A 144179-nucleotide genomic window follows, 5' to 3' on the forward strand; every position below is an offset into this window, starting at 1 on the left:
ACCCGGGCCTTTGGCAAGAAAAACTGATGCTCCTCTGGGATTGTTTTCCTTGCCTTTGTTGCCATGCTCCATCTGATTAAATATTTTAAAAAATATTTTAATTGACAGACTTTAAATGAGATGGAAGTACGCCTGCAAAGCAAAGTGGCACTCTTTGATAAGTTTCCAACAGTGCCACCCATTCCACTTAGACCCAAAAAGCAAGCGTGCTTAGAAAATAAAAGTAGAAGTTAGCAGCCTCCAAGTATTTGGTTGGGAAATCAGCCCAAATACCACATAAAAAGCCAGGGGATTAAAAATGTGAGGGGGGGGGCAGGAAGGAGGAGTTATCTCTTCCCTGTATCTTCTGGTGTGTAATTGTCAACTGACCATTTTGTGAGCATGTCCACAACCTGTTTTCAAAATTTCAAATCTGCTGGCTCAAAAATGAGGGAACTGCAAAGGAATCTCCTTAACTGTTTGTTAAAAGCCACAGGGTTGTAGAAGATATTCAAGAGAGGGACTTAAAGGTTAGTTTGGGGTTGATAAAGCCTACCAAAATGACATATGCTTAGAACAGGGGTCTCCAACCTTGACAACTTTAAGACTTGTGGACTTCAACTCCCAGAATTCTGGGAATTCTGGGAGTTGAAATCTACAAGTCTTAAAAGTTGCCAAGGTTGGAGACCCCTGGCTTAGAAAGTTTCCCCAGGTAGTTTGGGCACTTCAAAGAGGATTGCATACGAAGCACAATTATTGTAGCAGAGAACAAGCTGTCAAGAGGGACCGATGGAATGCTCATTGATTAATATGGCAGCATGAGAACCAGTGGAATCCAATTATGTCAGGGGTTTTGCTTCTACTTATGGAGTATCTTCCTGGGGGGAAAAACATCTTGTTTGATACAATTTTTTTCCCCACTGACCATCAGAGATCTTACATGAATATTTGGCTAATGTACTTGAGACACTGACTAGCCCAAAGGCAGGATTATAATGTACTGGGAAATCTCTTCACTGTATATTTGTAGTGGTTGCTTTTCACAACCACCTGGTGGTGGGGTGGGAGCAGACCATCAGCCAATTATGGTAAGTACTATACATAAAGAATGGTGTTTTTCATCCTTGGCAACTTTTAAGATGCATGGACTTCCAATTCCCAGAACTTCAATTCAAGCTGGCTGGGGAATTCTGGGACTAGAAGTCCACGCATTTTTAAAGCTGCCAAGGTTGCGAATCACGGATATACTTTAATCGTTTCATAGTTCCCATCACCAATCTCTTTCCACTTATGACTGTATGACTATAACTTGTTGCTGGCAATCCTTATGATTTATATTGATATATTGACCATCAATTGTGTTGTAAATGTTGTACCTTGATGAACGTATCTTTTCTTTTATGTACACTGAGAGCATATACACCAAGACAAATTCCTTGTATGTCCAATCACATTTGGCCAATAAAAAATTCTATTCTATTCTATTCTATTCTATTCTATTCTATTCTATTCTATTCTATTCTATTCTATTCTATTCTATTCTAGAAGAGTGAGAGCAGTTTTGCCTTAATGGAGTGACCAGTAGGGGAACGTTAGCTGACACACCTAAAAAGGATTATACTTGCATTTGCTAACCACTATCCCCCCCCACACACACACCCCTTGCCACCCAGTCTAAAGCCTCTAAGTTTACCGGTGTCGTTCCCACCTTTGCATTTGAGGCAAAAAAAAAAAAAAGCAACGGAAACTGGTAAGCGACTGGTACAGGCAAGATAGGATCAAAGCCAAGGAGACTTTTCACCCCTTTGCTCTCCATGCTGCAGTGATGAGGGAGAGAGAAAGGAGAAGTGGGAAATCCCTCTAGCCCAGGGGTCTCCAACCTTGGCAAGTTTAAGACTTGTGGACTTCAACTCCCAGAATTCTGGGAGTTGAAGTCCACAAGTCTTAAAGTTGCCAAGGTTGGAGACCCCTTCTCTAGCCGAGCAAGGAACGGCCCGCGCCTGATGCCGGAGGAGCGCCGACGGCGGGGCTCAACAACCCGCGGGAATTAATTCTATGCCGCCGTGAAAAGAATTCCAACCATGCAAAATAAACGAGCCGCCTTTATTGTCTCCCAACCCTTTCAGAACTCTTTGCCCGGCTGAGGCTTAACGTCAGGTCTCTTCGGCTTCGTCTGCATCGTCCGGGGCCTCCCCGTCGTAGCTTTCGAGGTGCTGAAACGAGTAGTAGATGCCCCCGCGGCTGGTGGGAGGCGGGCGTAAGATCAGGGCTGAGAAGCGGTCGCCAGGAAGCGGCGCGGAGCCGGCGCTGCCTTCGTGCAGGATCCAGACGAAAGAGTAGAGCGCCAGCGCCACCAGGATGAAAGAGGTCACAAAGCCGCCCACGACGCCCGTCGCCAGAGGCGTGGCCCATTCGAAGAGGCTCCGGTTGTAAGGCGGCAACGCTTTCCGCTCCACGATCAGCTCCAGCCCGTCCCATTCCCCTTGCTCGGGCGGCGTCTGCGTCTGCGTCTGCGCGGAGCCCCGACCGTGGCGCCGCTGCCGGCCTTGCGCGCTCCTTTCCGGCCCCTCGTCCAGGAGCAGCGAGGAGGTCAGGTGCTTGACCGTCTCGTGATATTCCTCCACGTTCTTCTTGATCTCCAGGTTCTTGTCCTGGTTGAGGTTCTTGCCCAGCTCTAGGGAGACGTCGGCCCGGCCGATGAGCTGGAGAGCCCGGGACAAGCGATCCCAGTACATGGTGTCGCCCTCCGTCTCCAGCCACTGCTGCAGGCTCTCTTCGCACTGAGCGGAGGTGGTGATGATGATGTTGTCCCGCCGCCTTCGCTTTCGCCTTCGCCTCCCACCGCCGATGAGGTTGTTCTTCTCGGAGAGGCGCTCCAGCTCGTCTTTCACGTTCTCCTCGGGGCCCAGGAGTTTGAGGTGGAAGGCCTGGCATTCCTCCGGGGACAGGAGCTCCGAGATGCGAGCCATCATGTGGGTCCCGATGTCGTCGGCCACCGTGTCATCGCCGAAGGCGCAGGGCAGGGCGAGCAAGGAAAGAGCTAGACCGAGCAAAGGACACATTCAGGAGACTCTGAAAAAGGGGAAGGTTGAAAATCGGTGGGGCGGGGAAAAAAAAAAAGCCTTCAATTTTGCCTGCAGGGACTGCTGCCGGATCTTTCTCCCTGTGGAATAGAAATATTATTATTTTTTAAAAGTAGACAGAGAGGCCTTGGCCTGACACTCCAGCCGTAACTCTCAAAGCACGCAGAGGCTTAACCAGTGGTGGGATTCAGCCAGTTCGCACCACTTCGGGAGAACCGGTTGTTAACTTTCTGAGCAGTTTGGCAAACTGGTTGTTGGAAGAAATCATTAGGGCAGAGAACCGGTTGTTAAATTACTTGAATCCCACCTCTGGGCTTAACATATTTAAAGCAAGGGAGAAGGGTGCCTCTGAGTCCACACAGACTGCCAATTCTAGCTTGCATGTTAAAAGGTGGCTTGAGTTGATATTTGACAGACACCCAGCTACCTATCATATAATGCAATACTGTACACATCATGCAGAATGAGGAGAGCATTTATGAAGTTCTCTCACATGTGTAGCCATTTATCTGACTTTTCTTTTTCAGTGACGGAAATTATTCTTTACTGGCTACCTGTGTATTTAATATGACGAGGAGGGGGTAGCACATTCATTTGCTTTTCTCTTTCAGAAATCCAGTTATGTTTAATGTTTTAATTTCTCCAGCATATTTACATAGGCACACAGGTTACTGGCGGGTGGCGGCATCTAGCTGATCTTTGTTAAACTTGTTGGGAAGTTGCACCTATATTATCTGTGCTTATTAAAGCCAGATTGAATATGTTGGCTCAAGGAAGAGATGTAAAACACCTACTTCCTATCCTTGCTAGTTCCAAGTTAACACAAGGTGGAAAAAATACAAATATACCTAAACCTATCTGGAAACTGCACACTATCCAGTGTTGTCATACAGTAAGTGTGGAATAACTTAGGGTAGCTTGGTGACAAAAGAATGGCACTCTGTTCATGGCCAGAGGAAAGAAGTATACTAAATTGAGGAAGCACAGGACTAAACAGAAACCTTTGTTTGTTTGTTTGTTTGTTTATTTGTTTATTTATTTATTTATAATTTAATTTCTATACCAACCTTCTCCCGAAGGACTCAGGGCAGTTTGGTCTGTAATATCCTCCTTTGCTTGGAAATCTCAGATTCCCTGGCTGTATTCTCACCCACCAGTAGGCTATAATGTGCTGGGCCTAATTTGAGAGTCCTTGTGTCATACAAACTTAGTCTGAAGTTGATGGTTTGATGTATTGTGGTAACCCAGATACAGGTAGTCCTCGAGTTATAACCACAATTGAGCCCAAAATTTATGTCGCTAAGTGAAACATGAGGGACACGGCTCAGTGGCTAAGACACTGAGCTTGTCAATCGAAAGGTCGGCAGTTCAGCAGTTTGAATCCCTAGTGCCGTGTAATGGGGTGAGCTCCCGTTACTTGTCCCAGCTTCTGCCAACCTAGCAGTTCGAAAGCAGGTAAAAAATGCAAATAGAAAAATAAGGACCACCTTTGGTGGGAAGGTAACAGCGTTCCATGTGCCTTTGACGTTTAGTCATGCCGACCACATGACCATGGAGACATCCTTGGACAGCGCTGGCTCTTTGGCTTTGAAACGGAGATGAGCACTGCCCCCTAGAGTCAGGAATGACTAGCACATATGTGTGCGGGGAAACTTTACCTTTACCTAAGTGAAACATCTGTTAAGTGACCTTTCTTGCCATAGTTGTTAAGGGAATCATTGCACTTGTTAAGTTAGTAACACCATTGTTAAGTGAATCTGGATTCCCCATTGACTTTGTTAGGAGGTCGCAAAAGCAGATCACATGACCCCAGGACACTACAACTGTCATAAATAGGAACCAGTTGCCAAGCATCTGAATTTTGATCATGTGACCATAGGGATGCTGCAATGGTCATAAGCATGGAAAAAGATCCCAAGTCACTTTTTTCGGTGCCATTGTAACTTTGAACGGACACTAGATGAACTGTTGTAAATCGAGGACTATCTGTAATAGATTTAATTGAAGAAATCATAGTACAGGTAACTATAGAACTACACGGGGTGTGAACTACAACTACTGGGTCTCCCTAATTTTCTAGAATTGCCTATAATAACTGCCTGAGATATCCACCAATTTAATAATGTACAGATTTTACAATCTGTTTAGATCAGGGGAAATGTTCAAGTTGAAGCTTCAAAGCAACCAAAATACAAGAAACTAAAATAATAATCTAACCCAATCTGCATGATTTGAAGGCTGAAAATGATGGGAGTTCATTTCCAAAACATTTAGAAGGCTTCAGCTTGGGAAAAGCTGCCCTAAAAGTAGGAACAAATATTGCCAGTTACCTGAAGTGACTTCCAGAACAAGAGGCATTTCTTGAAATAGAGCTTTTTTTTCTGTGGAATCTTAAAACCTCCTTGAGCGTATGATGTCATAGAAAGAGCTAGCAAAAGGTTCTACTTCCATTCCCCTTCTCTGGAGAAGGTCTGGTTCATGGGATCCTGTAACGTATACGAAGCAGCTCTCCAGATTCACTGATCAGCTTTCCTCCAACACAGGATCCATGAGGTGGCAGGGGCCACTGGGTCAACAACAAGAGGGTCTCTGCTCCATTGAGCTATTTTTATTGCCCCCCTTTTCCTACCCACTTTGGTGTGTGTGTGTGACAGGAAAAAGGGGAACGTTCCAGTACCAGTATTGAGTACAGGGAGGAATTGCGTGTTAAAGAGAATTTTACACACCCATCAATAGCTGTTTTTCCAGGATATTAAATACTTATTTTACTTGCACAAGCCTGGAAAATGTCCACTATACCAACAGACGGTGCAATAATCCGGAAAATTTTCGAATGTGCAGAAATGGACAAACCTAACGTTAGAATTAAATAATAAGGAAGACTCAGATTACTATTTAACTTGGGAAAATTAGTATCAATGGATAGAAATTAAAAATAAGGAATGTATAGAATAAAATAAGATACAAAATATGTTTAAATATGTTTGATTAAGTAGGAATATTTGGGAATAGATGTACAAAGTTAAGAATTATGTACTGTCAGAATGACGTTGAATTGTATAATTATCATGGATGTATTTTTGTTATAGATGTATTTTAACCTGTATTTTAGGATTTCAAATGTTAATAAAGGTTTTTTAAATTTAAAAAAAAACTTATTTTAAAAAGGCTAAAAGAATATTAAGCAGCTCAGGTAGCTGCTGAGATCATTGGAACCAGGTTGACTAACCGTTGGGGTTGCTCATTCACCCACTCACCCACCCCCAGCCCTTTCCATTTTATTTTTATTTTTTATTTTTATTTATTTATTTTATTTGTCACAACATTATATATAAGCATAAGCATGAAATAACTATACGATATATAAGCATATATATAACCATAAGTATGTAATAACTATATGAAATTGGATACAATCAAAGGGTACATTAGGACAGAAACGGTAGGCACGTTGGTGCTCTTATGCACGCCCCTTACAGACCTCTTAGGAATGGAGTGAGATCAATTCTCTGCAACAACCATCCCTCCTTCCCTGTTGGCCATTGCTTCAGGCTGTGAACTCTCCCAAAGGATTCAGCAATAGCAAACAGATGCCACAAATGGAGGCTTGTTCCAGAAACAGCCACAAGAGGTCTCTCACACACACACTTTACCAATTAATATCCCCACCACAACTGCCCTTGTTCAGAAGTGTGGTAGGCACAGAAAGAACTGAGTTTGAAAGAACACCATTTTTCCAGGGCCCAAAGCAGAATGGCCCTGCAAAAGAAGGTGGAGTCCAAATTAGCCAATAGGTTCCAGGTTGCCGCCTAAATTTGCCAATAGGGTGCCATCCTCTGGATCACCTGACTGTGATACCAACTGCAGGGACGGTCAAGTGTTTTGGGTTATACCCACAGTCCTGGCTTCTCCGCTTAAAGGAAAAATCATGACCTCCAGACCTAAATGGCTAAGATGCCTCAGGGATGGGTTGGGGACAAGTGGAAGGCAGTCTCATGAGGACATGACAGGAACAAAAGAGGTTGCTAAGGCTTGTTTGTGATGTGGCTAAGTGAAGAAACTCTGCTTTTTTCCCCCGCATCTTGTAGCTCTGGATCAGCAGATGGCAGCATAACCCCAAGAATTAAAACTAGAAAGTGATTGATCATTTTCACTGGGGACATCCAAAAACTTTGCTTCTGGCCCTGAATTAGTGCTCTTTTCTAACCCTTTTAATACAGAACTGGAACATGATGGTCTTCAGAGCAAGCCTTAATAGCTGACAAGTGGCAATTCTGTGCTTTCAGTATACTAGCTCAAAAGGTTAAAATTACAAGCTCCCTGCTTTTAAAATTAGCGTTGTTCAACCAGACTGTTGAAATGCAGAAACAAATGCAGAAAAATTATTTAGTTAACAGTTTATGAACTTCTGTATGGCAAGTTGTTATGAAAGGCACAGAAATGGGATTGTTTTAAAGTAAAATGTGAAGTGTTGAGTATCCCATAAGACCTTTTTATTATGTGTTTTATTTTTGACAGTCATCTGGGCTAAATTATGGACTTGCTGTTTGTAAGGATGCATTGATCTTTCCAATAAAACTATAGCTGATTTGGTCCGATTGTTGCTTGCCTTTTGGCAAGCAGCTAGGATTTCCTCTGGACATTTTTAAGTGCTATTTTTATGCAACAGATCTATTTATTAAATTAGAAATCCATCAATTGCCTATTACTGTTTTTAAACAGGATTTAAAGGTTGGCTAAAAGCCACTGCTTTTTTCTGCTGCCTAATAAAAGAGTAGGTAATAGGAGAAACTGTCACAACCCATTTTTTTTTTTCAGCAAAGAGATTTGTGCTGGCAACACAAGTCCAGTTCAGTGCTTTTAACAATAATGTCAATGTTTAAAACAACTTTCACTAATGTAATGGCATCCAGATGTGTTCCATGGTATGTATGCTGGGAGATATATCACCTGATAGTATTAGATGACAAGGGCCTGTTTAGAGTAAGGGATTTATGACTCTGAAATAAATAAATAATCATGCGAGATAAGATGAAAAGGAATTCTTCCTGTTTCTATCCACCCCACTGGTCTTCTTTGCTTCTGTGTATGATCGGGTCCCCTTTAATGTATCGGAGCACAGTCACCTTCTTCAAAATGGAGCCTTCCAGATAGGTTGGACTACAGTTCCCCTCATCAATCAGGCAACATGGATTTGGTCTCTGGGAGAATTACCATTCTCAAGGTAAACTGCTCCAAACTCGACTGCAGAAAATACGACTTCAGCAGCAGAGTGGTCAACGCCTGGAATGCTCTACCCGACTCTATTGTTACATCCTCAAACCCCCACAGCTTCAACCTTAAACTGTCTACCGTGGACCTCACCCCACTCGTAAGAGGTCCGTAAAGGGGGCATGCATAAGTACACCAGCGTGCCTACCATCCCTGTATAACTGTCCCCATTTATTTGTACTCATTCCTGTGTAAATGTCCCTGTTTATACTTATACCTGTTATCTTGTACATGTTTGACAAACTAAATAAATAAAATAAATAAAAATGATGGGCATTATAGTCACTGGAGTGCTGCAGGTTTGGAAAGGCCAGCGTCTAAGAGGCTAGCCTTCTTTATGTGCTTGCTACAGATTGGAAAAAGAGGAGACTTCCTGTTCCTGCATCTTTACATAAACACACAGCCTGCTCCTAAAATACTTGAATTTTCATCTTTGTCCTGCAGTTTTTGAAAATTCAGATTTGCCTCCTTTCCCTAATTGTGCCTTGGGACAACTGCTGCTGGAAAAGTCTGGCGAATAGCTAACTAGAAAGAAACACCTTCTCCCCTAAAACCTCCCACAGGCCCATTAGAAATGCACAGTGGTTTCATTGTTCCCTGTTAGGAATACCCCTAACCCACCGCCCTTCCCCAACTCCCCTTAAAAAAGAAAAAAAAGAAAGAAGCTACGGCCTAGCTGTGGAATGAAAACAAATCATCCACAGTTGGTGACTGAGCAGGAGGCCCACAAAGGGCGTTCCTCATCCTTACATTCATTGATTCCAAAGGGCGAAAAGACCATTTCCGAAGCTGCTTTTCTGACTTTCTGGACCAAGAAAGCATGTTTTGTCCTCAACTACAGTTAAGGAAGGAGATCCTTCTTCTTGGCTCACCCACCTTTGGAAATGGCTATAGCAAACTCTCTATATAGAGTTCCACCCCCACCCCACCCCGTGTTATTCTGCAAGTAGTGTGGATAATTTTCAGAGGGCTAATTGGGTAGAGCATCTTGAAGGCAAATGCATGTATTAAGACGGTAGGCTTTTGTGAATTGTAGTTTGCTTGTCAGATGCACTGGAATACACACGCACACCTCAGAGCTGGGACAGACGATGGCAAATACTGCAGGGTGTAGAAAAGAATGAAAAACTGAAGATGTGCAAGAAGTACATACTGGTAATTGTTGGCTGTTGATAGAGGCCATTAAAACAGTTCTTGGAGGCAAAACAGATGTATGTGTTGGAAAACTGAATAACCTGGTAGTGAGAACAGAAATCTTAGGAAACTGCAAATCTTCATTCCAACCCAGTTCTTTCACAGTGAGCCGGTCTTTGCTCAAGGATGGTTAAATAGTGGGGCAAATTGACAACAGGTCTTGTCATTCGTGGTTGGATCCAGATTTTGCAGCTCTCCCCAAGGTGGCAAATAGTTTTTAACTGTCAAAAGCTCTCAAGGGATCCATCTTTTGAATTCTCTTAATTCCCAAGAGAATGTGGCCCAAGAGAATGTATTCCTGCAGGATCAGATATCTGGATGGCATAGAGATGCATGCCATGGGAAGAAAGCAGAAACAGCTATTCATTAGGTCCAAGGCAGCAGCCAAATAGAGGCTACATTGCTTCAGATTGCAGATTTGTTTATTTATTTATTTTTGTCATATAGTATATATAAGCATAAGCATGTAATAACTATATAATATATAAGCATATATATGAGTATGAGTATGTAATAACTATATTAATTGGATATAACAAAAGGAAACAATAGGACAGGAATGGTAGGCATGCTTGTGCTCTTATGCATGCCCCTTACAGACCTCTTAGAAATGGGGTGAGGTCAATAGTAGACAGTTTTTGGTTGAAGCTTTGGGGATTTTGGGAAGAGACCACAGAGTCAGGTAGTGTATTCCAAGTATTAACAACTCTGTTGCTGAAGTCATATTTTCTGCAATCAAGATTGGAGTGGTTAACATTAAGCTTAAATCTATTGTGTGCTTGTGTGTTGTTGCAATTGAAGCTGAAGTAGTCTTTGACAGGAAGGACATTGTAATAGATGATTCTATGAGTTAAACTCAGGTCATGTTGAAGATGGCGTAGTTCTAAATTTTCTAAGCCCAGGATTTTAAGTCTGGCGGCATAAGGTATTTTGTTGTATTCAGAGGAGTAGAGAACGCTTCTTGTAAAATATTTCTGGACACGTTCAATTGTATTGATGTCTGAAATGTGGTATGTGTTCCAGACAGTCGAGCTGTATTCAAGAATTGGTCTAGCAAATGTTTTATATGCTCTGGTTAGTAGTGTAGTGTTTTTGGAGAAGAAGCTACGCAAGATTAGGTTTACAACTCTTAGAGCCTTTTTTTGCGATGTAGTTGCAGTGGGCTTTGGCACTTAGATCATTGGATATGAAAACTCCAAGGTCTTTAATGATGTGGCTTTAAGCACTCCACATAAAATGTAGCCTGCCTGCCAGAGACTCAGAAATGCTATTCTATTCTCCCTGCTGCTGTAATTGTGTTGGGTTCAGAATTTCATCATCTTATTCTGTGTAATCAAGACAACTTTTAGTATCTGGCTAAACTGAGGCTTGCTATACCACAGCGCAAAGAGTAGGTTGGCTGTTCATGGTTTATAAAGTATAGCAGCTGGGTTCAAACAATCTTAAAACAAAAATCAAGGGAATTGTACTTTCAAGGATCAGCCGAGAAAGCAGTATGTACTATTGTAAGGAAATCCATGGCTGCTGCTGTCAAAGAGCAAAGTCTTTCCCATAGCACCTAATTATATGACATTTTCTTGCCCTCATGCCAATCCACTATTGTCAAGGGACCAGGAGAAATGAAGCACTCACAGCAGAGGCTCACTCGGAAGAAGCACTGGAAGACAAGTGGGGCGAAAAACCTCAGGATCCCAGTGCTCGGAATTACAAATTCCCTTGTTCAAAAGCTACTTTTTCATTGTGAGGTTATGATCAGGACCCACTACACAAGTAGTGTTCAAGTAGTTTTCAAGGAATAGTAGTGTTATAATAATATAACATTATTATGATAATATAATAATAATAATAATAATATAATAATAATAATAATAATAATAATAATAATAATAATAATAATAATAATAATAATAATAATAATAATAATATTAATATTAATAGTAGTAGAACACTACACAAGTAGTGTTCAAGTAGTTTTCAAGGAATGCTTGCTCTCACTGACCAGCTCTTGAATTCAGAAAGGTTTGTTAAAATCACCATGAGAGTAAATGCCATCAGGGGGCAGCATTAGCAGCATTATCCCTCTCATTCTCTGACTATTCACAGTCAGCAGGCCTTGTTTACCTCATCAGGTCAGAATACATCTGAAGAGGCTATAAAAAAGAAGAGAATAACAGAACAGAATAACAGAGCTGGAAGGGACCTTAGAGGTCTAGTCCAACTCCCTGCACAAGCAGGAAACTCTATACCATTCCAAATGGCTGTCCAACCTCTTCTTAAAAACCTCCAGTGTTGGAGCACCCACAGCTTCTGAAAACAAACCATTAATGGTTCTGTTGGGAAATGTCTCCTTAGTTCTAGGTTGGATCTCTCTTTGAGATGTTTCCATCGGTTACTTCTTGTCCTGCTTTCAAGTGCTTTGGAGAATAAGTTGCCCCTCTCTTCTTTATGACAGCCTCTCAAATATTGGAAGACTGCTATTATGTCACCCCTAGGCTTTGTCTTCAAGACATATCCACTTCCTGCAACTATTCATCATAAGTTTTAGCCTTGAGACCCCTGAACATCTTTGCTGCTCTTTTCTGCACTCTTTCTTAGGAGTCTCAACATTTTTGTATTGTGGTGACCAGAATTGGATGCAATATTCCCAAGTGTTATCTTACCAAAGCAGTATATAGCAGTACTAATAATTCATATGATCTTGATATTATTCTTCTGTCGATAAAATTGAAGACTGCATTGGCTTTTTTGGCAGCTGCAACACACTGCTAACTCGTACTTAAGCGGTTGTCCACTAGGACTCTACTAGATCCCTTTCACAGTTACTGCTGTTGAACTAAGTACCACTTATTCTATAACTGTGCATTTAGTTTTTCTTGCCGAAATGTAAAATCTTACTTTTCTCACCACTGAATTGCATTGTGTTGGATAGGATCCAGTGTTCAAGTCTATTAAGATCCTTCTTGATCTTAGGCCTATGTTCTTAAAGTGTTGGCTATTCCCCATAGCTTGGTGCCGTCTGCAAATTTGATGAGTTCCTCATCTATCCCCTCATAAACCTTTTAAAAAGATGTTGAGTACTGCACCTTAGAACCTTGGGATACCCCATTGCATACTTTTCTCCAAATAGATGCAGTTCCATTGAGGACATGTTGAGTATGGTTTGTCAGCCAGTTACAAATCAATCTGATGGTGATGCTGTCTAGCCCACATTTTTCTATTTTACTAAGAAATATGTTGTGTCTACTTTGTCAAATGCCTTACTGAAGTCCAAGTATACTATTTCCACAGCATTTTGCTGGTCCACTCATTTAGTAACTTTGTCAAAGAATACAATAAGTTTTGTGTGGCATGATCTGTTTGTGGCAAACCCATTTTTACCTCTAGTAATAGCTTTGTTTACTTCTAGGTTTTTCTCAGATCTGTTGCTTATCTTTTCCAGGATTTTCCCAGATATTGATGTCAGGCTAATTGGTTTGTAGATTGCTGGACCAATTTCTTCTCCTTTTTTGAGGATGGGAACCACATGAGCTGTTTTCTGATGGCAAAATCTCCTATTATCATTCTCAGTTCTATTATTGAGAAGATAATGGCTCCCAGAATGATTTTCATTAAAACAAAAATAATCAACGCCTTTTCATTCCTTGTAATCTCTTTAATACTGTGAAATATTTTTCTTTTTAAAATAACAGTATTTTCTGAGGTAGACCATTACAGTTCAAACGCATTTCTTTTCAGACATTAATAAGACATGAATTAAATACTTTCATGTACAATATGTTGCAAAATGAGGTAGAAATGGTTACAGAGGATGTACAAAGTCAAAGACGATTTAGAAAAAACAAAAACCTCTTCAAAATTCCAGTACCACTTTTTGGAGGAAACATAAAAAGGACAAAACAAGCAATCTTCCTGAGGTATACTGCATTGCTATCTAGGAGATAAGTTTGCAGGGAAGGCACTAAAATGATATGAAGAGACTGTGCCTGCTGCTTATGACCAATTCCTGTTATAAAAACTGAACAATCTTTTACCAACGCCGTAGAACTTTGTATATCCAGCGCCATTAGAAATTGCAGTCTGATGACATTGATGATGGCTGTCTGGACACTTATCCTGATTTACCAACTATCAACTTCCCTTATCTCCTACAATGGCTTTTATAGGTTATCGCCACCAGATTCTGTTTCTAGTGATGCATTTAATGGGAGACGCTTCTGGATCGGAAGAATCCAAGTTCTAAAACCACATTTCATTCACACAGAATTCTGCCCAATCCTGTTGGGCTTTCTTACTCTCCTTGCATGAATGAGGGAGGGAAAAATTAATCTAAGGATACAGCTCAAGTTTCTCCATAGCTGGGTTTTGCCAAGGAACATGGAAAGTTTTGGACAAGCTTATCTTTTACATTACAGGTGGTCCTCGACTTATGATCACAATTGACCCCAGGATTTATGTTGTTAAGTGAGACATTTGTTAAGTGAGTTTTGCCCCATTTTATGACTTTTCTTGCCACAGCTGTTAAACGAATCGCTGCAATGGATCAGTTAGTAAACTGGTTGTTAAGTGAATCTGGCTTCCCCATTGACTTTGCTGGTCAGAGGGTCGCAAAAGGGGATCAACATGACCCCAGGAAGCTGCAACTGTCGTAAATATGAACCAGCTGCCAAGCATCTGAATTTTGGTCATCTGTCCACAGCAATCCAGCAAAGGTTGTAAGTATGAAAAACGGTCATAAGTCACATTTTTCAGTGCCGTTGTAACTTTGAATATTCACTAAACAAACTGTTGTAAGTCAAGGACTACCTGTACAGCAAAGCCTGAGCTTTGATTTTAAGAGAACATCGGTTAAGTTTTATAGGATTGGTTAAGCATTTCCAAATGCTTCCCAAGCATTTGGAAAGCCGGTGGTCTATTGAAAGAAAAAAAGCAGGTTATATAACCTAATAGCAGAATTAACTAATAGAGTCTTCATGCCTGAAGCTAATATGCTGAATTGAATCTTCCAAGCAGAATTTCATTCAAAAGCTAGAGGGGAAAAAAGGGGCTTTCCCACCCCAGATCCCATTGCCACCATCTCTTGCAGAAGGTGATTCTCCAGAAAACAACGGAAAAGGATGAAACACTTACAAATCTTCAATTTGCTAAGGGAATGTTTTGTGAGATCACAAACCCTCATCTAACAGTGGACAGGGGTTAGGGTTAGATTGTGCCTTTTTGATGTTTTGTGCTCTCTACCAGATATACAAAAGTATACGTTTGAAGGGGCATCTTTTGATAGCAGGGTTACAATTCATAACCGAACCACAGTTTGTGAACTGATTCCCAAATGCATGCTGCTTATAAAGAGGTGGTTTGATAAACCTGATAAAATATTATCTGGGGGGGTGGAGGAAAGGAAAGGGATGAAAATGAGAAAAAAAACACTGATTCAAAAGATTGAAAGTAGTGTTCTTAGAGGCTAAGATTTACTGATTAACAAGCATGAATTACTTTCACTGGGTCCCCGATACGATACATTCCATATCTGTCTAAAGCTAGGGGAGCTGTTATGTTTACAATGTGTGGTAAATTGCAGCCGCATATATGCATGCATGTACATTGTAGATATGTGTGTGCAAACACACACATTGTAGGATCATTGAAAGTATTTAGCTGCAATGAACAAAGAACTGTTGCGTCTAGAGCCTGCATAAACACCTTCCAGCTTTCAATAATTCCATCTAGCTAGATCAGAAGCTTATATAAATAGAATTGATGTTATTAATGGTAACTGAAGCAAAAGGGAAACAAATATCACTGAACACATGAGATGGGGGGAAAAATGGAAGCAGCATAATATTTTTCATCTTCCTCATAAGCACATGCAAAATTACATAGCAAATGCTTCTCCCCCTTCTCCCCAAATGGAAGAATCACTGCTACCCCTACACTTTATCTCAATTTCACTGGTTCTGATTTTCAATTGGCGCATGAAAGCCTCCTGTATCAATGGGAGCAGCTAAATGAAGACTAAACTTCAGAGGCAGCATATCTCCGTATGCTGGTGTGCTGATGAGAAACAACTAGGAAAGGATGATGTATGTATACAGTTCCTGAAGATGTATAGCTGGATATTGTCACTGATTGAGGAAACATATAGATGAATAATTGGACTAGAACTAGAACTTGTGTATAAACTCAAATCTGGGATCTGAATTCCAAACTTGTCGTCTGATTTATTTCTACATTTGAAACCCGGTGCTTACTTTCTTAGAAGGCAAACTAGTGTGATTAATAGAAAAGTAACATATCCAAGATCCAAAGATCCAAAGCTAGACACCCATCAAAGTGAGTCCTGAACTTCAAATACCAGCCACTCCGAATACTTGGGTTAATTCCTACAAATTAATTTCCTAATCTCAGAATCTCAAAGGTTGTCCTTCCAAAAAACCTCTACCATTAAGAGTTTCCTGCTTCACCTCAGAAATGGCAAAAAATAAACATGATTTTTTTCCTCGCTCATGCTAATGAAGCAGACTAGATCAGCTTTGCTTCTCAGGTAATCTAATTTCATACTTTGCCTGCTTCCCCAAGCTTCTTAAAGAAAGCCAAAGAAAATTTGCTTTGCTTCAAAGGAAAATAATCTGGAAAGCTAGCTAATACTTGCCAATTATAAGCCAGCCTCCTTCCATCTTCCTTGATCCATGCCCACAAAGTATACCCATTCACACATCACCCCAGCCCAATAGCTAGGACCAGACTAGATGCAGATCCTACAAGCCTCATCTTATATGATTCTCACCTTAGAGTTAATTTATTGGCAAAAAGAATAATACAACATTCTTATGAGGCTACAATGTACAATGCACCAGGTGAAAAGTCTCTCCATTGCATCTTATCGTAATACTGTATAATCTACCACCACAAAACCTTTTCAAGAGGAAGAGGCCTGTGAATGACTCTCCTCACACTGGACAGTCAAAGGTCAAGGGGTTATTAAATCTTTGGTGCCTAAGTAGTCCTTGAGCCTGAACAGAATCACTGTCACACATTATATTTCTAGCAGAAATTCCATTGAATGTCTAATAGAGAACATTCTCTAGTGGAGCCAAACACTATTTACACAATCTGTATTCCATGCAAAGAAATCTGAATTCAGTGTTCAAATGTATAGTTGCCTGGCTTCCTAAATGCATTTGCCACAATTTATCTTGAAACGGATTTATCTAGCGTGAAGAGAGAAAAAGAAAAGGGAGCGAACCCACTATGCATCCGCAAAATAAAAGCAGGCTAATTCTACTTTATTGATGAGATCAGGAAAGATATTTCCTGTTTCATCTCCAAACACACAAGCTTGAAGAGTTAAGAATTTTCTTTTATCACAAAATGCTATCATTTTCAGAAAAATGTACCGCACTATGTACTATATTTGGTGTTGTAGAAGAGAAAAGATACACTGCAGCAAACTTTAGCTACGTGAAAAAACTTGCTGAATTTTTAAATATAGAATGCATTGGCAATTGGTCATTATATAACTGAAACAAAAAATTGTATTGTGCCATCACACCATTCCGTGATAACACTGCAAGTCTTGGAAAGTGTTATATTGGGAGGACCTTCATCTCCAAACAAGCTCTGATCTTGAATGTTTATTTATGTCTTGGGGGATACAAGTATGAGATGCATATGAGATGAATATTGCTTTGTTGGAAGCTTCATTCAAGCCTTAAGAAAGTGCTAGTTTAATTTCTGATCTCAGAAGATACTTTTTATTGTTGTTTGTTCCCACACTAGCCAAAAGATAGGAAAGTTCATCATCAGGCAAATGAAATGGGGGGGGGGGGGTAGGGGAATCAACCTGTGCTTTCCACTGCTGAGATCTTGACTAGACTCTAGAAAGAGTGCAGAGAAGAGCAGCAAAGATGATTAGGGGACTGGCCAAAACATATGAAGAACAGCTGCAGGAATTGGATATGTATAGTCTAGTGAAAAGAAGGACTAGGGGAGACATGATAGCAGTGTTCCAATATCTCAGGGGTTGCCACAAAGAAGAGGGAGTCAAGCTATTCTCCAAAGTAACCTAATCAAGGAGAGAAGCAACTTAGAAGTAAGGAGAAATTTCCTGACAGTTAGAACAATCAATAAGTGGGACAACTTGCTTCCAGAAATTGTGAATGCTCCAACACTATATGTTTTTAAGATGTTGGATAACCGTTTGTCTGAAATGGTGTAGGGTTTCCTGCCTAAGCAGGGGGTTGGGCTAGAAGATCTCCAAGATCCCTTCCAACTCTGTTATTCTAAAGAATCTATTTTTCCCCTTACCCTTCAGCTCCTATTAAACTTTTTAAAAAATAGCTGACCTCACACCTACAAATGATCATCCCAGACAGGGGAAGCAAAGATGACCAGGAACAGAGAAAAGCCACAATCTTGCATAACGAGGGCTAAAGGTGGACAGAAAAAACAGCCAGAGAAGAATGGAGAAATTGAGATGTTCCACATGGGGAGGAGATCATTTGACCATGATCAACCTGGAGTGGTCTAGGATGAAATCTCTCCCTATTCCTCTGAAGGAGGAAAAAGAGGGGTCTGTATATATATATATATATATATGCAGCAATATACAATCTTACGGAAAGCAGATAATAAAAACAACTCTTCGACCAAAACATGACAATGTCCTTCATAGTCCTTTATAAGTCAGTGATCTTTCAATAGAATAAAAAACAAGGAGGCAAATTCCTATTCTCCGGGGGATGTTCAGGTAGTCCTCAACTTATGACCAGAATCTGGGACCAGAATTTCCATGGCTAAGCAAGGCAGTTAAGTGAGTTGCGCCGGATTTTATTAGCTTTTTTTAACCATGTCGTTAAGCAAATTGCTGCAGTTGTTAAGTGAGTCATGCAGTCATGCAGCAAACCAGGCAACCTGCATTGATTTGCTTATTGGAAGCTGGGTAGGAAGGTCGCAAATGGCGATCACATGGCCCTAGGATGCTGCAACCATTGTAAACCATGCCGGCTGCCAAGTGCCCAAATTTTGATCACATGACCTTGCAATGGTTATAAGTGCGACTGTAATTTCAAATACTTGCTAATGAATGATTGTAAGTTGAGGACTACTTGTAGCAGAAAACTACAGAACAGAAGTACTTCACCCTTCTTCCAGTTTGTTATTCCCTAGAAACTTTCCATTCCAGCTATTTCCTTTAGTTTCCTGGCAGTTCCCCACCCCCACCCCCACCACTCCAGTTATATGATTCAGTTTGTGGAAGTGGTTCAGGGTCTAGCTGGGGCAGACAGGAGGAAGAATAGCTTCTTAGTTCTTCCCATCCTTCATTTAAAAAATGTTCAGGAAAAATGACTGCCAAGTGAATGGGCAGCTGACCTCTGATTTTGGGAAATACAACATTTCAGGTTGCTTCCTCAGTTAGAGAAAGAATCAGAAAATTCCCTACAAATGTTTATCAATCGCTAGGCTCACAACGGCTTATAAATTGCTAGGTGGTTTTGAGAGAATACAATAAAAAATAGGAGCATGTGAATCAGGAAGGGAAAATTAACAGACTTTATAATGAATAAAAAAAGAGACAAGAGTATGCAAAAGAAAGGTAGGTTTTCACAAAGAAATAATAATGGCAGGAAAATATAAATATACGAAAAAAATTAACAATAATGTTCCATTAATTCCAAAATAAAGTGCTAACTGATCAAATGGAATTTTCCTACTGAGAAAATCAACCATCGCCCATTACTATTTAACCTATAGCAGGTTTTAGCATTGATGGCAATTGATTTCTTTCATTTATTATTAGGCGTTAAAAGAAGATAGGGCAAAAGATGGCTATGAATCAACAAGACCCATCGCTGCACCAGAATGTGTACCATGGGCTTGATTGTCCTAAATTTATCATACAAGCTCTTTTTGTGGGTTTTACAGCTTCGCATGCTAAGTAACTGTACGAAAGACTATTAATACACATAGACTAATGAAAGATCTTCACCTGATAAAATGATCAAGGATCACTTTTGTGATCCTCTTTCTTCTCCACATTTTTGGTTTTCATAGAAAGGACCCAAGACGCTAAAAATCGGAAAGAAAAAAAAATGAATGGGAAGACTAGAAGTTTAACCTTTACTTTTCTGTTATGCAAATTCTTCCAGATGCAATATTTTCCAAGCAGATGATTACACTGTCCAGTTATATAGCATCAAGGACTGACCTAGATGGAAGGGCGAGCATCAGCTCTTAAATCAACATTTAGAGAGGACTTTTATTGAATGGTTCCATTCAGTGATCAATGGATGAAGAGGTATTTAGGTTGGTCTTTTTTTAAAATATAGTACTTATTGTATGCAAAGTGCCTAATGAAATCCTCTTTAAGTCTGTGAGAGACAGATCTCCATTACTAAATGGAAAAAATAATGCTAGGAGATTGTGACTTATCCAAAGGCACCCATTAAATTCACACCTGAATTGGGAGTCTTCTGGATCAGCTCTGTTTTTCTGATATTAAGTGCTTTGGTTTAGCAGAAACGTAAATGGCAATTGACTGCTTGCGCCACAACTAAGTAGGGTTTACACCTTTCAGCCAGCTTTTTAATTCAGCAATGCTTGTTTTCATTTCAAAATGTACAGAGGAAAAAAAACCCTAAATGGAATCATGTAGTTAATCTTTGCTTTGGTTTGGTCTCTGCATCCTCTCACCTGCGATCCTTAAGCAGCTAATAAAATCCAGATCCCGTATATAATTTAAGGTCCTAATCTGATGACTAAACTTGCAAAGGAGTCCATCTCTTGATTAAAGAATAGATGGTCTTTAGACACATTAAGCGGAAATTCTGGCTTCTTTTAAATTAAAGGGGTGGGGGAATTATGGCCCTTTTATGACCTGTGGACTTCAACTCCTAGAATTCCTGAGCAGCATGGCTGGCTTAGGAATTCTGGAAGTTGAAGGCCACAAGTCATAAAGAGGCCATAGTTCGCCATCTCTGTTCTAAACCATATGGGATTATTATTTACTTTGGCTAATTAATTTGCAGTAATAATGAAGAGGTGTGAAGTCACCAATATGATATTGCAAAGGGGCCGTCACTGACTGCTAAATGCACATATGAGTGCTTGTTCTGTCTCCTATTTTATTGCTATGTTTTTCATGCAAATTACATTGACCTTCTTATTGAGATATTCTTGTAACTGTAGAATATGGAAGTATCTCAAAAGTACCTATTTAAAGATCTCACCCATCTCCCTAACGTTTCTTATCCAAATACATTTCTCTGGTTCTGTCCAACATGGATTTGGGTTGGAACTAGGTTTAGCTATATTTGAAATAGAGTAGATATTGATGTATCCCAAAGAAGAAACCTGCTGGTACCAGAATTTGCATTAAGTCATAGTGTTTGGTACTGCTCTAAAGCATTGTGGTTTATAAACCAGTACTTTGGCAAAAGAAGTATATCTCACATGAGAGTGAAGCTTCCTCCTTTTGGAGAACTTCAGTCCTGGTTAAACAGGTGTGATATCTCTGGAATTTAACAACTTAACTGTATTTTTATTCTCTATTTGTTGGAAAGGAAAATAAATTACTGGTTTGCCATCACATTTTGGCAAATTTGGAGATTTACCTTTGATCAATTTCTGTCTATTTTCCAAGAAGTGTTTTTGTAAACCTTTACCAAATGGGAATATTTAGACGCAAGAATTGTGAGTTTCTTCTCCAAAATTAACTTCGGAGTTTGAAGGATTTTGAGGGGAGATGGGAAACAAAAGATGACTTAACTCTGCATGTGTATAGATTGAGGCCTCATATTATGCTCAGTCTGGATGCTTACATTCAACTAGCAAATTCTATCTCAGTGTTTCTCAACCTCTGCACCTTTAGTTGCATGCCTGTTGGGGGAATTCTGGGAGTTGAAGTCTACACATCTTAAAGCTGCTGAAGTTGAGAAACACACCACTCTATTAGAATTGTTCAGAATGGCAGCATACTGCAACAACAAAAAGACAATGCAAAGTAGGCACATGAGAGTTTATCTCCTGCCATGTATCTCCTGCTTGAGAGGGTGCAAGACTCTCCTAAGTGCACATGACTCCATTTTCAACCGTATTTTTTTAAAATGCAGGATTTCTTCTATGCTTACACAGAGGGAAACATCATTCACTTACACAAACATTTATAACACATGCCCTCCCTTTACCTACACACGCCCCTATTAATGGAACAGTACAGAGTACAAACCTAGATAGATTTACCTCTTGAATTGTGAGGCAAAAATGTAAGAGGCAGAAAAAAACACAAATTGTGCAGGGATCGTTGGAAATAAATGTTCCAGCTCCATGGCTGATGTACCTCTCCCCTGCTCTGGGCTGCACCAGAGGACTAGATTTAGTAGAGGCTTCTCAACCTTGAATGAAAAGCCTAAAAGGGCACCATTTATTCATCTACTAACTTCCTTCTCTGCATGCAGACACTCATTGAGTCCTACAGGCCAGGTTTCCCCCAGTCTGGTTCCTAGAATGCTCAGAAGTGGCCATGTTGGCTGGAGAATTCTGGAAGGTTCAACCAGGAATTTGAGGGCAACCAAGTTGGGGAAGATGCCATGGCCCTTGGGATACCTTGACAGGGACCACAGGTCCATGTTTTGTTTTGTTTTGCCTCAAAATACTTTGGGAAGCTCAAATGGACATTTTCTTTGATTACAGAAGCCTTACTATCGGAGGTCCTTTAAAAAGCATAGGGAAAAGGAAACACGACTTGGCCATTTGGAATTTGGAAATGTAATAGAAAGATTCCTTTAAAAAGTGGTACTAGCCATGGCTTTGAAACTTCAATACTAATACTTCTTATTCTTTGAAGACACATTACTTCACCTAAATGCTATGGCAAAAATGCTTTCTTTAAACAAAAAGAAGAAAGTTATGGCATTATATATTGTGAAACGCCCCTGAAATACATTCAACTTTCATCTTTGTAACAACTTCAAGTTTATTCTTGCTTTTTTTCCCCTCCTGTGCACCTTATAAAGCACATTTATAATCCCTCCAAATCATTTTTATTTTCCTTGAGTTAAAAAAAATGCAAACATTCTTTATTTTTTGAGGTAAATTATTTTTCCTGAGTAGTTAAAAAAAAGGGAAAAAACCACTACTACATACATTAGAAAAATAAAAAAGAGCCTAGCTTATTCAACAATCTACATTTTAAAAAATCCCAACCCCCTTCTCTCAAAATGTACTGATGCCATCTGCTTTATGGTAAGATCTGCCTCTGAAAATGAGTCTGATGAGAAATATTAAGTGAATGATCCATAGGTTGTTACCTATAGGACAGCCTTCCCTAATCAGAGTTTGACAGAACCATGGGATTCTGCCAGACATCATTCCAAAAAATAAAAAAAAATCAAATATTGTTTTTTGGGAACTTTGAGCCTGGCAATGTCAGCACTGACAGTGGTGGGAATTTTTATACACCACAATGTAGCTGCCAGCCTGCCATTTTGCTGTTGTTGTAAATATTGTAAAATGAGTATGGTGTAGGTTAGAAGTGAATTGAACTGTGAGGTATTTGTATTTGTATTTTGTATTTTTTGCTATTTTTATGCAGGGCTTCCCTGAGACCTGAACATTATTTCAAGGGTTTCTCCAGGGTAAAAAGATGGAGAGAGGCTGCAATAGAAATGTGAGGAGTCAGACAGAAATTTTTGAGGTGTGCAGCATTAAAAAAGAGCTGGGAAAGGGGTAATACCTGGCAGAATATTTTACAATGCTGGCTGGAAAGGGCTGATTAGAAAAACAGATTAATAATAAATAGGTTATCCTGAGTTCATTGAGCAACTACTTTTCATTAACATAGAGACCTGACAACCACCACACAAACTTTCAGACATTTTCATTTAAAAAAAAACAAAAACAGAAGCTGCATGTCAGTCAGTCTAGGGAGGACTTGCATCCAATTGGTGTGGCTTTTTTTTTTAAAGAGATGAAAACTACGTCCCACCTTTTCCCCCATTTTCATACGGAAGGAGGTATGAGACTCTCAGAAACTGGAACCCGCAGCGCCCCAAAACCTTAAAAGAGCAAACTGAGAATTCAATGCTTCCAGTGGCTTCCTCTCAAACAGATCAAAGATTATTTGGAAAGAGGAACAGGAGCTTCCCCGCTAATTTTGAGATCCATACATTTTATCCCATTCCACATACAGGTCCAGCTCCTTCTGAGAGACAGCAGGGTGGATCTTGCAGAAAACACTTTCAAAATCCTTGTAGGAGGTGGGTTGAAGTTGGCCTGGTAGGCTATGCAGTTTGTTGGTCCCTGCCTGCTGACAGAGCTGGAAGAGCTCACTGCCCGAGTAGCTTTCAGTAAGTTGGACAATGGAGGCCATCTCCCTCTCGCTGAGACAGTAGTTTTGCTGAGCTAAAGCGTGGTGCAGAATCTGCCGTCTCGCAATGCTGTCTGGAGGGGAGATGTAAAAACGTTTGGCAAACCTTCTTTGGGTGGCTTCATCCAGATTACCAGGCCTGGTGGTGGTTGCTATGACAACCACATTCTGCTCAGCGGAGGTAGCAAGCTTGTCCAGGTAGGTGAGCAACTGGGACTTCAAGATGGCAGCGTCTTCTAAGACAGATTCCACATCGGTGAGGAGAATGACAGCAGGCTGGCGACAGTTGGATATGAAGAAAGTGGTCTGTAGGATTTTCTCAGCCTCAGCTTTCCACTTGGAGACCAAGGCTGTCCCACTGAGCTTTAACAAGGTAGATCCCAGCTGGGTAGAAATGCACCTGCTCAGCAGGGTCTTCCCTACACCACGAGGCCCAAAGAGGAGGATGGTTCTGGGTGGTTGGTTTGCACCAGTATATGCACCAGGCCTCAGGATGGGCCACACAAGCTCTTCTTCAATGGCAGCTTTGACAGAGACTTGTCCTGCAATGTCCGTCCACTGGACCGGAGGGCCACAGTCAATTACTTTGTTATTCACCAATTCCAGAATGAAAGGGTCCATGGTTTTCAGCTGTTCTTCTACTGGCTGGTTGCTGTTGTCACCACTGAATGCCGTTGTTTTGGGCTGCATCCTTAGAGCAAAGGAGTCTCCCTCATGCTCCCCATTGGCAGCCGGAGGAGTGAATTTCTCAAAGCTCTCACTAGCCCTCAGTGGGGCTTCACTAACACTGTAAGCTGGAGAGACCAATCCTTTCATAGCCTGGTTGTTGAACTTCCCAATGGGCTCCTCAGAAGCCACTGTTGTTGCCACCACTCCTGCTCCACTTGGCCTTTTCCCACCTTTGAAAGGCACCTCTGAGCTCCGGCTGAATCCATTCCCTCTACATTCACCATTGTCGGACATCTGATATGGGGACTTTGGTTGCTCATAGCTGTATTTGCGATACCTGCCTTCGGCATCATCTTCCCCGCCAGCGATATCAAAGGCCTTTCTTTTCAAAGAGCTCCCTGATTCACCACTCAAGGGTGTTACAGAGAGAGGACTCTGATAGCTGTAACCAGGGACCACAGGAGGGCGAGAGGAAGGGGGAATGGGTGTGGGGGCAGCAATGCCTGAAGGTAAATATGAAGCTGAAGGATGGGGAGGGTGGATGGCACCATAACTGGGCTGGGCTGGGTAGCTCCCTGAAGTGTAATTGTACATGGATCCTGAAGAAGTATATCCAGGGACAAGGGTGGTGGAAGGATGGCTGGGCTGCAAGAGGCCAGAGCTGTGCAGGTGGGTAGATGGGTGTGGAGGGGGAAGTGCCGAAGTGGGCTGGCTACAATAGCCTGAGGGCAGGTAGGCGCCACTGTAGCCCGATGGATACTCCTGAGATGCCCCGAGGCTGCCAGATGTGCTGGGTCCCCCACAAGTGTTACTGGGATAAATGGAGTCAGACAGGTTAGTGGAAACCACGGGGGAGGTACCAAGACCGTTACCCGGTGTGACAGGAGGAGGAACAATCCCCTTGGAGCTGGACAGTCCATCATGCATTGGGGTCAGAGGGTAAACTCCTTCAGCGCTGTGGACCATTGACCAAGGCTCCACTTCCCCCTTCTGTCCATTGAGGGGTCCAAAGGCACCATCCCCATAGGTGTTGAGTGCTGATGGCCGGTCATAAGGGGAGTCGAGGACTCCTGAGTACTTCTCCGCATACCTCTTCAACAGGTTGGAAGCAGTCAGAGCCGAGATGTCATCATTGGCAGCCGGAGGAGTGAATTTCTCAAAGCTCTCACTAGCCCTCAGTGGGGCTTCACTAACACTGTAAGCTGGAGAGACCAATCCTTTCATAGCCTGGTTGTTGAACTTCCCAATGGGCTCCTCAGAAGCCACTGTTGTTGCCACCACTCCTGCTCCACTTGGCCTTTTCCCACCTTTGAAAGGCACCTCTGAGCTCCGGCTGAATCCATTCCCTCTACATTCACCATTGTCGGACATCTGATATGGGGACTTTGGTTGCTCATAGCTGTATTTGCGATACCTGCCTTCGGCATCATCTTCCCCGCCAGCGATATCAAAGGCCTTTCTTTTCAAAGAGCTCCCTGATTCACCACTCAAGGGTGTTACAGAGAGAGGACTCTGATAGCTGTAACCAGGGACCACAGGAGGGCGAGAGGAAGGGGGAATGGGTGTGGGGGCAGCAATGCCTGAAGGTAAATATGAAGCTGAAGGATGGGGAGGGTGGATGGCACCATAACTGGGCTGGGCTGGGTAGCTCCCTGAAGTGTAATTGTACATGGATCCTGAAGAAGTATATCCAGGGACAAGGGTGGTGGAAGGATGGCTGGGCTGCAAGAGGCCAGAGCTGTGCAGGTGGGTAGATGGGTGTGGAGGGGGAAGTGCCGAAGTGGGCTGGCTACAATAGCCTGAGGGCAGGTAGGCGCCACTGTAGCCCGATGGATACTCCTGAGATGCCCCGAGGCTGCCAGATGTGCTGGGTCCCCCACAAGTGTTACTGGGATAAATGGAGTCAGACAGGTTAGTGGAAACCACGGGGGAGGTACCAAGACCGTTACCCGGTGTGACAGGAGGAGGAACAATCCCCTTGGAGCTGGACAGTCCATCATGCATTGGGGTCAGAGGGTAAACTCCTTCAGCGCTGTGGACCATTGACCAAGGCTCCACTTCCCCCTTCTGTCCATTGAGGGGTCCAAAGGCACCATCCCCATAGGTGTTGAGTGCTGATGGCCGGTCATAAGGGGAGTCGAGGACTCCTGAGTACTTCTCCGCATACCTCTTCAACAGGTTGGAAGCAGTCAGAGCCGAGATGTCATCATTGGCCCAGGCATAGTTGAAACGCTGCCGACTGCTATGGTAGAGATCAGATTTGTGGGCAGGTGAGGAAGTGGTAGAGGAGACATCGAGGTGCTGCTCTGGCCACTGATTCAGGGGCTGAGCATGCTCTGGTGTCCAGTGCATCTTTGACAGAGCTAGAAGGAAAGAACAAAGGGACACAGAATTAGCTTTAGATTTAGAAGGAAATGTACCCTAAAACAAACCCAGTGGCTCATTGGGGAATTACCTACTACTATTACTGCACAAAATACAGAGACATTTATATATATTTTCAGAACAACCAGGAGAAGTAGAATAAGCTGCAAAAATAAAATTGGGGGGAAAAAATGAAAAAGGTGGGAGTGTCTAAACCAAGAATGCACTCTGAGCGTGTTATGTGAAGGCCTGGATCAGCCTTACAGTGTGTCAACAGCCAGTCAACCTTGGCTATTCTTAGACAACAAAACATAACTAAACATAGGATGTATGGATAAGCGACTACTACTGCAATTTTACTCTTATTTCACAGAATCTTACTTGCTCTTCCTCCCATGAAAGATTCAGAGGTTTTGTCTTCCAAGCTTTCAGAGCCCATCTTCAGATAACTTCTCACTGCTAGAGAAGCTTCCTAAAGATGAGCTCCAGCATGAGTCCGAAAGCTCAGAACACAAAACCTCTGATCCCATTGACCAGCCCAGATTGTATTCTGCAACCTGATGCTTCCTTTGGGAATGTCATCGAATTGTTCAGATAGTGTAGTTTTAACCTGATGGCAAAGAGCTTCAAAAAGAATTTTTCATGGGATGAAGAACAAGTAAGATTCTGTGAAATAAGAGTAAAATTGCAGTAGTAGTCGCTTATCCATACGTCCTATGTTTAGTTATGTTTTGTTGTCTGAGAGTAGCCAAGGTTGACCGTCTGTTGTAAGGCTGATCCAGGCCTTCACATACCAAGCTCAGAGTACATTCTTGGTTTAGACACTCCCAGCTTTTTCATATTTTTTTTCCAATTTTATTTTGAAAATTTATTTTGAAAATCTCTGACCAGCCTAGATTGGATCCTGCAACATTATCCTGGGACACATATATTCATCTTCATTCATAATACATCAGGTATTTGAACTCCAGATCCTATATAAATATTAACCAATATTTGTTGCAATAGTGCTTCATTTGGATCCACCTTGCTTATTTTTATACGTTGTCAAAAATAACCATGCATTCACTGTATTTCCTAAATTTTAGATAGTTATCCAAACCAGGAAAGGAGTTTTCTTTCCTTTGGTAATGAATCGATCAATACCTTTTTCATGTACTTAATGTAATGTACATCCTGAATATAGTATATTTATATTTATAGTATATATATTTATATATATATATTTAATAGTATATTTATTCATGTTCCTAAATAATTCTAGGCACTCTGGCCATAAAACCAACAACTCGATGTACATAATTGAGGTGATTCTGCATAATTCAGACTCTTCACCTGTCTAAGCAATTTTTATTTCATATGTGGTTGAACAAATCGATAGATTAATAGAGAAATATACATTTATCATGGAACTCTGAAAACTAAATCAGACACCCCATGTGACAATAGGAGGAAAAGCCACAACATATAGTACCTGAACCTTCATTCAGTTGAAGTGGGCTCAAAATTAGACTGCAATAACAAAGAATAAGCCCTATCCTTCAAGCCCAACGAAAAGAAGATATCTGAAAAGAATGCATGAGTTCTAGAAAGAACATCAAGAATCTGAAATAACAGAATAGAGGCTACATCCATTCATCGCCAAACAGTTACAACAAGAAGGTTAACATCTGGCAAAACCTACCTGATAAAGAAAGATCCAACAAAAAAGGCAGCATCTGGCAACTACAGGCCAATTACCTGCTTACCAACAACTTTCAAATTGCTAACTGATGTGGTAGATGACGCAGTCCAATAGCATCTAGTTGAAAACAAGCTCTTTCCACCTGAGCAGAAACCGGCGAAACAGCAGAGGAACAAAAACAAAATCCCCAATTGACAAAATGATTTTAGAAAAACTGCAAGTGAAGGAAGACCAATTTGAATGTAGCATGGATTGTCTACAAAAAGGCATTCGACTCTCTGCCACATGATTGGATAATCACATGCCTAGAAATAACAGAAGTCAGAAGTTTTGTGGCCATGATTAATGACACTATGAAGAGACAATTGTCGGCCAATGGTGTTAGACTAGGAGAAGTTAATATCATGACAGGAATCTATGTTCTATCTTTCAAGGAAACGCACTATCACCACTACCGTTTGTTGTTGCACTGATTCCTCCATCAACAATGCTGAATAATTCAGGCCACGGCTATCAAACAGCAAAAATATCTACCAGACTATCCCACCTCCTTTATGTGGATGATCTGAAGTTGTATGGAAAAACACCATTTCAAATAAAATCATTGGCCAACACTTTCCTTATATACAGCCAAGATACTTTTATGGAGTTTGCACTGGACAGGAGGGAAAACAGGAGGGAAATGGTGAAAACTGAAGCAATCAAGATGCTCAATGGAAATAACAACATCTGACCTTGGTAAACCAACATTTTCCTTGGTTAACAAAGTCTGTCAACATTGGTATGTGGATGAAGGGCATGATATATCCCTGCCAATTTTCCTGGCTTCCTAGCCATGGCTTTGAGTCCTGCTTGAGTGCAGTCCACTATTGCAGCTATGTGTCTAATGACTGGAATTGCCCAAGTTTTAATTGCCTTGATGGTACTTCCTCCACTGAGTTTGAATTTTAAGATCTTCATTCCTATGATATATTCACTTCTAATCTTCTTCTTGATTTTAGTGCACTTGATGTTGTCAGTTTGAACAATGCCCATATATATGTAGTGATCATCTTCATCCAAATTCTTGGTGTTATTTTTATAGGGCATCTTGATTACAGGATCAGGTGATGGCACCTGGTACCTAAAGATGTTTCCAATCCCTATGAGTTTGCAACCCAGGATTCTTGCTTTAAAGATTTATACATAGACAGAATGATCTAAATATATATGAGATGTTTTCTTTTGCAAGGATTTGTCATTAATTCAGAGCATTCATATTCATAAAGCTGTAGCTTATAAATCATGATTTACAATAATTAATATGAAGGCAGTATTTTCTAATTTATAAATGCTCAACAAAAGTATTCATTTCAGTTTAAAACTTTATGTATCCCTTTCCATCATATCAAGATCCAGGGACTGTATTACCTTAGGTATCTGGAGAGCAATTCACAGCACTTTGGATTTTGCTAACTTTCAACTTCCAATGTTTTTGAAAATGCTGGCCAGGGTCATGACAGTGAGAATTCAAGAACATCTGTTTGAGGGTGCAGTACAAGGCTAGCAAAGGCCATCAAAATGATAAAACCCCAGCAGCAACTACCATTTGTCTATTAAAATTACAGCAACTACTAAGTGTTTGAGTAAATTAAAATGCTGTAAATTAGAGTAACATTAGCCCCTATGCAAAATGTTATGGGAAAGGCATTTGTAACTAAATTCCCACTGTTAAAAAACCTTCTTGCTAAACAACTGTTGTCTGTCTGATAGAAAATATATATGCGTGAAAACTGGCTTTGGAAGGGTCATTTAAAGCAGGGGTCCCCAACCCCTAGGCCGTGGCCCATTACTGGCCATTGAGCCTTTCAGAACTAGGCCATGGAAGTGGTGGGTGAGCATGTGTATTCCCACTTGTGTGAGCAGAAAATAAGCTGCATGCACACGCTTGCCCGCTACACACGGAACCATCCCCTTTCCGTCCCTCTCTTGGTCCTCAAAGCTGAAAATATTAGGGAACTCTGATTTAAAGAAGGGGGGGGTTGATATGGAAGCTGGAGTCATTTGGAAGGTCAAATTATTGTATGTTTTTAATGTAAAATCCAGCCGCTTGAACTAATTCAGACACATGATAAAAGAGGCCAAGTTGTTTCAAAATTAGCTTGAGGCAGCAGTAAGTACTCAGGGCAGTTCCTGAACTGATTCCCAGGAGAGCCCCTGGCACGATTTCCATCCAGAAGTGATTCAGATATCTGTCAAGGTACATCAAGCAGGGAAGGAGCACCATTCTTATTATCATTCTTTACTCTCTTTTCTCCTTTATAGATAGAGATGGTATATGAATGTTAGAGGGACACGGTGGCTCAGTGGCTAAGAGGCTGAGCGTCTCGATCTAAACGTCAGCAGTTCAGTGGTTTGAATCCCTAGTGCTGCGTAACGGGGTGAGCTCCTGTTACTTGTCCCAGCTTCTGCCAACCTAGCAGATCAAAAGCATGTAAAAAATGCAAGTAGAAAAATAGGGACCACCTTTGGTGGGAAAGTAACAGTGTTCCATGTGCCCTTGGCGTTTAGTCATGCCGGCCACATGATCACGGAGACATCTTCAGACAGTGCTGGCTCTTTGGTTTTGAAACGGAGATGAGCACCGCCCCCTAGAGTCAGGAACGACTAGCACATATGTGCAAGGGCAACCTTTACCTTTATGAATGTAGATAGCAATAGCAATATCACTTAGACTTATATATCGTTTCAGAGTGCTTTAGAAGCCCTCTCTAAGCGGTTTTACAGAGTCAGAATAAGTATATCTAGGTAGTCCCTGATTTCTGACTATTTATTTAACAATCGAAGTCTGAAGATACAATGGAAAATAACTGACTCACAAGTGGTCCTTACACTTACAACATTCCCACAGTCACACGATCAAAATCCAAATTCTTGGCAACCTAGCATATATTTACAATGGTTGCAACATCCCAGGGTCATGTGATCACCTTTTATGACCTTCCCAGGGAGCTTCTGACAAGCAAGGTCAATAGGAGAAGCCAAATTTGGTTAACGACCATGCAAAAAAGGTAATAAAATTGGGACTTATTTAATGACCACATCTCTTAACCATGGAAATCCAGGTCTCAACTGTGGTTGTAAGCTGATGATTGGCTTAAGGACATACTGATAAGTATGTCCTGAAGCCTACCTTAAATTATGAGAAAACTAGAGGTATAGCCTGGCCCATTAAACAGTATTGTCCCTGCCTAAAAGAGCTGCTTTTTATATCCCCCTCCCCCACTGGGCAGCCTTTTCTTAAATTAGTGACTACTAATTGGGTGTGATTCCTATTTCATCATCATTTGGGGATAATGGGAGATAGAGTCCGACCCATCTGGAAGCTTCCCGGTTGAGGAAGTCTGCAGGCAAGCCAGCCAGAGCTCTTTTAACCTGGCAGAGCGACGCCAAGAAGCCCACCCCGGCCCTTCCCTCCTCCTCTGGGGCTCAGCTGCTCCATCACAACTCGGCAGAGGAATGCACACAATGAAGCAATCAAGCGCCAAGCTGGAGGAATGCTAGCAGCACATCATTCGTCCTGACTTAAGTAACTTTAATTGCTCTGGGCTGATTTTGCCGTTCTTTTCTCCCTAGCTGCCCCCCCCGCCCCAAACTCGCCCGTTTTTTTGTTGTTGTGGTTTTTTTTTTACTCCGGGCCTGTGGATTTCTCATCCTCCTAGCCTAATGAGCAAAGACATTTCAGAAGCCTTGCTGAGAGTCTAAGCAAATTCCAAAAACCTTCCAGGCTCCAGAAGGTGGAAAAAAATGGAGTGCTGGAATGAGAGGCTGAGACCCCCAACATTTTCCACAGTACCTAGGCAAATACCTCCTTTCCTGCCACGCTCTCTTTACTGATGTATTTTGTAATATTTATAACCTATTCCAACCCTCTGGGGTGGCTTTGTGGTTGCAAACCTAGCTTTCCAGCGCTGGGTCTTTCATTTCTATTGTTGGTCAGAGAGTGTGTGTGTGTGTGTGTGTTCTTGCTCCCCCTTCCCTGGGCAGGGTCTCTTCATTTGCAAGGGCCTCAGGGGAAGGCTGAGGTGGGGAGGGGGTGGCGGGGGAGCGCAGCCTCCATTCAGCCTTTAAGCCACTTGGTGACCACGGCACAATTAGATTACCTAATGCTTTAATTGACTTATATGGCATTTGTCCTTCCACTTTGGATATCAAACTTACACAAGAGGATTTAAATGGCAGGTTTAACCGGGCTTTCTTCAGCATCCTGCCTGCATTTGCTCACTATTATATTAAAAGGCACAAGGAGGCAAAGTCTACGGAGGGGTATTCTTGCCACAAATATCTCTGTCGCCGAGTCCCATCCATAACCCCCAGCCAAATAAATAAATAAATGAATGAATGAATGAATGAATGAATGATAGAGAATTAAAAGAAGGCACTCCGCAGGGCGAGCTTTGGAAAGAGGAAGACAAAAGAAGAAAAACCTCCCAGGAAACACTCCCTTTAAACACTTGGTTCCAAGCTATATGTGGGGTGGGATATTTTTGGGGACGGGGAGAGAATGATGTCACTTGCTGAAATAGCAGCAGAGACTTCTGCCCCTGCATTAACAGTAGCGGTAAATTATTAAAGGAAAGGGCATCTCAGGAGTATCAGGAAAAATGTGGTTGTTGTTTTAAATCAGTAAAGGAAACCCGGATAACATGGTGGCTATGGCCCAAGTATTAATGAGTTCCCTCTGGGACTGGAAAATTCAAATAATTAAAATTTACTGGGCACAACTTGGCAAGAAGGTCTCCATGTAAACTGGATAAAGATTACAAGAAAAAATAAGCTTCAGAGTGATAAAATTATTAACATTTGGCTTTTTAATGACTGAAAATGTGTCTTTCAGGAATCAAGTCTCCCTTCCTCCCTCCCTCCCTTCCTTGTCCTGGTACAGTTATTTGGCAGAAGGAAAGCATCAAATGGCTTTCTTTTTCCAAATTCAAAGAATGAGATGAGGTAATTGGCCTTAAAAAGGAGAAACTGCTCCGTTTTCTGACTTTTCCTCAAAAAATGTGCTAAAGCTAGGAAGGAAGGAAGGAAGGAAGGAAGGAAGATCTGAAGCTTATTTTTTCTTATAATCTTTATTCAGTTTATATGGGCACCCACTTGCCAAGTTGTGCTCAATAAATTTTAATCATTTGAATTTTTCAGTCCCAGAGTGAACTCATTAATACTTGGAGCTTAGTCATAGCATCTTATTGAAATCATCATGCTTTTTCAGAGGAGCAGAAACTTTCAGCTTTGGGATATATTTTGTGTGTGCATAAACTAAAGACACATTTTTTAAAAACCCAATACCACTTACAGTGAATAAATTTTAAAATCGGGAATATTTTCTGTGTTGCCAAACTGAATTATGCTCCCAGAGTGACATAGGCAAAATTCCTTTTCTGACTGTCCTTCACATTTCAGTATTCTTCACTTTGTTTGTTTAGCTGGGGAGCTATTTTGCTTTTTCTGTTAAACAATTGCAATGTATTTCACCTAGAGATCTATTTAGAGATTGCAATCTCCTTCTATCCACCTCTGCATCTAGCTAAATTTTACCCTAAAGCTCTGAGGCCACAGAGCACACAAACATAAATTATGCAGATGATATTTTTCCTATACCTATTAGGCTGTCAAACAACTGATGATTCTTAGAGTGATTACCTCAGCACTTTACCAAATGATGTGGGGAGGAGGGGAGATCATGGAGAAAACATGAGAGACACCAAAGGAAAATAAATACATATGAAAGAGACAGTTGGGTAAGGAAAAAACAGATCTTTTGTGTTTTGTGCTGCCACTGTCCAAATATTGCCTGAACAATTTGTTAACAAGCTACAGCTATTTTCTTTTTATAAGACATTATGAAGAAAAGCACAAAATAAACCATTCTTAAATGGTGAAATGGAATAAAGAGTCTCTAGACTAACCGAGAGATACCTGGTATTTATGTCCATCGAAATGTTCTGAAAACATCACATAGGTATCTTTCCCACCATAAATGTCTAAGCTAATTTTTAACAATTACACTCTACCACTTTCATTCATTCATTCGTTCATTCATTCATTCATTTATTTTTAAAAGCTTTTGTGGCTTTGATTTTAGTTTGTTGGAAATTCAATGCGTGAAATTTCTTGACAGCTCACAGAATTAAATGAAAGGCAGAATGTGAATCAAATAAATATATCCTAACTTCAGCAAGAGCAATTATTATAATATAATTTAAGTAAGTCCCCAAAGCATTATTTTTGTTGTATTATTTTTAAATTTTAAGATTTCAAGAGATAGCAGTACCTAAAAGAATTATTTTTAAAAGTCAGCTAGGAACATAGTCTCCAGTGGAAGGATGTGGCATAAGTATTTTGGAAAATTATAATTGACTTTGGTTTTTATTATTTATCTTGGTATATTGCCAATAATTAATACCTTGTGGGTTTAACAAAATGTAGCTCAGTTGCACTCTCAGCTGCCAAAGATTCATAGAAAAATTCTAATTCCCAAAACAGAGGCCTTAAACCAAGAAAAAGTTAATAGTTGTCAATTACATTGAAAGTACAGCAAAATTTATATTTAACTTTTTGATAGCTTTAGTAAGGACCAACCATGAGAATTTCATTTAAATGGATTAAGGCCTGACTATCCAGTTTTTCTAAATAAATGCTAAAGTGTCAGATCTTGAAAAATAGAATTACAAAACTAAAAATATTAAGGAAGAAAGAAATTACAACATCTAAGAAACTGAATCCTGCTTGTGCACATTCCACCCAGTTAAAATCCTAAATTCCAAAACCCCTGAGCAGTTTTGTTGGGATGAAGAATGTCAGTGAGGTCAATACAAAAATGGATTTCAATTAAATACAATGCTTAGTGAATCAAATTATTTCGCAACGTATTTCACAATTTTCTCCTTTCGCTTCAATTTCATGAGAGTTTTGGAAAAGCTCTGCAGCCAAGCTGTCTGAGATGAGGTTCAAAATGCTCGAAGCGGACATTGTGAGGAAAAGATTGAAACCACACCCCCTTTTACATCCATCATAAGATGCACATGAAAGGGGCAGGGCTTCAGTTGCACAATCTTGATTTCTTTTATTCTCTTTTGCTGCAAATGCCCCTTCTCCAGAGGCTATGGCTAAGGCTTTGGGGACTGCCTATTGTACCTCAGAGCTTAAGTTATTTTAAATGGAGAAATTACTTGAGAACCCAGTGTTTCTCAACCTTGGCAACTTTAAGATATATGGACTTCAACTCCTAGAATTCCCCAGCCAGCAATGAATATTAAAGCAGAATTCAATCTTATGCATTCTCTGACACTGTCAGAGACACATATCCACACGCACAGAACTGAGCGGGACTTTTGAAAAAAATCTCCCCCAAAAAACAAATTTAGGTCAAGCACTTAAGTAATGAAGAGAATAATCAAAGCAGGAACTCAAATATCAATATTTAACAGTGGGAGTTATTAATCAAGGTCCATGCAGGGTAAATTCTGAATCATCTGCACTGTTCCAAATACAGCATGGCTTATTGCTTTGCTTTTAGATTAAACACAAATCTTTGGAGCTGATTTTTGATTTACCCCTAGGATCTTTGCTAGATAGTCAGGCTATAAATGGTATCTGTCTCTCCATTAAATCAAATTTATGGGAAGGGAGCCCTATCTCAAAGTAAAGAAAAACTACCTAGCCACATTTATGGTGGATAAATGCTAGGGACAAAAGGCAACATATCTAAACCGATCTCTTACCTTTCGTTTTAAAAAAGGAAAAGAAGAAAAGAAATTGGGAGGTGGGGGGAGGAAGAGAGAGAGAAGTTGTCAGGCATTTGAAATGGAACCTGAATGAGCATTCCCAAAGAAGGCAGATGTTTCAATGTGCTCCCTTGGCAGTGTGAGAAAATTACTGTCCAGTGACCAAATAGCCTGTCAGTTTCCCACCCTCTCAGCTAGCCCATTATCTAAAGCCCAAGACAAAAGGAAGGAGGGGGGGCTGCTGGGGAGAGAATCCCATTGTCCCCTTGCACTCTAATTATGGAAATCTGGTTAATCTATTCAGGAGCAACTATGGACTGGACTGGGTTTGCTGCCGGGGAGTGGTGATGGTGGTGGAAACTCTTTTGGCCAAAGCTTGCAGAAAAGGTTTCCAACTATTCAGAGTTTTAAGCAGATGCCCTCTCCCCCAGCCCATACCCCTGCTGTTCCCCAGATCCTGGCTGTCTCTTCTTCCACAATAAAAACAAAAAACCAACCTTTTCTCTTATTCCCTCTGCCACCTTTTTAAAAACCAGACCTGGTCATCAATTCCAAACCGAGTCATCAGCTGCCTTTAACATCCTCTGATGTCAACAGCCAACCATTATATATATATACACACACACACACACACACACACACACACAGGGCCGTTGCATTCTGCAGGCAACCCACATTCTGCAGTTCACAGGCACCACACAGGCATATGTGCCCATTGTCCCCCTTAAATCTGCATGCACAAATGTTATAAGATGCTCATGCAACGTGCTCTGGAGGAACAGATACACAGGACGATCAGCATGTGCACGTACAATAAGACACACTCATGGAATGAGGAAGGCACCCCAGAAAGTCAGATGTGCCTAGCAGTGGGGGTGGGGGTACAAAATGTTGCTGCCTATCGCCTCTTTTGCTGCTTGGCTACTGAACAATAGGGACATCTCGCTTACAGTTAGGAGACTAGCTTATCTTCCTAAAAACATTCTGGGCTAAGGCTGCCCCAGAACTACCATTGACAAGGAAAAAGGGAAAGCTGTACAAATGCATGAAATCCCTAGCTGGTTTATCTGACATCCCATGTTCAGTATAAAGCATGTGCTTTAATTTATTGCTGTTAATGGGCTAAAAATGCTCCTCATAGCCTTAAAGTTATCTCCCACTCCCATACTTATTTTTTTTTAAAAAGGAATAAATACTTTTTTCTCGTTAAGTGATATCTGCTTCTTTGTACATATTGTACAACATATATGTGTTATTGTTTAATTTGGGGTCACCTGAAGACCCCTAAACTGCTTCATTTATGTCCCAATGTGAAACCCCTCCAGCTATCGACTTTAAAACTCTGAGATTGGAAGTGGACAATAGCTTTATTTATTTCTCAGGTTGGATTACCATTTAATCTGTTAGCAGATTAACCTCACATAATATAGAAAAGAAAACACTAATATGTACAGTAGTTAAAGTAGAGATTTCTTTAATCCAAGAAAATCTATTCCATGATAAACTGTAACCTAAAGTGGCATAATAAACTCAGCTATATGCCATATTCTGTAATGACTGGTGCCCTTTTTTTCCTTTTTGGGCATGTTTCTTTTTGGTCATAATTGCTCCTTTGTCTAGTGCTGTTTTTCTGGTGTTATTTTTCTATTGTTCTTTGTCTTTAAATGTTTTAACAATTGTAAGCTGTGCAGAGTCACTGGGAGCCGGGTGGCACATATATGTTGTACCTTGATGAACGTATCTTTTCTTTTATGTACACTGAGAGCATATGCACCAAGACAAATTCCTTGTGTGTCCAATCACACTTGGCCAATAAAATTCTATTCTATTCTATTCTATTCTATTTATTAATACATTATTATAGTTGGTCATACAGTCAGCCAGATATTTAAATTACATTTGGCATTTTTATCTGCCTATTGCATCCTTTCCAAGGACCCAGAATAAGCAGATGTTGCTGTTTGATGGTGTTAAAAGATATAGATGCAGGATGTAAGCTGTTCCAAGTAAACCTGCCTTTTGCAATTGACCAATGGCGACTTTCTCAATGCCAATGGTGTTCAAGTGATGCTTCAGATGTTGCAAGCCTGTTGGTATGGAGTATCCAGAATACCAAGATAGATAGGTGATAGATAGATAGATAGATAGATAGATAGATAGATAGATAGATAGATAGATAGATAGATAGATAGATAGATTATCTATTAGGTTTGTTTGCCACCCATTTCACAAGATAAGGAGTCTTAAATTCTAAACAGCATTAGCTCATCAGTTCTTTTATCCAACTGTCCAATAAGAGGCAACATAAAAAGCAGTCAATGAAAGCCCTTCCCCCAACTCTCCAAAAGTGAGTGGTTGCTAGAGGGGGAGATGAAAAACAGCCAAGGTACTTTCACTCTCTTGTGTTTGTTAAACAGCTGTCAGGAAGTGGAGAAGCTGGCCTGAGCCCAGGAGCTGGGAGGATACCCTAGAAATCCCGCAGAGCTGCAGAGCTCTGTTGCAATTCCAGAAAGATCACAGCTGAGCTGGAAAAAAGTGACAATGTTTCCAAACACAGACCATAGCAGGAGATCATGTAAAAATTAAGCTGAATCCAGACCTCAGCTACAAATGCCCAGTCTGTAAAGTTTTATCTATTATTGCCTGCTGTACCAAAAGGCACCAAATGGGAGCAAAACACAGAGTCTATCTAGTAGATCTCTGCATGATCAGCAGTGGAAGAGCAAAACTTTGACAATAGCAGTAATAAGATTTTCTTGTCTATCATTGCATCACCCAAATTAATGAATGTTATATGAATAATATTTTCAGGAAAATCTGAAGTGGACTTCAGTCTGAGTTCAGGGGACCCTGTTCCTTGATTTGAGGGGTATGCCAGTCTCACCAAAATATTGTTTTTCAAAACTGAATGTCCCCTTTTAAAAACAAAACACAGGAGCAGAAACGAAGCAATAGAAGCAACTAATGTATATTGTTTGTATGAATAACTTAAGGTGGTGAACACATACAATATGACTTCCTCCCCTTATTTTCCCACAACAACAACTGTGTGAGGTGAGCTGGGCTGAGAGGAAATAACTAGCCCAAAGCCACCCAGTTGGTTTTCCTGGCTAAAGCTGGACTAGAACTCAGAGTCTCCTGCCTTAACCACTAGACCCAGCTATGATAATATAAAATTTCAGCTTACCTTGTAAGTTTACCATTCAAGGCTTTTGTAACTACATGAAATGATTGGATCTATTTACTAGTTCTTATAGACAATTCAGCGTTTGAAAACTTAGTATGAAAAGTTGGGGTTCTACAAAGTTTACTATATTCTAATCACAATTATTCTCATAACACCTTTGTCACAGATAAGCAGACTGACATACTGTCACAATTTATTTTGTTTCTTATATTTCCCCTAAAGCTTCTGTGAGAAGGCATGGGATATCATGTCAATTTTCATCCAGTTTAACAATTCATAGATTGCTATCAATAAATGATACGTATTCTTGTATATACTTTTCAGATCATATAGAGGAAAGGCAATCAGGTAATGAAGAGAAACATTTCAACAAGCTCATCAGACTTTTTTTTGATCGCTTGTCTGGACATTAATTCTGAATCAGCAGCAGAAAACATCTGCCTGTATTTGAAATAAATAGCCAACTTCGCAATACTCCTGTTTTAAGCACCGAGTGAGTCACAATTTTTCAGTTCTAGGTAAAAATATCCCACAATACCAATCTTCTATCTCCATGTTATCTATATCTGGATAAAAATCATCAGTGTCATTTTAGGAATGTGAGAGTTCATTTTTGGATATGCCCTATGAAATACCAACAGGATTGGGGCTATTTGGATCTGAGGGGAAACTTCATTCCAGAGGGCAGGTGTTGCTACCGAAAAGGTGCATTTCTGGGCATTATTTAACCAAAGAAACCCAGAGCAGGCCAATTCTGCCAGATTGAATCAGCCAGGCAGACAGTCCCCCAAGAAGCGAGGCATTAATCTAGGCCCTGTCTAGGCCGTGTAGAATAGAATAGAATAGAATAGAATAGAATTTATTGGCCAAGTGTGATTGGACACACAAGGAATTTGTCTTGGTGCATATGCTCTCAGTGTACATAAAAGAAAAGATACGTTCATCAAGGTACAACATTTACAACACAATTGATGATCAATATATCAATATAAATCATAAGGATTGCCAGCAACAAGTTATAGTCATACAGTCATAAGTGGAAAGTGTTAAGTTTGGGTATTGACGAGGCAGGAGACCAGGTTAGTGACAACAGCTCTTTAATATAGTGTGACCCAGCAAAACTCTGGAGAAAAACCTCTCCTTATATACACTTCAGCCAGAGGCTGCATCCAATCAGAAGCGAGATACTTCCCGCCTAAAACTCCCGCCAAAACTTACAGTAATACATTACACTCCTTCCCTCCCAGAAGGCACTTTGCCAATATTTACATATTACTTCTCTACGTAGTCCCGCAGGTACGTGGGGCGTCTCCTGACTCTCCCGGACCTGCGCACTTCACTTTCTGGAGTTGAGTCGAGCTTGCCGGAGGGGTTCTTCGTACCTCTGAGCTCCTCCTCCCGCCATCCGGCCCTGGATTATTCGCCGGCTCGGACCTGCTGTCCTCTAGAGGGACCGGAGGGTGTCGCTGGACCTCGCCTGACTCAGATAAGTCTCTGTTTGGTTCTACGCTTTCTGTTTGTTCTCGGCTCCAGTCAGCTGTGGGGTTAATTAAATCATAGTCAGGGCTGGTCTCGCCTAATTCTGCCTTATCGCTCAATCTGTTTCTTAATTGATCTATGTGGCGCCCAAACTCTGCCATCGTCTATTTCCACTAGATAAGATTTGGGGCCCGTTTGTCTATGACTATCCCCTCTTCCAGCTTGGGCCGTCGCTGTAATTATGTGCCCACACTGAGTCTCCTATGTTTAATTCCCGGATTCTATCTGGTTTTGTTTTGAACCCGTCCTGCACGTAGTTCGGTGTAGCCGGTCTAGCGGGCACCGTAGCTTCCGCCCATTAATAGCTCGGCTGGGCTGCGGCCGGTGGCCACACAGGGGGTCCTGTGTTGGACGGTTAGGAATGCGTCGATCTGTGCCTGCCAATCGCCGGGGCCGCTTCGTGATAGCGCTTCTTTCGCACTCCGAACAAAACGTTCAGCAAGGCCGTTCGACGCAGGGTGGAACGGCGCTGGGGGGGCATGTCGGGTGCCCTCTTCAGCCAGGTACCCTTCAAATAATGCTGCGGTGGACTGGGGGGCGTTATCGGACACGAGGGTGTCCGCAGTCTGCGTGGCGAAAAGGTGTTTTAGTGCTGCAATGACAGCTCCCGCGGTTGTGGATTTCATTAAGATGATCTCCAGCCATTTGGAGAATGCATCCACCACAATTAGAAATGTTTGGCCGTGGAAGGGGCCGGCAAAATCAATGTGTATGCGGGACCAAGGGCCTTGGGGTTTCTCCCACTCCAACACTGGGGCCGTAGGTGGTAGTGGTCTGGATTCCTGACATACCTGGCATCGCCAACCCTGTCACTGATTTCCTGTCCATTAGGGGCCACCAGACATAGCTCCTGGCTAGCCCTTCATCCTCACAATTCCTGGGTGACCCTCATGCAGTAGTTCCAGGACTTTTTTTCTCAGCTTCTCTGGAACTACCACCCTATCCCCCCAGAGCAGGCACCCCCCTTGCACAGACAATTCCCCTCTTTTCTTTACAAACTCTCTACAACGTCGCCCGCAGCGGCCATCCCCTTTGAACCCAACCGATTACAGTTCTTAAAACAATGTCCCGGTAGGAGGCCCGAGCCACTTCCTGCGATGTGACTGGGCCAGAGTCCCAAGAGTCAATTAGTAGAACGGGGGTGCCCGGAGTAGGGTCCTCGATTTCCCCGGGCAATGGGCATCTGCTCAATGCGTCCGCATGCCCCAGCCCTTTCCAGGTCGATGCTGCAGTTTGTAAGAGTAGGCGGCCAGAAAAATAGTCCATCTGGTCAGCCGGGGTGATAGTGCCACTGGCGTTGGGCGGTCGCCAGCCAGTAATCCCAATAGCGGTCTGTGGTCAGTGATAATTTCAAAGTCTCTCCCAAAACGATTCGTGAAATTTTTCACCCTGACACTATTGCGAGAGCCTCCCTATCTAGCTGGCTGTAATTCCTCTCAGCCGGGACATCGCTCGTGAATAGAACGCTATAGGGCTTCAGTGCCGTTTGGGAGTCTGTGGCTAAGTACAGCTCCTACTCCATAGGGGACGATCACAAACCAATACTAACGGCAGTCTGTTGTTGTATTGTATTAACAGGCTATCGCTTGATAGCAAACTTTTTACTGCCTCAAATGCCCTATTCTCTGACTTCCCCCACGACCAAGCAGTGTTTTTTCCAAGCAACTTATGCAGCGGTTCAGCAACGGTTGCCTTGTCTTTTAAAAACACGGCGTAAAAGTTTACCAGACCCAGGAAAGCCTGGAGTTCTGTCTTGTTTTTGGGTGCTGGGGCTCTCTTTATCGCCTTGACTTTGCTCTCAGTGGGGTGAATCCCTTTTTTGTCTATTCTATAGCCCAAAAATTCAACAGATTCGACCCCTATCTGACACTTGCTTGCTTTGACTTTTAATCCTGCCGCCCTAAAAATTGCCAAAACTTTCCTTAACCGCTTCCCCAGTTCTCTTAAATCTTCCCCTGATACCAACACATCATCGAAATAGGGTACGACTCCCGGTAACCCTTGTAGGAGCCGCTCCATCAAATTTTGGAATAGCCCCGGGGCCACACTCACCCCGAACTGTAACCGGGTGCACTTAAAGGCACCCCGGTGCGTTACAATGGTCTGGGCTTCAGCTGTGCTAGCATCTACGGGTAGCTGTTGGTACGCTTGTGCCAAGTCTAATTTGGCGAAAACTTGTCCGTGCCCTAGTGAGTGCAATAAGTGTTGCACTACTGGAACTGGGTAGGCGCTTTTGCAATGCTTTGTTCAAGGTAGCCTTGTAATCAGCGCAAATTCTTATGGACCCGTCTGGTTTTATAGGGTGACGATTGGCGTCTCCCATTTGGCATGGTCAACTGGCACTAGTATCCCTGGCTGACTAATTTATCTAACTCTTTGTCGATTTTAGGTTTGAGTGCAAAGGAACCCTCCTTGCCTTTAACCTAATGGGAGCTATTTGGGGTCTAAATTGAAGGAGATAGGGGTCCCTTGTACTTGCCTAAACGGTCCTCGAATCGTCTGCGAATTCCTCCATTAGGGCGTTTTGCAGGTTGCATCCGCTCCGGTGGACGCCAGTCACCCCATTCCCAACGCCTGAACCAGTCTAGCCCCAGCAAGCTTGGCAAGGTTCCCTCGACTAACGTGATGGGCAGGGTCTTTTCGTATGTCCCAGACTTGACCTCGACGGTCGTTGTCCCTCGAACAGGGATGCGGTTGCCCTGGTAATCCTGCACCGAGCCGTTGTTTCTGTAGCTTGCGCTTTGCGATGTGCGGCAAGGCTTTCACAAAAGTGTCCCAGGACATGATTGTAATAGCTGATCCTGTGTCTACTTCCAGTCGGCACGGTACGCCTTCAATTGTCGGGTTTGTGAAGATCTTTTCTTCGATGCGGGTAGCTGCGTGGTCTATGGTAACAGTCATTCGGTTTGACTTCGCTCTTTCTTTCCTGGCCAATCGCTGGTCGCCTCGCCGATCTCGCGCTCTGATTGGCTGGTTTGAAATTTCGGCGGGAATGTGGGGTTTGCATCTCTGACTCAGAGCCGCTCTGATTGGCCGATTTGAATTTTCGGTGGGAAGGTTGGGGTGCTCGGCAGACTTGAGCCAGGTGCCCTTCCTTTCACACCGCCGCAAATGGCGCCCTGAACTTACATCTTTGGCGCTGATGTCGCCCGCAACTTCCGCATTCCTCCGGGTCTTCCTTGTCGATTTTCCGTGTAGTGGACTTCTTCCTCCTCTTCGCTGGTTGACTCACGATAGGTTTCTTCGTGGTGGACTGTGCTCGGCTTTGCGCCCGCCATCGGCGTGAGTCGCTTTTGTAAGGTGTCTGCTGCATGGTTGGACATCTCATGGGCTCTGGCTTCGTCCGGAGCGTTTGCCAATGTCAGGTTGCTCTTGGCTAGCACCCGCCTCCTCAAACGGATGTCTCTGACCCCCCGTATAAGTTGTTCCAGCAGCTCTTCGTCCAGATCGCGGTACTCGCAATGCTTGGAGGCTTGTCTCAGGGCTGCCATGTAGTCGCTGATAGACTCGCCTTCTTGTTGCCTGCGCCCCAAACTCGCACTGCCGAACGATTTGGACGGGCTGGTGCGTAGTGATTCTTCAGGAGGGTCTGAAGGGTCTGCCACGACACGGAGTGTAGCGGTGTTGGCTCCGCTAGGGCTTCTGACGGCGATGACTGCGGACCCACAGTGGCTTATGAAGTAAGCCCGTTTGCGGTTGTTGGAGACTCCCTGTAGCTCGTTTGCCTCCAGGAAACTTTCGAAACGGGTCATATATATTCCCCATGTCTCCTGGGCAGGGTCAAACGGAGTGGGTGGCGTGTAGCCGGTCATCGCTGCATTCGCTATCACCTTGCTGGGTTTGATTCTCGTAGTGAGTTCAGCTCTGTTCTGGTGCTCTGCCTCAAGATCCCACCTTCGTCGCCAATGTTAAGTTTGGGTATTGACGAGGCAGGAGACCAGGTTAGTGACAACAGCTCTTTAATATAGTGTGACCCAGCAAAACTCTGGAGAAAAACCTCTCCTTATATACACTTCAGCCAGAGGCTGCATCCAATCAGAAGCGAGATACTTCCCGCCTAAAACTCCCGCCAAAACTTACAGTAATACATTACAGAAAGAGATTGGTGATGGGAACTATGAAACGATTAATAGTAGTGCAGATTCAGTAAATAGTCTGACAGTGTTGAGGGAATTATTTGTTTAGCAGAGTGATGGCCTTCGGGAAAAAACTGTTCTTGTGTCTAGTTGTTCTGGTGTGCAGTGCTCTATAGCGTCGTTTTGAGGGTAGGAGTTGAAACAGTTTATGTCCAGGATGCGAGGGATCTGCAAATATTTTCACGGCCCTCTTCTTGATTCGTGCAGTATACAGGTCCTCAATGGAAGGCAAGTTGGTAGCAATTATTTTTTCTGCAGTTCTAATTATCCTCTGAAGTCTGTGTTTTTCTTGTTGGGTTGCAGAACCGAACCAGACAGTTATAGAGGTGCAAATGACAGACTCAATAATTCCTCTGTAGAATTGGATCAGCAGCTCCTTGGGCAGTTTGAGCTTACTGAGTTGGCGCAGAAAGAACATTCTTTGTTGTCCTTTTTAATGATGTTTTGATGTTAGCTGTCCATTTGAGATCTTGCGATATGATAGAACCCAGAAATTTGAAGGTTTCTACTGTTGATACTGTGTTGTCAAGTATTGTGAGAGGTGGAAGTATGGAAGGGTTTTTCCTAAAGTCTACCACCATTTCTACGGTTTTGAGTGTGTTCAGTTCCAGATTGTTTTGGTTGCACCACAAGGCTAGTCGTTCGACCTCTCGTCTATATGCGGATTCGCCATTGTCTCGAATGAGACCAATCACTGTTGTGTCATCTGCGAACTTCAGTAGCTTAACAAATGGATCATTGGAGATGCAGTCATTGGTATACAGAGAGAAGAGAAGTGGGGAGAGCACACAGCCTTGGGGCCCCTGTGCTAATTGTACAGGTATTTGATGTGATCTTGCTTAGCTTCACCTGCTGCTTCCTGTTTGTTAGGAAGCTTGTGATCCACTTACAAGTCTGTTCCGGTACCTGTAGCTGGTTTAGCTTAGTTAGAAGAATGTCTGGAATGATGGTATTGAATGCTGAACTAAAGTCTACAAAAGGACCCTTGCATAGGTCTTTGGAGACTCAAGATGTTGTAGGATGTAGTGCAGAGCCATATTAACAGCATCATCTGTTGATCTATTTGCTCGGTATGCAAATTGCAAGGGGTCTAAGAGCGGATTCGTGATGGTTTTCAGGTAGGAAAGCACTAGCCTTTCAAAGGTTTTCATGACTACAGATGTTAGAGCAACTGGTCTGTAGTCATTCAGTTCCTTGATGGTGGGCTTCTTCGGCACTGGGATGATGGTAGAGCGTTTGAAGCAAGAAGGAACATAGCACATCTCTAGTGATTTATTGAAAATATGGGTGAAGATGGGGCCAATTGGTCAGCACAGACTTTTAAGCAAGAAGGAGTTATCTTGTCTGGGCCTGGAGCTTTTCCTGGCTTTTGTCTGTGAAATAGGTCCTGCACTTCCTTTTCTGTGATCACTAGGGTTGTGAACCCAATGAAATGGGGTCAGTTGTAGGAGGCTTGGCTGTTGTTGGTGTGTCTGAGATGGGGTTGTGGAGATAGGTGGCTGTAGTTTCCTTTCAAACCTGCAGTAAAACTCATTCAGGTCATCTGCCAGTTGTTGATTACCTTCAGCCTGGGAAGGAGGTTTGCCATAGCGGTGATATTTTTAAGAGTTTTCCACATGTTTGCTGGTTCATTTGCTGAAAATTGATTCTTTAGCTTTTCAGAGTAGCTTCTTTTGCTGCTCTTATCTCCTTGTTAGTGCATTTCTGGCCTGATTGTACAGCATTTTATCACCTTTTCTGTAGGCTTCCTCTTGGAATGTCGTAGCTGCTTAAGTTTAGGTGTAAACCAAGGTTTGTTATTACTGTGTATTCGCAAGTTCCTTGTAGGTACACATAGGTCTTCACAGAAGCTGACATATGATGTTACAGTATCTGTGAGTTCATCCAGGTCTGCAGAGGTATCTTTAAAAATATTCCAATCAGTGCAGTCAAAACATGCCTGTAGCTTTAATTCTGATTCCTCCGTCCAGGTTTTCACTGATTTAATTATTGGTTTTATGGCTTTAAGTCTTTGCCTGTAAGCAGGTACAAGGTGAATCATGCAATGATCAGAGTGTCCTACAGCTGCACGTGGTAAAGACCGATAGGCATTTTTTAGTGTTGTGTAGCAGTGGTCTAGAGTATTCTTGCCTCTGGTGGGACAATTGACATGCTGAAAGTATTTTGGTAGTTCTTTCCTTAAGTTTGCCTTGTTTAGATCTCCCAAAACAATGGCCAGTGAATCAGGGTGTTTGGCTTCAGCCTCCATAATTTGGTCAGCTAGAGTTCGTAATGCCTTGTTTACACAGGCTTGTGGTGGGACATAAACCTGTGTATGCTATCTAACGATCTTTCCATGTTTAAAAGGGGTCTCCCTTCTTCTGTAGCAAATAGGGATATTAGAAATTCTATCCAATATATAATAATAATAATAATAATAATAATAATAATAATAATAATAATAATAATAATAATAATAATAATAATAATAATATCAGAGTTGGAAGGGACCTTGGAGGTCTTCTAGTCCAACCCCCTGCCCAGGCAGGAAACTCTACACCATTTCAGACAAATGGCTATCCAACATTTTCTTAAAAATTTCCAGTGTTGGAGCATTTACAACTTCTGCAGGCAAGTTGTTCCACTGATTAATTGTTCTAACTGTCAGGAAATTCCTCCTTAGTTCTAGGTTGCTTCTCTCCTTGATTAGTTTCCACCCATTGCTTCTTGTTCTACCCTCAGGTGCTTTGGAGAATACTTTGTGGCAACCCCTGAGATATTGGAACACTGCTATCATGTCTCCCCTAGTCCTTCTTTTTATTAAAACTAGGCATACCGAGTTCCTGCAACTGTTCTTCATGTTTTAGCCTCCAGTCCCCTAATCATCTTCGTTGCTCTTCTCTGCACTCTTCTCTGCACTCTTTCTAGAGTCTCAACTTCCTTTTTACATCGTGGCGACCAAAACTGAATGCAATATTCCAAGTGTGGCCTTACGAAAGCATTATAAAGTGGTATTAACACTTCACATGATCTTGATTCTATCCCTCTGTTTATGCAGCCCAGAATTGTGTTGGCTTTTTTGGCAGCTGCTGCACACTGCTGGCTCATATCTAAATGGTTGTCCACTAGGACTCCAAGATCCCTCTCACAGTTACTACTATTGAGCAAGGTACCACATATCCGGTACCTGTGCATTTTGTTTTTTTGGCCTATATATTCGATGTCAAGGTTGTCTACGTGACATTTTAAAGGGGTGTGTGTTCATTTTTAATTTTAAAAAAACCCAGTTCAAATGTAAACCTTAGCCTCATATTTTAAGTCAGATTTCAAGAATTATATGGGTTTAAAACTATGAATCTTCAGAAAGTCCACTGAGATAGTATTATAACTGGAAAAGAGATGTCAAGTAGCATGTTGGAATTTAACAATGAACCTTGCTCGGTTTCAGCAATAACTTTTCCATCAAGTAAATTGCATCTTTCATGTGCAAGCCTGCTTCCTTTATTTGTATTTGTCTTCATAAAAGCACGCCTTGTCATGGGTTTCATGCCTTTGCCCTAACTCATCCCTGGAGCAAGGCTTATTGAGTTTCAATACCAGTGACTTGCTTGGTGAGAAACTGGCAAGTCAAGACACTGTGTATGTATGACGTGTCTAGCAACCCTCTTACAGCTGCAATGACTTTGCTCCTTTTATATGCCATTCCAGTCAGCTGGCATCAAAGTTATGCCTTTCAGGAGGAAGGTTTGGTTCTTCTGTCCTGGAAATGCTTTCAGAGATCTATCTGAGGGGCTTCCCCATATAAGTTCTGCTTAGAGACAAAGAGCTTTAAAAATAGAGAGCAGCAGAGGAGTTTAGAGCTATTCATAATGATTCAACTTGTCCAAGATTACCTAGTTGCAATTTTTCGATGGGCGAGATGGTCTGCATTTCTGTATTTTATATATTTGAACATGCTTTCCTATATTTATATAGATTGTTGTAAATTACTGCCCTCTTTATTCTCCCATTTTTCCCAGGTAGTCCTCAATTTAGAATAGAATAGAATAGAATAGAATAGAATAGAATAGAATAGAATAGAATAGAATAGAATAGAATAGAATAGAATAGAATTTTATTGGCCAAGTGTGATTGGACACACAAGGAATTTGTCTTGGTGCATATGCTCTCAGTGTACATAAAAGAAAGCCATTCATTTAGCGACCAAAGTTACAACAGCACTGAAAAAAGTCCACTTATAATAAGTCCTCATACTTATGACCCTCACAGCAAGGTCACATGATTAAAATTCAAGCACTTGGAAATCAACATTTATGACGGTTGCAATGTCCTGGGGCCATGTGATTGGCATCTGCGGCTCTCCCAACTTGCAAAGTCAATGGAGGAAGTCAGATTTCTTTAATGACAGTATGATTCACTTAACAACTGCAGTGAGCCACTTAACAGCTATGGCAAAAAGGTTGTAAAATCAGGCATGACTCACTTAATAACAATGTTATTTAGCAATGGAAATTCTAGTCCCAATTGTGGTCACAAGTTGAGGATTACCTGTATTTAAGTAGCCACTTTGCTTTCATCTGCAAATCTCTTTTTTACCTATTTAATCACACAGCCTTGTTTGAAATCATGAACAGCGCAGCAAATGATATTTGAGGAATCTTTGGGTATACATACAGAATGCTTGCACCCTGTGAATTTGACCCTTGGCTCAGCCCCGATAAGAATTATATTACAGTACATCTAACATTATTCTGATTTGTAAAGTGGATGTATCTATATATTGCATTCAAAACAAACCAACTGTTTTGAATGCAATATGTTTTGCATTCAAACAAGTTTGTTCTATTCTTATAAATAAAGAATATCAGAAAGAAGGGCTGGGCACATCACTGACCATCCTAGATCTTAGAAAATCATCTTTCTGCTCTCAGAATGAAAATATTCCAAGAGGGGGGAAAAAATACTTGCCTTTCCAAGGAAATTTTCTCCACTTTTAGCTGTGCACTGTATTTCCAAATACCAGCATAGGCAGCTGTAGACATGCCCTAAAATCCCCAGAATGTCCCTCCCCACCACCTCACCAGCTTGAATCAGGAACACACAAGCACATGCATGTATAGCCTCTTCAGTTCTTCCATCCCCCAGGTCATGGTGATTATTGCTGGGCAGGAAGGCAATATTTTAAAATTAAAACCTCCCAAGGCTCCTACCGTAGGAGTTGGAGGTGAAAAACAAACAAGCGGTGCTTGCTTTGCCCAACTGGTGCACCGCACAATGCACATCCTCGTGATTCTTGTTGACAAAAGGAAGGATGGTTTTGCAATCAAAGCAGGGTCAATGTACACATGCTAAAAGGATTGAGGCTAACTTCAATGGAGCCCATATTCCATGTCCACCCGCTGGAGCCACCCCTGCCTAGAATCAGATTTCAACTTTTTTTTTCTTTTTGTCTGTTTTGCTTCTGTGAGCCCTGTGGCTCTCTAATGTCCACTCCCTGTCCACTCATATAACAAGGACACAGCAGCTGGGCACTTGAGTGACCAGTAGACCATTCCCCATCTGTGCCGTTTTTGTATCTGTCCGGCAACTAAAAAATTAATATGTATCCATTTATATGTGGCCAGCAGCTGAGCATTACCCATCTGTCAGCCTGACAGCAGATAATCTTGGCCAAACACAAGCAAGAGAGAGTGAGCAGGAGAAAGACCATGGCAAGCAAAATATTTGCCTTGCAGGGTCAACCTAGACACTCCCAACGTAGCACATAAAAAAAAAAATCACACTCCACATCAAACATTTACTTTGGCTTATCCCTTGGAGGAACTAAAATTGGCTAGATGTATGCATGACTAAGCCATAAAGCATGGTTTACAAACTTCAAGGTCTAGGTTTACACACTCTATGGAACTAAAATTAAATAAACTGTACGAAAGTTCAACCAGATGTGTGAAATCCAGTCAATGGTTCCTATTCGAGACCATATAAATTTTATGAAGGAAATCTATGACTCTTAATTTATAGATGTAGGCCACTGAAGGCAAATGGGGGCTCAAGGTTTTAATTAGCCAGCCCATTCTTCCCATCTTCAGTAACTTCTGACAGCCAATGGAATCCAATGAAGCTAGCCCAAAGAAATCTCTATTCTAAAGTAAAATAGCTTATCTAAAATCCTTTTTTCCCCGAACAAATCTTGGCGTAGGAGACACTGGATAAGATTGCATATTTTGTGAATGGTCATGAATTCAAGATTAACAGTCCCTGCCTGACAAGGCTGCATTGCCTGAGAATAGATGTGACAGGACTCAGCATTCTTGGGGTGTGTCTGTGTGTGTGTGTTCATGAAATCTCAAATTCTGAATTCCTACAAGTCTAAGGGCAGTAATAAACTATGGCCACTTGGCATAGGGCAAGCATTTGGAGTGAATTGAGAACCAGTCCTGATAGCAGCACATGATGAAAAAGTTAGCTGTACTTCAGGGATGCTTGTCCATCATTGCTGACCTAAGAGACAATACGGACATGAAAGTAGGAACCCATGGTGGGAAAAGTGGGGACTGTATACTTTTCAAACAAGCACAAACAAGGGAAATGGTTACAATCCTGCTGTTATGAAATTGATCCCAGTCAAGTTTCCATTTTGAAAACTGCTGCATGAAACACCACACACCACAACCCTGCCAATCCCTGGGGAAAACCCTTTCCTGGTGTTTGAGTTGATTGTTTTCAGACATTTCATTATTAACTAGGCAACATCATCAGTGTTCTGATGATGTTACCTAGTTTGGTAATGAAACATCTACAAGAAAACAATCAAGGTTAGAGCATACCAAGAATTTCACAGTTCAACCCTGAGCTACAAATATTCCCTTCCTTAAAAACAAAACAAAATCAAATCAAATGTAAAAAACCCTGCTGCATCATTTGCAGGTAAATTCTATCTTATTTTCTATGGAGAAAAGCAAATTGCTTCATTCTTCCGACTGACTAGAAATCACTGGCTGAAATGATAAGATAAGATGATAAGATAATTTTTACCAAGGACACATAAGAGAAGGCTAATAAATTGATCATGGAACTCTTTTCACTGAAGGGACAAATGCAGAAAGAAAACATTTTCAGCTTGCAATACTATCTAGAAACATAACAATATATCTGAAGTAGAATAACAGAGTTCATTTTGTGAGACTGCACTTCAAATTTTGAAAATGCATTGGGGCAATTCTTGCAAAATGGCTGCTGGGGGGATACTTATTCACAAAATGGCCACTTCAAAGGCTGCAATATTAGTTTACCACACTGATAGTTGTCGTCGTCATCTTCCGTAATGTTCTTTTTCTGGATAGATTGACCCACTTTTGAAAAAACATTGGGATATACATACAGAATGATTGCACCCTGTGAATTTGACCCTTGGCTCAGCCCCGATAAGAATTATATTACAGTACATCTAACATTATTCTGATTTGTAAAGTGGATGTATCTATATATTGCATTCAAAACAAACCAACTGTTTTGAATGCAATATGTTTTGCATTCAAACAAGTTTGTTCTATTCTTATAAATAAAGAATATCAGAAAGAAGGCCTGGGCACATCACTGACCATCCTAGATCTTAGAAAATCATCTTTCTGCTCTCAGAATGAAGATATTCCAAGAGGGAAAAAAAATACTTGCCTTTCCAAGGAAATTTTCTCCACTTTTAGCTGTGCACTGTATTTCCAAATACCAGCATAGGCAGCTGTAGACATGCCCTAAAATCCCCAGAATGTCCCTCCCCACCACCTCACCAGCTTGAATCAGGAACACACAAGCACATGCATGTATAGCCTCTTCAGTTCTTCCATCCCCCAGGTCATGGTGATTATTGCTGGGCAGGAAGGCAATATTTTAAAATTAAAACCTCCCAAGGCTCCTACCGTAGGAGTTGGAGGTGAAAAACAAACAAGCGGTGCACCGCACAATGCACATCCTCGTGATCCTTGTTGACAAAAGGAAGGATGGTTTTGCAATCAAAGCAGGGTCAATGTACACATGCTAAAAGGATTGAGGCTAACTTCAATGGAGCCCATATTCCATGTCCACCCGCTGGAGCCACCCCTGCCTAGAATCAGATTTCAACTTTTTTTTTCTTTTTGTCTGTTTTGCTTCTGTGAGCCCTGTGGCTCTCTCATGTCCACTCCCTGTCCACTCATATAACAAGGACACAGCAGCTGGGCACTTGAGTGACCAGTAGCCCATTCCCCATCTGTGCCGTTTTTGTATCTGTCCGGCAACTAAAAAATTAATATGTATCCATTTATATGTGGCCAGCAGCTGAGCATTACCCATCTGTCAGCCCGACAGCAGATAATCTTGGCCAAACACAAGCAAGAGAGAGTGAGCAGGAGAAAGACTACGGCGAGCAAAATATTTGCCTTGCAGGGTCAACCTAGACACTCCCAATGTAGCACATAAAAAAAAATCACACTCCACATCAAACATTTACTTTGGCTTATCCCTTGGAGGAACTAAAATTGGCTAGATGTATGCATGACTAAGCCATAAAGCATGGTTTACAAACTTCAAGGTCTAGGTTTACACACTCTATGGAACTAAAATTAAATAAACTGTACGAAAGTTCAACCAGATGTGTGAAATCCAGTCAATGGTTCCTATTCGAGACCATATAAATTTTATGAAGGAAATCTATGACTCTTAATTTATAGATGTAGGCCACTGAAGGCAAATGGGGGCTCAAGGTTTTAATTAGCCAGCCCATTCTTCCCATCTTCAGTAACTTCTGACAGCCAATGGAATCCAATGAAGCTAGCCCAAAGAAATCTCTATTCTAAAGTAAAATAGCTTATCTAAAATCCTTTTTTCCCCCCGAACAAATCTTGGGGTAGGAGACACTGGATAAGATTGCATATTTTGTGAATGGTCATGAATGCAAGATTAACAGTCCCTGCCTGACAAGGCTGCATTGCCTGAGAATAGATGTGACAGGACTCAGCATTCTTGGGGTGTGTCTGTGTGTGTGTGTGTTCATGAAATCTCAAATTCTGAATTCCTACAAGTCTAAGGGCAGTAATAAACTATAGCCACTTGGCATAGGGCAAGCATTTGGAGTGAATTGAGAACCAGTCCTGATAGCAGCACATGATGAAAAAGTTAGCTGTACTTCAGGGATGCTTGTCCATCATTGCTGACCTAAGAGACAATACGGACATGAAAGTAGGAACCCATGGTGGGAAAAGTGGGGACTGTATACTTTTCAAACAAGCACAAACAAGGGAAATGGTTACAATCCTGCTGTTATGAAATTGATCCCAGTCAAGTTTCCATTTTGAAAACTGCTGCATGAAACACCACACACCACAACCCTGCCAATCCCTGGGGGGAAAAAAACCCCTTTTTCCTGGTGCTCTGAGTTGGATTGTTTTCTTGCAGACATTTCATTACCAAACTAGGCAACATCATCAGTGTTCTGATGATGTTACCTAGTTTGGTAATGAAACATCTACAAGAAAACAATCAAGGTTAGAGCATACCAAGAATTTCACAGTTCAACCCTGAGCTACAAATATTCTCTTCCTTAAAAACAAAAACAAAATCAAATCAAATGTAAAAAACCCTGCTGCATCATTTGCAGGTAAATTCTATCTTATTTTCTATGGAGAAAAGCAAATTGCTTCATTCTTCCGACTGACTAGAAATCACTGGCTGAAATGATAAGATAAGATGATAAGATAATTTTTACCAAGGACACATAAGAGAAGGCTAATAAATTGATCATGGAACTCTTTTCACTGAAGGGACAAATGCAGAAAGAAGACATTTTCAGCTTGCAATACTATCTAGAAACATAACAATATATCTGAAGTAGAATAACAGAGTTCATTTTGTGAGACTGCACTTCAAATTTTGAAAATGCATTGGGGCAATTCTTGCAAAATGGCTGCTGGGGGGATACTTATTCACAAAATGGCCACTTCAAAGGCTGCAATATTAGTTTACCACACTGATAGTTGTCGTCGTCATCTTCCGTAATGTTTTTTCTGGATAGATTGACCCACTTTTGAAAAAACATTGGGGTATACATTGTATTTTTTATTTTATTTTTTTGAGAAAAATTCCTGGACTCATTTAGGCATAGTGACAGTCGGGGGGGGGGGGGAATGGGACCCCGGGAGAGGCTGGTTCTTTGATTTGCACTATGTCAGCTTCCTTTTTAAAAAAAAAAAAAAAATCCTGTTAAAAGGGAAAAGCAAGGAGCCTGGCAGGACCCTAGGTTGATATCTACAAGGATACTGAAAGAAACCCCATTGGGGGCTTAGACCGGATGGATTACACCCCAAGGTTCTGAAGGAACTGGCAGACGTGATCTCAGAACCACTGAACTATATATTTCAAAGATCCTGGAGCACAGGGGAGCTGCCAGAGGACTGGAAAATAGCTGATGTAGTTCCCATCTTCAAAAAAGGGGAAAAAACAGATCCAGGAAACTACAGACCTATCAGCCTGACCTCAATACCGGGGAAGATTCTGGAAAAGATAATCAAGCAACGAATCACCGAACACCTAGAAGCAAACAAAGTAATAACCAAAAACCAACATGGGTTTTTCAAAAACAGATCATGCCAGACTAATCTTATCGCATTCTTTGACAAAATGACAAAATTAGTAGACCAGAAGAATGCTGTCGATATAATTTACTTGGACTTCAGTAAAGCATTTGATAAAGTAGACCATAACCTACTACTAGATAAGGTAGAAAAATGTGGGTTAGACAGCACCACCACCAGATGGATTCGTAACTAGCTGACCAACCGCACTCAACATGTAGTCCTCAATGGAACTACATCCACATGGAGGGAAGTATGCAGTGGAGTACCCCAAGGCTCTGTTTTAGGCCCAGTACTCTTCAACATCTGAAGGGCCGTGGTGTGGCTCAGGCTGTAAGATAGCCTGTTATTAAACACAGCTGCCTGCAATTACTGCAGGTTCTAGTCCCACCAGGCCCAAGGTTGACTCAGCCTTCCATCCTTTATAAGGTAGGTAAAATGAGGACCCAGATTGTTGGGGGAGCAATAAGTTGACTTTGTATAAATATACAAATAGAATGAGACTATTGCCTTACACAATGTAAGCCGCCCTGAGTCTTCGGAGAAGGGCGGGATATAAATGTAAAAAAACCCACATCTTCATAAATGACTTGGACAAGGGGATAGGTGGAGATCTCATCAAATTTGCAGATGACACCAAGCTGGCAGGAATAGCCAACACTCCAGAAGATAGGCTCAAGTTACAGAAAGATCTTGACAAACTTGAACATTGGGCGCTATCTAATAAAATGAAATTCAACAGTGAAAAAAGTAAGGTTCTACATTTAGGCAAAAAAACCAAAATGCACCAGTACCTTATATGTGGTACCTTGCTCAATAGTAGTACCTGTGAGAGGGATCTTGGAGTCCTAGTGGATAACCATTTAGATATGAGCCAGCAGTGTGCAGCAGCTGCTAAAAAAGCCAACACAGTTCTGGGCTGCATAAACAGAGGGATAGAATCAAGATCACGTGAAGTGTTAGTGCCACTTTATAATGCCTTGATAAGGCCACACTTGGAATATTGCATCCAGTTTTGGTCGCCACAATGTAAAAAAGATGTTGAGACTCTAGAAAGAGTGCAGAGAAGAGCAACAAAGATGATTAGGGGACTGGAGGCTAAAACATATGAAGAACGGTTGCAGGAACTGGGTATGTCTAGTTTAATAAAAAGAAGGACTAGGGGAGACATGATAGCTGTGTTCCAATATCTCAGTGATTGCCACAAAGAAGAAGGAGTCGGGCTGTTCTCCAAAGCACCTGAGGGTAGAACAAGAAGCAATGGGTGGAAACTGATCAAAGAAAGAAGCAACTTAGAACTAAGGAGAAATTTCCTGACAGTTAGAACAATTAATAAGTGGAACGACTTGCCTGCAGAAGTTGTGAATGCTCCAACACTGGAAATTTTTAAGAAAATGTTGGATAACCATCTGACTGAGATGGTGTAGGATTTCCTGCCTGGGCAGGGGGTTGGACTAGAAGGCCTCCAAGGTCCCTTCCAACTCTGTTGTTATGTTATGTTATATAGATTTAATCAATGCAAATGTAAGTGATGTTTAGTTCATGAACCAAACATCATTCGTGTTATGAATAACCTTGAAACAAACATATTTTTTCCTTCTGTCTATCTAACTGCAGTGATGATCATACATAATTAAGGAGACCCAACTCTTTCAAGTAGAGGCCAGGAACAGTTCCAAATGTTTATGGAGGTGTTTATGAAAGAGAAGGAGAAAGGGAAGTGGGGAGAGAGCGAGAGAGAGAAAACTATCTTAATTTTCATCCCAATTCACAAGTTACACAATATAATTCATGACTGCAAAATGAGAGAGCTCCATCACCACCATAGCATCTTCCCTTTATAGAACAGTCTGTTCTTATCTACCTCACATTCCCTATCACAGTTCCCAAGGAAACTTTCTATTACATGAAAGAGAGGACTATGATATTTTTTTTTCATCATATATGCTGCAAGGGGGCTCAGTCCAGTTTTGACCTGACATTCAACACCTTAATCCCATAGATCTGTTGTCCTGTTTTTTTTATAAATGCCTAATTCTAAGGTCACTATGGCCTAGCAGAGGGCTCTAGCAACTGCCATAAATATCACAGCCTAGAAATAATAACCACATGAGGGCAGGGGGTGAAGGGACAGAGTCCCAATAGACCAACTGGACCGGTTCCACAGGTCCAGCACAGGCTATGGGTTATCTGTTAAAGTATATTGTGTTTCTCCACCCTTCTTATTCCTTTACAATAAGGAAAGCAGAGAATCGTTTTTAAGGAAGTTTGCAAAGCTCTGATATCCCTTGGAGGCTTTATCCCAGTTGGTCTTCTGTGAGATCAAGATCGGCAGTGAAGCTGACATACAATACTAGCCACCTCCTAGCAACAGATGGACAGAGAGAAATCTTCCTGTTTTTCTAATGTATATTTTTTTGGGGGTGGGGGGAGACAAAGTAATTCCCCAACACCTGCACAAGCTACTTCACTTGTGGAATCTACAAAATCGCAGGGCAGATGAATGAATGTGGAAAGCAATCACTGAAAGTAGAAACCACTGAAATCCATAGCAGCGGCACATGTGAATACAATCAACATTAATATTGTCCACCAAAATAAAATTTAGCTATGGCCATCATTAAGAACATTGCCTGTATTGTATGTAAGCCCCAAAACATCTACAAAATGGAGGGGATTAAAGGAGGCAAGATGGTAGTAGACACAGCATCAAGATCCAAGCTATTTTTGTGTATACATTGACAAAATACCTGTGTGCAGGGCAAGAAGCGATGGGTGGAAACTAATCAAGGAGAGAACCAACCTAGAACTAAGGAGAAATTTCCTGATAGTTAGAACAATTAATCAGTGAAAATTGTATTGTATTGTATTGTATTGTATTGTATTGTATTGTATTGTATTGTATTATAATATAATATAATATAATATAATATAATATAATATAATATAATATAATATAATATAATATAATATAATATAATATAATATAATATAATATAATATAATATAATATTATATTATATTATATTATATTATATTATATTATATTATATTATATTATATTATATTATATTATATTATATTATATTAATTTCCATATCCCAGAGTGATTTACATCCATGACAATAAGATGGCTTTTGAATACATTTTGTTGGCACATTCAAAATAAAAACAATGAATTACAATCAGAAAAAAATAATATGGAAGAAAAAAAGGGTGGAAAGGTCAAGCATCATTTCTTACAGTAAGTAGCTGAAAATTGTTGGGGTCAGGAAGATCCAAGAGAAACTTGTCTTTTATCAAGACTGATAAAAAAGCTTAATCCCATCCATAGGAACATGGAAGAAGACCCAAATAGCACACAGGTTAGCCCTTGGAAACAACCTCAGCAGCAGCAATTTCTGCTCTCAGGGCATATCATAACTTTACAAAAAAAAAAAAAAAAAGTTAAAACCAATTTTTGGCTCTTTGCAAGACAGAACTGTAACTAAATGTAAATCCTGATATGCAGATAATCTGTGACTTGGATGAAAGTTTAAAGCTTTGCCTGCCAAAGCTCAGATGACAAGCAGCTATTTAAAAAAAGCTAAAATGAAGGGCTTTGGGAGGGAATCCCTGTCAAGCAAGGAACAGATCAAGGAAGAAGAGAAAAGCCACCCCCGCAGCTCAGATTCCCTCCTCTATTTTATCAATGGATGCTGTACTTGGGAGATTCCACAGATCTATAAAGAGGAGAACTAACTGCCTTTTTTTCTGTGAGATAGATTCTGGCATGGCCGGGAAAAAGACCTCGGAGTGTGCAGTTCTCAAGATCTCCTTAGAAGGTACTTAAAAGCAAGAAGGAACACATATACATGCTGTTCAAAGCTTCTGGTTTTCATATTGTCCATCCCTTTACATTTTATTTATGATAGCAGATATGTGAAACATCTTTGCGGCAGAGAAGAAAAAATCCAATCCAACACAAACATGAATCTATTTTAGTGAGATACACTAGCAAAACAAAAATCAAGCATCCCATATTAAATTTCCAATATCTTCAAAGTTCAGAATGAGAATTGAGAATGCAACAGAAGGTTTCCTGTAGCTGGCCAGTCTCACAGCCCACCCATTGAAAGGCTTTGCGCTATTTAAAAAAAACTACAGGTAGTCCTCGACTTACAAACACAACGGAGACCGAAATTTCTGTCGCTAAGTGAGACATTCGTTAAGTGAGTTTTATCCCATTTTGTGACCTTTCTTGCCACAGTTGTTAAGTGAATCACTACAATTAAGTTAGGAACACGGTTGTTAAGTGAATCTGGCTTCCCCATTGACTTTGATTGTCAGAAGGTCACAAAAGGGGATTGCATGACCCCAGGACACTGCAATGGTCATAAATATGCTAACTGCCTGAATTTTGATCATGTGACCATAGGGAGGCTGCAATGGCCATAAGTATGAACAACGGTCATAAGTCACTTTTTTCAGGACTGTTGTAAGTTCGAACAGTCACTGAAAGAACTGTTGTAAGTTGGGAAATACCTGTAATAGAAGCCATCTGTACAGATCAGAAACAAAATCAGTAGATCCTTAGCTTGATCTGAGAAAGAAAACTTGTTTATTAAAAGCTTAACCAGTTTTCTCTAATAGCAGAAAAACAGTAAATCTATTTCAGGATAACATCCTTTAGATACCAGTTTTCACATTCTTGCATATATATTTTTCCTGTGTGCAAGTCTTTTTAAAAAATTCCACGCAGCCATGGAACTTCCTTTAACTTGTCTCTGAAGAGGTATAGATTTACGAGATACAGGATTGCATTCTCATCTGGTATTTAGGTAACAAACTATGCTTGTGTTACTGCAGGACGCCAGGAAATTGTGCTATGCTTCTGATAATAAGGATTTGAATTTTAGGAATTTCTCCAGGGGGAAATGTATAAAGGAAAATATTGAAACATGGGCATGTAGAATGCTTAGAAATAACCTCCCTTTGTAGATGAAATAAATGTTGAATTCATCCACTTCAACAAAATAAATGGAAAACTCACAAAAATGTATCCCAGGGAATAGGCTAAGACGCTGAACTTGTTGATCAGAAGGTCGGCAGTTCTGCTGTTCGAATCCCTAGTGCTGTGTAATGGGGTGAGCTCCTGTTACTTGTCCCAGCTTCTGCCAACCTAGCAGTTCAAAAGTACGTAAAAAATGCAAACAGAAAAATAGGGACCACTTCGGTGAAAAGGTAATGGCACTCCGTGCGCCTTTGGCATTTAGTCATGCCGGCCACATGACCACGGAGACATCTTTGGACAGCACTGGCTCTTCAGCTTAGAAACGGAGATGAGCACCGCCCCCTAGAGCCGGAAACAACAAGCACATGTGCGGGGGAACCTTTACCTTTTTTATACATAGATATCATAAAACCGTGACTTAACTAGTCAATCGAAGGAAGGGATGTTCCTTATTCCTGATTGTCTATTAAATTGGAAAATACGTCGCTGCAGTGGCTTACATCATTTGTACAACACCTTTATACAAATAACATAGAGCACCACAAAAATGAGATCCATTATATCTAACTCCAGTAACCCAGGTTCCACAGTAGTCACAGTGAAGAGCTATTTGAAAGTGAGCCCTGTTGATTGCGGTATAATGGTAAAGGGAGTGGTGGGTTCCACTTACCTTCGTTACTGGTTCAGAACTGTGAGCGCATCCGCAGAACCTTCTGTGCATGCTCACAGTGTCCGTGATGACGTCTGGGCGGAGCCTCTGGCTGCCGCCACTACTAGTTTGCCAGGGCAAACTGGTAGAAACACACCACTGGGTAAAGGTGTACAGCTAGAACTATGGAGAGTCACATTCAAGCCAATCTTCAGCCAAATATAGTCACTCTCTCTGAGGCCAGCCAACCTCACAGAACTGTTATGAGGATAAAAAGGAAGGGAGCTGTCCATGCGAACCTGAGACTGACACACAGATAAACAAGCATAAGACCACTTATCACTGTCTGTGCTACCACTGCAATGATGACTGCAGGGCAACCATAAAATGTATGCCGGGATGCAGTAGAGAAAGAGGCTGAAATAGCCTGGCTCGGTTTGAGAAGAAAAAGGCCACTTCACTCAGTCCGTCCATCTCAGTGTAAGAAGGAAAAGAACGTGGCTTGGAGGCCAAATGTTGATGTGAAACACACAGGGATTGTTCCCTTGTTCCCCAGTCACACTACTGAAAAGGCTGGGAAGGCTGAGCAAAGCATGGGAATATTCCCCACTTGTCCAGTAGTAGAACTTTGTTGAGCAGATTGGCTGGATAAAGCATGGAAGTGACCTTTGCTTGGGTTCGAAGCATGGGCTGGTTTCAAGGCCACATTTTTCACCTGATGTCTTGTGGTAGAGGGTGGTTGGGTGAGATGTGGAGATGTTCTTTGCTTGGGGAACTGAAGGAACTGAAGTTGAGGAACTGAAGTTGGTAGGACACCTGAATTATATTATAATGGTTTTCAAAATGAAAAGCTTATCCTATCCTAGTAAGATAGATTATATGAGGTGGGACCAATCCATGCTTGACAACTGGAGCTCTGGTGACCGGGAAGAAGTTTGAGTGCTTTCTTTTTATTTTTCTTCATCACATTGCAAGGTTCAATGGTTGGGGCCCATGTCAAGAGTGTTGAGTGGGTATCCTTGGTTGTAATAATGATACCCCAAAACGCACCATCTTTAAAAAATCTCAACTATCTAAAATACCACCTACTAACAGAATGCTACAGTGGCATGAAATAAAGGGAAGTATTCGGTTCTCACACGAACATTTTTTAAACAGACTAAATAACATTTGTACAACTCACCACAAGTGCAGACTAAAATGGTATTAACACAGCGTTTTATGGTCCAATCCAGCTGCTTTTATGGACCTGACTTTCTGCATCAATCCATAACAATCACTTGGGAGAGAGCTTCATTGTATTTAATGGGCCGTCTGAATAGATTTCCATAGTCAGAAGGGTACTGGACAGTGAAAAGCAGAATCAGAAATGGAAGTCTTTTACAGATTTAATTCCCAACATCTGGAAAGCATTGTCCTATTGGCAATCAGATGATTGAAAACAGTTGTCCTCCCTTACTTTGTTTTAAGATCCTGTTGCTGACCAAGGAGCAAATACCCATTGCAGCTTATTTCCTGATACAGCAAAACCAAGTATATAACAACCAAGCATCATGAAGTAGTAGAGCCTATTCCTACCTACCCACTCCTGGGCAGCATTACAAAGGCAAGATTGCTGGTGGATGAAGTGGACATTCAAAAGACTTGATGATAAGTAAGACAGTTCAACAATTGAAATGGTATAGCGATCTGTAGATTGTCTGTTTTCTAGCAAAACATTTATATGGCACTTCTCTAGTTTAATATATTGTTAGCTGTTAATATATTGCACCAAAACCAATGATTGCCACATTGCAATTTACTGCAATATGCAAAGCAAGCCACTAAGCCTTTCTGAGCAAGCCTAGTCAACCTCTTTCCCTACTTGCAGAAGGAAAAGCATTCTTATTTCCCAGAGGAAATCACGGAAAATCCTTATAGTCAAGGAAAAGCACCTCACAGCCTAAGAACGAATCCATATATATAAAAGCGGAAACCACTCACGCATTACTCGCAAAATCTCCAGAACCGTAAAGCCTACAAATTTGAAATTTGCCATGTATGTTCCTCTTGGCTTCTAGGTGTTCACTAAGAAAAGATTTTTCAAAATGACCATCACAGCATTAGTATTTCCTATATTATTATTAACAGGCTCTGATGCTAAGGAATTCTACTCCCCCTCCCCACCTGAAAAGAAATCTGTTCCAAATGCAAAACACAAGCAGAGGAGAGGAGTTTCAGTTTTACTTTCACAGCGGGAAGCAGCTTTAATACAGACACTTGAGCTAAGCCACACCCAGCCTCCTTCCTGTTTCCTTCTTGCTCACACAGCAAATACTGTTTCACTTTCCAAACAGCCCTCTGAAGCTAAGGAGTTCTATTCCCCCTCCCACCTGAAAAGAAATCTGTTCCAAACGCAAAACACAAGCAGAGGAGAGGACTTTCAGTTTCTGTTTCTGTTTCACTTTCACAGCAGCAAGCAGCTTTACTACAGAACACTTGAGCTAAGCCACGCCCAGCCTCCTTTCTGTCTCCTTCCTGCTCACACAGCAAATACTGTTTGAGTTTCCAAACACCCCTCAACTCTCTCACACACTGACAGGATGCTAGCCAGATGAATACCGATGGATGCTGCGGGCTGGGACATTCTACTTCTCCTTCCCCCTCTGTTCCAACTGCCAGTTGCATTACATTAACACACTCTGATGCTATGGAGTTACACATTCTATATTAAGTTTCAGACTGCAAGTGTCAATTCATCAAGCCCAAACACATAGTTTCGTAGTGAAGCACCTCCAGCTAGTAAAGAATATAATGAACCAAGACTACAGAGCATCTTTCAAAAGAATTGAAAGAACAATCCAGACCTAGAATTGAAGAATGTCAGATGAGGGAATGTCAGAGAGAGGGAGATGGGAGAGAGAGTTAACCTTGTTGATGTGCAACAGAAAGAATGCTAAAGAATGAGAAAAATGCTAACTATCAAGAACTGCAGACCTCCCCACTACCAATTTAATGGATTTCCCATCAAACCTGCCTGCCTATGAGTCTTAATCCAAAAGGACAGAATGGTTTCTTTTAAAATCAGGTGCCTGTATAACATTGGGCAGAAAGTAATAGTGAGTTTAGAGTGAGTAAGGAGCTATTTCCTGAGCTGAGCAATGATTCAAAATCAAAGGGAAAAAGAAAGCAAAAGGACATGAACCTGTTTGCAACTTCTTATAGAAGCTATAGCTTCTCCTGGGATTACCCAATAATTTCACATCTACCAGTAACATCTTTCTGCCATCAAAGCTGAAATACTGTCATTTTTATACTAGAAGTTTTTTAAAATCACAGTTAAAACTGGTGTTAAGTTAAACAGATGGAATTATCTTCTGTAGAGCTGTGGAAATACTGGGAGTAACATCTTAACCCTCCACAAGGATTTGCACACGCAATAATTACAATAAATCATATGATGTATAATAAAATATATGACTTCCATTATTAAAAGTTGGTTTATTCATGCAAGTTAATATATTGTGGGGGTTGAAGAAACTTGTGAAGTTGAACCACAAATACTTTTCTTCACAATTAGCTCACAGCTCATTTTCTTATTCCAATACTTCTAATTCAGGAACACAAACTTTCTGGGCCAATATAACTTCTTAATTTAGACTATTTTGAGATAGGACTTAATAAAGGTCAAAACTCCTTCCATTTGAGCAAAGCTCCTTGTCAATATGTTCATCGTTTTCTTGATATCCAGCGGACATGCCTTGTTCCAGACTGCTTTTTGATCGTCTTGTCTAAGAATCGTCTTATGATTCTTGACGAATGTATCTTTTCTTTTATGTACTCCGCGAACTTATGCACCATAAGATAAATTCGTTGTGTGTCCAGTCACACTTGGCCAATAATCTATTCTATTCTATTCTATTCTATTCTATTCTATTCTATTCTATTCTATTCTATTCTATTCTATTCTATTACCCTAGGATTCCCAGTGGTTTTCCAATACAACTTTCAACCCTGCTTAGCTTGGGAGTGCGGGGACATCAGCCAAAGTCAGCTACGAGATGCTGCCACAATGAGGGAATGAGTTCCCATTGCAACTGAAGCTGTATTTCCCTCCGTAAACTTTGGATTTACCGTATTTTTTTTTAAGACTACCACTATAAAGAGAACTCTCCTCAGTGTTCCTGGAACACTTGTGTTATTAGGGAGGGATTCAAAGATATTGATGAAGGAGGAAACTGCAGCCAAGTCATTTGGGTTTCCTCTTTATAGCACCAGACTAACTGAAGTTGGGTTTGCTTGGTGTCAATTTTCTGCTAAAGGGTAATGTTAAAGAGGCACAGGACAAAGGTGATGGACAAGTCATCAGAATTACCTCACTCCCATCACAAGCTTACCTAAGGTTAATAATTTAGTCCAATTCATTTAAACTCTGGCATATATTTTCAGGTCCTGTCCTCTCCTTCAAGGACCTCAGACCAATAAGGAGATTCTTACCAATCTTATATATCAACATCACCATGATGCTATGATAGAGAAGCTTTCTGGGAAACAGTTGGATGTAAACTGTAATTGTACCCACAAGACTATCCCAAACTAACTGCCTCCTACAGCCTTTAGTTCAGTGGTCCCCAACCTTTTCGGCTCTGCAGACCGCTGCCGGCGACGCTGTGGTGGGGAGAGAGGGAATGGTTCAGTGCAAATGGAGCTTCCCGCACAAGCATGTGTGCCTATTGCTTGTGTAAATGGGAGTTTTTCACACTTGTCCACTCGCCCGCCACTTGCATGGACCGGTTCCCAATGAGCAGCAATCGAGTACTGGGCCACAGCCTGGGGGTTGGGGAGCTCTGCTTTAGTTAACTGATTATTTCAAACTTCACTTTATTCCTCCCTATAAAGATCCAGCTAAAAAGAAAGGACTTTGCTTTTTTCTTAAGAGTTCAATGAGCAGCAAATGCAAATACAACTCCCAAAGCTGTGCACTGCATACCTGCCTCTCTTGCTTGCCTAATCAGTGGACTTCTGAACGCAAAGGCATCCTGTGGAAGACTTCTTCTATGGACCTTACCGCATAGGCAGTTTTATAACATGGGCATACATAGTTGGGTCCTGAGCAATTCAAGTCTTCTGCTCTGGGTATCTGGTTACAGCTTTGCAGTGCCTGATAATCCATACCTGCAGCTCTCTTCTAAAATAGATTTGTACGTCATGACAAAAATACATACACAATGGAAAAGAAATAAATGTGGTGTGTACAGAAAGCAGAGTGGGATGCCTCTAAAATGTATAGATCTCTGAATCTTAAAAGGAGTTTCAGCAATTCAGCCAATAGGAAGCTCAAAGCTTCACAATTAGAAGCAACTTGCTATAAACGTTGAACAGGCTTCGGTGAAGGGTTTATACTCTGGAGTAAAAAAAAAAATCTTCTAAAATAATTGACAACATTTAAAAACAAGGACATCTGGCAACTCTACCTCAGGGCATTGGCTATTCCTTTTGAAGAAAGGGTGGATAATTTGACAGACCCATCCTACCTGTAAAACCTGACTCGCAGGCTGTGCTAGCTTTCAGTAAGAATTAACCTTTTCTCTCCTGAATCTAGATGGATGGGCAAGGAATACTTTAAGATCGATCTCACTGAAGCTACCAGTCACTCTGGGCCAAACTAAGAAAGTACAGTTTGGGCAGTGAACAATATTTGTTTTGTGTCTTGTATCATCTTGCACAAGTTATACGTCTCAAGCTATTATTCTATTATGTACTTTTTGGTCCTGTATCACTGTTACATTTTCAAACCATAAAACAAAGGTCTTCATCATCGGTTGCATTTAAAGGCTTCTTTTTATTAATAACTAATCCCCAAGATTTGGTCATGTTCCCCCTGTTGATTTCCAGCTCAGAAATACTTGGTCCTCCATAAATAAAGTGATTCTAAATCATTATAACTAGAGCCATACATTGCACTAATCCATAATGCAATGAGCTTGTTTTTGGACCAGGAGGCTGTAAGAACCTAAGTACTGTGAATGTTAAGCCATGGTTTATGGATTACATAATTATTTACATACACTTATTACATAAACATTATTTGGAAAAAAAAATAAAGAAAGAAATTTTCCAGCTGGGTTTATTCAACAAGTTAGGATTAAAGCAAATAATGGTGGAGTGCAGAACAAGTCAAAGGCCATCAAACCAAGCACTGGGTTAAATTGGGCAACAGTTTGCCAAAGCAGAATCTGTTTATCCATGCCAGATTTCTTGAGAGCACCTGTTCAGAAACCCTTTCTTTACACAGTAGTGACAAGCCCCCACTCAATGCAGTACCTGGAGCAGAGGTGGGTTTCAGCAGGTTCTGGAGAACCGGTAGCGGAAATTTTAAGTAGTTCAGAGAATGGGTAAATACCACCTCTGACTGGCCCCACCCCCATCTATTCTCTGCCTCCCGAGTCCCAGCTGATCGGGAGGAAATGGGGATTTTACAGTATCGTTCCCCTGGAGTGGGGAGGGAATGGAAATTTTACAGTAACCTTCCCCTGCCACGCCCACCAAGCCACATCCATAGAACCGGTAGTCAAAAAATTTGAAACCCACCACTGACCTGGAGGGATAGGACATTCCACTCTCCTTGCTTTGTGAAAACAAGTAAAATTAGTTCTGTAGCAACCTCAGTGATTTTTTTGTGACTATTATGGTTAGCTTATTATTGTTAATATTATTGTTTTAATTGTATTCTATTGCTGTGCGCTGCCCAGAATCTATACTGATTTGGGGAGGCCTGCAAAGATTGCTAAGTCAATCAATAGATTGAAAAAGAAAGTGTTCTCAGCCGTTGGAAACATACATTCCATGTTTTCATCTCATTTCACTGGAAATTCCAGCTTTCCAGTAATTTTCTCAAACCTGATAATTCTCCAAAGGACATGTTTAACCTACCTATCACAGTTCTATGGTTTATGTAGATCTCCCTCCCTACCCATCCATTGCTAATGCTACAATGGCCATTCCTCATTAAGCAGATGTCTCTTTTACACCCTACTGTGCACTGATACACTAGAAGAAGAAAAAATCTCTGCCACTCCAGATTTCAGCTTGGAAACGAGGAAACAACAGAATTCCAACCAAGGAGGCATATAGATCCTCCTGAAACATATGAATGGCAAGCATTTGACCAGAATTCACCAGGTGTCTCTGAGCCAGTCACTCTCTCTCACACACACACAACTATTTTATGAGACTGTTGTGAGAATAAAATTATGGAAGACCACTCCCTCCATGAATGGCACTGAGTTCTCAAGACAAAAGGCATGATTTAAAAGCAACACAAAGTCAATCAACCATGGAAAATTGAGAAAACTCAAAACCGCAATGAATGATGGCACATAGCATTGCTCATAAAATAATGAAAGGCAAATACCAATATTGAAATTTGTCTTCTGTCCAACTGCCTGGGTCTGAGTAAAATTCCAGCAGAAAGTCACAAATCACATCAAATATCGACAGCCTACCTCCCAATAGGAGCCGATAGTGAGTAAATTAACCCAGAAGTGTTCAAGTGGATCAAAGAAAGAAAAACACCTCTGTAGATGTTCATGAGACTGAAATGAATTAACGACCACTGTGGGTATGTTCTCCAAAAAGCAAAGCAGCTCTTTGTACTCAATGTGCACACGCACATGCACACACACACACACACACACACCCCAATAGCACAAGAGCTGGGCTTTAGAAAATTTACTGCATACTACATTGATTCTAAGAGAGAGAAATAATACATTTTAGCACCAAACCTAAAATAATAAAGTCCAAAGGAGTTAAGAAAACAAAATTAAACAATAAAGGTGGGGGGGACACATATACTTGTGAAAAAGCTCCAAGTCTTGAATGCACAACCATGTTTGACTTACATATATTCCCCAGTAAGGTATCTTCAAATACAAACAAATGTTGGAACACAGACAATGTGGTGGTACATGTGTTTGGAAAAAAGGAAGGCTTCAGTTGTTATATTTTACACACCATAGGTTACTGGCTTGTGTGAACTCAGCCACTAGTCCTTCTTCAACAATACGGTTTAGCAAACCGATTTAGTACCATGTGTGAACCAAGCCAGAGGAAATCAATACACACTGAAGCAGATACCAAAACCATTTCATTATATACCCCCCTAAAGAGATGGTGTAAGGGGGTTTATAGAATACTATGCCAACTAAAGTAGTGGCATATCCAAAGAAATGCTTTAAATGGTAACTTTATTGGTTTTTTTTTCAAGAATGTCTAAAAATAACCTTCCCAAATTTGGTGCTGTCCAGGGGGTTTTGGGACTACAACTTACAGAAATCACCACCAGCAGGTTTTTGGCCGGCTGAGAATCAGAAAATGTGGACCAAACAGCACTGGTGGGTGCCAAATTAAGGAACTGATGCAGGAAGCTTCATTATTCTGAAGCAAATTTCCCAAGCAGCTTTGAACTACAGCTACCCTGACTGACAAGGTCTTCTACTCTCGTCTCCCCAGTGTGCAGATGAACAGAATTAATTCTTCACTTGTGGCCACAGACTAACCTTAGACCAGCGGTTCTCAACCTGGGGGTCGAATGACGATTTGCCAGGGGTCGCCTAAGACCATCGGAAATATGGGAAATATACTTGCAAGTCGAAGAATCGCACTCCAATGGCTGACTCCACAAGCCAGCTGCAGGCTCTTCAAATGGCTAGCCGAATTCGGCTTCAGGCGCAATGAATTAAAAAAGAGAGAAATCTTTGCTCTGATGTCTCCCTCTCAAGCCAGCTGCAATCACTCCCAATCGCTAGCCTAATCTGGCTTCAGGCGCGATAAACTTAATAGGGGAGGAGTCTCCGCTTTAATGCCTCCGTCCTCAAGGCAATCGCAAGCAGTTCAGATCGCTAGCCAATACGGCTTCAGGCGCGATAAATTCAAAAGGAAAATAATTTTACGATTGGGGTCACCGCATCGTGGGGAATTGTATTAAAGGGGTCGCCACATCGTGGGGAATTGTATTAAAGGGGTCGCAGCACTATAAAGGTTGAGAACCACTGCCTTAGACAAATAAGAGCCATGGCGGTTCAGTGGTTAGAATGCAGTACTGCAGGGCTAATTCACTGCTCACTCCAGGAGTTCCATTCTGAGCGGCTCAAGGTTATCTCAGCCTTCCATCCTTCCAAGGTCAATAAAATGAGGACCCAGATTGTTTGGGGTAATATGCTGGCTCTGTAAACTGCTTAGAGACGGCTTTAAAAGCACTATGAAGCGGTGTATAAAGTCTAAGTGCTATTGTTATCAGTCGCTTCTTCTCATCTGCTGGCTCTATATGGAGACTGGGGTGCAAAAGGGAAGAACCATGAAGCTTTGGCTGCTACCATCGCTGTTCACAAAGTGGGATGAAAAGGCCACTGCAGAACTCTGCCCGAGATTCAGCAGTTGAGGAGGTGGGAGAGAAAAGGTAGAGAGGCTCTAGAGTTGAGCTTGATGCTGTCCATGATGGTGGCGAAATGGGCATGTGTAATTTTCTTGGCAATAGGACAGAAGTTGTTTTTCACTACCTTCTCGTGAAGGTTTTTCCCCCCCCCCTTTTTTTCCTCTCTCTGAGAACGGATGTACCTCAGAAGAAAATGAGGCCTTTGCCCTAAGGAACTTACCAACTCAACTGAGAGAGAGGAATGAGACTAGTAACCTACAGTACAGAAGTTACAGAGAAGACCAATACATGCTGAGACATGGATGGTACAAGAAGGGAGCCTTACGAAGGGCACGTGGTCATCTGAAATACCAGGATTCTGCTCCTTTGGCATCAGTGGTTAATTTGCATACAAGTGATATATGGAAAGGGCTACTGAGTTCTAGGAAGTATTAAGAAGCAAAAAAAAAAAAATTGGCTTGAAAATAGAAATCAGAACAAGAAATGTTTAACTTAATATTGATGAAACTTAAATTAAAGTAACTAAACAACATTAAATAAAGAGATGTAAATATAAATGAATATAAATGCGTATATAAGGACAATGAATATTATAATGTGTATGTATATATATATATATATATGTTGGAGTAACACAATTATCCTACTATTGAGTAGTAAATAGAAATGATAGAGAACTAGAAAAGCAAAATACGTAAGTTGATATGAAATCCTGTAAAATTACCATTAATGTTATGTAATGTTTAATACGTTATGTCTTGGCATGTCTTGTTTTTATACATGTGTGATTGTTTTTTTAAAGACAAACTGTTTAATAAAAATTATTTTTTTTAAAAAAGAAGCAAAAATGGGCTTCATCTACATGAGGAGACTTGACAGGCTGTGCAAAAAAAAAAAAAGTAGGTAAGCATTCACTGAGGGGACTGTTGCCCTCTGCACCACATCTTTCCCTCTCTATTTTTATTTTATTTTATTTTGTCAAGCATGTATTTTATCACAGATACAAGTGTAAACATAGTTATAAAATACATGTAAAGGATACGAATAAAAGAAAACATTAGGACAGGGATGGTAGGCACGCTGGTGCGCTTATGCACGCCCCTTATATATGCCCTATAAATGCTCTATAATAGCAATTGAGAGGAAGAGCCATTGCAAATGTCTGTTTGTCAACTTAGGACATCACAAATGGTTCCTCTGCTCCGGTTTTGCTACAGCATCACATTTTATCAAGGGAAAACAGCAGCAGCCTACAAATCAAAAGCTATGGGGACGGTTACCAATGGTTTAATGGGAATGGACAGACAAGAGAAACCAGTATGAGGAGAAACAGGCAAAATGTTGAGTTTTGGAAGCTTACGCTGCAGTCAGATGATCTCAGAAGCATCGCAACCTTGCATGTGGAGGCATAACATTTGAAACCACCATCTGTTTGAAAACTCCATGAAGATGGTGTCTGTTTGTTTTGTTGTAGGCCTTACTTGGCTTTGAAACAACCATCTGCAAGGGGAAAGCCTGGAATAATCGTGTTAAACTATCCTTATTCATTCATTGACATAAGGAAAGAACCAGGGGTGAAATCCAGCTGGTTCTATCTGGCTCAGGTAAACTGGTAGCGGCTCAGGTAAACTGGTAGCGGCGGTTGCGGGAAGCTCCGCCCACCTGCGTGGACGTCATTATGTCGCTTTTTTGCAACATTTTAAGCCTCTGCACATGCGTAGGCTTTGCGCGTGCGCAGGTGACGGCGTGCAGAGCACGCGCACATTGGCAAACCAGTAGGGAAAGTAAGTAAATTTCACCCCTGGAAAGAACAATGTATTTCTCTAACGATCTGGCCCAGACACAATTTTGGCTCCTGACTCCTGAACGTAATCGTTCATTTTAGGAACACATGATTCTCCTCAGTTCCATCTCGTCCTCCTCCCATAAATAACTACAATTAAGCCGATCGGGTTTTTTTAGTTGCTCCCCCCCCCCTATAATTTCATAGGAGCTGGGATTCGTAGCTTCATTACAAAATCAATTCAAAATGTATACCTTAAAAGTTATGGTATGATTAAAGCATGATATGAATGTATTCCTTCCCCCCCTCCCCCCCCCGGAGCAAAAGAGCCCTGATCTGACGAATGTTGTCATTCATGAACAAAGCAGCTGCAGGACCTCCCTACGGTTGCAATAGGATAAATCAGGTTTCCCATCTTAGTTCTAGCCTACTCATAAGAACCACCACCCCCAAACCATCCGTAGCTGAGGGTGGCCCAAAGAAGCCCCACTCTAGGTCCTCCACAAAGCCCTCTTCTTTAGGATCCTGCCTGCCTCGGGGACCAGGCCCTGTAAAGATGATGCCCCTCACCCACCCCCACCCCCCAGATCAGTCTTTTTGCAGAAGAAGGAGTTCAAAAGCAATCTCATATTCCCAAAGCTCCAGGCCTTCCCCTTGAAGAGGGGGAAGCTTTCAGCCTCCAGTGCCGCCACCCCTTCAGAGTGCCTCCTAGCATAACGTGTTCAATCTGGCTCATGTTAGGGCTGTTTAGGCCTCCTCGCCAGGCTTCCTTTGTTCCCTGACTGACAGCTCTTTTCTAAATGCCACCTCTATGAGCTGAAAGGCCTTCAGTGCCGCTCTGCTCCATTTGTTGATGTTTTTTTTTCAGAGAAACCCTGACTTTTTCTTTCTTAGCTCCGTTAGCAGGCCGGTCTTACTGTCTGCGCCTGCTGCTTTCCATTGGTCCAACATAGAATTGGCTTAAGATATTGCAAAGAATTTGGCAGGATGTCCTTTCTCCAACTTCCCTTCCTCCAGTGAGTTGCACTTATTTCCTCCCTGGCACCAATATATGTTAAGCTGCTGCTGGATGCATTTTCACTTTGTTTTTAATTTAGGTACAGTATTAGGGTAAGGCAAATTCATCTGGGCTGCAAAAACCCAGACAGCCACTAGGTGGTAGCAAAAACACAAAGCGTCTCTCTTGGTCATCCAGATTTTGGCAGCCAAGATCCCATCAACCCAGGTTAGCAGAATTGAAGTTTGAGCTTCATGGTTGATGGCTGCTACAGAGATTTGCTTAGTGGGAACAAAGGAGGGAATCCGTGTGTGTGTGTGTGTGTGTGTGTGTGTGTGTGTGTGTGTGTGTGTGTGTGTGAGAGAGAGAGAGAGAGAGAGAGAGAGAGAGAGAGAGATCCAGATTACTGACCACCCCAGAGATACTACTTTCAGTCCAATTTTCTGCTTTCAAAAGTGTGTTTAAGACACTATTTCAATGGATGTTTTTTGGCCAGGCATTTTTAGCCAAGGAGGTATACTGCTTCTCTTTTTATTGTCTCACTATGTAATCTTTGACTAAATGTTAATTGCATTTGCAATTACCTTGTTGATATACTGTTTTATTTTGTTAAGTGTTTGCCACATTGTGTCTAGGTTTTACAGAAAGGCAGAATAATATACTTTGTTACAAATAAAGAGTCAAATTGATTGCAGTGACATGTAAACACAATCAATCAATCAACCAGTCAATGTGGTTTTGAATACAGGCTTACTTATCCAGTCCTCTGCTCATTATCTGGCACCACAAGCCCTTGTAGTTAGTGTCCAAAATAATTGCAAACTTTCCATAATGTATGCTTTATTAGCATTTGTAATCACTTAGGTTATTTGGATTGCAATTTAATCCGACTTAGTTTGGTAGATGCAATGCAGTGCTTAGGATTCAATCTCTGAACAACGCTTTGGAGCACAAATTGAACATCTATCTGCATTGCCTTAAAGCAGCTGCTTCATGTATTGCAGACAAGTGCTACATTCATGATCCTGTGCACTTTTTGGAGCCTAAATCCAATGTACTGCACAGAACCTACTGTTTATTACATTATATTTCTAACTAAAACTAACATCATTCAGAAGAAAGCTCTGGAGAGACTACAGAGCAATCAGTTACTCCTTCTGTTGGCCTCAAAAACGCTGGTATATCATATACATTTATCATTTGTGGCAATAGACACCAAATATAAAATACATATTGTAGTCAATAAACAGTGATTCTTTCCTTACAGACAGTATTTCTGCACACATAGTGATTTTAAAGGACCATAAAAGATTTCCAGAATGAAATACTGGTTGCAAAATTCAGCTTCCCCCCAATCTTACCTTACCTTACCTTACCTTACCTTTCCTTTCCTTTCCTTTCCTTTCCTTTCCTTTCCCTTCCCTTCCTTCCCTTTCCTTCCTTTCCTTTCCTTTCCTTTCCCTTCCTTTCCTTTCCATAACTCTCCAGAACTGATATATTTACACGCAGTTCATCTATTTCAGCAGCTGCTCATTAAAGAGCTGCCACCTTGCAAGATTTAATTTGCCTAAAGTGGTTCACTTGTATCATTTCAGCTAAGAGCTTTTGAGATGTCAATAGGCTTCAGATTCTGCAGGCTTTGTTTTTAATTATTTACCACTCTTTCCACTGACTTCTCAACTGTATACACCTTCCTTGTAAAGGCCAATTGGATTCTTCATTGTTGACCTTTCAGGAGTAAAATGAGATATTTTTTATTCTCCCAGTGCTCTTAACTTCTTCGGTGTTTTAGTGCCCACTTATATTAGAGCTACCAGAACTGGGCTGCAGAAATCCAGAGGACCACTAGTTGTTTCATTACTTTATTAGCATCTAAGGGTTGTCTGCATTTTGCAGCCCAGATCTAGCGACCCTAGTTATACTTCTAATTTTTGTTCTAGAATTCCCTTTCTTCCGAAGGTGCTTTATAAACATTTTGTAGTTGTCATCTTTTATAATTCTTCTCTATTCAATAAGCAGCACTTCATTGCTGTTATTCAATTGTATTTTATTGACTGTAAGGTAAAGGTTCCCCTTGCACATATGTTCCCGACTCTAGGGAGTAGTGCTCATCTCCGTTTCAAAGCCGAAGAGCCAATGCTGTCTGAAGATGTCTCCATGGTCATGTGACCAGCATGACTAAACACCAAAGGTGCACAGAATGCTGTTACCTTCCCACCAAAGGTGGTCCTTATTTTCTACTTGCATTTTTTACATGCTTTCGAACTGCTAGGTTGGCAGAAGCTGGGACAAGTAACAGGAGCTCACCCTGTTACGCAGCACTGCAGATTCGAACCGCTGAACTGCCGACCTTACGATCGACAAGCTCAGCATCTTAGCCACTGAGCCTCCACATCTCTATGTACCATATTTATTTATTTATTTTTTGTGTACATACATATTTTGGCTATCATTACCAACCCCATCCTGTTTTCCTCTAAACCCAGACTATATTTTCCTTATTCTATACTGACTTGAGATTATGAGAGTTGTAGTACAACATACCTGGAAGGCAACAGTTTGGAGAAGACTAGGTTATAAAACTAATAATCTAAATAAATAAGCTTTCAAAAAATCAGATTTTTAGATGAATAAAATGGGGATTCTGATTAAAGAAATCATCTGTTAGACAAACATAGTTGTGTTTTATAGAAACTATGATATCGAGAGCTTCACAATCACTTTTCTAATATTATCAGCAAATCAGAGATATGTTCAATATAGCAAGTATTTTAAGGATTGAATTTAAGTCCTATGTCTCCATTCTGGTAACATCCTTCTGCAGAATTCTAAAGTTTTCTCTTTTGCTCCCTGTGCTCTCAAATATCCATGGAGACATTAACCCGCATTGTGTTCTTATTCTGAAGAACTTCTATACACAAGGATTCCTTGATTAGTTTTCCCTGAAAAAAGCACATTTTCTTTACACACACTCATAACCATTATAACAGTTTCAAATCAATGTTGCTGCTTGCCTTGATGTTCAAATATCTGAACAATTTGAGAACAGAAAATCAAAGGCTATTGTGAAAAAGCCAGCTGCTGAAACCAAACAATGACTTTTTTGCTTGCTTACAGAGGCATATTTTGATGTATTCTGCTCAAGTCCAGAATACATGAAACTATGTGTAGTTGGATACCTGACAGTGGATTAGAATATGCATTCAAATAAGTGTCCTCTTGTATGCAATCTGTCAAGAAATAGCTGTATCTAAACTGTTTCCCACACCTCTATGTAACATCTGTGCCAGGGCTATTGACAAAATAAAAAAGGAAATTCACTAGGCAGAAGAAAAAAATCAGTATCACCGTCCACACTACTCAGACAAGTTGGAGCTGCCCTGAAAATTGAAGTTGGTGAATTGTTGGGAATTGCAAACTCTGTGCAGAAATATAATTTTGAATGCCAAGGATTCCACTGCCAATAAGGTTATTCTTATTTAGAAACAGTATTATATCTTTATGAAATTGGTCTATGTCTGTTCATCTGTGTGCAATATAAAGAGATCTGGTAGAAGATCCAGCACTAACAGAGATCTTGGCCGGATGGTTTTTTTTTTAATGTATCCCAATGGTATGATTCTGCAAATGCTGCTGAGAAGGGGTTAACAAAGAAATGGGGGGGAATAGTCTTCTTACTCCTGAGGCCAGAAAGAAACAAGTTCATAGCCAGCCATTAGCCACAGAAATTCACTGTGTGACTTTTGCCAATAACTATTGTTTAGGCCTGCTTACCTGAACTTTGTTGTGGAGAATACTACTTGGAGGAGGGAGGGGACTTTTTCTTGAAGGAAAAGTGAGACATTAATCTAACAAATCGATAAAATAGCAGAACGGCAGAGAGCAAAAGAAGAGGCCGGCTAGATCTATTTATTACATCTATTTTAAGGCAGTATTGGGCCTGGATCCAGGAGACCCAAATTCAGTTAATCACTAAGCTCACAACAATAAAGGCCAGTCACATTCAGCCCAACCTCTTTTACAGGTATGCTTCTGTGAGGACTAAATCAGCAAAGCACTCAATATAGCAATAGCACTTAGACTTATATACCACTTCATGTTGCTTTTACAGCCCTCTACAGCCCTCAGTTTACAGAGTCAGCCTATTGCCCCCAACTATCTGGGTCCTCACTTTACCCACCTCGGAAGGATGGAAGATTGAGTCAACCTTGAGCAGGTGAGAATCGAACGGTCGAACTGCTGGCAGCCGGCAGTCAGCAGAAAGTAGCCTGCAGTACTGGATTCTAACCACTGCACCACCAAGGCTCATATAGGCCACCTTGAGCTTCCAGACAAAAAAGTATGCATGCAGTGCAGACTAAAATGATAATTTTAAAAAACCCAGAGCAGTTTACGTAGGAAAATCATAAATGCTGCTAGTGAGAATCCATATGCTGTCAATGTTATGAAGGGTCCTTGGAGCTCTCTGAGCTTGTTTGTTTTCTTGCAGACATCTCATTACCCTAACTAGGTAACATCATCAGTGCTAATGACTGGCACTGATGATGTTACCTAGTGTCGTGTCCCACTCCTCCGCTGACGGCCGGGTCAGGGAAATCCGAATCAGGCTTGCCTCTGCAGCTCTGCCCAAAGTCCTAGCAAAGTCCGCAGAGCAGGCAGGAGACCGGAAAGTGACTTCAGCAAGATATGTTTAGACTTTGCCTGACTCAGAGACTGCCAGAAAGCAGATCCTTTATATAGGCCATGGGGTGTGGCTCCATGACTCAGCACTCATTAAGGCCTGCCCCTCCCTTCCTTCTGTTGCCTCCGCCTATCCAATCTTCTGATGCGAGGGTCACTCCAATCAGCTGTTGCTGGAAGTAAACTTTCCTCAGGCTCACATGCTGTGGAGGAGGGGGAGGGGTCTGGCTGCTCCGTTTGCCTGGGCATGGAGCCAGGGCTGGGGCCGGGGGATGCTCCCTCCTCTGCAGCCTGCTTGGGCATGGAGCCAGGGCTGGGACCGGGAGGTGCCCCCTCCTCTGCAGCTTGTCTGGGCATGGAGACAGAACTGGGGCCGGGAGGCATACATTCCTCCGTGTTCGGGAGCAGATAAGCAGACCCCGGCTGCGGTGAGAGCGGACAAGACACAACACCTAGTATGGGTAATGAAACATCTGCAAGAAAACAAGCAAGCTCAGAGAGCTCCAAGGATCCCCTCATTTCAACCTTGAGCTACAAATATTATCCTACATTAGCTGTAATGTTATTTTAGAAAAATGCCTTGAGCCCTAAATGCTGCACAGGTTCTTCACCTTCCTTTCCTATCTGGAAGCCTAATCCACCTGACGGGAGACCTGCTAACACCCAATCCATACATCGACTCTGTGAAGATTCTTCTCCTTATGCAAAATTGATACACACCCAGACCCAGACATCAGGGGCCGTGATAGCTCAGGCTGTAAAGAAGCCTGTTATTAGAACACAGCAGCCTGCAATTACTGCAGGTTCAAGCCCGGCCCAAGGTTGACTCAGCCTTCCATCCTTTATAAGGTAGGTAAAATGAGGACCCAGATTGTTGGGGGGGCAATAAGTTGACTTTGTAAATATACAAATAGAATGAGACTATTGCCTTATACACTGTAAGCCGCCCTGAGTCTTCGGAGAAGGGCGGGATATAAATGTAAACAAACAAAACAACAACAACAACCCTCCAAGCCATTGTGATAAGAACACTCACTTCTAAATTCCCGCTCCCAAATACGGTAACTCAGCAAGAAAACCAGGAGCTGCCTTTTATGTAATGATTTTATGTAATGATTAAAAAAAGGGGGGGGAACCTTGGCATAAAACCCACCTTTACAAAAGGACCATAGAGAATCAGTTATCTCACTTTTTCAACTCAGCTATTTTGCGGCTGTATATTTAAGCACATCATCCAGCGCTGAACAGAAGCAGGGAATCAGAACAAGCCCCCCCCCAACGTGTCCCATGGAAGCTACGACTCTAGAGAAGACACATCACCCTTGAAACACTCAACCTCCATAACCTCCTTTGCACTGATCGGGTTAGCAGTGCATCACCCCTGGCCCTTTAATTACACATCTTTGCAACCATTAATCCTGCTGCCATCAATTACTGGAGCTTTATCCCATTCCCTCAAAGAGGGAGGGAGAGCACAAAAAAATAAAAGGCTTTAGGAGGCTAGTAAGCAATGAGGCACTTAAGCCTTCTCTCCTTTACCTGTCATTTGAAGAGAGTCAGGCAGATCTTCACCCTACGTGGCTACTGAAGATAACAGGACTTAGCATCTCCCAGAGAAATATACTGATGTTGGCTCATTCCATTATTATTCCCCAACTAACTCTTTCAGTACATTACTATCTTTTTAACAAGTTCCACCAATATATTACTTTGATATATTTCCAAAGATGTTTTAAAAATCTGTATGACACCACGGTTTTTAGCTGAGATTTTTAGGTGGGAATGTTTTAATATCCCGATTTTAAAAAAAACAGTCTTCTGAAGAGTGTTTGATATGTTTTTGAAGAAATAAACCAAAACAAAATCAAGGGCCGAGTTAAAAGAATATGGCTGGACATAAATACCCTAAGAAAACTTCTTATTTGAAGGAAAGGATTGAATATACTTAAAAACAAATACAGGGATGTTCCAATCCTCATGCATTTAAACTAAATTAACACAGTATCCTTAATTGAGAAGATAAGACTTTTTATGAAAATAGCCTACTCAAAGTTGTTCCTAGCAAGCTGCTATCAAATGGTCGCATACCATGTAAAGAACCCGTTGCAAGAAATGGCCTGGCAAATTCCAGCTTTTTGATACACAAATCAAATCTGACTTATCTGTATGAACTTCCTTCTCTCTCTCTCTCTCTCTTTCTCTCTCTTTAGATTCTTGTGGGTGGCAACTCTTGAACTAGTAGAGAATCAGTGGTCAGCGGTGAGAAGCAAAGAGGGTCCATCTCATTCTTCACTCAGGAGAGAGAAAATCTTCCAAACCACTGGGCTGGACTCTGGGCATTCTTATTGCATTCAGGGAGCAGAGTCAGTGATGGGATTCAGCCGGTTCGCACCACTTCGGGAGAACCGGTTGTTAACTTTCTGAGCAGTTTGGTGAACTGGTTGTTGGAAGAAATCATTAGGGCAGAGTACCGGTTGTTAAATTCTTTGAATCCCACCACTGAGCAGAGTGTATGTATGAGTGAAACGATGTCAAGAAAAAATCTGGTTTGATTTGGACAGAAATAACAAGGAATTCATTTGAGACCATTGGCGGCTCTGGGTGTTTCTCCAGAGTTTGGGGGAAATGAATGAGGTCGTGGGATTGTGAATTGAACCCTTGTTGTACAGCACAACAAAATTATTCTGCCACAAACCCTGAAGATCTGAGACTACTTCCTAGTGCTGTTGTGTATATTTTGGATTTTTAAATTGTTTTTAGTTTTTAAATGTGTTTAATTGTTTTAACCATAGCATATTTTTGAGTTGTAAGCCACCCAGTTATTGAGATGGGCAGCTATAGAAACTGAATAGTAAATATTTGAACAGCATGTCTAGACAATTCCATTCTTTTAAATTTAAACAAGACCATTTCTAGCTTTCATAATTCGTCAGGGAGGAAAAAACACTTTGGCAGAATCATTCTGGACACTTTTAACAATTATACTGTATGTATTTTAGAGCACCTGCCGCTTAAATTTATTTCCCTGTTGATAAAAAAAAACCTATTTCAAAATTTTAACTTCAGCATCTATAGATTCAATTCATGTATTGATAAAGAAATGAAACATGAGGGAGATCTGATCTATTTTCACTTTAAAGAGAAAGAGACATGACTTATGCAGCCTGATCGGGCACAAACGTGGTTTTCCTTCAGCTTGTTTCTTATGCTGCATTATTAGAAAGAGCAAAGGCTTATGGAGGGGAGAAAAAATATTGCCATCCGACTATTTTTCAAGAGAGAATTTTCCCTCAGCAATTCCTTTCCCCATCCAAAGCAGCGCCGGGCCTTTCATTGCCAGGCCTTCCAGATTTACCCAGATTACTGGCGCAATGATCTTTGCAGAAAACGGCCTTTGTCCCAAGAGAAAGGGGGAGGGGCATGGTTAAAGAGTTCCTTACACCCTAACCCCACCACCCCACCCCCGACAGGCCAGAAGGCCGTTTAATGTTTGCTTTCCTTCTGCTAAGCATGTAAACAAACAGTAAAAAAAGAAAAGAAAATGGCCCTCACAGGAAAAAAACAACAGAGGCATGTTCTGGGACTGATCAAACATCAAGAACAGAACGAGTGAAAATTGTCAGTGGGACCAAAAGAAAGACTCAAAAGTACGTTTTCCAAGGAGAGGGAGAGGGTGGAAGAAAGAGAGAGAGAGAGAAACAGACAGAGAAACAGAGAAAGAGGGAGGGAGGGAGGGAGGGAGAGAGGAGAGAGAGAGAAACACACAGAGAGAAACAGAGAGAGAGAAAGAGAGAAAGTGAAACAGAGAAGGAGAGAGAAGGAGGAAGAAACATAGACTCCTAGACCCATTGCAGGACGGACTGGGTTTACTCACACATCATTTGTGTTGTAAATGTTGTACCTTTGATGAAGGTAATTTTTTTTTCTTTTATGTACACTGAGAGCATATGCACCGAAACAAATTCCTTGTGTGTCCAATCACACTTGGCCAATAAAATTCTATTCCATTCTATTCTAGTATATGTCCTGTTGAGATAGAGATGCACACATTTATTCAGTTGTAAGAGCCACTTCCTTTACACTTTACCTTGCAAGTCCTTGGATGTTTTTTGCAGACCAGTGCTGCCGTATTAAGCCGAGAGTTGAAGACCTATCTATTTATTCGTGCAGGACTGGCATAGAAATTTTTAGTAGTTTTTAGTATTTGGATCTAAATTTTATGGGGTTTTATGGTTTTAAATGGATTTTAATTTGGCCTTATATTTAATAAGTTTTTTAATTATTGTTTTATTGTGTACTTTCTACTGTTTTTTATTTGGCTGTGAACCGACCTGAGTCCTTCGGGAGAAGGGCGGTATAAAAATCTAATAAATAATAATAATAATAATAATAATAATAATAATAATAATAATAATAATAATAATAATAATAATAATAATAATAAAAAAGCTCCTGTTGAACCTAACATGCCTTACTTTGGAGTAAATAATGTGGAGGATTGTAATGCCATTAAGTGGCTTTGGGGTCTAAAATACAGTAAAGGAGAGAAGCAGTGGCCTCCCGAAGAGCAGAAAGCAAAAGGGAAGATGAACTGGATTTAAAAAAACGTGGGCTAGTCTGCATGAGGAAACAGCTGCCTTTTTAAAGGGGAGGAAAGGCAACATTTATAGTTTGGGAACTGGAAAAAAAAGTATTCAGCCTATGTCTATATAGAGAAGGGGTGTGTGTGTGTGTGTGGATAAGCCCGACAATAAAGATCAGTGCCTCCTGATAAGAGGAAACCAGGATTTATGCTGTTTGAGGGAAGCACACCTCTTGTAACTCATCCTGATTGCCTGTGATGAAAACAACCTTCTTTAAAGAATCATTTAGACCTGTTTGACAGCAGCTATGGGCTCATTTAGTTCTTTCAACAGCTAGGTTTATGGCATATTGGTCTTAGGGGTTTAGTCTCAGGCTTTGTAAGCCACTTAGAAACAGAAGAGTAATTGGGAACTAAAGGTGGCGTGGGGTGGCAGAATACCACAAATACCCTAAATATACAAATAGAATGAGACTATTGCCTTATACATTGTAAGCCGCCCTGAGTCTTCGGAGAAGGGCGGGGTATAAATGTAAACAAAAAAAAAAAATAGTTATTAACTACGACGGGTCTGCAAACCTGGCTCTTTTAAGACTTGTGGACTCCAATTCCCAGAGTTCCTCAGCCAGCAAAGCTGGCTGAGGAACTCTGGGAGTTGAAGTCCACAAGTCTTAAAAGAGCCAGGCTTGCAGACCCCTGAACTACGATAAGAAAATACAATCACCAGCTGCAGTCTACTGCTAAAATTACAGATGCTGAGGATATACAACGGGTGAGGGTTCCCACTTTCACATACTGACTGTCTGATTCCCAGTGCTGCCTAAGCTGGCCACAGTCAGAAACAAAATGTTGGATTTTGGGACCTGAAGATTTGATCCAGCAGTGCATTCCGGCATTCTCAATAAAATTACACAGCTTTCCAAGTAATCCAATACATGAAATTCAGAATGACCATCTTAAATCAAGCCTCGAATTAGTCAGGTTGCTAAGAGAACCCCAAGGATGTAAACTGAAATAATAAAACAGCATGAAACATTCTCTCTCTCTCTCTCTCTCTCTCTACCCTTGAAAGTATGCAACAAAATAATAGGGATATCTTCAAATGAGAGAGAAATACTCAGCACACACGCTCACCTCAATGTGATTCCAAATGTCATTTCTTAGCTTCCGCAGCCCAGCACATCCAGGAAAGCAACCCAGAAAGGTACTTCAGAGGATCCTTTCATCTGGTGATCAAATGTCAACTCTGCGCTGCATTGCAAAACTCAAGATGTCATTTATCCATTTGGGCACTCTCTCGTCTCCCTTATTTTGCTCCTCGTCCATTTGATTTTTGCACTTCTCCTTTGCAGAAACTTAAACTAAAAAGCTTTCAGCACATAGCAAAAGTCTACAAAACATAGGTTGCATAGGCCAGGTAGGGACCAGTGGCTAAACCCTAGGCTCTCCCTTTGCTTAAGAGAGATTTAACAATCTGTCAAAACTTGCTTTCCTTTGGCTTGCAGTGGAAGCACTAAAATCCACAACCCCAAGCTTTACCTGTGCAAAGTCTCTAATTATGACCTTTGCTCTGCTTTAACTGCTTGGGAATTTGGCAGGCTTAATTAGAGGGGCAAGCCAACATGGTGTAGTGGTTAAGGTACTAGGCTAGAATCCGGAAGACTGTGAGTTCTAGTTCCACCTCAGCCATGAAAGCCAGCTGGATGACCTTGGACCCATTCAGTCCCAGGAAACACGCAATGCCAAACCACTTTCAAAACCTTGCCAAGAAATTTGCATGGACTTGTCCAGGCAGTCATCGGGCGCAGTGGTGAAATCCAATTTTTTTTACTACCGGTTCTGTGGGCGTGGCTTGGTGGGCTTGGCTTGGTGGGTGGGGAAGGGGAAGGATACTGCAAAATCTCCATTCCCACCCCACTTTGGGGCCAACCAGAGGTGGTATTTTCTGGTTCTCTGAACCAGCAGTCACCAACTGGTGGTCCATGGACCACTGGTGGTCCACGAGAAAATTTTGGTGGTCCGGAGAAAAATTATTTGCATTTTTTATATTGCACTAAATCAGGGGTCCTCAAACTACGGCCCCTGGGACAGATACGTGCAATGAACACTTGTGTTGCTGCAGAAAGTCTCCCCCTTGGGGTCTTTTTGTGTGAGTTGGAGGTGGGCAGAAATTCCAACTTGGGGTCTGCTTCACCTCCTGGTCTGGGGCTTTGGGTGAAGGCTGGAGGGAAGAGCCGCTGGTGGCAAGGAGCCAGAGGGCCTTGTTCCAGTGGGACTGCATCATGGCCTGGAACTGGCTAACCATCTCAGCCCGCTGAGCCTCCAGGCACTGGTACCTGACCTTGCACTCCTGCAGGTCTTCCCTCTGCTTGGAAAGCCTATGCTCCTAGTCCTCAGTGAGGTGCTTCTGCTCAGCCTCCATCTCAGTCAGATCCAATTTGAACTGGGCCAGCTGTTTTGCCAACTCTTTCTGGTGGTGGCTGCTTAGCTCCAACAACTGCTTCCTGTTAGGGCTCTAAAGAGCCCGGGCGGGGAGGCAACAAAGGGCTGGGAGGGGAGGGGCGAGTAGAGGCCGGTGAGGCACCCCTCAACATGAGTGACATCAAGTTGGCCACGCCCGCCCAGTCAATCATTAGGCAGATCATATTAGTGGTCTGCGGGATTTAAAATTATGAATTTAGTGGTCCCTGATTTCCAAAAGGTTGGGGATCCCTGCTCTGAACTACTCAAAATTTCCACTATCAGTTCTCCGAACTGCTCAAAATTTCCGCTTCCAGTTCTCCAGAACCTGTCAGAACCTGCTGGATTTCACCCCTGATCAGGAATCAACATACTGACTCAAAGGCAAAGGTACACATTTGTCCATCCTTGGGGTTCTATATGAGGGCAGGTTTTGTTGATGGAAAGAAGAAGCCCACAGCAAGCATTTGCACAACACTGCAAGAAGCAGCCTCCTCTGAAACCAAGCAACTTTACCGCATCCAATCATCCAATAACCTCTGAAGCAGAGAGGTGGTCCTCAGCTCCAACACCCACAGCCCTCCAAGCTGCAGTGAGTCCACACCTATGGTCTTCTTTCCATCAGACATAGTTGAGTGTCTGTAGCCATGACCCCTTGGCATCTCTCTTGACTTTTTTTTTTTTTGCATTTATATCCCGCCCTTCTCTGAAGACTCGGGGCGGCTTACACTATGTCAAACAATAGTCTTCATCCATTTGTATATTATATACAAAGTCAACTTTATTGCCCCCAACAATCTGGGTCCTCATTTTACCTACCTTATAAAGGATGGAAGGCTGAGTCAACCTTGGGCCTGGTGGGACTTGAACCTGCAGTAATTGCAAGCAGCTGCTGTTAATAACAGACTGTCTTACCAGTCTGAGCCACCAGAGGCCCTGTTTGGGAACACAGTTCTCCAAAGTAGTCAATATTGACCTTCAAGGGTTGACGGGGCTATCCAAGGGGCAGTTGTTGTTTTCATTATTATTTGTAGTACTGTTAGTTAAGATAGTACTTATTAAATTATTTTCATACAATAAATGTTACCAATAAAGGAGACTATGTGTAGCTCAGGGTTGAAATGAGGGGTCCTTGGTGCTCTCTGAGCTTCCTTGTTTTTTTGCAGATGTTTGCAGACCATTCATTACTAGGTAACATCATCCGTGCTAGTCAAATGTTAAATTGTTAACAAATAAATGTTGAGAGGGGAATATCAACGAAGAATCTTAAAACTTCATGAAGGGGTCAATGGGCTGAAGGGACTCTTGGTTTTAGAGACTGCCACAAAGCTGTGACCAGCCATCCGACCTCTTTCTATCAGGTCCTTTCTAGGCACAGGGACATTTTCAGAAAACACACTCAGTCTGTGCAACGGCCAGGATGTTGTTTGAGAATGTGGTCTCCAGATCAGTAGAGAGCATCTTGGGGAAGTGGGAGGGGGAGCTCTTTACTTTTGACTATGCCCACCTTCGCATCGCATCTCTTCCTCCCACTGCAAGCATACCAGGATTGCCTGCGTTCATTAGTTAGTTCTCAAAGAAAGAACCAGACTCCGTCACACACTTGTTTCAGGAAAAGAAGACCCCGGTAATCCTCTAATTTTGGAAGAACCCAGAAATCTTACATACATTAGAAGAACAATTCAGTTTATACTCTGCCTTTCTTCAAGGAGCCCATGGTGATAAAATGAGCACTCCCTGCTATTTTCCCTTCTACCATAACTCAGTGTGGTAGGCTGAGCTAAGACTTGGTAACTAGCCAAAGTCAGCCAATGACCTTGCATGGCCGCCTTGATTTCCACCTAACCCTCTGCAAGATCGTAACTACTTCTACATGTTGTTGTTTTTTGACTAAAAAAAAATCATAAACAAATCTGAATGAGCATTCAGATTGGTCCTGGAATTCCTGACCAAGAGATCTCAATCTGAAGTAGGTTAGCTAATTAAATGAGTTCACATGAACGCATTGCCCATTGATCACTGATGAAATCAGCAGGGCTTTTACTTTAGATTTTACCACCGTTTCGCTCTTTTTATAATTCCCTCTAAGGCGGGGGTCTTCAACCTTGGCAACTTTAAGATTTGTGGACTTTAACACCCAGAATTCCTAAGCCAGCTTTGCTGGCTGAGGAATTCTGGGAGTTGAAGTCCACCAGTCTTAAAGTTGCCAAGGTTGGAGACCCCTGTTCTAAGGATTTTTGCCACTGGATAAAGTGGGGGAAATATGCACAATGAATGAATTAAAGTAAACAAGGCAACATCTCGACTGGTAAATCGGATGTCATTAAAAACAAAAAATGCTGGCTTGGAGAAAGGAGATGAAACAAATGTAGAATGTATCATCCACAGGATGTCAGTTTCAGAAGAGCAAAAAAAATGGGAACAGTCATAGGATAGAGACTTTTAGCTTCACGCAAGAGACATTTTTACTGGACAAACTTAGGGCCAATGGCAGGAAACCCACTATCAGATTTCCTGCCCGGAGGTTGAAATTTAAAAGCAGGAAAAGAGAATCCCACCAGGGGCCTGGGGCTGGGAAAGAATAATCCACTCTCCTCCTGGGTACCTTACGTGTTTCATCCACCGGATGAAGAGCAGCTTTTGGGAGATGAGCGGGAGGACTCAGACAGGACCAAAAGGAAGACTATGCCTTCTTTCCCCAACCTGAATTCCAGAATGTGACTTCCACCATGGCTAGAAAGAAGCAAGTTGAACACAACCTGAAAAAGGCTCAGACAAGCAAAGAGGAGCCAACAAAGCCAGCATGGGGAATTATGGGAGTTGAAGTCCAACCTATCTTTAAGGCATCCGTTTAAATAGCTGGGGGACAGGAACCAAATTGAGAAAGATATCTCTGTTTTGAAATGGTCACGCCATTCCATTGTCTGGGCCAGTGTTTCTCAACTTTGACTACTTTAAGATGAATGGGCCAACTCCCAGAATTCAGCCCTTCCTCTGAGAATCCTGATCGCCACCACAAGTAGAGGAGGCTGGTTCTTCTGAACTGATTTTTACCATCTAGGAAAAGTTGAAGCCTCCATCATCCCAGGAGGGGTACCTACAGTCCCCAACTCTCAGATGAGGGCAGTGAAGACACAGATCATGAGCAAAACCTGTACAATTAAACTGAGTCATCCTCAAAGAGCAGCTTCATCTGCTAAGAAGAAATCCATCACAGGAGACAGGACTTATCTCTGGTGGGAGGGAAGGGAGGAGGAGGGACAGCCCAGATATTCCAGGCCCTCTGCCACCCAGAATAACTTCAGACGGTGACACTTTGCAGACATCATGGCAAGGGAGAGAACAAAGCTCCCTTTGCAGCTATGGTCACAGCTCAAGTCTGCTTAAGGATGAACAACAAACAGGGCTTGCCCATTCGTTAACCTAGTCTCATCAGAGAAGCCGCATCTTGGTTAAACCAAGGATATCTGTCACAGTGCTGCAAGAAGGATGGGGAAATTTGAGGATAAGTTGACTTCAGTCAGTTTTGCATTCCATTTAGCTACACAGTTTTTAAGCAAATGGCCTTTAGCATCTCTTAATCAGGTCCCACTTCAAGGCAGTTGCTGCTGTATCAAATATCACATTTATGCCAGCCCTCCCAATTGCGCTGGGCAGTAAGATTCCCCAGGATTCCCATTTTTTGTCAAACATCTGGGCAAAACAGATGCCAGTTGCACAACAGAACATTGGCCGAAGGAGAGAGGAACACATGCTCTGTGAAATAGGGAGGAAGAGCTCAGCATCACAATGAGAGGAAAGTCCTAGAAAGAGACTGCAAGGACTGGCCCATGGAGCATTTGAAGCATACGACATCACTGGGGAGAAAGCAAGCTGGAAAAAACTAGGAGTGGGGCAGAGGAAAGCATGAGACTTGGTCATCTGTCAAAAGCATTCTCTGGGGAGATGGCAGACAACCCTCCCAAATTCCTTCTTAAAGAAGAAAAATAAGCAGGTGAACTGACATTTCAGCTGCATTTTTGTTGTTGCCGTTTCTTTCCCTTTTAAATTCTAGGGTTATGATATTGTCGTTGCATTTTTATATATATATATTTTTTTCTCTTTTAACTCTAAGGTTCTCACTCTTTTTTTGCAAGCAGAGATTAGCAGTAAAATGTTCTTAATGCGTTGTGTTGTGATCATGACAGTGATCTGGCATAGATCTGATGCTCTATTCTCATGCCTTGTTTTTCACACTCACAGCTGAGTGATCTAGTGTTTTTGGGGAGTTTCTCCCGATCCTTTTTCCTAGGAGGCACCACCCTACTAAATAATCTCTGCCTGTGTTTTTTTTTCAAAAGTGGGGCACATTTTGCTTCCTTGCATAGGGCATCCCTCCCATATCGTCTACCTTGGTAACAAGTAGAAGGCCACCAGGAGCTGCCAAGTCTGTCCCTTTCCAGGAACTGCTGGCGGTATTTGTAAATCTAAACTTTCTTAAGCTTTGCACTTTTAGAGTTCTGCGTTGTTTTCTGAGCCGAAAACGTAGCACTAAGTACAGAAAATGCTAGGTTGCCCCTATTCTCTTCCAGATGAATTTAACAGCTTTAACAGACTAATTCTCCGCTAAGCAGATCCACATGGAAAGCCAAGCAGAGGAAGAGAAAATAAATATCTCCCACTAGAAAGGGGCAGAAAACACAGGCAGGAAGAAAGCTGTTAAGCCTGTGCACCTCTTCTGTCTCTTTTCCAGGACTTTGGCCAAACTGGCTCTGCAGGCAACAACCGAAGATGCTCTTCGGAAAAGGACAGGCTGTAAGGAGCCGCTGGGGAGGAGTAGAAAACCTGAGGGCTCCGAGATAAGCCGTGTTAACATGATCCATATGGTACACAAGTTGCCTTTCTGTTTAACCAAAATGATAATGGGAAATGGGAAAAATCCAAAGGGAGGGGAGGGAGCAGGATAGTGGCTGGGGTCCCCAACAGAGAATGGGAGCCAGGACAAAGACTGCTAGTAAAGATTTCTGTAGAGTGGAGTTAAAAGTCACACAGAAGGAGTGGCCCTATTCTGTTTCTTGGCAGTTTATGCTGCATAAACAGCAGCTGTCCCCCCCCTCCCAATCTTTCCCACTCAATGGAACATCCAAGAGTGAACCCTCCCCTCCCAAGTAATTTTTCCTATATTAAAGTATCACCAAACACAAGATTTTTTTCATGGAAGTCTTGAAGTGAGTTTTTACAAAATGACATCCCTACCAAAAATGAATATAAACTGAGCAACTTTTGATTGCATGACTACAGTTTTAAAATATCCACACGGCGAGAGGAATGTTTGGCCTCCTTCTGCCCTCAAGGATGTGCACGTGCAGGCACACAGACGTGCGTGTTTATGTGAGGAGAAAGATGGGGCCTACACATCTTTTCAAAAGATGCAAGGCCTATATTTGTTGTTCTTACAATCAAGGAGCCACACAAGAAAGGATGAATATTTTTGTGGCTGAATAAAATACAAGCTAAATACAGTTTAAAGGGCAGTCTGCATTCTACCTATCACTATACTGATCACTGCTGAATTCAGAGCTATGTGAAAATGGGGGGAATGCTTCCATTTAGACTTTTCCCAAAAATGCTTTGGGTTGAAGAAACAAAGGGCCAATTACAGGAAATCCTTTCTGTAAAAACTCTGGGATATACGTTCCTCAAAACGTAAATCCTTAGTCTAATTTTTTTTTTTATTAGTCCTTTAGAATTCCTTCCATCTCTATCTCCACAAAACTTTTATGTTAATGTCTTTAAAAGAAAAAGGGGGGAAAGAACCCTTCATAACACAATTTTAAGGATGCTTATTCAGTCATAAATCCTACTCAGATCAATGGAATGTATTTCCAAGTAAGAGTGCCCACAATTACTTCCGTTTTCAATGAAAAAGTGCCTCTCAATTTAAGATTTTTTTTAGCTGAATATTTTATCTTCTTTTCAACGATTTGATTTTAAATATAATTGTAATATGTTTAAAGTTTGGGACTGGGATGTACTTAAAACATTTCAACAATACATACAGTAGATGATTTCATTCATCTTCACTATTTTTTATATTACACCATTGTAATGCATCAGAAGCAAGCCGCTTCAAAAAATGGGCAATTGTGACCTTAACCCAGAGTCTCACTGATTGCAATTGGTCCCACCAATAAATCAACTAAAACATTTTTATGGATCAATCTACTGATTAAAGGAATTAAAGCTTGCAGCCCGAATTTTAAATATTCAGCATTCACAAGCCACACTGAAAGCAACCAAAGGAGATTCTATCAGGGGAATCTGAATCATTGGGCTTGCTCACTGAATGGTTCCATAATTTTAACAATCCAAATTGCTCTATCGTTGCTGTTACAACAGAAGTGCTGTTACAATATTAGACAGCACTTCTCCAAACAAGCTAAAAGGATCAATTTTCAAATAGAATGAAAGGCATTGAAAACTGAAGTCTTAAGTAACTATTGTAGTAACATATCCTCTAAATTTTATCCATTACCAGTTTTGAAAATAAATCTAATAGGGATTTAAATCATGAATCATGATGTTGTTCACCTGGGCATTCACAATACTCCAATTCTAGACTTTAAAATTAATCATGTTTGATTGTCTTCACGATCATTGTTATTTTATATTATACCACTATAACTTTTATTTCATTTTGCTTAGGGCTAGGCTAGAGCAAGATACCAAAAAGGTAAGTGTTCCTTTGCTTTGGAGAAATACATGTCCAGTAAACAGGAAGAAAACCTGGATGTTGGTGTTGACTTGAGTCATAATTATCTTCCCCAGAAACAAAGGGAGAATTATGGAATTCTCTGGAATTATGTGCTTTATTGGCAGCAAAAAGAGATAAATCTCTGATTGAGTTTACTGTCCAATCCTCCTTGATTTCAGAGCAGCCTCTATGTACACAGTCCTCGACTTACCACAGTTTGCTTAGTGACCATTTAGTGAATTACGCCGGCACTGAAAAAAGTAACGTATGACCGTTTTTCACACTTATAACTGGTGCAGCATCCCTTAGTCACGTAATAAAAATTCAGATGCTTGGCAACTGACTCATATTTTTGACCATTGCAGAGTCCCAGGGTCAGGTGATCACCTTTTGCAACCTTCTGACAAGTAAAGTCAGTGAGGAATACAGATTCACTTAACAACTATTACTAACTTAACCGCTGCAGTGCTTCACTTAACAACTGTGGCAAGAAAGGTCATAAACTAGGGCAAAATTCACTTAACAAACATCAGTTTTAAGGCATCAACTGAATTTAATTGTCTATTCTTTTTGCTGTTTTATATGTATTATATGTTTTCTGTTGTTTTATTGGCTGTGAACCGCCCTGAGTCCTTCGGGAGATGGGCGGTATACAAATATAATAAATAATAATAATAATAATCTCACTTAGCAACAGAAATTTGGGGCTCACTTTTAAGTCAAGGACTACCTGTAACCCAATACAAGGTGGGTTGAATAATGCTAAAAAAAACCAACAACCCTCAATTATTCAGTACTCCCCATCCTTTTGGAAAGAAGCAGGAAGGCATGGTTAAGACAAGAGGCAAGGAACACCCATATTAAATAACATGGCCCAAGCAATGTCACTGCTTTGAGAAGCCATTTTGATGCCAAAGGTGCTTCTTTTTCTCACCTCACCAAGAAAGGAATTAGAAATAGAACAGAATAGAATTTTTTATTGGCCAGGTGTGATTGGACACACAAGGAATTTGTCTTGGTGCATATGCTCTCAGTGTACATAAAAGAAAAGATACGTTCATCAAGGTACTACAATATTTAATGAAATCTGAGTGGATACCATTTAGTTGCCCTCCCCGACAAAGTGCTGGCCAAACTGAGCTGCACTGCAACAACTCTGTCGCTGGCCATCATGTCACTAAAAGAGGATGGGAGAAGTGTTAGTTCAATGCATCCAGCTGGCATCAGATGAAAATTGCTAAGAATACAGATGTGCTTAGAAACACCAGTAATGTCCATCTGCAGTTAGAAGAGGATTATAAATGTGAGGAACTGTCCGTCCTGGGATTCACAGCAAAAGTTAGGACATTTTTGCTTAGCGCCAGGGTATCCTGCAAAGCTGTTACAGGGACTGGAAACCAACCAAGCTTTTCTTGGGGATCCTTTTCGCAAGCCCTCAAGTTTGAGCTTCATCCCCCGGGTTTTGGTGTCTGCTCTTGAAGGCTACAAACGCGCGAGGATGAACCTTGATCGAATTTCCGAAGGGTTATGCGTGGGAGGAGTAATGGCCAAAAGAAGCCCCATTCCTGGGCAGAATCCAGCAAGGTTCTTCCTTCCACCCACCCCTCCCTCGCCCGGGACTCGCATTTCTGGAGCGTGCAAAATAAACGTCACGGATGATGAGGCCGACGCTGCCTCAAACTGACAAGGTTGGAAGCCGCTCTGCCTGCCTGCCGCCCGCAAGTTTGGCTAATTGACAGCTCACTAAACCGACAACCTGAGGGGATTTTTTTTCTCTCTTTTTTTTCCTTCTCTTTTTGGCAAGGCAATCAATAGGAAACGTATGTGGAGAGAGGGCGCTCCCACTTTTAAACGCCCCTCCTTCCCTCCCTCCCTCCCCTGTGCCTGCAAAATAGAGACCCCGGACAGGCCATAGAAAAAGCAAGAGCCGTTGCCACGCCGAATCAAAATTCCTCAAGAGACGCTGCTCCTCGAGCCCCCAGGGGGTCAGCGCATCAAACAAAGGCCACCGCTTTCGGGTTGCTCCCCGAGATATTAGCCGCCTTTTTAGCCCCCTTTCTCTCTCCAAGCGCGGGCAAAAGGAGCTACGCGCAACGCTCCAAGCTTTTCTCGCCTGTCCCTTTCCAAGCCCCTGCCTGGCTGTGCAACTCCCCGCAAGTGAAACTTTTTCCAGAGGGGGGGGGCTCGACACCCCCCCCACCAGCAGGAAAGTGAATCGCGACCTTTGCTCTCGTGGGGCAGGATTTACGCCTCAGCGGCAGGCAGGCAAGCAGGGCAGGCCCCTCCCTCTAGGGAACGCAAACCCCCCACCACACCACCACAGACCCACCCGTGCCAGCGCGGAAGAAAAGCCTTCGAGGAAACAAAATAAAGCTCCACGGAGCGCACAATGGGGATCCCGTGGGGTTCCAGAGGGGCTGGGATGCTTTGAGTTCACGCACCCGTCCTACCAAATAACGGTTGTGCTTTTGGGAGCGGGTCGGGGCGGGTGGGTGGAAGAGGAGCGTGAGGTTTGCTCAGCCCGCTTTCGACGCGCGACGGACACGTAGGAGCTTCCTCCACACAATACCTCCGCTCCTCTCGCTCTACCCTCCTCGCATTCCTCAACGCTGATCTCAGCCCCTCCCCAACCCGAAGGAATCAGCCCCGTGGGCCTTTGGCAGCCGGACCGTCGCTTTGCTCCCTCCTTCCCTCCCCCGCGCGTGTCTATCCCCCACTTTCTCACGCGGCGCCCGGAGGGAAAAACCCACCCCGATCCTCCACCGCAACCGGCTCGTTCCCACTTCACTTAACCCTCCGAACTGCCCGCGGGGAAGAAGGCTGGGCGATCGTGGGAGCAGCATCTCGGGCAGCCACATCCAGACACCGCGACCATTCCTCTCCCACCCGTTGAGTTTGGCAAGTCAAAGCCAACCCCGCACCCTTCTTCCCTTGGAAAATGCCCAAACGCTGAAGGTTCCGTCCTCGTCGGATCGGGCGGGCGCGCATCCCCGCATCGCACGGCCTCCGAGCTGGCGTCCAGTCCACAACCCAGCCCCCTGACAGCGCTTCCGCTGCCACTCACCTACTCATCCCTGCCTGTCCCTAGCGGAACCCGGCGCAGCCACCTGGTCCGCGTGGCCGGGGCGCTTCAGCTGCAGAGCCGGGCGCTGCGGCGCTGTGGGCGGCCGCGGGACTCCGCATCCTCTCTTTGCCACCCGGCTGGGACGACGCTGCAGCCGAGCCGCCGGGATCGCTGCTCCCTCGGCCAGTCAAGCGAGCAGTTCCAGGCTGCGCGCCGCCCCTCGCTGCCTCCCCTTCCCTCCGCCCCGGGATCCTCCCCCTGTCTCCAGCGCCCTGCCCACGTCCCTCCCCTTCCCTCCGCCTCGGCTCTCGGGTCCTCTTTGCTGCCGCGCTGACCTTCCCCGCCTTCTACGATCTAAGCCTTTGCACCGGCCCAGCTCCCTGGAGGCGCTGCTTCGTCTCCTCGCCGTTCCACGCGAAGAGATTCAAGGTTTCTTGAATCCCCCCCCCCAAATGCGTCCCAGGTCCATTTGGGAAGAAGAGGCCTTCTGAAAACCATCTGCCGAGGGTTGAAGTCGGGCCCCCCTGAGCTGAAAGGATTTGGCCGGACCCGAGATGAGAAAGCACAAAATTCACAATCACGCGCGGAGCTTGGTCCAAGCCTCCCACACGTGACTAATGAAGTCCGGAGGGCCACCTCGGGAATGCTGGTTTCTCCCAAGGAGCCGCGAGAGTGGGAAAACAATGCGCGCTTTTGAATCCACCGTGGCGATTGTTCCATAGTGTGCAGAAGCCATGGGGGGAAAAATGTCCTTCAAAACTTATGGCTATTTTGACTCAGGGCTTTAAAAGCAGAAAGAGCACTTCAGAATTGCTATCGGCAGCTTTTGGTAGGGGAAAGGGCTGTGTGATCCATCGAAAGGGGAATTTTCTTGCAGGATGCTGCCTTTCATTCTTTCAACTTTGTTACATCTCCATATGGGAACCAAGAAAGAACTTAAGGGACTCTTCTTTTCCTTAAATTTCCATTTCCAGTTTAGGAGCTGGTGGTGATTTAAGGCAGGGGTCTCCAACCTTGGTCCCTTTAAGACTTGTGGACTTCAACTCTCAAGAGTTCCTCAGCCAGCTTTGGGAGTTGAAGTCCACAAGTCTTAAAGGGACCAAGGTTGGAGACCCCGGTTTAAGGTATACTTAAGCAGTCAGTGAGAAGTAACCACCAAACTCCTTCAGATTGGAGATACATACTGACATACATACTGTGACCACAGCCCTGACCTGCTCTTTTCTGAGGTGTGCATACTGTAAATCTGCCACTTAAACAAGCCAATTTCAATAAATATATTCTGAGTTGACACACACAGTCAAGATGATGGATTCCTTCTGACTGCCGAAACAGCCCTAGAGAGTCAAGACTTGCCTTACTTTTTGCATCTTGTAACCCTGCCCTACAGATCAGGAGGGTTCTTGCTCTTTCTTTACTCGTGGCCCCCTTCTGACCCTTATTACTTACTGTGACCTCAGCATAGGCAATGTTATTTATTGTGAATTAGTAATGTTCAATGTTTTATGCTGCTAAAATTAGTACAGAGAATGAATGCGATGTGTTGGATTACAGCAAATTCATTGTACGCCTGGCAGTTAAATATGGGTAGCCTCCTTTGAAAGTTACAGTGGTCCCCTAGAAATATAGCATAGCCCTCTGGGGAACCAAAGAGCGCACCCCAAGAAACATTGATAAAGACTATTAATGAAACTATGTCATCAGGAATATGCTGTGTTTTTTTTTTCATTTTTCCCTGTGTCCATCCATCCATCCATGCCTTTCTTCCCTTTTTAAAAAATCATTTAACTTTTTTTAAGTCTGTTCTTCAGGACAGTCCATGACTAAGATAGCTTACTATGGACTAACCAAGCTATTCAAGAGGGGTCAAAGCCACAGGGCTAAAGGTGATCTCATATTTACTCAGATAGTTAGTGAGTGTTAAAGGGTTTCTGTACTCTCTTCAATAATATTCCAGGGGTTGTGCTTCCAGAAGGGAGCCAGCCCAGCTATCATCATAGACAATACCTGATCAAGTGGAATTGAGGGTGGGGGAGGAATGGAGGAATGGGGCCCTTTCTTCTTCCTTTGCATCAGGCGAAATTCCTTGCCGTGGATGGCATTTAGCAGAGCATCTGCTGGGGCAGATGAAAAGACCTCTATTAAATATCCCCGGTGGAATAGAACATTGGAATATAAAATTATACCTCACTCGCGGTTGGAATTAATTGCAGTATTACCTTTGGCTCCATTTTGTTCTGCTAATTCCCAGGGTAGCCTTGTTCCAACCCCTGGTTTTAAATGTTCATTCTGTAAAATGCCTTTTCTTTAACAGATTTTTATCAAAAAATATGGTGGTCTACATTCAGTGCTACAATTCCCTAACAAACTTTAAACCCACCCGCACTATTCTGGACCAAAAAAAAAACCAAAAACCAACCCAATGACATTTGCATCATTTTTATTTTACTTTATTAGAATGCTGATTATCATGTAATATATTAACTAGGCTTGCTTAAAAATATAATATTTAACTGATGCCTGTTTAAGCTTGTGCTATTTCCTTTCTCTTTCCCCAATTCCAGTTCCCCTCCCCCATTGCTGGCTATAGCTTGCGCTGCGCACACAACCCACATGCTTAGAAGCCTAATGAATAAGGATTGAAAAAGTAACCTCTGAAACACAGCAAATCCCTCTTTTAACCATCCTTCACAGCAATACAAGAAGTGGGTATCTGCTGATCCCTCAAGGGATTTTTTAAGAAAAAACTGGTTTCGTTTAGCATGCCCACCAATCATGTTAAAAATAGATAGGTTTAAAGAAGGAACTGGACGAAATATTTTTACAGCACTATCCTCGAAAAGAGCAATTTAAAAATTGATAGTATGTAGACTGAAACAACACTTTTCTTCAGCTATGTTTACGGTGGATTGTCCATGATGCTCATAAAAATTATCAGTGTTGTGTTTTATGGAAAACATCTTTACACCCATGGAAGGATACCAGTAAAGATTGTATTATGCAGCTGCAGTCAAAATTAGAAGCAGCTTTTGCCTCTGGCCTCAATGGATGAAGGATAAGACTTCATATTTATGGGTTGTCTCCATAGAAACAGGAGTGGATCCCCAGAAGGAGAGGCAGGGGAGAGAGCATGGAAGGATTATGCCAAGGGGGAAATCATCAGAATAACTATATAATAGCAGCAAGGAGCAAAATATTGCAAAACTAGAAGACGCACGACGAAGCAGCACAGATGATGATAAGGAAGAAGATGGACTGGTTTCATGAGCGGTTGCAAAACAACTATACCAATATCAAACAATTTGCAAAGAGTTGTGATTGGGCCCTTAATCAAGACAGGGTCTTCCTAACCTGAGAGCCCATTAATACTGAGGGTGGCATTTCCGTTAATGATCAGAAAATACAGGAGTTTTACATTTTGTGAAGAAGCCAAAAAACAGAGCACTTGGACTGATATCCTGAAGGACTATTTCTAAGTAGCATATTCATGGTCTTGCCACGAGATTTCTGACCTCTAGCTGCATAATGAAGATTTTTAGTTTAGTTGTATTATTATCATCATCATCATTATTATTATTATTGACATCCATATTAAGAGACACAATTTTAACTGGTTCAGAATAGTAAATAAACAATAACAACAAGGCAATCAAAATGCAAGAGAGCACAAGCCAAACCTGGTCCCTCAACCATTCCTCTAATGCAACCAACCCCACCATCTTCAGTCTCCCATCTCACTCTATCCCAGCCCTTCACCCCACAGCCCAAATGTTCCCCATTTTATCTGCATCTTAGCAAACTTTGGCTAGAGGTTGAACAAAGACACAGCACACAGCATGCCTAAAAAAGTCTGGAAGTGGAAGATGGGGAATTACTGGCAAGAGGACAAAGTACAAAAGCAGGATATCCCAGAAGGAACTCATAAAGGAGCAGAGGTTTGCATAGGCACTTTTATGATCTGTTGAAATCCTCTCCCAAACAATCAAAACATGAATCATTACTTGACGATTATGTATCGAATCAAAACTTTGGTGCTTCTTCCCATAAAAAGAATTAAATGTTGAACTGGCTCTTGGCAGCTGCTGATCTGAAGCTCCCAGGATATGGGATAGTTGGCCACTCTAAAAGTTGATGAAATAAAAGACAACGCATTGATCGCAAATATGGCCAAGGATACTGGGATCTTGAATTCAGCAGGAGTCCCAGAAGGGCCGTGGATTTCTGCATGACTGCAAAGTGACATTTACAGGGAGCAAGACAGAAAATCTCATAAAGATGGTAGAACAACATTAAAATATGTTCTGGTTCAAAAGTTGGTATAATGCTTGTTAATTTTCATGTTACATGTGAATGGGATATTGTTTGCAGATGAGGGTAACAGTCAGTAGCTGCAGAAAAAACAATTGCTACCAATCTGCCTTCCATTGAGGACCTGTATACTGCACAAGTCAAAAAGAGGGCTGTGAAAATATCTACAGACCCCTCATATCCTGGACATAAACTGTTTCAACTCCTACCCTCAAAACGACGCTACAGAGCACTGCACACCAGAACAACTAGACACAAGAACAGTTTTTTCCCCGAACGCCATCACTCTGCTAAACAAATAATTCCCCAACACTGTCAAACTATTTACTAAATCTGCCCTACTATTAATCTTCTCATCGTTCCCATCACCCATCTCCTCCCACTTATGACTGTATGACTGTAACTTTGTTGCTTGTATCCTTATGATTTATATTGATGTGAATTGTTTCCTGATTGCTTATTTGTACCCTATGACCATCATTAAGAGCTGTACCTTATGATTCTTGATGAAGGTATCTTTTCTTTTATGTACACTGAGAGTATATGCACCAAGACAAATTCCTTGTGTGCCCAATCACACTTGACCAATAAAGAATTCTATTCTATAGCGTTGTAAGACTAAACTAAGGCCAGTTCACTTAAGCATTCATTATAGCACAGGGGATGAAGTGTCTCTGTATTTGCAAAAGCTTTCTCCTCTCCCTGATCTGCTTCAAAAGCAAAACAATGGTTAAAACATCTCTCCTGGTTAATTACTCTCTACTGGATCAGGGATCAGCAGAAATCCATCTGAAACCTTCTTGTTAGAGGACCCCACCAGTTGATCCCATGGGGAAGCTGACATTCCTCTAAGCTCATTTAGTGGTTTAACTGCGAAATTATGATCATCTTAGTGCCAGGGTTTTAAAAATATGGCATTTTTTTTTTCCTTTTTAGAGAAAGTAAAACATATGTAAAATAATTCTCTCCCCTCACTACCAGTTCTTCTTTCTGCATGTTCTGCATGATGGGACATGGGATTGTCCCATCAACAACTTAAATTACATTTCTGTAAGCAGTGGGTGTACGGCAAGAGCATCTTTGCTCCTGAGGGGGGGGAGAGCATGACAAAGCCCCAAGCTGCCCTGCAAAATGAGGCCGCCGTTATCAAGAAACCCATTTTTCCTTGCTTGTACAGCATCATGCACAAGTATGGATCCCTTTTCTCCATATAGAGGGCACCGAATCAGTGACAACAAGGGCTTGAAAGAGGGTGACATATCATGTTGATTCTCACAGCCTCTGGACTCCTCTGTTGGAACTGCAAACATTAGTGCTTTTAGCTCAGGAGGTTCCTAACATGTTGGTCAAAGACCGGTCACACTTAACACTCATTTCTGCTAATTGATGGACCTATTAAGACCTGCTTTATAGCCGTGCAGCTATTCAGAGAGCAGGCCTTGAGTCTCTGCTTATAGTTTACAACAACAAAAAACCATTGAGCTCAGTGCACTGAAGTGGGAATCAGAAGCTATATTCCAATAAACCAAAAGCATCTGTCCCAGGAAGATTTTAAACAATTTGCATCCTGCCAAAGAGATCATGATCACCATCATGTTCCATCGTAGTCTCTTTTTTTTAAAGTTTTTTTTTAAATTTTCATTTCTTATAAACATGCACAAATGTACAAACTCTTAGCCATTATTAATCATACATATTATCTTTTGATTTTCATATTTGTTCAGTCTTCCTCCTAAAATTTTAAAGTATACTCAGGGTTGCTCTTCTACCATTCCTTATTTCACAACCCTTCCTTTTCCATCATAGTCTTTTAAGAGGAATCAGGAATTCTCTGTTAGAAGAATGGGATATGCTCAAATCTGTCCATTCCACTCCAGACTTCTCTGTTCATGGAGATTCAGTGAGGACTGATCTACACCTCACAGTCTGAGTAAGCATATGAATAGCCTGCTTCCCCAACTAGCCCCCTTATTTTGCTGGCCCAAGAGCCTCCTCTATACCAGGGGTCTCCAACCTTGGCAACTTTAAGCCTAGCGGACTTCAACTCCCAGAATTCCCCAGCCAGCTTTGCTGCATTGTAAATCCTAAAGCAAGCTTAATTTCTGGTTTAAAAATAAATTTAAAAAAATCCAGGACCCAGAAACTCTTAGGTTTTATCCATTGTAGTTTTTAATCTGTTCCATTCAAATATAACTACTTTGGACACAACGCACTGTTATTCCACCAGACTTCATATAGAGAGAACCATTTTGATCTAGTGGTTAAGGCACCAGGCTAGAAACAGGGAAGGTATGAGTTCTAATCCTGCCTTAGCCATGGATGAAAACCATGGATGAAAGCCAGCCATGTGGCCTTGGGTCAGTCCCTTTCTCAGCCCAACTCACCTCACAGGGTTATTGTTATGGGGAAAAGAGGAGGAAGTGGGAGTATTAGATATGTTCAACGCCTTAAGCTGTTTATAGAAAATAGTAAAGGCAGGAGATGGATAGGTAGGTAGGTAGGTCAGTAGGTAGGTAGAGATAGATAGATAGATAGATAGATAGATAGATAGATAGATAGATAGATAGATAGATAGATAGATAGATGATAGATAGATAGATTCCTGTTTGACACCTCCAGTCCCGATTCAACATGTTGTGCTACTACCTTTTCCCAGCTACTCAGTTCTAGAGAAAGCAGTGATGTTTGGTCATCATAAAGCACTTAGCAGCCCTTCCAAAGCATTCTATTTATTTTCATAAATTAGATGTTCCACTGTCCAGATGCTTGCCATTTAGGAGACTAGATTAGCTTGCAATTTAATTCACAGATCACACTATGTCCTTATTTTATGTCAGATTATTCATGAACTGGCAGAGACATAGTAACCAGGTCAGCCAATGAGGTCTGCTGTGCTGAATTAAAACTGAAACTGGAAGGAGCCTGGGGATGGCTCTGTATTGAGCACTGAGCTCTGAAGCTGCAAACTAGTCTGTGGTACTTGTAACTGCTACATTGGAAGAATCTGCATTTGGTATTGTACATTTATCTTCATATGTTATTATGTATATAAAGAAGATAATGAATCCTGCTGCATCAGTCTGACTGTGTGTGCTTTCTGGACTTGATTTCTGCAACAAACGCTGACATTTTATGAGGCACAGTCAACAGAGTTTGCATGTTTTCCCCCAAGCCCAAAATGCATAGATTTACCTTCTTAGCATATGACAATGTGGGAATCCAACCTGTCCTCATTACCTTTCTGCAGGTTGATTTTTATTTAGATGTGGGAGGGGGGGGAAGAAGAGAAGATGAAACTCAAAGCGGTTCAGATGTGCCCTTTGTGGAATCCTGGGAATCAGAGTTCGGGGGTGGGGGCAGCCTTGGGATTGGTAACAGATGCCACTGTCAAGGTCCTTTGGAGGAATCCAAGATCATTCCATTTCTGTACATCAGGAATTCTCAGTTTGATCTATTAACAGACTTAATCGCCTAGTTAACTTACAAGGTACCTCTAGATAATGGATAGCAGATTTTAAACATTTGTTTTCATTAACAAGCATTTGCAAAAAGAAAGGAATTTTAGGTACCGACTCTAAGGAACATCTCCTTGTTTCCTCCCAATAGGAAAGGTTGCTGTTTTAGAACTATTGTCCACCCAGACTGCCTTTGCTATTATTGATAATAGTGGTAATACAGTAGTAGCAGCAGCAGTGGTATGTTAAATAGGTGGTTATTAAGGCCGTGCCGTGCCTGCTTAAAAGATTGTTTAGAAGAAATGCTTTTGGTGTCATTTATTTGTAAACATAGGACCTCTCTGCTGGTCATTGATTTTTCTCAGCTTATAACCAAGTTTGGGGGGGGAAAGAGAGAGATTGCTGCTTTAAGAATTCCATGGTCTTTGACAAATAGATTCCTTAAAGCAACATCGCCTTTTTCAAGCTTTGTAGGTTTTATGTTAATTATCCAAGACTTCCTCACCTTTTCACATCAAATTAGTGGTTAGACATCTAGTTTACAAACTGTCCCTTTAAGAAAACAAACAAAAGGTGATAACTTGCTCATGTTGCCTGCAAGACAAATAGATTTGTCCAAGCTGAATTGGTTATCTTTAGAGTTACTATATGTGATTTTAAAAAAAAAAAAAACTTTTGGCGGAAAGATGTAGATAGTTCACAGCAAATGTCTAATTTTCCTATATGCTCCAAAAGGAAAAAGGGTCTAGATATTAGGACTCCCCAGTCTTCAGTAACTCAAGCCAGCATGGCCAGTAATGATGGGTGCTGGGAGCTATAGATCACCAACATTTGGAGGGCCACCAACCTTCTGCACCTTATTAAACAATCCAGTTTGGTGATACATTACACCATCAAATACATGCTAAAGAGAAGACAAATCAGTTTGGGTACTAATGCAAAAATCACAATAGAATCAGTGGTGAAATCTGAACCGGTTCGCCACCGGTTCGCTGGCTGCGCATGCACGTGTGCCTGCATAGTGCGCACCAAACACATGCTGCATTCATGCATATGTGTGCTGCGCACCATACACGCACTGCGGTATGCGCCAAACATGCGCTGTGCACGTGCATGCACAGTACATGCCAAAAGGAAGCTTGGGAAAGTAAGTAGAGAAGGAGGGTGGGGGGGGGGTATCAGCTGTGCCGTGTAATTTAGATTCACTAGAAAGCAGGATTTTAAATCCCGTGGCACAGCTGATTGTCGGAAAAAGTGGTTTGGAGGAACCGGTAGCTTTCTTTTACTACCGGTTTGCCCAAACTGGTAGTTTTTATCACTACCGGTTCACACAAACCGGTACAAACCGGTAGCATTTCACCACTGAATAGAATGCTGTGTGATGGAGAAATGATGATTGGGAAAGGAAACACACTCGTGAGTTAAAATAGTTTACAAACAATTGAAATAGGAAAATTAAAACCAGCATGTTTTAGTCCTGCTTTATCATACTAATCGGCATAGCAGGGACTTAAGGGAAATTCCCATTTTAAAAACTTTAAAAGCTTTGCTTTAAAAAGCAAGCATCTCAGAGAGGGCTTGGTCTTTCATTCTGGAATTCTGTCCAAAAGCTAAGATGAAAAGCAGTTGTTTCTGTACTAGTTGGGATTATATTATATTGCTGTTGCCCCTACCGCAGCCTCCGTAGTAGGTACGAGGCTGTGGAATGCCACTTGGGGCTTAATGCACGGGAATAAATCCTGAAGGGCCAAAGGATTATCCCTGCAGGAACATGTTATGAAAGCAAATCCATTTTCCTCAGTCTCAGCTTCACGTTCCCTCCCATACCTTCCACATCATTTAGCAGTAAAAAAAAAAATCCATCTAGAGAAGCAAGGAAGTTGGAGCAAGCATATGGGACTCTAAAAAGGAAAAAATGGAAGAAGAGTTGGTTGGTTGGATAAGGCCTACTTAATCTTGCCTCCGTTCAAATTTGATTGGATACATTTATTTCTTTGTTTTTGACAACATCAGCAATAGTTAACATATGGACCTGATGAAGCCGAGCTCCTGCTTCAAAGACTTTGAAATTAAAGTACTGGTTCTAACTATGTGCTCTTCCCTTCACCCTTTTTTAAAACACATTTTGATACTCTTCTACATTTCACCGGCAAAGAAGTTCATATTACCTTTCTCTCTAAATCAAATGAAACTCAGCTGTCATTCCAGTGCAAATTGACAGCAAGCTCAACTTTTGTGCTTGATTAAAGCCAAGTTGTTATGATGTCCAAACTTCAGAAAATGCTTAAACGATGCAAGGAGATTCTTCGATTGTGCAGCCTGTAAAATGCAACATTACAATTGCAAGAAAAATAATTTGCCTTTGGAGGCCGGGAAAAAAAATCATTTTATTTCAAAAAATGGAATAAAACCATTGAGGTTGCAATGGGCTGTTTCCTACATGCAAAAATGAACTGCGGATATCATAATTATACTAATACTTATACTAATAGATTTAAACTTAATGTTAATCGCTTTAATCTAGATTGCAGAAAATATGACTTCTGTAACAGAATCATCAGTGCTTGGAATACTTTACCTGACTCTGTGGTCTCTTCTCATAATCCTAAAAGCTTTAACCAAAAACTTTCTACTATTGACCTCACCCCATTCCTAAGAGGACCATAAGGGGCGTGCATAAGCGCACAAACGTGCCTACTATTCCTGTCCTATTGTTTTTTTCCCTTTTCTTCTTCCTATATATATATATGCTTATACCTCCTTATATTTACTCATATATGTGTTTATATACTATATAATCTTTTTTTTGTATGATACCTGACATAAATAAATAAATAAATAAATAAATAAATAAATAAATAAATAAATAAATAAATAAATAAATAAATATCTGGTCAGTCTGATTCTGATTGCAGAGGGTGAAATGACATGGACAGCACATTTGGGCTGAATTGCACATCACAGCAGTGTTTATCCATCTTTTATTGAATTAAGCATACGTAGCTGGATTTCATAAGACAAAAGCAGATAAATTACACTGTTGTGTATGAGGTACAAAACCCACCATTCTAAATGTAGTAATTTTAACTACTAAATGCAGCCCCCCAAATTAGAACTGGAAATACTTTGTCCTGCACATTTTGGACAACCTCTAAAGATGAAACATGTTCTAACAAGGTAACTGCTATTATACTATGATTGCCTTGAATTGAAGTGGCATAAATAATACAGGGGATTAAAAAAAAAAACCTGGTAGAACTGTGCAAATCTTTAAAGGGTGCTACATTTCATCAAAGATTTGAGTGAAGTTCCCCTTGGATTAGGGCAGGGGTGTCAAACTCGTGTCATCATGGTGTAGTCACGTGACATATCGGGACTTCCCCCCCCCCATTTGCTAAAGCGGATGTGGGCATGGCCAGCGTGTGATGCAACTGGCCCACAGACCGCGAGTTTGACAGCCCTGGATTAGGGAATGGTTAAATGATGCTGGTTAAATTAGAAAAATGAAGCAAAGAGATTCTATTAACAAACCCTAATTAATTATGCTGTGGTTGATATGAAAATAGATATATAATTGTAAGTGTGGGTGTGATGGTTTAGCAGTTAAAGATGCTGCACTTGTCAGATGGAAAGCTGACAGCATGGGTTCGAGACCCGAGCACTGTGAGACAGGGTGAGCTCCCATTACTTGCCCCAGCTCCAGCCCACCTAGCAGTTTGAAAACATGCAAGTGCAAGTAAATAAATAGGCACCATTTCGATGGGAAGGTAACAGTGTTCTGTACCTCTTGGCGTATAATCATGACCACAAAAATGTCTTCGGACAACACTTATTCCCTCAGCTTAAAAATGGAGATGAGCTCTGCCCCTTAGAGTCGAACACAACTGGACAGGGGAAACCTTTACCTCTCTAAATATATAAATTATATATTTATAATTTATAAATATAACTTTAGTATCATGTAAGTAACATATTAATTAATATTATGTTACTATAATATTGATACATTAAACATTTTCCTACTTTATTCCAATACTAAACATTAGGGCTGGTTTCTGAAGCATACTAGAGCACTGTTGTTTTGAGGTATATTGGTGACTGGAAATAATCTCCCTTGTTCTTTTGTGTAGCAGTTGCCAGGAGCCAACATACTGACTTGAAGTTTTGTGTGTGTGTGTGTGTACATACACACAACTTCAAGTCAGTGGGCTGACTCCTGGAAACTGCCAATTTTCTTGGCAAGCTTTTTCAGAAGTGGTTTGCCCTTGCTTCATTCCTAGGGCTGAAAGAAAGGGACTGGCCCAGGATCACCCAGCTGGTTTTGTTCCTAAGGCAGTACTAGAACTCACCATCTCCTGGTTTCTAGACTGGTACCTTAACCATACTACACCAAACTGGCTTTCTGTTTCTTCTTACTGATTCCATATAGATGAACCTGTCTATGGAACTTAGGCTCAGGCAAAAGTAGATTTGCATGTTCTTAACAATTATCCCAATGCAGTGGAAGTGGGGAAAAACCTCCTATATATAAAAGGAAAAGTAAATGACTTATCTTTCCATCTCTCCATTAGTCTTCAAACAATCTACATCATTATTCAGTTTCTTCCATAGACACAGCTTCCAAAATATCATTTTGATTTTCAGAAAGGGAGAGAGTTGTGGACGGTTTTTAAAAAATTAATAATTCAGTCATTCTTTGATTAAGCACGGAAGGAACATGTTCATAATCTCCAGAGAGCAGAAGATAGAGCTACCTTTTTTTAATTTGAATTTATATCCCGCCCTTCTCCGAAGACTCAGGGCAGCTTACATTGTGTAAGGCAATAGTCTCATCCATTTGTATATTATATATAAAGTCAACTTGTATTGCCCCCCCCCAACAATCTGGGCCCTCATTTTACCTACCTTATAAAGGATGGAAGGCTGAGTCAACCTTGGGCCTGGTGGGACTCGAACCTGCAGTAATTGTAATTGCAGGTAGCTGTGTTAATAACAGACTGCATTAGCCTGTTGAGCCACAAGAGGCCCCTTAACTTGGCTCCCTGAGGACAACTCAAACAATCAATCAGGAAGTAGATAACACCTATTATTGCACCTATTGCATACCTTAGTACAACCTTCAGCAGGATTATTCTAACCATGATTTGTTGAATAAGCCATAATCTGTGAGGCAATAAATACGATCACAGTAGCTAAGTTTATACAACATGCTAGCCAAAACCCAATAAGTATAATGTGTAGATCTGCCATGCTGGGTGGCAAAACTGGGTAAATTCTAGATGGTAGCAGTTAGTTGTCATTTGGAGTTTTGAAGTGCTCGCCATGGTTGTGCGAATCCAATGAGGGAATCATATAAAACATGAAAAAAGGAATAAATGTGCAATAGTGATTAAAAATAGCCCTATGTACTGGGTGATTTTACAAGTATGATTTCAATCCACTAATATATGCTAGCTTTCAAAGGGGATTTTTTTTAAAAACGAAACAATAGTTCAGTAGTCCTTTCATTATAAGGAATTTCCATTAATAAAAACCTGCTGTTGAGTTTGAAATAGGGGAGGCAAAGCAAAAGGTTGTGAATGAATCCCCTGCGTTACCAATGCATGTTATACTGAATTAATGATGTCTGGATTTGGGCATTTAAAATGACCAAAGATGATAGGGGAAAAGAATAAAATAATTATTTGATAGGAAGAAGGGCAGAAGGCATGACTCTTATGTTTTCTTCTCTTCCCATGCTTTTCTTTTTCTTACTTTCTGTTTTGATTTGGTTCGGTTTTGTATCCTTTTACTCCCGTGAAACATTCTAATTATATGTACATAAAACAAATGTATATTGGTTTGAGCTTTTCAACTCGTTTTTTTTAAAAAAATGAATGTATTGCATTTGCCAAAACCATCACTTTCCCACAGCCGTTTTTTTAAACATCCTGAACCAATTCTGTTCCTGTCAGGGCAATATATACACCCGGCTTCATTGCCTTCTGGAATGAATAAAGTTTCTGATTTTAAACACCTCCACCTCCCCACCCCCCCGCCCCCCGCCCCACCCCAGGAAAAAAAAAAGTAAGAGAAGAGAATTTTGAGACCGTAACTCTCCCATAAGAAGCTCCTTAGAGAGCAGACAAGAAAGTGGTGGGGTTCATTGGCCTCACCTCACACATCTGGTTGTGCTTAAAATGCATGTAGCTCATGGGGGAGGATGCGCTGCCTTGCAGATAAGGAGGGGAGAGGAGGGAAATAAACCTCTCAGTACACTGATAAAGCAGAATGCTGAAGCCAGAGGCCCTGGAAGAACAGATGCATCCCCAAGAAGTGGCAGCCTTCAGAAAACAGACAAACAAACGTATCCCACCCCACCCCAAAAAATGTTGGTAGGACCCAAGAACCTTTCTAGAATGCCCATGACCGACTTGTGTTTATGACTTTATGAATAAAAGTCTAATTGTACAACTTCAAATAGAACTGCCGGAAGACAGAAGTGGGCTGGCCTGATCCGATTTGATGTTTTGCAAATGGTTCCTTTACTAAGGATTCATCTACATCTTTGCCTCTCAACAGCTGAAGAATTCACGAAAGGCTCAAAAGCAGAGCTTGCTAACTGTATAGTATAAATTTATGATGTGTATTCATATAACTGTGCAGCAGGGGTAACATGTAAAATTGGTTACTACCGGTTCTGTGGGTGTGGCTTGGTGGTGGTGGGGTAATGTGACTGGGTGGGCGTGGCCAACTTTTTTTTTTTTTAACTTTTAAAAGCATTTTTTCTACAACCTCTTTGGCCGAAGAGCTTGTGGAAAACATGCTTTTAAAGGGTTCTGATGATTAGGCAACTCAGCTGGGATTGCCAGAGGAGCCTTTTCAAAGCTTTTTTTTTTTTACAACCTCTTCGGCCAAAGAGATTGTAGAAAAAATGCTTTTAAAGGGTTCTGACGATCCCAGCTGAGCCACGCGATCATCAGAGGCTTTTTTTTTTTTACTTTTAAAAGTAAAAAAATAAAAACCTCTGATGATCGCGCGGCTCAGCTGGAGCTGGGGGGGCGGGAGGGATTTTTGCTACTGGTTCTCTGAACCACACGCCGCCATCTCTACCAGATTGGGCGATCTGGTCCAAACTGGGAGCATTTTACCCCTGCTGTGCATATATGTCTGTCACCCCCCCCCTTAAGGGCCATTATAGGTGGTTCTCAATTTACGACAGTTTGTTGAAGTGACCATTCGAAGTTACAACAGCACTGAAAAAAGTGACTTATGACCATTTTTCATACTTACGGCCATTGCAGCATCCCCATGGTCACATGAGCAAAATTCAGGTGCCTATCAACTGACTCTTATTTATGACTGTTGCAGTGTCCTGGGGTCATGTGTCACCTTTTGCAACCGTCTGACAAGCAAAGTTGATGGGGAAGCCAGATTCACTTCACAACCAGGTTACTAATTTAACAACTGTTAAGTGATTCACTTCAAAAATGTGGCAAGAAAAGTCGCAAAATGGGGGAAAAGTCACTTAACAAATTTCTCACTTAGCAACATCAATTTTGGGCTCCATTGTGCTTGTACGTTGAGGACATCCTTTATTAACAATCCTGTTGATTGTTAGTCAAGTCCAGAAGTCATTTCTACCGAATTCCATGGGATTGCAGCCAAATGGCATTTAATTTACACCAGGGGTATCCAAACTTGGCCCTTTAAAGAGTGGTGGACTTCAACTCCCAGAATTCCCCAGCCATCATGAGCTATAAATATGAGCAAGTTGCTGCCTGGGGAATTCTGGGAGTTGAAGTCCACCACTTTTCAAGGCGCCAAGTTTGGACATCCCTGATTTATACCATTAGTAAACCTGCAACAAAATTCCCTGGTATCTTGAGGTACGAAGAAACAAGCTAGGATTATCGAAGTGCTGAGAATGCATGCTATAAATATTCAGGATGGAGCACTAGAATCCCCAGCAGCTTCTATGGCTAAGCTCTTTGGATTTCTAACAGGACTATCAAATCTGGGCAGCAAAATCCAGACAACCAGGATGGTTCTCCAGACACCCATGGGCATCCAAATAAGGATTTATGTGAGCCCTGAATGGTCCACATGGGGGAAAGTTAGAACGCACACTGCCTGCCTTTTCCCAAACTGAACTGAGAGAGAGAATTATGGAGAAGCAGGCAAAGATCGCTTCTTCATTAATGGGCAGAGTGTGTTAATTAAGGAGGTGGTCCTTGACCCTCTATAAAAGCATTCTGCTTAAGCTAATTTGTTAACCTAAGCAATTATTAAGTGACTGGATTTGACAATTAGTGATCCATGTAGTGCACACATGGACACACACACTTATAGTTAAGGATGCTTGCCAGGTCAAGTGCTATGGTGTTTATAAGTGGGTATTTTAATCTTCAACAATTTGCAACGGAAGAATCAGTAACCTTTTGTGTCAGTCCCTCTGTCCTCCGAATTACTGTCCTTATAAAGCTACGATGAGGGGGTTGAAATACAAATACAAACAGGTTGAAAATGTAAAGAGCGAAGGAACACAATTTATTTATTTTATTTATTTTATTTTATTTATTTAATTTTGTCATAACAATATACACAAGCATAACAAGCATAACACAAAAGATTATATAATATATAAACATATATATGAGGAGAAACAAGGTAGTATAAGCATATATATATATATATATATATAGGGGAAGAAACAATAGGACAGGAACGGTAGGCACATTTGTGCTCTTATGCACGCCCCTTAGAGTCCTCTTAGGAATGTGGTGAGGTCAACAGTGGATAGATTTTTAATAAAACTTTTGGGGTTATGAGAAGAGACCACAAAGTCAGGTAATGCGTTCCAAGCATAGATAATTCTGTTACAGAAATCGTGTTTTCTGCAATCTAAACTGGTGCGGTTGACATTAAGTTTAAATCTGTTGGTAGCTCTTGTGTTATTGTGGTTGAAACGGAAGTAGTCATTGGCAGGAAGGACATTATAACGGATGATTCTATGAGCTAAACCCAGGTCCTGTCGAAGGCGACGAAGTTCCAAGTTTTCTAGACCCAGGATATCAAGTCTGGTGGAATAAGGTATTTTATTGGTTACGGAGGAGTGGAGAACTCTTCTCGTAAAATACCTTTGGACACGCTCAATCCTTATAGATTAAGGATTTCTATACTTTTATGTCCTTCTTCAAACACTGGATGGGCTCAGGCAGGAACCAGCTGAGCTGAGCTGCAAAGTTACATGCCCACTGACCCAATCGTCTGGCTGCAATTCTGGCTAGCACAATGATAGCAGGGCCTGCAGAGTATGGAGCAAGAAGGAGCTGATGTTGACCCATGCCTTTGTCATCCTTGGAGCTGTTCTCCTTTGGTTGCAGTTCAGTAGCCACTTGATCTCTACTTATCGCGTAATTTTATCTCGCTACCTGCCACGGAAGAAGAGCCATTTCAACATGAGATACAGAATTAGCATGGAGCCCAGCTATTTTTGTACACTGAAAAAAATCCCCCCACAGATCATTCTCGGGATGGAGAAAAAGAGCCAAAAATGATAGATTAGCCCCGTGATGGCGAACCTATGGCACGGGTGCCAGAAGTGGCATGCAGCACCCTCTCTGTGGGCATGTGAGCCGTTGCCCCAGTTCATCACTGTCGCACATGTGCACACACATGTGCCTCCCACCGGCCATCTGGTCTTCAAGTCTTTGCCATGCATGAGTGGGGGGCAGGGCATGTATGTGGGGACTGTGTGCATGTGCGGGGGGCGGGGTGCACGTGGGGGGCCGCATACACGGGGGCTTGCGTGCAATGCATTTGGTTCTGGCACAAATGCATGCATTCACGCACGCACATGCTTTGGGCATTCGGTCCAGAAAAGTTTAGCCATCACTGGATTAGCCCATCAGTTTCGGAAAGTGTTTTTCATTATTTGGATGTGAAGCTTTCTTTTTTTTTTTTTTTTTATTGAAAGAGTTTAAAAAAAAAAAAAAAACATTTTTCCCCCTTTTTCCCCTCCTAAAAACCCCCTTCCCCTCCTTCCCCCGGCTTCCGGGTCAATCACAAGGTATTGTTATACATAAACCAAACATAGAATAAAATTTTCCCTTCCAATCCAATTAACCACATCCAAAGCTTTTCATCTCCCAACCCCCTCCCCATTACATAAAATAACTTTCTAATTATTCGAAGGCAATCTGATATTTCTTAATCTGATATCTATTTTGTAGATAATCAATCCATTTTTTCCAATCAATTAAATATCTTTCCTGCGTATTGTCTTTTAAAAAAGCTGAGATTTTAGCCATCTCAGCCAAATTAATGACTTTCAGTATCCATTCTTTTATTGTGGGTATCTCTTCTTTCTTCCAGTATTGTCCAATCAACAGTCCTGCTGCTGTTATCAAATTCAGAATCAGTCTAGTCTCAATCCCTGCACAATCCGTTATAATTCCGAAAAGGAAAAATTGTGGCAGGAACTTTATCTTCTTAAATCACATCATTTTTAAATTGTTTCAAGTAATGAAATATTTTCCTTCTTTTCTGAGCTGAATTGGATGTGAAGCTTTCTTGATTCCACTTCTGGAAGATTGAGGTTCTTATAAGATACAGGAAATAAAAGAAACACAACCAGTACTTTATCTATTTATCCATCCATCCATCTATCCATCCATCTATCCATCCATCCATCCACCCTTTCCATGGCTGTTCATCAGTGGTGGGTTTCAAATTTTTTTACTACCAGTTCTGTGGGCATGGCTTAGTGGGGGGTGGTGTGGCTTGGTGGGCGTGGCAGGGGCATGCAAAATCTCCATTCCCTCCCCACTCCAGGGGAAGGTTACTGCAAATCAAGCTAATCAAGTTCAAGCTAATCGGGAGGAAATCCCCATTTTCTCCTGATTAGCTTGAACTTGGGAGGCAGAGAATAGATGGGGGCGGGGCCAGTCAGAATTTTTACTACCAGTTCTCCGAACTACTCAAAATTTCTGCTACCAGTTCTCCAGAACTGGTCAGAACCTGCTGAAACCCACCTCTGCCGTTCATGAATGCACCGTGAGAAACGGCAAACTTGAGAGCAAGTTTCCCAAAATGGCAACGCCGTTCTTGCAGCTAAGCACAACCATGGCGTCAAGAGGGTTTCAATTAAAGATGTGTATCCTGATTCTAAGCTGGAGTGGTCTCTAAACTCAAACAGGCAACCCTCCTGTATCAGGCCAGCAGAGCCCAAGGGGGACACAATGGAGTCTTGTTTCTGGTAACTCGAGAAGCGTTATTCTTGGCTCTTTAATTTTAGACTGCAACACACTTGCATTCCTGAGCGTTACAATGGCATATATTTATACTGTGGAATGCAGGGCCCGGTGCTAATTTAATAGGCCCTGGGTGACCAAAAGCTACTCTCTTCACTGGCTTGACACAGAGATAAAACTGGAACAGGCGAGGTTTATGGAGCTTACAAATTCTGGCATTTGTCCCCTTCTCTCTCTCCTATCCCCTGTAAAAGGCTGAATTGACAATCCCTGGAAATTCACTGACCACTTGAATGGACAGGCCAGCTGCCGCTAATGAGAAATGCGATGGAGACAAAATTGGAAGTGTTGCAGCATGACTGGAAAGCCCAAGGCAAAGAAGAGAAAGATTTCTCCCCCCCCTACCTCCCTCCCTCCACGCCATCCTCCTGCAGCAGAAATACGTGTGCTTATTTTGCAGCACAGTAGGTCTGTTGTTGCCTTGATGGAAAAATCTCGCTAGATGAACGGAGGTGCCCAGATGTCATGGATATCAGCACACAGCATTTATTATTACAGCTTGTCACAGGAGCCGCAACTAAGAAGAACATTTATGTGCCCTTCCCTTCACTTTTTATTATTATTTTCTTACTTAGGACTTTTTCCAGATGTGAACCAAAAAGGCAGGAATAATTGCTTACAGTCAAAGAGCCCCCGACTCTTATAAGTCTTATAAGCTTGTTTGGCTTTTTTTTTTAAAAAATAAATAAAGAAAGAAAGAATGGCTCTATAAACTGTAGATGTGATATATTAAAAGGTCGAGGTAGCTTTCATGCCTCTGGCTGAGTCACCTTTTGAAATGAACATTGCGTGAAGACTAAGTAACAATGCCGGATTATAAAATGCACGAAAGAGAAACGCAGCACGGGAGAGATTATGCTGAAGGGGGGTGGTTAAGAGATGCTTACTTCTTTTATTCCCGTTTTGGATCAAAAAAAGATTGGCAGGTTTTTTAAAATAATGCAATCAAAAATTGCAATCAAACAAGTTTAGCAGTGGCAAGAAGGCAATTCTCTCTTCTGAGCCATCTTCAATCCTTCAAAACCAATATGGTCTCTGACAATGAGGCATCCTTGGTGCTCTCTGAGCTTGGTTGGGTTTTTTTGCAGATATTTCATTACCCAAACTAGATAACATCATCAGTGCTAGTAAAGAGTGGGGCTTGCCCTTATTTCATATTCTAGTGGCTTGCCCTGTCAGTGTTGGCGGGAGTGGTGGTCTTGGTGATTTTTTTGGTTGGGCTGACAAAGCACAACAGCCACTGAAACGGAGGCGGCCCTCAAACCAGAAAGGCTTGGATGGTTCCAACCTTGTTGTCATAGGCACCATCAGTTGGGTCAGACATTTTGAATCATTTGGCACCATGGATACTTTAGGAATAGGGGCGGGGGAGAACGTATTCTGAATGGGGCTATAAAATGGCTGCAGTGTAAAATATGAAGTCTCCTTATAGTCAGCCATGACTTCAGGGACATATCTTATAGTTTCTTGGTGACGGGTGGGGTGGGGAAGGGGAGTGGCAGTAGAGAGAGGGAAGTTGACTGGTTCTTCAGGAAGCAGCCTGTGATATGACAGTATGCAGGAATGATTTTAGACAATGATCTGGCATACAAAATGTGAGTCAGAAGAAGGGGTAGGGATGGAGAAAGCCTAGATCCTTGCTAGGTTTAAGAAAAAAGAAAAGAAAAAAGTTCTACATAGCAAAAAAAGCTCTTAAGAGTTGTAAACCTAATTTTGCGCAGCTTCTTTTCCAAAAACACCACACTACTAACCAGAGCATATAAAACATTTGCTAGACCAATTCTAGAATACAGCTCGCCTGTTTGGAACCCTCACCACATCTCTGACATCAATACAATTGAACGTCTCCAGAAATATTTTACAAGAAGAGTTCTCCATTCCTCTGAAAACAATAAAACACCTTATCCCACCAGACTTGAAATCCTAGGCTTAGAAAACTTGGAACTCCGTCGCCTTCGACATGACCTAAGCTTAACTCACAGAATCATCTATTGTAATGTCCTTCCTGTTAAAGACTACTTCAGCTTTAATTGCAATAATACTAGAGCAACTAATAGATTTAAACTTAATGTCAACCGCTTTAATCTAGATTGCAGAAAATATGACTTCTGTAACAGAATCATCAGTGCTTGGAACACTTTACCTGACTCTGTGGTCTCTTCTCATAATCCTAAAAGCTTTAACCAAAAACTTTCTACTATTGACCTCACCCCATTCCTAAGGGGCCTGCATAAGCGTACAAACGTGCCTACCGTTCCTGTCCTATTGTTTTTTTTCTTTTCTTCTTCCTATATATATATATATATATATGCTTATACCTCCTTATATTTACTCATATATGTGTTTATATTCTATATAATCTTTTTTGGTATGATACCTGACAAAATAAATAAATAAATAAATAAATAAATAAATAAATAAATAAATAAATAAATAAATAAATAAATAAATAAATAAATAAATGTAAAAACAGAAGATAGGAAAGGTACTTTCAGATTTGCAAGATTCTGTTACTAAAAACTTAGAGTAATGATAGTGTTAGTACTCATAGTTGGTGCTTCTTGTGTGGACTACCTCAAAAGGACTGACACATGGAAAGGAATGATAGTCCTTTTCTAACAGAATGACCTGTATGGTTGACCATGGGACATATTGTATTTTGACTTTAGCAACGTATTTGACAAAATCTCCAATGAGATTTTAAGAAAATGGCAAAATTTGGGATAGAGTGGATACGAAACTGGTTGAGCAGTCATATCCAATGAACATATGCTGAAGAGTTCATGGGAAGGGTTGAGTGCAGGGGTGGGTTCTACTTACCTTTACTACCGGTTTGCATCGTGCCTGCACGTGAGAAAGAGAGAGGAGCAAGCGTGCGCGCACACTCTTCTGCGCATGCACAGATCGCTTTTGATGACGTTCAGGTCAGTGGGCGGAGCCTCCCACCAGTTTTACTACCGGTTCTATAGAACCGGTGCGAACCGGGGACAACCCACCACTGGTTTAGTGGTGCAGCACAGAGCTCCACTACTTTGGAACATTTGCAAGAAGTCTCTGCCATAGAGATCTTGAAAGGATCCAGGTGCTGAGATTTCTCTAATTTAATCCTTTTCCCTTTCAGCAGTTCTAATTAATACATATTTTGAGACCAGAAGTGTTCCTCTTGGGACTGATGGGAAAACAGTTAAAAAAACAAGTCATGAAACTTTGTTTTTGTATATTGTAACTTCAGCGGGATTACTTAGTGCAGTAGGTACAAAGATGGAAAGCTTTGGCAATACCTACAACGGAGGAATGATTGGTGTGAAGATGGAATTTGCTGAGATGGCCATATTGATTTGTTTGATTAGAGAAAAGATAAAAATGACATTTATTGCTCTTGCTGAAAATCTCTTATGGACTTTTTGCATAAAACAGAAAAATATGAATTTAGGATTAATGGTTCTAACGATCAGACAGAATATATTATAGAAAGGGAGTCATGACCTTACTTTAGAGAAAGAGATAAATTGATAATTATATTTACAACTGCTGTAAAAAAGATCAGAAGCCATTTTTTGTATCCCTTTTCTTTCTTTTCTCTTTCTTTCTTTCTTTCTTTCTTTCTTTCTTTCTTTCTTTCTTTCTTTCTTTCTTTCTTTCTTTCTTTCTTTCTTTCTTTCTTGAGACATCTTCATTCTCATGCAAATGTTCCAAGGTAGTAATTTTGGCAAACCGTTTTACCCTGTCCCAGGCTCGGACAAGCCCGTAACAGAAATATGGGAAGGTTACACGTGGAAGATTGTTTCTGTGAATAAGAAATGACTGTGTATTAAATATTTCATTCAAATTCTAAATCAGATTTTTAGTTTTCTTTTTTGCTTCTTTTTCTTTTTTTACTTTTTATTAGTTGGTATTAGTTTGGTTGTTTTTAAAACTTTTAATAACAGTACCCAAAAAAAAAAAGTAAATCTGCTTAATATTTCATGAGAATCTCATTTTCTGCTATCAAGAGCTCAACGCTTTCTGCAACGTATTTTAGTTTTACACATACAGACGCACTACACATGTACACACAATAGTATTCAGAGAAGGTAGATTAAACTATGCAATTTTTGTTTTACTGGCAGTGATAGCAGCTCTTTGCCTGGGAAGCTGTAAAATGCGAACGCTATGAAAAGTATGAGACTTTTCTGAGCTTTGAGCCCCAACGATTCCAGGAAACATGGGCAATGGTGGGTTTCAATTTTTTTTACTACTGGTTCTGTGGTTCTGGCTTGGTGGGCGTGGCTTGGTGGGCATGGCAGGGGAAGGATACTGTAAAATCACCCCAATCCAGGGGAAGGTTGCTGCAAAATCCCCATTTCCTCCCGATCAACTGGGACTTGGGAGGCAGACAATAGATGGGGGCGGGGCCAGTCAGAATTTTTACTACCGGTTCTCCAGAACTGGTCAGAACCTGCTGAAACCCACCTCTGAACATGCGCATTCCTATACAACTGTTCTCCCAAAAGGTTTTAACAACAAGTTGTACATTTCCAGTGAAACAACAGTATCCCTTCTGATGGGCAACTGATGTCATCCTTATATAGAAGTTCCAAGAAGACAGATGGAACATTTAAGGGAAAGCTTTACAGTACTGTACTATCTTTATACCCTATAGGAGGGTTTCATCTTTAACTTTCCAACGTGGATCCCTCAAATCATCAAGATTTAGATGCACAAAAGGCAATTTTGTACACGTTTCAAATATGTACATATTGTTTGTATATGTTGAAAAATGGAAGACATAACAGCAGACTGCTTACGTCAATCAGCAACTAGCTTGGATGTATTCTCTGCTCTTCCCAGTAGCTTTCACTGCTGCCACCAATATTCCTGCAGTTCCTCCCCTGTGATCTTGTTACATCTTCCTGTTGGCTGGCCCCCTAATCTCTCCAATGTCTTTCCACTTATGCTGTTAATAATCCTGAAGCAAGTGGGAGTGAGAGATAATGAGCAAGCTTTATCTATGACTAATGCTCCAACAGGTTTACTTCTGTCCTGATGGCACTCAGAAATATTCATGGATTTTTATTTATTTTATTCATTATTTATTTATTTGTCAAGCATATATAAGATAACAGGTAAAAGTATAACCATAATTTTAATACATGAAAGAGTAAAAAGAAATATTAGGACAGGGACGGTAGGCACACTGGTGCACTTATGCACGCCCCTTACATACCTTTTAGGAATGGCGTGAAGTCAACAGTAGACAGTTTAAGGTTAAAGTTTTGGGGGTTTGGGGAAGAAACCACAGAGTCAGGTAGTTTATTCTAGGCATTGACCACTCTGTTACTGAAGTCATATTTTCTGCAATTGAGTTTGGAGCGGTTTATTTGCTTGTGTATTGTTGTGGTCGAAGCTGAAGTAGTCATTGACAGGTAGAGAACATTGTGGCAGATAATTTTATGTACTACACTTCGGTCAGACCAAAGTCGGCGTAGTTCTAAGTTGTCTAAACCCATCATTTTAAGTCTGGTGGCATAAGGAATTTATTGCGGGTAGAGGAACGGAGGACTCTTCTCGTAAAATATCTCTGGATTGTTATGGATCCCAAATAAATGTGACAACATGGCACTCTCTCCCTAAAAGGTACAACCACACAGGACCCCTGGTTGGCAGAAACCTCATCCAATAGTTATAAAACAAGCAACATGCAGATGATAGATCTCAAGTGCTCCATTCCACAAACTTATCAGCCAGGCTATTTTTGAACATGAGTGGAGTGCTCTTCCAGAATCTCTAGCCAGAATAAAATGGCATTAGTGTAGAGCAGTGTTTCTCAACCCTGGCAACTTTAAGATGGGTGGACGTCAATTCCCAGAATTCCCCAGTCAACTGGGGAGTTCTGGGTGTTGACATCCACCCATCTTTAAAATGGTCAAGGTTGAGAAACACTGGTGTAGAGAACCTCTGCATTGGCTTCCTGTCAATTGGGCAAATTGGAAGCTGGGGGTGGGGATGGAACTCTCCATTCAAGTCACCCCTCTGTGCCAATCCAAACCTATCCTACGAAACATTAAGGAGTGCAACTGAGAATTGCTTTTCCCATTAGCAGATGGGGAAAATGACTAAGTGGCTCAGTGGCTAAGACACTAAGCTTGTTGATCAGAAAAGTCGGCAGTTTGATGGTTCAAATCCTTAGTACAGGTCTTCTGTGCAAGCAGGTGGTTGGACTAGATAACCTCCAAGGTCCCTTCCAACTCTGTTACTGTTTGGGAAGGTAAGCACAACCAAGAGAATTTACCTATTGTTGCCCTTAAATTATCCCACCGCAAAGCTGCACAATGGACCGATTGCTCTTTTCATCATTATTAGGCAGTATGTTGGGGCAATTCAGTTTACTCTCTGACAATTTAGGGATTGGATAAATGTTCATTCGTACAGCTGCGCAGAAGAGCCTGTGGCCAATCTTCAAATGGGTGCTAATGATTCTTCTGGAATATAGTGTTGCATTCCATACATGTGCATTTTTTAAATTTTATTTTCCTAATCAAGAGGATTCTCATACTACAGGTAGATCTCTCTTAAGTATCTGAATGCCAAAAACAACGGCAGTAGCTTTAACACAACTTTTTCCCATCTATGAACTTCCATTTAAAGATCTACCAGAAAACCTTACAACAAACAGATTTGCGGGTAGTTTCATGAGTATAGCAGCTTATGCTATGTCTGCCATTCTTTGTGATGCTCGGTGCTGAAAACTACAACTTTGCCAGTGATACCAACCAAACTGCACAGAGGAATAAATTAAATCAATGTATTTTCTATCTCAAACTCTAATATTCTAGATCTCATTTCATAACAGGGGTGTCTATAGAGGTGATAAGTAAAATCGGGACAATGGCTGTGACGGTGAGATTGAAGCTCTATCTGGTTCAAATAGCATGCTTGAAATATTTTTGAAACGTATGGTTGATGGCTTGATGTAATGAATAATGCTTAAGAAGGATTGAGCATGTGCAGAGGAAGTGCATCGCTCTTCATTAATAGTTAACATTATCATTAATAGTAAAATTGAGTGATGAAGCAGTTCAGCTCAAAGGCTAGCTCCAAATTGGATTGTCTTGGAAATGTTCTCTGGCCCAAGAGTTTCTTCGCTTGCAAACGTAGAACGGCTACAGACACAATTTACAGACATTGTGATGGTGTCTATCTCATGAGTTGTCCAGCAAAATAGCTACTACTAATCCAACAAAGGTCACTGGTTTTATAAATTGGGATGGAGAAACAGAGCTGGATAAAATGCTATGCATTCTATTGAATCCCACAGCTGAAAGCCAATATTTACTGTGTTAGGTGATGGATGTCTTGGGGGGAAAAATGCCACCATGCAAAACTAGTTTTAAGAGGACTTTGATGAATTCATAACCAGCTAAGTGTGGTTATGGGAAGAGACTCTGTGGTCTCTTCCCATAATCCCAAAAGCTTTAACCAAAAACTTTCTACTATTGACCTCACCCCATTCCTAAGAGGACCATAAGGGGCGTGCATAAGAGCACAAACGTGCCTACCGTTCCTGTCCTGTTGTTTTTCTTTTCTTCTTCCTATATATATATATATATATATGCTTATACCTCCTAATATTTACTCATATATATGTTTATATACTATATAATCTTTTTGTATGATGTTGTGACAAAATAAATAAAATAAAAAATAAAAAGTGTACTTCAACCTTCAGAGTACCAAAATGTATGTATGATGTACGTGTATGTGTATGTGTATATGTATATAACAAATTTGATGTTCTCATTCCTCAAAGGCCAATGTGGTGAAATGGCTTGAAAAGATCAGAGTGGAGTTGAGGATTTCCCAGCATCAAGTCCACAACTTTTTAGGTCCTTGATTATTTTAGACCAATTTTTATCTCTTAGATTAATCTACCCTACCAAAAGGTTTTAAGGATAAAACCGGTGGACAAACCTTATAACTCGTTTTGGTTTGTTGATGGGCTATAAATGAAATAAATCATACTGAACAAACCTGTTGAATAAGAGCATGGAACTTAATGTGGTTGCAAAGCCAAAGATGATGGGCTCAGATTAAGTGAACATGTTTGGCTTCCTCTATATCTTCCGATGTTCATTACTGCAGCAAAGCTAGAAAGTTGGTAAGACTTGAAACGGGTGAGTTGGGTTCCATCACCGGAGCCTAGGAAACAGCAGCAGCAAACCACTCAGGCCCCTGTAAATTATTGGTGTTGCACGGTCACAGCTGTATACAGCCCACGTGGCATAGGATGGGAAGCCATTCAGGCGCCTGCAAAGAGATTCAAACTTTTGCCAAGTGCGGGGCAGGCAGCTAATTGAGAGAGGAGCAGCCTTAGCAGATAAGGGAAGGGGTCAAAGCCACAAAAGCTAAATCCTTGACCTGTTATTTAAAGGGTCAGGTAGAGTTCAATAGACTACTCTGGGCCAATTCACTCAATTAAAATATTAAAAGTCCAAGTCAGAAGCTCAGAGATTGGAGCTAAATCTTGCTTCTTTGCCAAACTCTCTCTCTCTCTCTCTCTCTCTCTCTCTCTCTCTCTGTGTGTGTGTGTGTGTGTGTGTGTGTGTGTGTGTGTGTGTATGAGGGGGGAAACCAGGATTATTGCAGGCTTCCTGGAAAGCAGCAAGGAAAGAATGGAGAGGGGGAGTCTTCTGCAAGATGGGAAAGAGGTAGGATTTTCCAATAGCCTTAATTTAACAACTAAACTCAGAACTGGTGATCATCAATGCCCAGTGATAACATTTATTGGAATTTCAGAAACAGAGAGGAGAATATTATCCTGCTCTGGAGAGATCATTTATGTCGGAAAAGATAATATCTATAAAAACGTTTTGCATTTGTGGCACGAAAAATATAAATCTGCCAGTCACCCACTCCATACTTAAAAGCAGAATAATTCGGGTCATAGAAGGTGGTTGTGGTATAGCTAATCCACACTTTCTCCAGCTTGGCCCTATGCAGATCAAGAGAGTCACCACTGCTTGAACAAAGACAACTGTCTCTGATGCCTGATGCCTGCTTCAACTCATTAAGTATCTTCTGATATTGTCTTTCTCTCTCTCTTAAAAAGGCAGATGATGCTTCCAGAGGGACAGCTCCTGATGGTAAGGCATAATGCTGTTTGCCCCATCTTTAACCATTATATTTGCAATTAATTAAAAAAAATAGATGAGAAAAATATGAAAGGCAACCTTTTTTTTTTTTTTTTGTTTACATTTATACCCCGCCCTTCTCCGAAGACTCAGGGCGGCTTACAGTGTATAAGGCAATAGTCTCATTCTATTTGTATATTTTTACAAAGTCAACTTATTGCCCCCCCAACAATCTGGGTCCTCATTTTACCTACCTTATAAAGGATGGAAGGCTGAGTCAACCTTGGGCCGGGCTTGAACCTGCAATAATTGCAGGCTTCTGTGTTCTTAATAACAGGCATTACCAGCCTGAGCTATCCGGCCCCTATCCTGAGCTATCCGGAACCTGTGTAAAATCTTTTTTTGGTGAACGTGAATGCAGAATCAAATCATTCCAAGAGTCATTTTTGGAAACCAAGAGGAGATGTAAAGCAGAATTTTTTAAAAATGGAAAAATGTTGGTGCTGCAATAGTAATTTAGGATAGGAGCAGGGGTAAAATCCAGCAGGTTCTGTCAGCAGGTTCTGACAGGTTCTGGGGAAACGGTAGCAGAAATTTTGCTTGGACCCCTGAATGCGTAAGAACATCTTTAAGCGGGAGGATCTGCTTCAAGCCAAGGAATAATGGGCAGAGAATGGTTAGATACACCTACACATAGCTTTTCTATTTTAAATTATCCACAATTACCATCACTGCTCATCTGCTTCACCTCCCTTCTCCCCTACTGTATCCAATTGCTTCTGGAACACCGTCCTGGTCATTCAGTGTTACTATTAGCATTGCTATTAGCCACGGTGGCACAGTGGCTACAATGCAGTATTACAGCTACTTCTGCTGACTGTTAGCTGATTGCAATTTGGCAGTTCAAATTTCACCAGGCTCAAGGTTGACTCAGCCTTCCATCCTTCTGAAGTGGGTAAAATGAGGACCCAGATTGTTGGGACCAATATGCTGACTCCGTAAACTGCTTAAAGAGGGCTGTAAAGCACTGTAAAGCGGTGTATAAGTCTAAGTGCTATTGCTATTTGCTACTTTATACTTTTTAAAAAAAAAAAAGATAAATATTATAAGCAATTTTTTTTTCTGAAAAAGTATTGAAATATAGAAAATCAAATTTAAACTTGGCTGAAATATCAGCATATCTTGAATGTAGACAGTAACACAAAGTGCTCTTCTAGTCTTTAAGGCAAAAAGAGATTACTGTAAAACATGAAAGAAGTTGAGAAGACATCTGGATCTGCAGTCGTGAATCATGTGGACTTTACAGTTTAGCAAACTTTGTGTAAGCCCCTTTGATCTCTGTGGGTTTTTGCTTTAAGTAGGTACGTATAGGTAGTGACATAAATCCACTGGTCAAAGCATTGGGGGAAAAAACCTCACATTTTGCTGCAAGAAACCAACTTCTGCACTGTTAAAATTTTCAGATTTCAATATTCAAGTACGTAACTTGAACATAATCCCCAGATTTCAATACAGATTGGGCAAAAGTAATAACATAATTACATTGCTGGCAATAAAAGTGCTAGTATTTCTGATATAATACATAAAAGGATAAATAATTTAGCTATCATGCTCATAATGGCCGAGAATAATAGCATCCAAAGTTTATAAATGACATTTTAAATGAAAGCATTTTGCATGCCAGTAGAAGGACCAGGGAAGGAGAGAAAAGGACATAGAGATAGTCCTCAAATTATAGACCACAAATGAACCCAAAATTTATGTTGCTAAATATTTCTTTTTTCTCCATTTTACAACCTTTCTTGCCACAGTTGTTAAGTGAGTCATCACAGTTGTTACGTTAGTAACATGGTCGTTAAGTGAATCTCTTCCCCATTGACTTTGCTTGTCAAAAGGTCAAAAAGGGGGTCACGTGACCCCAGGACACTGCAGCCATCATAAATATGAGTCACTTGCCATGCCTCTGAATTTTGATCACGTGACCATGGGGATGCTGAAACGATTGTGTGAAAATCGGTCATAAGTCACTTTTTGAACAGTCACTAAATGAACTGTTTGTCAGCATTCCAGAAAACCCCCCAACTCCAAGTAAAAACTCTGAAGCAAGCATCTTTCAAAGTTCTATTTACTAGGATAGGTAAACTGGCACATCTGGGAAAACCCGAATCTGAGATGTCCGGGCTTTCCCTCAGTAAATCAAAAACCCCAAAACCATCCCCTGACTCCTCAGTCGATCACATGCTCCAATCACCAACCGTCCCATCTCGAGACAGCACTCCGACCACTCCTTCTCCATATGCAGGATCAACCTGATCTTGACTGACAGGAAGAATGCTATTATGTCTAAAGACAACCCCTCTACTAAATCCCCCCCCTCCTACTTTCCCACACAGGAAAAAGTAGCAGCAAGGAAGCTTCCGGCCTAATATGGCTTCCAAAGCTGACACTGTTGTAAATCAAGGACTACCTGTACACACAGACACCCTCCCCACAAATGGTAGTTTAAAAGCCTAGAAGCAACCACCCAAGGAGAATTTGATAAAAACAATATTTATAAAAGATACTTATTTAAACAAAATATTCTGAGATTGAAAACTGGAAAGTCATTAGGATGACTGTAAAAGTTGAAGTGAGCCCCTGTTTTCCCCCTGCCCCATACCGGCCTTTCTTTAACTAGGGAAGTTTATATGGTGTGGTCAAAACATTTGAGAGGGCAGCCGTGATGTTGCGAAAAAAGTTCTGGTTGTATCCCTGACCTTGACCAAAGAGCCTATTTGGCACAGTTATTTGGAACACATCTGGGGACAATGTGCAACACCCATGTATCTTACGAGTAAGAAAAAAATCCTATTTATCACTACTTAGCACAAAAGCTCAGATGGCCTGAATACAGGCAGCTCTGTAGCAATATTTGGGACTGCCTTTACAAGTTCATGTAGCTGATGAAATGCCACTTTAATGTCATCTGACTTGCCTCAATCAGTTACAAATCAACATTCTGGAAGTTCTTGTCTCTGCTTTGTTCCAAACTTACTGATAATATTGGCAGAATAAACATTTGATGTTTGTTTCAATGAGCTTCATGAAGAAGTGCTTGCAGTAGAAATAAACCGACTAACACCAGATTTTTGTGAGATAAAATACAGGGCTACAAAGTGGATCAGCCTACAGCAGTGACGGCTAACCTTTTCGGCACCGAGTGCTGAAAATGGATCGCATGCGCGCCAGAGCGCAAGAACCCGGAAGAGAGCAGCTGGGCGGTGTGCATGCGCACAGCAGCCAGCTGCTCTTCCAGGTTCTGTTGCGCGCAAAGCCCAGCTGGCTGGCACGCATGCGTGCGACAGAACCCAGAAGAGCAGTGCGCGTGCCCACAGAAAGGGCCTTGCATGCCACCTCTGGCACACGTGCCATAGGTTCGCCATCATGGGCCTACAGTATTGCCATTTCTTTTAAGGTCTGATTTCTGTATTTTGCTCAACTGTTTTCAAACTTTCGACTGCTACTAAAATAATTAGGATTGACGGCTTAGCAAAAGTAAAATAAAATTTTGTTCAGCTGCTGGTCAAGAACAAAGAAGCTCTTTCGAAAGCCTCTCTAAATTCAGTGAATATAATAAATAAATGTGAATTATCTAGGCAATACATAAGGAAATTACATAGGCAAAACAAATGTGTAAACTTCACCAATTAGTGCAAGATTTTAAAGCTTTTTTAGGGGGCAAATGGAACACAACAGTTTTTATGTTTCCAATATTCTTCTGTTTGAAGCCAGAAAAGATAAAAATAATTGCATGAGTTCTGCAGGAGTTAATTTCTTCATGAGCCGTGAAAGGGAGACATTAAAGCTATTGAAAGGCTAAATGTTTTTGTTATTTTCAAATATTTGCAGGCAGGCCAAAATATATTGCAATGCACTTTTTTGCAAAGTGTGTTTCTCCTTATTCCACACTCACCCCTCCAAGATAACCTAAATTCAGAAGGCTTTAAGCAGAGATTCAAATGTGGTGTATCTTTTATTGTATTGTATAATCGCCTTTTCTTCCCATAATAGAAGCAGTCTCCTTTTACCATCCAAGCGTGCCTTCTGGTTCTCCCTGCACCCACCCCCCTCTCCATTAAGCTGAGTTAGATTAATTGCCAACACATCTATATTCACCCATGTTCCCTCTTCTTTTGATTAACCCCTGACAGAGATTAATTGAACATGCTGTAGAGGGTGAAGAGGCTGGTGGGATATCTGGATGGATATATGTGTCCATGGGTGTGCATATGTGCTCGCCCAGGAATACATTAGGACTTATTAATGGAATTTTAGTGTTAAGTATTTAGAAATTGCTCTCTCTATTGACTTGAAGCATTATGCATCCTTCTTGCAATGTAGGAAATACGATATGCTGGGATATGTTTTATTATATCTCAGATGATTTGGGGATAGAGTTCTCACCCGAGACACAAATGACCAGGCTCAAATTATCCTACTGGAGACACATTATACGAAGATCTAGCTCTCCAGAGAAGGCTCTAATGGTGGGAAAAGTGGGAAGAAAAAGAAGAAGACAATGACCAGCAAAAGATGAATGGATTCAGTTACAGTAGCCCTGGGTGCATTGTTAGAAGACCCAAAAGACAACGTTAGGGGTAGATTCTCCGAAGAAAATCTATCTCTGTGGTCACTAAGACTTGACATTGACTCGATAACTATTTGATCAATAAATCAAATTGCATATTGCGATATATTGGGGACTTTCCAGCTGGTTTCTCACCAAAATGCACAGGCTATGATAGAACAAGGAAATGACATTGCGATTCTTATGGAGCTCAAGCAAACCAAGCTTAACTCAACTAGGCAGTGTTGTATTTGACTACACTGGTAGTGCAGTTTTCAGTCGAGAACCTTGTATACTTGCAGAGGACTTGCCTCCTCTCTACCTTACGAAGGTAATTCAGCAAAAAATATTATTTTTGGGTGCAAATAAAATCAGGGAACTTTCTCAAGGAAAAAAAAAGTTTCAGTTATGGGTCATATACAGTTACTGGAAAATAGACAGCCTTTCCCTCTGGCATCCAAGGTGGTATTCTATCATTTCACATATAGTTTGACCTTGTACATTTCCAAACAAAATCCTTGGTTACAACCATCCACTATTTTCTAAGAATGTCAATTGCATATAAGGCTAAGAAGCATTCTTGGGAACCAAAGATGATGAGAGGGGCTGATGCTTTGCTTTGCTGTGTGCTACCTTCTCATGAAACTTACGAATTTTAAAAAATAAGTAGTCTGGTGGCACAAAGTTTACTGGTAAGTCATCTGTGAGTGATTCTGATCTGGAATGATTGGTCATGCAATCGACTAGAACAGGGGTCTCCAACCTTGGTCCCTTTAAGACTTGTGGACTTCAACTCCCAGAGTCCCTCAGCCAGCAAAGCTGGAGTTGAAGTCCACAAGTCTTAAAGGGACAAGGTTGGAGACCTCTGGACTAGAACACTCAAAGAGCCACAAAGGTCCTAAGCGGAAGCCCCTGTTCAATTCTGGAGCCGACCGGAAGTCCAGTTCCCCCATCATAGTCTCCTCCTAGCGCGGTGACCTTTTTTCTCTGCTGACCAGAAGGCTGGTTCCCCCACCAAAGAGTCTCCTCCTAATGCGACATCCTTTTTTCCTCTACCTGTCCTAATCGAAAGCCCTATCAATTGTGGAGCCGACCAGCAACAGGGAGCCACAGCAGAGGGATGAAAGTACTACATGTGGCTCCAAAGCCATGGGTTGCTGACCCCTGGACTAGAGGGAAAGTGAGCTGGGATTTTTCTAAGTGACAGAACATCATCTAAAGCAGGGGTCTCCGACCTTGGCAACTTTAAGCCTGGAGGACTTCAACTCCCAGAATTCCCCAGCCAGCAGAGCTGGGAGTTGAAGTCCTCCAGGCTTAAAGTTGCCAAGGTCGGCGACCCCTGATCTAAAGGTAATCCTAACCCTAATCTTCTAAACTAAGGGTAAGATTGAAACACTATTGAGTTTTTTGGAAATAAAAACCAGAATTGTTTCAAATACCAACAAAGTCTAATATTCAAAGCCAGATTTAAGTTCAAAACAGAAACCTTAACTCCAATTAAGAAATGAATAGAAAGGTTGATGAAAGACATTCAAGATAATTAAATATTCCTCCAAAAAGTTTCTATCATTGGAATTTTAAAGAACTATTTCAATGTAAAATATAACAGTCAAGGAAGGAATGAAAAGAGAATTATAATAATAATCCAAATAACTAACAGCTGTGATTTCACAGATTTGTGTGTATAATAATACATTAATTTATTAAACTTGTATGATTGTGCCCAGATTGGAATTTCCAGGGAGAGAATTTTGAAGAGCTAAGCAAAATAATGACAAAAATGGATGAAACTCTAATCGTTATGGGTAATTCTAACATTTAACAAATGATTATATATTAATGAAATGAAGCTGGAAATTCTGAATAAGCAAAAATTGAATGCTGTGGATCTTCCAGCATATATGTGCATCATGTCCCTATACTGTATAGTCACGCACGTCTGTCAAACTGACAGCCCACGGGCCTGATGCGTCATATGCAGGCCACTCCCACCCTGGCTCCGCAAAGACAGAAAACATCGTGATACGTCACGATATGTTACGTGATGCAATCAAGTTTGACAGCCATGGTATAGTGTATAGTGTTCCCCAACTTTTCCAGCTTTGCGGACTGGTGGAAGGGCGATGATTCCACATGAGCCACAGGCAAGTGCATGCACCCGCCATTCCATTTGCATGAACAGCACGCATGTGTGCCCACTGCTCACACAAACAGAGCGCACATGCTTGCCCGCTGCTCATGTAAGTGGGGATGGACCAGGGGTGGGTTCTACTTATCTTTACTACCGGTTCGCAAAGGCAGCGCATATGTACGCTCGCTTCACTTGCATGCGCACACATGCTTCTGCACATGCACAGATTGTACCTTGTGACGTCCAGGTGGGTGGATGGAACCTCCTGCCCAGACTGCATTAGCCTGTTGGGCCTCTGGTGGCTCAACAGGCTAATGCAGTCTGTTATTAACAGCAGCTGCCTGCATTTACTGCAGGTTCAAGTCCCACCAGGCCCAAGGTTGACTCAGCCTTCCATCCTTTAAAAGGTAGGTAAAAAGAGGACCCAGATTGTTGGGGGCAATAAGTTGACTTTGTATATAAATATACAAATGGATGAAGACTATTGCTTGACATAGTGTAAGCCGCCCTGAGTCTTCGCAGAAGGGCGGGATATAAATGCAAATAAAATAAAAAATAAATAAAATAAATAAATTTTACTACCGGTTTGCAAGGACCGGACAGAACCGGGAGCAATCCACCACTGGAATCTACGCACACTCAGCCATCATTTGTGTGGCCCAGCTCCAAAGGGCTCAAGGCCTGGTAGTGGGCCATGGCCCAAGGGTTGGGGACCCCTGCCATATAGGCTTCTAAATTAGACCCACAGGAAAGTAGAAAACGAACATCAAGATTTAAGGGATCTTGCAGATCTTTAAAATAGTCTACAGAGGAATTATTGAGTTATCTACAGAGGAATTATTGAGTCTGTCATTGGCACCTCTATAACTGTCTGGTTCGGTTCTGCAACCCAACAAGAAAAACACAGACTTCAGAGGATAATTAGAACTGCAGAAAAAATAATTGCTACCAACTTGCCTTCCATTGAGGACCTGTATACTGCATGAATCAAGAAGAGGGCCGTGAAAATATTTGCAGATCCCTCGCATCCTGGACATAAACTGTTTCAACTCCTACCCTCAAAACGACGCTATAGAGCACTGCACACCAGAACAACTAGACACAAGAACAGTTTTTCCCGAAGGCCATCACTCTGCTAAACAAATAATTCCCTCAACACTGTCAGACTATTTACTGAATCTGCACTACTATTAATCGTTTCATAGTTCCCATCACCAATCTCTTTCCACTTATGACTGTATGACTATAACTTGTTGCTGGCAATCCTTATGATTTATATTGATATATTGACCATCAATTGTGTTGTAAATGTTGTACCTTGATGAACGTATCTTTTCTTTTATGTACACTGAGAGCATATGCACCAAGACAAATTCCTTGTGTGTCCAATCACACTTGGCCAATAAAATTCTATTCTATTCTATTCTATCTCTTATGGAAGCTTTGGTTTCTGCTGTGAATGTTCAGTTCTAAGATGACAGAACTGAGAAGATATCTTATTATATTATTAAAACCTCCATCATGTAAAGATTGATACTTCTATCTTGAAGGAAGCAAGTGCTCCTATTAAAAAACCAAATCTATAGATCTATTTTTCTTACTCAATTTATACTTTACCATTCTTGGCCAAAGTGGTTGAACAACCACGTACTATTTGATGATTGTGATTAACCAGTTCTTTTTGACTGGCTTCAGCTGAGGAATATTTAGCTGCCATGTGAATGGTCTATTGAGGAAGTATGAAAAAGGAAGCATGTTCCCTGCTCAAGGTCTTACTCTTGGCAGCTTCTAACAACATTGATCACAGTATTGTCCTGGATCTCCTGAGGGAATTCAACACTGATTTTATTGTGGTTTTGTTGCTATACCAAGGGCAGGACTCAAGTGCAGGATCCCCTTCCCACAAGTTCAGGGTCCGTTTTTCGAATCATTGAGCGCCACTTTGTACGGTCAGCTCCGGGGTGCAGGCCTGTGGCTTGCAAAGCTTTGTTGATGGTGTCTTGTTTTGGGTGCCTGCGAGGTCACCGGCCATTGACTTCTAGTTGGTAGGCAGTCTTGGCAATGGTGAAAGGTGCTGCTCTCAGGACATGTCCATACCAGCAGAGCTCATCAGCTCTCATCTTCTCTAAAATTGGTGCCACACCAAAATGTTGTTGAATGGTGTCATTTGTGATGTGGTCAAGAAGAGAGATGCCCAATATCCAATGGGAATTACAACTTCATCTCACCATTTGGAGGCTCTGTTGTTACTCTTCTAATATCTATTCGGAGCTACATCTTCAAGAAATGTGGAACTAATTGTCCATTTTATGAAGATGACATCTATTTTTATTTATTTTTACCAACTTCTTTATATGTGTTGATTTCTGTGGTAGGCCTCATCTTGGACTGGATAGCACGACTGGGTGAAGTGTAGCAAACTTAAGCTGAAGCTGGACAAGTCAAAGGGGTCTAGGACTTTTCCCCTCAAACACTTGGCGCTGCCTGTTTCTCCACCAGGGTTTTGCCTCCGCATTATTACGCCTTGGCACTTCGGGCCACGGCCCCTCTGTCCCAGTCCCTTCGCTGTGGCCCATTCGTCGCAGTACAGTTCGTGTCGGGCTTTTGGGCGCACAGGACAGTTTGAAGCCAGCCAATTGGTGCAGGGTCTCAGAGGCTTTTTTTCTTTCTCTCTATTTTTCTTTTTCTTTCTCTCCCCCCCCCCCCCCGCTTCTCTTCCCATTCGGTGTCAAGAGGCAGGATCAGGTATAGGGAAGCTTCCAACCCTCCCCTTCCTTCTCCTAACAAGCGCCTGAGGCTGTTTAGCCTTGTCCTGGTAAACTCCTTCCCTTTTCTGGGAATTTTTCTCTATAGCCCCCTCCCCCCATCTTTTGTGCCTGGATTCCTCTCCTGTGCTGCTTTCCGCTGCCTTGAGAGGCTCCAAACTGACAGAGCCTCCCTCTGAATTGCAGCCCCTGCTCTACTACCAAAGCTCCTGAGCCCCTGGCTGGCTTCAAACTGTCCTGTGTGCCCAAAAGCCCGACGCAAACTGTACTGCGACAAATGGGCCACGGCAAAGGGACTGGGACGGAGGGGCCCGTGGCCCAAAGTGCCGAAGCATAATAACGCAGAGGCAAAACCCTGGTGGAGAAACAGGCAGAGCCAAGAGTTTGAGGTGAAAACTCCCATTCTGAGCCAAAGTGTCTAATAGCCAGTGAGAAAACTTTCCAATTGGATTGATCTCTGCATGGCGACACATGAAAGAACAGGTTCTTTCCAGGCCTCCTTGGAAAATATCTGCAATGTTGTTCCTGCCGCAATTTTTTCTGTTGGGAATTATTACGGACTGTACAGTAATTGAGACTAAATTGATTTTAAATCTAATAACAGCAGCAAGATTACTAATAGGACAGCACTGGAAGAAAAAAGAAGTACCTACAATAGAAGAATGGATATTGAAAGTTGCCAATTTGGCTGAGATGGCGAAGATATCAGCCTTTTTGAAAGACAATACGCAAGAAAGATACTTAAAGGAATGGAAAAAATGGATTGACTATATTCAAAGTAGATATCAGACTAAGAGTTATCAGACTGCCTTTGAATGATTATGATGTATTATTTTTGATTGTTTTCGGGGGAAGTTAGGAATTGATGATTGTAGGGGTATAATTAAGTTGGGATGAAATTTTTTTAGCATATGTTTGTTTTATTTTTAATTATATCTTGTGCTCGTTCCGGGAAGTCGGGGGAGGGGTTGTGAAGGAGGGGAGGGGGGGTGAAAGGGGGGGGGGATTTTTCTGTAAAACTTTTTGAATAAAAAAAAGAAAAGAAAATATCTGCAATGTTGTCCATCTGCCATCTGGTTGTCCCTTGTCCCACCTAAACAGATTATAATAAATGATGCCTTTGGAAAAAAATTCCAGAAGCTTCAACGGCTTTAGTGGGATGTTTCCCTTTAGAAACATGTGGCATCTGGAATGTGCTGGCTTCTCAGCAGGTAGCAACACCGGGTGAACTTGGTTGGGCCTTAAAAGCTCTGTAAGCAGGGTTGGCTCAGTTAAGACATGGATGACAGGCTAGGCTGGAATATCATCCGATTACCTCAGAAGAATACCAGACAAATCACCATTGCTGTCAAGGAAGCTTCATAAGTAGGTTGTGTATTCACTACAGTTGAGCTCAGTTAAAAGGGGACTGTTTTAAAATACACAACCCTCACTCAAAGGAAGTGTAAAGCTTTCTAAAAATATATAGTTTAAAAGGCTAACCCAATGGTATATTTGCTACCGTAAAAATTAAGATGATGTAAATTGATGCCTACTGGGGCAAAACATGCCTATGGTAGAAAAATATAACTTCTTTTCTACCAATATCAAAATGCCTCTACAAAAATATGTGATACTCAGTCACAGAATACAATATATAGTTCTGATTGCCATACCATGTCTTTTTTTTTTTTAAATCCAGTAGACTGGTTCTACCAAGCTTCCCATTTGCTAATTTTCCATAAACTGCTGAAAAAGATAATAATACTCTGTTACTTGCTACAGTGTGCTATGTTTTTAAGTTACAGCGTTGTTAAAAGTCAGTGGGAATTTATAGAGGCAAATACATTTAAGGAGAACAGGCAGAATAGAGAATGTAGAGAATAGAAACAAACTCTATACCCCATCCACTAAATGATACCCATCCACTTAATCTTAAGAAGCAGAAGAAGGTCACCCTGTCTAATAAAAAAGAAGGAACTCTTCTGCTAATTCAACTTTAAGAGAATAAATAAAACCTTTCAAGAAAATTAGCAACAGGGGAAAATAGACAAACACTAAACAAGTATTGACATCTGTCAAAGAGAACATCAATATTGATTGACCAGAGAAGTAAATATTAACCAAGTCAAAGCTTAGGTCAATGTTTGACCCAAGGGGCAGCAAAGATACACGTGCTGAGACACAAAGTAAGTGTCTGCAAGAGCTCTGATATTCAGGGTATCTTCCCTTTGAAGGCTAGATACTCTGTCCAACTAAGAACATGCTTCAGTCCTCTTCTATACCTCTAGTATAGGCAATTGGTGATACTGAGGGTGAGTAGATAGTGAGCTAGCACATACTTGCAGTATATTTCCTAGTGCTTGCTATTTGTTGAGGTTCTTCAGAAAACTGGGCAGTTCTCGAAGGAACCGAACAAGCAGGATTTAGTTAACTCAGAAAAGGTATACCTCAGGAAGTAGGAATATTTATCTAAGCCCTCTCATTTTGTACATCTGTCATTCAGTAATGGACTAACTACAATGGAGCCCAAAATTTATGTTGCTAAGTGAGAAATTTGTTACGTGAGTTTTGCTCCATTTTACAACTTTTCTTGCCATATTTTGTTAAGTGAATCACTGCAGTTGTTAAATTAGTAACAGTTGTTAACTGAATCCAGCTTCCCCATTGACTTCACTTGTCACAAGGTTGCAAAAGGTGATCACATGACCCCTGGACATTGCAACCGTCATAAATGTGAACCAATTGTCAAGCATTTGAAGGTAAATCACATGACCATGGAGATGCTGCAACGGTCATAGGTGTGAAAAATGATCCTAAGTCACTTTTTTCAGTGTTGTTGTAACTTTGAACGGTCACTAAGTGAACTGTTGTAAGTCAAGGACTTTCAACCATACTTTCATACTTATGATGGGTGCAGTGTCCTGGGGTCATGTGATCAACTTGTGTGACCTTCTGATAAGCAAAGTCAATGGGGAAGACACTTAAGAACTGTGTTACTAATTTAAGAATTGCAGTGATTCATTTAACAAATGTGGTGAGAAAAGTTGTAAAATGGGGAAAAAATTTGCTTATCAAATTTCTCACTTAGCAACATAAACTTTGGGCTCAATTGTGGTTGTATGTTGAGGACTACCTGTATATTCTTGGAAGAGGATCGCAACTATTGGGTGGATGGGGTGACTGTTGCTGTTGCAGCCTGGAGACAGACCTACACAATGCACAATAATGTCCTTTACCCTTACAGATTGGGATGGTGCATACTTGAATTGAATGTTGTGGAACCCTTTGTTGAAGTCGAAGACAGTAATTACAATCACTTATCGATATAATCCTAAACCTGTTTGTCTCCTAATGGACCAAGTGAGCATACATGTTTCTTATGAAGATATGCTGCTTCTCTTATATTTCCTCAGTGGAGCCAGCCAAACATGGTGACCTGAGCTAATATCAGTATTGAAGCATGCCTCTGCAGTTATGGAAGAAATCCAAAGGTTCCTTTTCCCCAATTTTAACTCCTATGAAATGAGCCCTTAGCCTGGCTGTATTAAAGTGCCCTCCACCAGTTTTTGAGTCAGGAGGCGGGGGAAAAATGCTGGCATTAAATTTGCTACCCCAATTATCGGGTCCCTTTTTAAACCAGTGAAGTTGGTGAGTGGCGCTGCCTTTACTCTTTGAACATGGGGAAAGTTAAAGAAAGATATTGGTGGATTCACCAGACTTCATCTCCCTCTTCCCCCACCCCACACAAAGTATCAACAGCTGGTAGGAAAACAAACAACTATCACTTTCATGTAGAATGGGGTGGGATTCAGCCAATCTAGGAGGACACTTGGAGTGCTGTGCTATCTGAAAGATAGAGATTGCCTGCACAGAGGCGTTCTGGGCCTGTGATCTGTCAGGCTACTTTTGAACATAGAACTAGTGCAGTGATGGCTAACCTTTTCCGGACCGAGTGCCCAAAGCGTGTGCACGAACGCATGAATACGTGTGCGTGCACCCAAACCCCCAAACTCCCTGAGTCCCTAGGGAGATAGGGCGGTATAAAAGTGTGAACAATAAAAATAAAAATAAATAAATAAAATGCAATGCGCATTCAGCCCCCGTGCATGCCCCCTGCGCATGTGTTTGTGGCCCCCTGCACATGCCCCAGACACCCCCCCACATGCATGTGCGGCCCTCCGCATGCACCCCACACATGTGTGTGCCGTCCACCTGCACACACTTCACCCCTGCGCATTTGCAGCAGAGACCCAAAGACCAGCTGGCCAAGACTGGTGTGGGAGGCACACGCGCATGCACAGCAGAGCTGAACTGGGGTGACGGCTCGCATGCCGTAAGAGAGGGTGTTGCGTGCCATGTCTGGCACACGTGCCGTAGGTTTCCCATCAGGGGTCTAGTGCATTTTTTAAGAGTACTATATTTTTGTATGAAAGTATCCTGACTGCCAGGGCCCAGGAAATATGCAGGTAAACAGAAGTGAGAGATGGGTAATGGGCAGGCAAGACTAATGATTAGAACTGCAACAAAATGGCAGCACTGCCAGAAAATCCAGTTGTGCCCTTAGGACTGGAAGCATTCTCCGTGCATGTTCAATTTCCAACAGTGTGCTGTTTGATTTGTTTTTGTATTTTTATTTATTTAGCTAGATTTATGGGCCATCCATCGCATCTAGACAACAACTAATCACCATTCAGATATCACTCTAGAATGCTCTATGCCAGGGGTGTCAAACTCAAGGCCCACGGGCCAGATGTGGCCCACAGGGTGCTTAAATGTGGCCCACAGGGCCACCCTGGAAACAGCAAAGGACCAGCCTGCAGTAACTCTGCCAGCGAAAATGAAGGTCGGGTGGGCCACATGTGGCCCTCCCAAGCTCCGTTTTCACTGGCAGAGCACTCGAGCTGCTACAGGCACCCCCAACACGAGTGTCATCAAGCTGGCCATGCTCCCACCCTGGCCACGCCCCCCCCAGCACCCCAAGGTGAAACACAACCCTGACGTGGCCCTCAATGAAATCAAGTTTTGACACCCCTATTCTAAGCCCTTTAGGTACATTGTCTCCACATTTTCAGACAGCTAAAGATAAAGATGTAATCGCCTACTTATGGCCAGTAGCGAGTTCAAGAATTTTGTTTATTTATTACATTTTTGTGCTAGTTTCCTAGAAGCTAAAGTATCCTCCATGGTTCTCCCTCATCCCATTTTATCCATTCAAACCAATGGGGTAAACTGGACTGGGAGACAGTAACCAGCCCACCTCATGAACATGCTGTGAATGGATTCTTCCAAGTTCTGTTCTTATTATCCACTTGCAACCCTGGCTAGTTTGGGACTTGTAAACTCCTAACACAGGTTCTTTATTAGTGCGTGCCAATTTTTGCCAGTATGAAATGCTACCTTGGATGTCAGTTTTGCAATTGGCCAGCTATTGCTAGAGGGATGAAGAACCATTAAGTAACAGTGCAGTAAAGCAAATTTACAGTAAGCTCCTGATCATTAGAGAGGTAGATGTTGTGCACTGCATTCACTAGTATTCCTACCAGGTTTCATCTTCTTAAAGAATAGCTCTCTGTAAGAGCTTTTTCATATCCATTATCAAGAATGGAATGTGTTGCCCTCACACCAAAATTGGCACCAAGTGCAAGGCTTTTGTTTCCTGACTGAAAATGATTCAAAGGCATAATCTGTGTGGTGCCCTAATAAATAAATGAAGCAAACCCTAAAACCATGCTTGTTCCTGTGCTCCCTTACTTGGTTCTAATAATTCATGTTGATCTATTCTTCCTCAAAGGAGTTGATGGTCTACATTGTTTTACCTTCACAGCAAATACCATATCTGAAAGGAAGTTCTCATTCTTTCTGTCTCCATGAATCTGTCTTTGTGTGTGTGTGTGTGAGAGAGAGAGAGGGGGGGGATTATTTCAGATAAGCTTTGTAAATGAAGTTTAGAAACTGGAGTGTTAATCTTTCGGCTCTGAGAAAGAAGTTTATAGCATGTGCTACAAAATTCTCTTGGCAAGCTATCATCACTGGAGTGTGAAGCAATGGATATTATTTAAAAGCAGATCAAAGAAGGACTTTATCTTGGAATATTCTTGTTATTCAGATTTGACATCCTCATAACTAGTTATTTTGAAATATTCATCTCTTATTGAATTTCTAATGGCCACATGTTCTTCCTTCCTTCCTTCCTTCCTTCCTTCCTTCCTTCCTTCCTTCCTTCTTTCCTTCCTTCCTTCCTTCCTTCCTTCCTTCCTTCCTTCCTTCCTTCCTTCCTTTCCTTTCCTTTCCTTTCCTTTCCTTTCCTTTCCTTTCCTTACTGATTTCCTTAGAAACATTAACTAGCAACCAATTGATTAATCAACCCTTAATTAGTTCTATTACAAACTGCCTTTTAACCAGCACAACATAATGTCACTTCTGAGTCCTAAAATCTTTATCCAGGTATATAAAAAGAATCCAATGAAACAAACAGAGAGGTACTTTTAAAACTGATTTGCAACCTTTTAAAAATCTATCCCTGTGTTTCTTGTCAAATATAGATGAAATAAATCATAACAAACTAACTAGCAATCTTTGAAACAGTTACTGCATGGATAGCTACCTGGACTATTTCAGATTAGCTGAAATACGTTTCAACAGATTAAAGTTTTAGGAATATAACCTTTGTTATAAGCATAAACTAACATGAATTCTTCTTGAAGGGACAAGACTTTTATAGGTTATCTGATGCATTTGAGGCACCCCCCTCTCGCCCACCTGCTGAGGCCAATGAGAAACACTCCTGTCACCAGCATTCCCCAGTAAAAAAGACAGATGCCCAGTTGGCTGTAGAATAAATTTCTTTACCTGTTATGTCAGCTGTTGGAGGCTATGATCATGCAGTACCAGATGCTCAGTTATGGCCCCAGAAGGACATTTATTCCTCTCCTAATCTTAAACAGGAGCAAGAGAGGGTGGCACTGGCCACACACAGATTTTGATGTGGACCCAGTAACTCAGCAGGAAGCCGTGAGATCCAGATCATGGCCTGTAAGGATTAGAGGTCAGGTGAGAAAGGTTGCAGCAAAGTATCAGTCAGTTTCACTTCTTTTTTCCAAAGGATGATACAATTATAAGATCAATTAATTGATCTTACCTAATTAATCAATCATTTAGGTATTAATGAATTAATCAATTAGGCATGTTCACCACTTTGACTTGTTTATGAAGAAAGATGGGATAATAATAATAATTTAAAAAAAATAATTACCTCAGATCTTAGGAAGAATATGTATGAAGGCCTGCATCAGCTAAAGAACTGGCTTTGTGATTCCACATTGTTGCGTACATGATAATAATCCATTTTCTCTTTCTCTAATCAAAGTAGAGTTACTCAGTGAAATAGTTTGCCCACAGATTCAATTAGACCCAAAAAACTACTTCTTCCCAACATGCACCAGAATTGTATAAATTCATCAAAATCTATCAAAAGCCATTTACCGTTCCACGGGGAAGGGTTGTATGTAGAATGGACCCTTTCATCTTAAGGCTTTGAATAATGGGATTGTGATAAATAAGATCAAGTACCGTAGTCTGTTCTATCTTGCAGATTTACAGATGCAAACCCTCATATATCTTATCTCCAAACAGGAAACATTTATTCTTTTATTCTGAAAGTTGGCATATTTGATCATTAGGAATACTAATTAAATATCTGAAATTTGTCATAACCTTTGTCTGGGAAAATGTCAAAAACGCAGAGAACAAAACATTAGCCAAGACTCCCCTTTGTAAACTTTAAAGGAGGAAAATAAAGTAAATGCACAAACTATTTTTTTCCTGATCAATCCTCCTGTAAAAAGCAAGAATCTCATTTTAAGAATAATAGAGAGGCTCGTTATCCAATTTCAAAGGCATATCAAGAATATTTCAGTAAAACATGCACTTAAGAAAATAGTTGGTACACATATTCATCTGGGGTTAATGGTTTGATTAATTATTATTTGTTGAATAGACCACAACTGGCTGAATTCACAAAATTCAGTAAGCAATATTAGAATAGCTGAATTCTCAGAGAATTCTAAGCCAACACTCAATCATTGGTGCAATGTGTGATTTCAATTAATATTTGGGCAAATGCATGAAGGCAATTTGGCCATTCATTCTGAAGTGGAGAAATCACAATCCTCTTTATACCACTTAAGGCAAATTCCTGTCCAGAGCATCTCAAAATCTCAGCTTCAACACAACACAGTTAAGGAAGGGGGTGGGGGAAGGACCAACCAACAAAAGGAAAAACATGGAAACTAAAGATAAGAAGAGAATGAATGTGTGTAACGTGGGAACATTAAACAAAAGAGGGAGACTTGCCCAAGGCCATCCAGTGAACACATAGTTGACAAACCCAGCATTGTACACTCAGATCCAACCTACCATCATGTCACAAGAACTCAAGAATCTAATACTTTTGTAAAGACATACAGTATTTTATCTATGAGCAGGAAGAGGATAGCATTACATTCTCCTTTGGGGTTGTTTTCAGTTGCCAATTGTTAATTGCCAGAATTAGTTAAGGAGAAACTCCAAAGGGACTTTAGTTTCACATCTATTTTAGAACAGTATTTGCTTTTAATAACCGGGGTCGTGTTTTTGTCTAATCTAATCATTTTTACAAGCACAGATAGGAGGGGAAGATTTTGGATCCCAGATGTTGACTCTGCATCTTTGTTCCTCTCATAAAAGTCAACGAGAGCTTCCTAGCAGTCAGAGGGTAAATCCAGCTGTCCTAAATTGTTTTATTTGAAAGGTTTCTTTCGTTCATACCTTCTGCTATGGATGTTTTATTAATAATAATAAAAAAAAAGCCGGCCCACAACACGATTCTCAACTCAAATCCAAGATAAATTAAATTAAAATTATATGAATGAGCAGCAGTTCATTCTGCTGAGTGTGGGTGTGCACTCACATGCACATAAAGGTAAATGTGCAAATGGTAGATTAATTCATTTAAAAGCCTGTAGATTGCAAATTCATAATCATAATAACAGAGTTGGAAGGGACCTTGGAGGTCTTCTAGTCCAACCCCCTGCCCAGGCAGGAAACCCTACACCATTTCAGACAAATGGTTATCCAACATTTTCTTTAAAACTTTCAGGGTTAGAGATTTACAACTTCTGGAGGCAAGTTATTCCACTGATTGATTGTTCTAACTGTCAGGAAATTTCTCCTTAGTTCTAAGTTGCTTCTCTCCTTGATTAGTTTCCACCCATTGCTTCTTGTTCTAATTCACACAGCGCTGTGGATTTTAGCAGAGCGGCATTAACTTACCCCAGAGTTCATTGCCATAAGGAATAAGTAATGGTACGGGCAGAAAAACTATTGATAGCTGATTATTGCAAATCCCATAGACCTTTTCACATGGAGACCTATTGATGAGTGAGGTTGTTATCAATCCCTTGAACCAAGGATCTGCCGAGACCAGAAAGAGAAGCAATTTCTTTGGCCCTGACACAAATGAGTTGGGAAGTTCACCTAATGGGCCATTGATAAGGGAGCAGAGGGGAGCAAGGGAGAAAAATCTCTGACAAGAACAATCAATCCATTTTAATAGGCATTATTAATTTGCTGCAGAAATTGAGCTTTAATGACATAGAGGCTGGTGCAACTTCAGATTCTAGCCATCAATCATCCTGTTTCACAAGACTTTAGCCAGCACCTATTCATTAATCTTATGCTCACTACCAAAGCCATACCTCCATTTGTAGGGGATGGGTGAATGAATTTAATGTAACCAAGCCATCCATCGACTTTTGTGAAATCCAAAAGGCCGTCCGCATCTAGAAGAAAAACATAAGAAGGATAAGAAGGAATAAGATGGGGGGGGAAAAAAACCCCAATGTAATTCTGGACTTAGATGTTGCTGTAAAATGTATCCAGATTGTCTGTTTCTGTGTCTGACAAGCTACGTGATCTTTTATACTGTGTTTGCCAATGAAAAGCAGTAGGGCTTTCTGTGGACCAGTGTTGGCGAATCTTTTCACCACCGAGTGCCAAAATGGGAGTGCGTGTACGTGCATGGGGGGAGTGCCAGAAACCGGAAGTTCAGCTTCCCAGTGCACACATGCGCACCAGGGAGCTGCTCTTGTGGTTTCCGGCACTCTCGTGGGCACAAACACCAGCTGGCCAGCGTGCATGTGTGTGCTGGAACCCGGAAGACAGCTGGCATGCCCGGAGAGATAGCTCTGTGTGCCACTTCTGGAATACGTGCCACAGGTTTGCCATCACGGGCTTAGACTCTATCTTTTATGGGTGAATATAGATTACATGTAGACATTGGCAGTTGGTGAGTTCCAGATGTTTTGAACTTAAGTTACCATCGATCTATCTAGGGGCAAAGATAGTAAGTGGAAGCTATGGTCCAAAATTTTTTGAAAATTTTTGACACAAAATTTTATTCTCTTTATTTGCAGCACTTTTCTATACAAGTTAAAATATATTAAATGATATAAAGAGGATGCGAAGAAGACTTGTGTAGATGAAGATAATGATGGCAAGTCAGTCAGAGATTCAGATGGAATGCAGTGGTAAAGAATGTACTGAATCTACGTCAAGATTGGCAGATTTATTGGCATAGATCTTTTTTCTATGATCTACCAGGCTACCTGCCCCACTTTATTTTATTTTATTTTACTTTTTGGTAAACTTTCAGTTTAAAACATTAGCTGGTATCTCAGCTTCCTGCAGTTACCTTTATTGCTAATAACACTTCTGGGACCCACATGGCACCCAAATGCACTCATAAAAAGAAGCATGGCGGGTGACTATAGCCTACTGTTTTATTTGCGGCCTTCTCACACAAGATATGATGAAAGAAAGCAAACAGGGAACTAGAACAGATTGTAGAAAGCAACTTAGGGAGCTGAGGGGAATAATGGCAGTTCAGGAAACAACCTTACATTCTCCTCCATAATTGCCTTTTTCTGACTGGTCCCACCTATTATTGAAACTATTTCATGAACAGATAATTCTGTCTCCCTATAGTGGCTCCGTTTCCCTAGATTTGAAATCCTCATTCAGGAAATATAATGTGGTTAGGAGAGCTCCCCCCCCCCCCAGTCTTTTTAAGAGAAGGGAGGGAGCGAGGGAGGGAGGGAGGAAGGAAGGAAGGGAGGAAGGAAGGAAGGAAGGAAGGAAGGAAGGAAGGAAGGAAGGAAGGAAGGAAGGAAATTTGCTTGTTTTCTGAGTGAATTCCTGAGTCCCAGAATGTTTTTTTCCTGACATTCTCATTGCCAAGTGGTGGAAATGGCTTTATTAAGCTTATATTTTTCAAGCAGTTTAAAACAGAAATAAGGTCAAAAATCCAGACATTCCAAATGC

General features: G+C 41.4%; 1 protein-coding gene across 1 annotated transcript; it reads right to left on the minus strand.

The window, feature by feature from the left end:
* Nucleotides 1-2068: 2068 nt before the first annotated feature.
* On the minus strand, nt 2069-95366 carry TMDD1 (transmembrane and death domain 1). Its single transcript, XM_058168504.1, has 2 exons — nt 95171-95366; nt 2069-3051 (listed from the first exon to the last, which is right to left on the minus strand). The coding sequence occupies exon 2, from the start codon at nt 3039-3041 to the stop codon at nt 2133-2135; it is 909 nt and encodes a 302-aa protein (XP_058024487.1). The 5' UTR covers nt 3042-3051; nt 95171-95366; the 3' UTR covers nt 2069-2132.
* Between the last annotated feature and the right edge of the window lie 48813 nt (nt 95367-144179).

The sequence above is a fragment of the Ahaetulla prasina genome, chromosome 2, assembly GCF_028640845.1.
Source record: "Ahaetulla prasina isolate Xishuangbanna chromosome 2, ASM2864084v1, whole genome shotgun sequence".
NCBI classification, from domain to species: Eukaryota; Metazoa; Chordata; class Lepidosauria; order Squamata; family Colubridae; genus Ahaetulla; species Ahaetulla prasina.

Bases quoted from the DNA above. Each gene is read 5' to 3' on its own strand.
- TMDD1 (XM_058168504.1), bottom strand. From the start codon at position 3,041: ATGTGTCCTTTGCTCGGTCTAGCTCTTTCCTTGCTCGCCCTGCCCTGC.